Raw genomic sequence first — 121,988 nt, 5'->3', positions numbered from 1 at the left:
GTTGGATTACGAGCGTTTACAAGTGCAACCTTAATAAGGATGGCTTTTGAAAACCGCTCAGATAATTAACGATGTTGCTACCAAGGTTCTAACGAGGAACTCGGCCTTAAGATGCTTTTGGGAAAACTGGCCCTGTCCTGCAAAGTGATGAATTTACCAGCAGGAAAAAGCATCATGAAGTCTCCAGGAGATATATTAGGCTATTACAGCTCATTCAACAGCTCATCCCACAGCTCATCCCCCGTTTCAAATGATTGGAGAATAGTTCAATATTCCTTCAATGTGTCTTTCTTATGTAGGACATTCCCATGTATGTCAGTAGTAGGCTACATACTTTAAGTTTAGTTTAGGACTGGCCCCATTGTGTTTGAGGTGCACTTCCTTCTCTACTTAGATGTCATTTGCTTGTCCATGGGTTCATGTTCAGATGTAACTGAACTGACATCCTATTCAATCATAGTCATAACATTGCCTCTGTCATATGTCTCTGTTCAGCTGTAAATCTGAACTGTTCAATAAACAGACACGGTATAGCAGTGCTAATAGCACTGGTTCAAAGTCCCATGTAGAGGGACCTATATGTATCAAGAGTCTCAGAGTAGGAGAGTTGATTAAGGATCCGTTTTGACCTTTTAGATCACAATGAATGAGATTACATGGACAGTGGGACCTAATTTTTAATCTGAGATGCATTATACATACAAACCCCCGGCCCTGTATTTGGCCATAGTATTATTATTCATTCACCCTGCAGGATTGTTCTGATAAACCATCTTCCAAAAAGGCCTATAATGTGGACAATGAAGAATTGTTGGGAAATTCCCATGCTGGATGAATGTGATGGCAGTGTTGTATTTAGTCCAGAAGAGGGCGAGAATCAGCTTCAGGAATCACTACTTCCCTTCCATTCCTGGAAAAGAAAAGATTTTGCGTCTTTCCTTCCAGCCATTTTGAGATGGAGTAATAACACATCTGACTTGATTGGTGTAGGTGTAGAAGCTATATGGGTGTATTGCTTACACTTCTTTGTGTTAGATCTAACACCATGTTATCAACGATTACTTCAAAGGAAGGAGGAAGGAAGGAAGGAAGGAAGCATGTTGTTCAAACATGACCTAGGTGTCCGCTGCTACAGTTTATGAGTATATCAAATTTGTTCTATTGTGATTTTCTTGCCTTTTGTAAGCTGAACACACTGTACTTACAACTATTCACCAAATAAAAATGAACATGGTCAGCAGACATCATAACCAGCTGTGACTTTATTCAAAAGCTTGGAAACATTACATTGCAATACGGAAGAAAAAGAATCCTGCAGATTGTTTTTTTCCACAGACAATCCTCAGATGCCACCACTGTACAGAAGCCACTTGACAGCTGACATTTGATCTTCAACACTCAACAGTACAAGAGGCAGCAAAGCACACTGGTAAACAGCTGTCAGTAGTAGTTTAACACCAAGATAAATGTCTAAAGAACAATTGTGCTAACTGAGTCATAGTTCTAGATTAAAATTCCTATATAATCTAATTGAAAATTACATTTTCATCAACACTTGTAAAAGGCTCATTTCCATACAATGCATATACAGTATAACTTCCATTCTAACATGTTGTCAGTTATAATGAAAGGCTTGCTTTTGATAAAAATGTACTCAGAAAACCAAAACGTTAACAGGCTATCTTATTTTTTATTTAATCCAAAAGCTGAGCTCTAGGCCTGCTCTAGGGTAGCTGTTGTCTCCTCAAATATCAAAAGAATCCGCATCAATAGTGCTAAATTAGATTTATTGATGGTAACACTGAAACAATTTGATAAGATTGAAGGTTGACATTGTTTTTATCAAGTTGTAAGGTTATTCACAAATGTACTGAATTGAATGAAAACCACTTAAATCATCTGAATTTAATCTATGGCATGATTTTTATTGTAGTGTGGCCACCACTTTTCAGAACTGCATTGTATGTAACACTGTACAATTGTTTGGTGTACATTCATTTTTATTGAAAAAATACTACTATAGCCAAGAGTAGAGAGGAAGAAGTGAAAGGCAGAATAAATGTGATTTTTTTGTTGGGAGGAGTTACGTATCAGTCTGTCAGTACCTACATTACAGATAATTCCATTGTAGATTTTTGGCTTATTAAACACATCTTGCAGATGAGCTTATTATGGCTTCAAATGACAAATTGATGTCATTAAATTGAACAATGTGGTTTTCAGATTCATCCAGCTTCTGTGTGAAAGATGACTCCCAACAATCAATGGAGCTGTCTACACAAAGTCAGGTCAGGCTTTATTTATCCTAAGCCTCGGTTATTTCTGTATTAAATAATAAACTCAGACAGGTACAAAAAGAAAATACATGAGTAACTCTGTTGCTTTATGAATCGTACATGTCTTAAATAAATACATATTAAAGTTATACCCTTATGTAAATTAATGTAAACTATTCACAAAACATACTGTATATTTGTACATGATGCCTGGACAAAGTCAATGCCTCTTCTGGCTGCTCAAAGCCTCAAAGATTTGTCTTTTTTATGGTACGTACACATATTGACATCTTGATAACACATAATTCTAATCAAAAACTTCAGTAGCCCCTTATCCCATGAATTAAGATATCATTGTTTCAGAACCTGAATTCACAGTACAAAAATATACTAAGCCTTCATGAATTCACCATCAGTACTATCTACAGTTTGATCATCATTAAGTCTATGATCAGCAGTAGACTTACGACAGTCTTGGATAGGTCAAACACATTTTGAGTCCATCCACTCTCTTCATCACCTTTACAAATCAATTTGGCACTTAGGCACTAGAACACTATACTAGCACACCTCATAAACATAAAACAATGAAGTAATGAACCGTTGAAGCGTTGAGCTATTTGTGTAATTTATTACATCCTGTGGAAGGTCCACCACCTTGTGAGAAAGTTTCCTCTGAAACAGATGAGTTGCACAATATCTCTGTGGCATGATGATGACCATCTAAACAGCTTCTGCAGATGTCTCAGTGGAGACAGACATAGTCACTTTGGCTATTTTCACAGTGGTCTTCACACAGCTCTCTGCAGCCCTGTTGGCAGCGATGTGCCTGCTCTGGCAGTCAGACTCCAGGCTATTGTCCAGCTGCTGGGCACTGCCCCGGCATGCCTGGCATGAGCTGAGGAAGGCGTGTCGCAGGTCCTTGCTCCTCAGGGCGTAAATGATTGGATTGACGGTTGAGTTGAGCAGACAGAGCATGCTGGCGAAAGCAAACACTGTCTTAATATCATCATCCATCTTCCAGAACAGGTCGTAGACCATGATGGCCAGCACAGGGCCCCAGCAGATGACCAACACCACTAGGATGAGGACCAGGGTCTTGGCGAGCCGGATATCCATGCGCGTCTGCTCAGGGCGCATGGTTTGCACCTTCGTTCCGTCTGCTGAGTACACCACCAGGCTCTTCTGGGAGGTGCGGCTCAGCATGCGCACGGCATGGTGGTGGGCCTTCCACAGGATGTACATGTAAGCGTAGATGATGAAGAGGACCAGCACGCTGGTCACCCCGATCCAGAAGATTAGATACTTCTCATCAATTAGCGGGAAAAGGTCTGAGCAGACCGAGTTAAGCTGCTTGCAGTTCCAGCCCAGCAGAGGGAGCACTGCGAAGACGATGGAGATAGTCCACATCACGCAGAAGGCGATGACAGCCTTGGTCCGCGTGACGATGCGCCTGTAGGCCAGGGGTCTGTGGATGGAGATGTAGCGGTCTATAGCAGTGAGAAACAGGCTTCCCACAGAGGCTGTGAACGAAGCGATGACCCCACCTAACTTGAAGAGGAACACATTGGGGCTGTCCTTTCTGTGGAACACATGGAAGTCCAGGAAGCTGTAGACGAAGATGACGCTGCCCAGCAGGTCGGCTACAGCCAGGCTTCCTATGAAGTGGTAGGAGGGGCGGCAGCGCAGTGTGCGGGATTGGAGGATCACACACAGCACGATAAGGTTCTCAAGCACAGTGAAGGTTCCCAGAGTGAGGGACATCACCGTCACAGCCAACTGCTGGCTAGGAGTCAGGATCATGAAGCATTCCATGTCCACGAAGTTCTCCGCACACTGGATTCCGGTTCCCTCATCACCAAAGCCGCTACTGTTGCCAAACAGGTCTGTGGCATTAGTGGGGAAGAAAGGAATGCCTTTTAGGATGAGTTCTTCATCTCCAGGCACCTTGTCTGGGAAAGAGTTACTGCGGAAAGCAGGTAAAGGCTTCTGGACGGACAATCCACCCTTAGTGAAGTCAGTGTTGATGGTGGCGTCATCATAGCTGGCATCATTGGAGCCAAGGTACAGCAGTCCAGAGGTTATAGTCCGGAAGGTGGTGTCTGCCACACCATCCAGCACAGACTTCATGACTGGGCCTGAGAGGTGAACACTGGGGTTTAAGATGATCTCTGGTTAACCTATGAAATGATAAGAGAAATGTTTGTGTTTATGTCTTAACATTGAACAGGAGAAATTGGAAATCACAGCAAGAATTGTGCCCTTTTATGACAGTTAAACTGTTAAAGAGTTGTTGTTTCGAAATTGCATTTAATCCTATATTATTTGCCAAAATTAAACTATAATTTAGATTGGGCTTTTTCTCACATTGCTTGAATGAGCAAAATCATTGGGGTGTTCTAATTACAAACTTCTAACTGGTAACTGCCAAAATAAAGGAAACATGAGTAAATGAGTGAAACAAAGTATACTGAAAGCAGGTTCCTGAGCTAAGCAATTAACGTACCATCATGCTTAGGGTCATGTATAAAAATGCAGTTGGCCATGATTTTAGTTACCATGACTAGATGTGTGCGTGTGCGTGTCTCTCTTACCAGATCTCAACCCAATGAACACTTATGGGAGATTCTGGAGCAACGCTTGAGACAGCTTTTTCCACCACCATGAACAAAACATCAAAAGATGGAATTTCTCATGGAAAAATTGTTGAGACACTAGAATCTATGCCAAGGCGCATTGAAGCTCTTCTGGCGACTCGTGGCAGCCCAACGCCCTATTAAGACGCTTTATGCTGGTGTTTCCTTTATTTTGGCAGTTACCTGTATATTTAATTCTATAAAATTTGAATTGTCTAATGATGATCAGCAGAGGTGTCATAATCATTAAAACACAGTGGCACATGGACCCTAAGATTGGTCCTGTTTAAAAAAATAAAACATTTGTATTTTTTTATTTACAATTATAATTCATTATTACATTTTAGCTAATTTATATGCAGAAAAATGTACACATTTCTTACATAGAATTACGCATGATGATTATGGCTCTATATGGCAGGAAAACGGCTTCAGGTGTTTGAAAAAAATCGAAATTCTCCAACTCCCGGACCACCTCCAGCCATCCTTACGTACTTGGTGCCTCCTCAGATTTTTGGGGTGCATGAGGGGCAACGCTTTTTATTCCATTTTTTTAGGTTAACCATTAGGAATGGCCAAAGGGAGTTCACTGTTACTTAGCTGTTGCCCTGCATGCCACACAGAGAGAACAATTCCATTCCTATCAGATAACTCATGTGCAACAAGAGGCAGTCTATTTTGTTCACGTTTGGCCAAGCTAGGCTATGTCGGAGATCACTAAATGCAGCTCCTGTTATACATTCCTGACAGTCATTCTCATGTTTAGCAGTAGCCACAGGATGGTGCACAGGTGCAATCTTACCGAAGCTGATGGGGTATTATACTGTTATCTAAAAGGGAATAACCATTTATTTACCTTAAGGTTGGGAGTTAGGTTAAAGGGTTCAGGATAGGGGAAGGTTTAGCTAATATGCTAAGTAGTTGCAAAGTAGCTAAAAAGTAGTAAGTAGTAGAAAAGTTGCTGAAATGTTAGTTGTCCATGATTAAAACGCGCAACCTTCAGGTTACTAGAAGTTCGTGTTATAGGACACCCTTCCACCCTGACCAACCACACTCCTTTCGTTTTGGAATTAAGTAACCTTCTGTTTTATGTAAACATACCAAACGTAACATATCATACTAATTTGAGGTTTTCGGGTTTTTCGTTCACTATGTTACCTCTAGTCTATGAGACCAGCATGTATTATTTGTTGATTAGGTTTCGCATTTATTTTTTTTCATTAAATAACGGGTTATTTTTCCTCAATTATAGATCTACAATTCGATGCCGTTGCTATAGCCCACAACAGCCTCTCGTTTTTGTACGGTGAAATGAATGAAAAACTCATTTTGAGTGCCGGCACCATTTATATGTAGGTGCAGGAACTCTGAAATACTTTTGAGCTAATATTCTAAGATGTGCATGAACTCAAGCAGTAGAACATTTGAAGTGCCACAGTCCTCGGCTCCAGTGGGCACCTGCCGAAGTCGGGCACTGATTAGGACACATACAGAGTTTATAATAACCTAATAAAAAGTATTTACCTTCACATTGCTCGCACAGGTCCCTCCACCCAAAATGTATCCAACAATTAATCCAACCTTGACTCGTAATACCTGACAAAAGAACTATAAATGTAATCATTAAAACAAGGAACGTTAAAAACATTTACAATTATATAGAAAATATATTTGTCTAACGATCTAGTTATTCATTGGTTAATACGGTTTATTGATGGGCGCTCAGAATGGCATCTGCTCTCTCATGTGCGCCTCCCGCAGTGGACCTAAGTTGCGGCTGCTGCGATGTCTGAAGTCTCTCTCTGTGTGTGCATATTTATGAAGCATCACTTTCGAAAGCCACATCACGTGCTGCGAAACGCGCTCTCCATAGATGTATATAGCCAACCCCAAAGCAGCCTTCAACTGTAAGAACAAGGGAACATGCATACACATTAAACGAATTTTGCACTTGGACAAAACGATAGCTGCACATACAGGTACTCTAACAGGTTCAGTGCATTAGGGCTCAAATAGGTTCACATACGGATAAGCTTGTGTGAGGCAAAATATACATTTCTCATGATTTCAATGCCTTTGATGTGTTATAATGAAACATTACATTCTATAATATTCTTTACATTTAACTTGCTTGAACTTATTGTTCATTAGGCTACTTATCTATATTTTTCCAATTAAAATATTGCTTTAAACAAGCTCATTTGAATCCCACCAGTGAGTGATCCGTTAGGTGTTTTCCTGTCAGTGGCACACACTGAATGTAAATGATGTGACATATGCAGAGTGGGGCAAGGAAGAGTAGCCTAGACATCTTCTGGATTCATTATTTTGATGAATCACCTCAGAAGTACCATGCATTGTGTAGTCCTCAACTGCACAGTATGTTATGTCAAATTATCAGTTTGTATCATTAGCCTGTGTTTTTCTTTGGACATCTGTTTCTTTCCAGACTGCTACATGTATGTTTTTCCCGTCACTGTAATGTTATTGATTAAGGATTATATAGGCCAGAGAAGATGAAAGGACAATGCCTTTGGGAGAGCTCATTGTCAGTCTTATGATCAATTACTGTAGATATTGACCTCAAAGGGCAGGTATATAAGAGGGCCAACTCGGCACAAACTGGTTGAATCAACCTTGTTTAAACACAATTTGTCAATGTATTGTGATGTGAAATCTACATGGAAAATACATTGGATTTAAAAAAAGATCAATCACAGGATTATGTCATCATGTTAACCAAGTTTCAACATAGACCAACTTTGTCTGAAATATGTTGAGTTTTTACATTTAAAACAACGTTACATCCAAAATCAGAAAAAAAACTATAGGCTACGCAGCACCTGCTACTGGAAAATGTATCTATGTACAGCTACCCTTTGGCGTCCCATTCAGGGTTTTATCCAATCCCAGCCCTGCTTAGCTATGATATTTGTCCAAGTTAAAGAATGGGACTAAATCTCCCAAAAATGTAAATGCACTTTAAATAAATTTCTGATTTGATTTTGTCCTACTTTTTAAAGTTGAGATGGAGATATGAATTCAACATGTCAACTATTAATTTGAAGACAAACTGGAATTAAAACCAGACTAAATCAATGGCACATATGGAACTATCCAAGCAGAAGATACATCTCCTTCAAATGTTGATATTTGGTTGCATTGTCAACCAAACACAATTCAATATTACTTTTTAATACAGTAAATAGCCTACATAGGGCTATCTTACAAACTAATGTAACATTCAACCTTAAAATGAGTAACACATCATTGGCCACATTCTGAGGTTAATGTAACTATACATTTCTTCTTATGTGATCATATAACTAAAGTGCGCAAGTTCAAGATAGCAAGGTCGTCACAGTTCTGTGGAGATTGTCAATTTCCATTGGAATTTGTTTGTCCTTTTATATGGTTGAACGCATAGGGATTACAGATGGGAAATTAAACTAACTTTTGGCTGTCTAATTGAGTGGGTGAATATAGGTTGTAATCTCATTGATCAACCAAATATGACCCATTATCCAAGTTGAAATAACGTGGCGTGCCAGCGAGGGGGAGGAGTGAGGGGCATGTTGATAACCAGTATATGTACCTTATTTCTATTACCCAGAGCAGGTATTGTAAAACAGAAGCAGACACTTTATTAGACTGAGAAGGATAGGATTGTATTGGTTATTTATTCCTTCAGGTAGCACTCCCCGCCTCCACCCAATTGGAAATTACATTTTCAGTGAGAATGCTTTGAACTGCAACAAATTATAATGCCGACCCTCCGGATGGCATTATGTATGCCATTGCCAAAACTATAGAACAGGCATTTTAGAGCTGCAATCTAACTTTGTTGCCTTACAAAAAGCCCTGGTTGGTTTAAAACTGGTACTTAATGCTGGCAAGACTAAATGTATGTTGTTCTCTAACTCTCGCAAAACATTTTCTTTGTAAAAATGTGTTGTCCTCAGGGCACTGAAAGTTATTACGTCAAGTTTGTGATTACTAGCAAATATCTGAAATACATTTACACAAAGTATTGTGAAAAACATAGCATAATTACACAATCATTAATTTGTTAGGCTGGATATCAGAATTAATCGTTGGCACACCGTGTCCTTTGGGAAAGAGAATTTTAGATCATTTAAGGTTTTCTGTGAGGTTCAGTCTTATGATTGTAGCAGTCTGGTCCCATGATGTCCTTCAGGGTCCACACTCTGCAACATCTCTGTTGTTCTGCAAAAGTGGAGGGATTTGCATTGATAGGGGCCATTTTCACAAGGACAGTTTCATTGTTAATAAATGAGGCCATTGGTAGCAGTCTGTCAATTTGAAAGCGCGGGGAGGAGTGGCAGAAGGATCCTTCTCAGCTGGGAGTGTTCTCCCAAGAAGAGGTGGATCCTTCAGTGTTGATTGTAGGGGGGGTGAAGAATACAAAAATTGTAGTTAATTTAGGTACCGATATCTTAGCCCCCCCCCCCCCATTGGTGCTTTTGTGCAAAAAAGAGTAGCAGTGAAAAACCACAGCTGAGAGGTTAGCCTTTTTCTAGTTCCACTTTCTACAACACTGTCATGAAAGTGTTCATGAAACTATAGCGCGTATGGCATTTTTGATTAAACAAAGTCAATCATGTTTTGAATTCAGTGTCATCAAAGTTTGAGTTGACCCCTGGAGGCCAACACTTTCTATCTGTGTCTGTAATAAAAACATCAACAGCAGTAAACGAACAAAATGAGAAATAATAAACCAAGTGCTCATCAGGGTCTATACTTTTTATTTCAGACTGTCATCAATGGCCTAGCCTATTAAAACATCCTTTAGAGGTGTGTTGACTGTGAAGAGTATTATCCACATCTCTCTCTCTCTCAATCTCTCTCTCTGCTGAAATAGCATCTAGGTTGTCACGCTCTGACAAGGCTGGCTATGGATTCAGTGGGAACTTAGAACCAATTTCCAATTCTGTTTTTGTTCTATTTTTCATCTCTCTCCAACCTAACTTTCACTATGTACAGTGGAGAGAACAAGTATTTGATACACTGCCGATTTTGCAGGTTTTCCTACTTACAAAGCATGTAGAGGTCTGTAATTTTTTAAATCATAGGTACACTTCAACTGTGAGAGACGGAATCTAAAACAAAACTCCAGAAAATCACATTGTATTATTTTTAAGTAATTAATTTGCATTTTATTGCATGACGTAAGTATTTGATCACCTACCAACCATTTAGAATTCCGGCTCTCACAGACCTGTTAGTTTTTTTTAAAGAAGCCCTCCTGTTCTCCACTCATTACCTGTATTAACTGCACCTGTTTGAACTAGTTACCTGTATAAAAGACACCTGTCCACACACTCAATCATATATATATATACACACACATATATATAAAACAAAGTATACCTACATCAGGCGCTTCAATATCATGGTTTGCGTTTTCAACACCACAATAAATAGACTATGTCAATCTCGAGAAACAGAAAATACATCCCTCCCTACCTCGTAGGCCTAACCAGTATCGAAGCCTTGGCTTGACAACTTTTGTTGTGTTTTGTAACAGTCTCTTTCCATTCATCAAATGGCCGCTGCACATGTTGATTGATTGATTGAATTTGTTAGTAAAAAAATAATAAATATGTATTTTTTACATAAATACATTTACAATTACAGAGATACAGTCAAAAAAGGTTATACCGTTCACTCATTCAGATTCAATCAGATTAAAAACGTTGTGGCTGGTTATGTTTATGCCACATATAAAAGGTAATATATTTGCACAGTTAAATGACAAATTTAGGCTATAATGAACCAATAGGTTCTAGGTTCATGAGGAATAGCCGCTCAGATTGGAGAGGAGGCAGAACAGAGCGCTTATCCGGGATATTTATGTGATATTTAAAAAGCTGCTAAACCTTTAAATTGAATTACTTAGGAATGAGTGTCTATTTTGACTGTATATAGTTCAATCATTTTGGTGACTACATTATGCCAATCAGATGGTGAACAGTGACACAAGCCAAATACATTGCCATCTGGGTCTCACATCGTGTCATACATTTTGTCCTGTTGGGTCTCAGATGAGCCCACAGTGTAACATAGAGCTTGGAATGAGATCCTCAAGGCCCTATCACCAGGGAATTAACATTTTCATTTTCATTAGGATGCCTCTCAACTGCTCTTTTGAACTGGAAACTTCCTGTTGCGATCACAGTGATTAGGGTGTCATGCAGACTGAGAATCAATCATGTTTATTTGAAGGGACTGGCTCTTGAATAAAACACATTTCCCATTGACATCTGTAGCCAGTGGTTCTCTGTCTCTGTCCCAAATGGCCCTCTGTTCACTATATAGTGCACTACTTTTGACCAGGGCCCATAGTGCCCTCTATATAGGTTACCTCTACAGTATATAGGCACTAGGGTGCCATTTGGAACATAGTCATGGAAACCTGCTGCACTCCTCTCATAGTTCTCATAAGGAAAAACCGATGCAACGGTATGTCTTCCAAATGATTTCACAAGGCAGGCCAACACTCCATCCCACCAAAACAGGCGGAAATTTCAGGCAGCCTTTTCAAACACAGGAAAACCAAGTTGTTGGCTACACCAGGTCTTTAACTTCCAAATGTTTTCTGCAGAAATCTGAATATGTGAAAATGCTGAGAAAACCATAAAAGGAAACCATTTGTTGATCTGGTGTATCCAAAAATAGCAACAATACAACCATGGTCTGTTTCTGATTATTCAGCCCCCCTTCCATGTTCAGTTCCTGACAAATGACTGTTTCTCCAATCCTGTGATTAATCAAACATCCCTTTCTCCTAGAACATTGGTTCCCAAACTTTTTATACCCCTTCAAACATTCAACCTCCAGCTGCGTAACCCCTCCAGCACCAGGGTTAGCCACTGTCAAATGTTGTTTATTGCCATCATTGTAAGCCTGCCACGATACATTTATTAAACATAAGAATGAGTGTGAGTTTTTGTCACAACCAGGCTCGTGGGAAGTGACAAAGATCTCTTATAGGACCAGGGCACAATTAATAATATAATAATAATTAATAATTTTGCTCTTTATTTAACCATCTTACATATTAAACCTTATTTGTTGTGAAAATTGTGAATAACTCACTACAGGTTCATGAGAAGGGTGTGCTTGAAAGGATGCACATAACTCTGCAGGGTTGGGTTGTATTGGGGAGAGACTCAGTCTTAAGTCATTTTCCACAAGGTTTTAGCTTTCATGCTAGTGAGGGCCGAGAATCCACTCTCACATAGGTACGTGGTTGCAAAGGGCATCCATGTCTTAACAGTGAGATTTGCCAAGGCAGGATACTCTGAGAGCAGCAGTGGCTTCTGATTCAATTCAATTTTCACAGAACTACTTGTTGCAATTTCGATGAGGCTCTCTTGTTCAGACATCGGTAAGTGGACTAGAGGCTGGGCATAATGAATCCAGTTCTTTGTGTCATCCGTTTCTTGGAAAGTACCTGTGTAATTGCTCACTCAACTCACTTAGGTGGTATATCACATTTGAGTTCACTTGCACACAAAAAATCATACAATGATGGAAAGACCTGTGTGTTGTACTTGTTAATGCAGACAGAGAAAAGCTTCTTAATCATAGCCACAATTTTGTCCCGCACATTGAATATAGTTTCAGAGAGTCCCTGTAATCTTAGACTCAGGTGAGAAAAAACATCACCCAGATAGGCCAGTTGTGTGAGAAACTCATTATCATGCAAGTGGTCAGACAAATGAAAATGATGGTCAGAAAAGAAAACTTTAAGCTCGTCTCTCAATTTAAAAAAAAACTTGTCAATACTTTGCCCCTTGATAACCAGCGCACTTCTGTATGTTGTAAAAGCGTTACATGGTCGCTGCCCATATCATTGCATGGTGCAGAAAATACATGAGAGTTCAGGGGCCTTGCTTTAACAAAGTTAACCATTTTTACTGTAGTGTCCAAAATGACTTTCAAGCTGCCAGGCATTCCCTTGGCAGCAAGAGCCTTTTGGTGGATGCTGCACTATACACAAGTGGCATCAGGAGCCTAATGCTTACACGCGCGTGACCACTCCAATATGTCTCCCTGTCATGGCTTTTAGGCCATCAGTACAAAAGCTGTCCAGCACTTTAAAAATATCCTCTCCTGTTGTCCTGGTTTCCAGTGGTTTGCAGAAGAGGATTTCTTCCTTAATTGACACCCCATAAATATAACGGACATATACCAGGAGCTGTGCCAGGCCCGCCACCTCTGTTGAATCATCTAGCAGTAACGCATAGAATTCACTGGCTTGTATGCAAAGCAGTAATTGTTTCAAAAATGATCCTTCCATGTCACTGATGCATCATGAAACAATGTTGTTTGATGAAGGCATTGTCTGTATAGTTTTTTTGGCCTTTTCCCCCAGCATTGTCCCAGCCATATCAGCGGCAGAAGGAAGAATTAAGTCCTCCACAATAGTATGGGGCTTGCAGGTCCTAGCTCACCATATAAGATGCTTCTAACCCCTTCTTATTAATGGTATCTGTAGCTTTTATACATGTCTTACTACTAGAAAGTCGTCTTTATTCTCGCTCAAAAAACTCCTGTGGCTTATTTTTCAAATTGTCATATTTAAGTTTCTAAATGTTTGTGTAAGAGTGAAGGTTTCATTGAGTTGTGAGATAGTACTTTTGCACATATAACACACTGTGGCTGAGGAAAGGCACTACTCCCAATATACAGTAAGTGAACCCCAAATCAATGTAGTTTTCATCATATTTGTTCCTCTTCGATGGTCCACCGTCCCTGTCTGTTGGTCGGTGCTTTCTCGGTTGAGGGAGCAGTAGCTCTTCAGCTGCATCAGATTCACAACTGTCAGTATCCATGCTAGCTGGGCTAACAACAAATGTAGAATTACTGATGCTAGCACATCAGTACTACCAGTAGAGCTGGTATGTGTCTCCATGGATGCCTTACTCAATGGACTGTTGAAAATGTTAAGATTTTTAAAAAAAAGTAAAATTGGCGTACCCCTGACAGCATTGCGTGTTCCCCTGAAGGAATACCTGCGTTACATAACTTGAGTATATTCAAACAATTGTATAATGATGCAAGTAACCTGCAATATCTCCCATGTCACCAGCCAGTGCATTTCAGATGTATATGTTTGTGTCCGGAAGAATTTCATGGTACAGTGCGATGACATATCATGTATCTTTTATTTGCATACTGCAGCCTGCCTGCTTTTCTGACTTAATGTTTCTTGGTAGTCATTTATCAATGTGGGCACTCTCCTTAGCCCTCATTCCCTTTTTGACAAGGTTGTGTTTTATGTTTCAAAATCTGGCAGCAAAGGACATCAATTGTTGAAAATGTATCATGTTTCAACTAGTGAAATATCCCACAGTCTACAACTCAAATGGATTCTGAGCAAAACATTCAGGGTGGTGAAAGTGAAGTACTGGGAAATCAGCGTTAGTTTACCTGCAGTATCCTCTGTAAATGTAATTGAAATGCAATAAAGTCATGGTTTCTCAGATGAGTGAGCACATAATGTAAACGGATGATACCGCATTTACAAACATCTCCACAAGCGTAATTTGTAAACTTTTATTAATGAATCTTCAGTCAGAGTGACAAATGTGGTCATTTCAAGATTCCACGTTGCATTGACAAGTGAATACCACAGATAGATACAGTATACAGTTGAAGTCAGAAGCTTACATACACCTTAGTTGAGTACATTTAAACTCAGTTTTTCACAATTCCTGACATTTAATCCTAGTAAAAACGCCTTGTCTTAGGTCCGTTAGGTTCACCACTGTCACATTCTGACCTTAGTTCTTTTGTTGTCTTTGTTTTAGGTCAGGGCGTGAGTTGGGTGGGTAGTCTATGTTCCTTTTTCTATGTTGTGGTTTTGTGTTTGGCCTGGTATGGTTCTCAATCAGAGGCAGGTTTCGTTCGTTGTCTCTGATTGAGAATCATACTTAGGTAGCCTTTTCCCACCTGTGTGGTGTGGGTGATTGTTTTCTGTTGAGTGTTTGTATCTGCACCAGACAGAACTGTTTCGGTTTTCGTTCACTTTGTTGTTTTTGTTCAGTGTTCTATGACTTTATAAAGATATGGACACTTACCCCGCTGCGCATTGGTTCTCACCTTCCTTCACCGCCAACGGCCGTTACAACCACTTTATTTTAAGAATGTGAAATGTCAGAATAATAGTAGAGAACAATTTGTTTCAGCTTTTATTTCTTTCATCACATTCCCAGTGGGTCAGAAGTTTACATACACTCAATTAGTATTTGGTAGCATTGCCTTTAAATTGTTTAACTTGGGTCAAACGTTTCGAGTAGCCTTCCACAAGCTTCCCAAAATAAGTTGGGTGGATTTTGGCCCATTCCTCCTGACAGAGCTGGTGTAACTGAGTCAGGTTTGTAGGCCTCCTTGCTCGTACACGCTTTTTCAGTTCTGCCCACAAATCTTCTTTGGGATTGAGGTCAGGGCTTTGTGATGGCCACTTCAATACCTTGACTTTGTTGTCCTTAAGTCATTTTGCCACAACTTTGGTAGTATGCTTGGGGTCATTGTCCATTTGGAAGACCCATTTGCGACCAAGCTTTAACTGATGTCTTGAAATGTTGGTTCAATATATCCACATCATTTTCCGTTCCTCATGATGCCATCTATTTTGTGAAGTGCACCAGACCCTCCTGCAGCAAAGCACCCACACAACATGATGCTGCCACCCCCGTGCTTCATGGTTGAGATGGTGTTATTTGGCTTGCAAGCTCCCCCTTTTTCCTCCAAACATAACGATGGTCATTATGACCAAACAGTTCTATTTTTGTTTCATCAGACCAGAGGACATTTCTACAAAAAGTATGATCTTCGTCCCCATGTGCAGTTGCAAACCGTAGTCTGGCTTTTATGGCGGTTTTGGAGCAGTGGTTTCTTCGTTGCTGAGCGGCCTTTCAGGTTATGTCGATATAGGACTTGTTTACTGTGGATATATATACTTTTGTACCTGTTTCCTCCAGCATCTTCACAAGGTGCTTTGCTCTTGTTCTGGGATTTATTTGCACTTTTCGCACCAAAGTACGTTCATCTCTAGGAGACAGAACACGTCTCCTTCCTGAGCAGTATGATGGCTGTGTGGTACCATGGTGTTTATACTTGCGTACTATTGTTTGTACAGATGAATGTGGTACCTTCAGGCGTTTGGAAATTGCTCACAAGGATGAACAAGACTTGTGGAGGTCCACAATTGTTTTTTTCGGAGGTCTTGGCTGATTTCTTTTGATTTTCCCATGATGTCAAGCGAAGAGGCACTGAGTTTGAAGGTAGTCCTTGAAATACATCCACAGCTACACCTCCAATTGACTCAAATGATGTCAATTAGCCTATCAGAAGCTTCTAAAGCCATGACATCATTTTCTGGAATTTTCCAAGCTGTTTAAAGGCACAGCCAACTTAGTGTATGTAAACTTCTGACCCACTGGTGAAATAATCTGTCTGTAAACAATTGTTGGAAAAATTACTTGTGTCATGCACAAAGTAGACCTCCTAACCAACTTGCCAAAACTATAGTTTGTTAACAAGAAATTTGTGGAGTGGTTGAAAAACGAGTTTTAATGACTCTAAGCTAAGTGTATGTAAACGTCCGACTTCAACTGTATATTTTAAACCAAAATTCAACACCACAAAAAGCCAAAATGAAGTTATGTCAGTTGTTTACGCAAATGATCTGCTAATATAAAATTCAACCATTAATGGTTAGATACAGGAAACCAACAAGTAAAATGTGTCTTTAAAATGCACTGTTGACAGTATAGGTATGAAGATTCATTGCATTCCTCAATCTATGTCCTTTCTTCTCATGCCAGACATGTCCCACCAGAAGAAGAGACTATTGCCATATGACTAACGGCAGCAGTGGAGGTGTGGAGATGTCCCAGGCAGACAGAGGCCTAGTCCCAAATGGCACCCTCTTCGCTATATAGTGCACAGTAATGGCACCCTATTTCCTATATAGTGCACTGCTGTGTACTATAAAGGGAATAGAATGGCATTTGGGACAGATCCAGAGAGTGAACCTGCCTGGGCGCAGTGCCTTAGATCTGAACTGAGGAGCTTATATGGACTCATGGCTATGTGAGCTCCCATCTGTCTCCTCAGCCACCACCAAGCAGGAGAGACACTAGTGACAGCCAGCCAGCACACCTTTTCCTTCCTCGCTCCACATGTCCACAACATACACTACGAGTGGAGGCTGCTGAGGGGAGGACGGCTCATCTAATGGCTGGAATGGAGTTAATGGAATGGCATCTAACCATGGGTTTGATGTATTTGATACTATTCCACCTATTCTGCTCCAGACATTACCATGAGCCTGTCCTTCCCAATTAATGTGCCACCAACCTCCTATGTACACTATATACAAAAGTATGTGGACACCCCTTCAAATTAGTGAATTCAGCTATTTCAGCCACACCTGTTGCTACAAGGTGTATACAATCAAGCACATTGCTATGCAATCTCCATAGAGAAACATTGGCAGTAGAATGACTCATACTGAAGAGCTCAGTGACTTTCAACGTGGTACCGTCATAGGATGCCACCTTTCCAACAAGTCAGTTAGTCAAATTTCTGCCCTGCTGGAGCTGCTCCAGTCAACTGCAAGTGCTGTTATTTTGAAGTGGAAACGTCTAGGAGCAACAACGGCTCGGCCACGAAGTGGTATATTAATGCTCATGATTTTGGAATGAGATGTTCAACAAGCAGGTGTCCACATGCTTTTGGTCATGTAGTGTATCTGTGTACACACCAACCACTTCACTCCACAGAGCTTACCCAACCAACTGCCTTGGAAATGTTGTTGGCATGACAACCACAGAGGATTAAAATGACTGGTTACATGACCCACACAAGGATGAAACACATTAAAGAGCTGTATCTTTTTCACAGTGAAGTGCCGAATACAAGAGAGCCGAAAACAAGACAACCTTATGTCAGAAATCTGAAATACTTCCAAAATGTTCAAGGGAGCCCATCCTCACTTTTAGATCGAGAGGGTGATTGCGTTCCAAATGGCACCCTATTTCCTATGTAATAAACTACTTTTGACCACTTATTAACAGTGCCGTAGAGCAGAGGAAGACTGAAGCACCAAGGCTCCTTCACCAAAGAACATCAACATCCACTGCACGAACTAGACCCAGCTCTGGTGTCATGGCAACCCGATCAATACCGATGAGGTGTTGATGTTCTTCCATCACATACAATGATAGAGAGATTCTGGGAAGACATGGGAGAGGAGCAGTGGTCCCAGCTAGACAGGGACAGGAGTGTTCCTCTTCCAGATTTTACGCTTATTATGTTGTCTCAGAAATCCCAGACCAAGGGTGTATGCTGGAACGTTGTTAATGTGAGCGGCAACCTGTCTGCCTACGGTGACTACTCGTCATGAGGAGCGTACAGCATAAAGACTCAGACCCATGAGCTCTATGTGACAGGTTGATGGTGCAGAAGTGATGAGTCTCAGAAATCTATGATTGAAATAAAAAATGTCATATATGGTAAATGTCACACGGCATATAAAGCCCCCTGTAGCAATCTTGAGGAAATGTCTGAATGGCAGTTTACACTGTCATAAAAGCTTAGTAAAAGACATCTTTGATCAATATGAATAGTGGTATTTAGGATGCAGAAATGACAGCCTGTAACCATAGGTTTGTGGTCCGTATGTAAACTCTTCCAAAAGAGTTTGATGTCCTGAGCTTCGCCATTCCCAGAGAGAAACAACTCTTGTCTGAGCCTTTAATAAACATGAAGTAGAGGTCAGGGTTGGTTCTTCAAACAGGAAGTAGAGGTCAGGGTTGGTTCTTCTGCTCTACGTGGTTTGAATGCTTTCCTTGAAATTAGGTGTCTGGAAAGACAAATTGTGAATACTGCTTTTACATTATTCTCAGACTGCATTCTCTTCCCCCTTTGCTGATCTTCTTTTGGCTCAAATCCCTAGGTGATAGCATTGTGTTCGCTTAGTCCTCAGAAAACCAACCCCCAATTTCCTTTCATTTCCCCGATCATTTGTTTTTTAGGGAGGTGTTGCTGCTCTCCCATGATAGCCCATGACCAGGGGACATTTATTAGTGCATGGCATTAAATATTAAACCAGCACCACCACAGGGTGCTCTTTGATGTGGCTAGGGGCAATATAGCAGGGCATTTTAGGTCCAATTTCTTATTATAGCATAATGCCGTAACACAGACCCACAGTGCTTGATACCGCCTCTGCTCAGAATTACACAAAAGCACAGTGCAATGGCTTTACAATGCCTCTTTCTCTCCAAATCCATTTATGTCCTGTGCACCCCAAGAACCTCCTCCCTTCCAATTCAAACACCCCCACACTCAAAGAGGACTGGAAATTCCCCATAGCCTTGAATCTCAATACTTGCTAATTACAAATATGTCAGAGTCAGAGGGCAATTTCCAACATCTCTCCCTGCCTCTGCAATTTCAAAACATATGTTTCTTCACTCTCTCCCTCAGCATTTTATATCTCAGAGACTTACAGTATACTGTACAGATCACCGAGGGCATTACCTGTTCAATATTTATTTCACATGACTATCATTCCCTTTATGCATTGATTCAAAGTTGGATATTGTTCTAATTCTGCCCATGGCCTTTGAAATTCGTGTTCAGATTGCAAAAGGCTTTGAAAACCATACCAGCTTTGAAAAAAAAGGAAAGAAGAACATTGTTGGACAAATGTAACTTGGTGTTGTCTCTCAAAGTGTGTGATCCTTGGGGATCAGATAAACCAACATCTCGCCACATGAAATGGCTGCTAACAGAAGAGAGGTGGGGGTCCTAGGCTCAGACAAATGGATCTCTATATTAACACTTAGCCGATACTCCCATGGACAGACGATCGTACAGAAAAAACAGATATCTAGTGTCTGACTGTGGGAGGGCTGAGCTCAGTGTAAACATCCCCCAAACCTTCTAAGACAGTGCTCCTATCGTCACCCCATGGGTGTGTTATTGGGTTACAGAGTAACGAGCCTCAGACAACCAGGTTTCTCTCACCGAAGGTGGAAAGCCTGTGACAGAGACTGCAGAGTAACCTGAAACCTGGAGAAAATATATGTCTTATGTAACATTCCCCAGAATGTCAAGGTGGGAATATTTGTACTTCACTTGCTGTTTTGCATGGAAGACATGGGGATTGGCTCACAGTGTAAGTAAGGTTTGTGTACAGAGTCGGCTGTCTCTGCTGTGGAGACAGAGAAAATTGACCCTATCACACCGTATCTGTCACAGTAACAGCATCAGTCTGAGACAGGCAGCTTTTCCTGAACATCATTAAGAAAAGACACAAAGCCAAATGTGAGTCATAGGTTTTGTGTGCTATCACATTCCAATAAATCTACAGTACCAGTCAAAAGTTTGGACACACCTACTCATTCAAGGGTTTTTATTTATTTTTAGTATTTTCTACATTGCAGAATAATAGTGAAGACATCAACACTATGAAATAACACATATGGAATGATGTTGTAACCAAAAAAGTGTTAAACAAATCAAAATAGATTTTAGATTTTGGATTGTTCAAAGTAGCCACCCTTTGCCTTGATGACAGCTTTGCACACTCTTGGCATTATCTCAGCCAGCTTCACCTGGAATGCTTTTCCAACAGTCTTGAAGGAGTTCTCACATATGCTGAGCACGTGTTGGCTGCTTTTCCTTCACTCTGAGGTCCAACTCATCCCAAACCATTTCAATTGGGTTGAGGTTGGGTGATTGTGGAGGCCAGATTGTGCAGCACTCCATCACTCTCCTTCTTGGTCAAAAAGCCCTTACACAGCCTGGAGGTGGGTTGGGTCATTTTCTGGTTGAAAAACAAATGATCGTCCCACTAAGCGAAAACCAGATGGGATGGCATATCGCTGCAGAATGCTGTGGTAGCCATGCTGGTTAAGTCTGCCTTGAATTCTAAATAAATCACTGACAGTGTCACCAGCAAAGCACCCCCACACCTTCCCACCTCCTCCCCCATGCTTCATGGTGAAGAACCACACATGCAGAGATCATCCGTTCACCTATTCTGAGTCTCACAAAGACACAGCGGTTAGAACCAAAAATCTCAAATTTGGACTCATCAGACCAGAGGACAGATTTGCACCTGTCTAATGTCCATTGCTTGTATTTCTTAGCATGTCTCTTATTATTATTTGGGTCCTTTAGTAGTGGTTTGTTTGCAGCAACTCAACCATGAAGGCCTGATTCATGCAGTCTCCTCTGAACAGTTGATGTTGAGATGTGTCTCTTATTTGAACTCTGTAAAGCATTTATTTGGGCTGCAATTTCCGAGGCTGGTAACTGTAATTAACTTATCCTCTGTCTGCAGCAGAGGTAACTCTGGGTCTTCCATTCCTGTGGCGGTCCTCATGAGAGCCAGTTTCATCATAGCGCATGATGGTTTTTGCGACTGCACTTGAAGAAGCTTTCAAAGTTCTTGAAATGTTCGTATCGACTGACCTTCATGTCTTGATAATGTAATGATGGACTGTCGTTTCTCTTTGCTTATTTGAGCTGTTCTTGCCATATTATGGACTTGGTCTTTTACCAAATAGGGCAATCTTCTGTATACCACCCCTACCATGTCACAACACAACCATTTGGCTCAAACGCATTTAGGAAAGAAAAAACACAAATGAACTTTTAAGAAGGCACAACTGTTAATTGAAATGCATTCCGGGTGACTACCCCATGAAGCTGGTTGAGAGAATGCCAAGAGTGTGCAAAGCTGTCATCAAGGCAAGGGGTGGCTACTTTGAAGAATCTCAAATATAAAATACATTTTGATTTGTTTAACTCTCTTTTTGGTTACAACATGATTCCATATGTGTTATTTCATAGTTTTTAATTCTTCACTATTATTCCACAATGTAGAAAATAGTAGAATAAAGAAAAACTGTTGAATGAGTAGGTGTGTCCAAACTTTTGACTGGTACTATATGAGTTATGCTTGTTTGCTGTAGCCCTCGGCTCAGAGGCCGGAGTGGAGGAGGAGGAGAAGAAGAGATGGGTATGAGTCTGGTCACTATGGCCTCCCGTCGGAGCCTGTGACTTGCGTCCCAAATCCCCATATACTGGCCATAGGGCTCTGGTCAAAAGTAGTGCACTATTAAAGGAAATAGGGTGCGATTTGGGATGCACATTTACAGTGCCTTGCAAAAGTTTTTATCCCCCTTGGTGTTTTCCTATTTTGTTGCATTACACCCTGTAATTTAAATGGATTTTTAGTTTGATTTCATGTAATGGACATACACAAAATAGTCCAAATTGGTGAAGTGATTTAAAAAAAAACTTGTTTCAAAAAATAAAATAGAAAAAGGGAAAAGTGGTGTGTGTATGTATTCCCCCCTTTGCTATGAAGCCCCTAAATAACATCTGGTGCAACCAATTACCTCCAGAAGTCACATAATTAGTTAAATAAAGTCCATCTGTGTGCAATCTAAATGTCACATGATCTCAGTATATACACCTGTTATGAAAGGCCCCAGTGTCTGCAACACCACTAAGCAAGGGGCACCACCAAGCAAGTGGCACCTTGAAGACCAAGGAGCTCTCCAAACAGGTCAGGGACAAAGTTGTGGAGAAGTACAGATAAGGGCTGGGTTATAAAAAAATATCAGAAACTTTGAACATCCCACAGAGCACTATTAAATCCTTTATAATTTTTTTTTAAAGAATATGGCACCACAACAAACCTGCAAGAGAGGGCCACCCACCAAAGCTCACAGACCAGGCAAGGAGGGCATTAATCAGAAGGCAACAAAGAGACCAAAGCAACCCTGAAGGAGTTGCAAAGCTCCACAGCGGAGATTGGAGTATCTGTCCATAGGGCTATTTTATGCCGTACACTACACAGAGCTAGGCTTTATGGAAGAGTGGCCAGAAAAAAGCCATTGCTTAAAGAAAAAAATAGGCAAACACGTATGGTGTTCGCCGAAAGGCACGTGGGAGACTCCCCAAACATATACAAGAAGGTACTCTGGTTAGATGAGACTAAAATGCAGCTTTTTGGCCATCAAGGAAAACGCTATGTCTGGCGCAAACCAAACACATCTCATCACGCCGAGAACAGCATTGTAGTGGCAGCATCATGCTGTGGGGATGTTTTTCATCGGCAGGGACTGGGAAACTGGTCAGAATTGAAGGAATGATGGATGGCGCTAAATACAGGGAAATTCTTGAGGGAAACCTGTTTGTCTTCCAGAGATTTTAGACTGGGACCGAGGTTCACCTTCCAGCACGACAATGACCCTAAGCATACTGCTAAAGTAACACTCGAGTGGTTTAAGGGGAAACATTTAAATGCCTTGGAATGGCCTAGTCAAAGCCCAGACCTCAATCCAATTGAGAATCTGTGTTATGACTTAAAAATAGCTGCACCTGCAGAACCCATCCAACCTGAAGGAACTGGAGCAGTTTTGCCTTGAAGAATGGGCAAAAATCACAGTGGCTCGATGTGCCAAGCTTATAGAGACATACCCCAAGAGACTTGCAGCTGTAATTGTTGCAAAAGGTGGCTCTACAAAGTATTGACTTTGGGGGGTGAATAGTTATGCGCGTTCAAGTTGTTTTTGTTTTTGTGTTATTTATTGTTTGTTTCACAAAAAATATTTTGCTTCATCAAAGGGGTAGGCATGTCGTGTAAATCAAATGATACAACCCCCCCCCCCAAAAAAAAATAATAATAATAATTCCAGGTTGTTAGGCAACAACAAAATACCAAGAGGAGTGAATACTGTCGCGAGCCAATGTAACTCTAAGAATGCTTAACATTGATAAGATAACTATTACTCTGCTTTTGTAGCATCTCATTCATACCAGCTCTCTTCTTACAGAGCAGTAGACAAGCCCTCTATTTAATGATACATGATATTAATAAATAGATTTTCTAAAACTCAAAGCTACAATACAGGACAGGAAAATAAAAAAGCTGATAAAAAAGTACATTATTGATAAACAGATGCAAGTAATAGGTTGATAATTCAAGACACAAATAAAAGTGGTAGAAGATTAGAAAGATCATTTGAATCCATCGGTATTAGCTTCTGGATTGACGCTGTGATGCTCTGTTATAAGTGTATGTTGTCTTCATGCACGTGAATTTCTCCACCTGATTTCTGGGCCCTATATGCTATTGTGCCAGGCTAGAAAGTTTTAAATAATTGAATCCTTTCAAATTGGCTGGTCTTTGACATTAGCACACAGATTAGGTATCTCTGCAGAGTCCCATTACAGATCTCATCCCCTTTATTATTCCTGCTCTGGAAGCAGTTCCATCGCAACCCCACTGCAATGAGCTCCAATAATGTTAATTTGAAATGGTGCCTTCCGCCTCCTGGGCGCTGTGTGCCTTGGCCCAGGTAGAGCTCAGAGAAGGATTTGGCATTTTGAGACTGAACGTGAATTGGGTTGGATTGGAAACACTCTCCTAGTTGATGATGAGATGACGGAGGGTCAGCTCCAAGCTGAGTTTAACTCTGAATATAAATGACCTCCTACTCAAATGTGGTATTGAATGGTAGGATCAATGCAAACAGAGTTGGGACTATTCCAATTCATGTTTTTATCGTGAACCACTACTCTTCATTTATATATATTTTTTATTTTATTTATAGTTTTAAATATTTTTTGTATTCTTTTTTTTACCCCTTTTTTCTCCCCAATTTCATGGTATCCAATTGGTAGTTAGTCTTGTCTCATCGCTGCAATTCCCGTACGAACTCGGGAGAGGCGAAGGCCAAGAGCCGTGCGTCCTTCGAAACACAACTCAGCCAAGCTGCACTGCTTCTTGACACAATGCCCACTTAACCCGGAAGTCAGCCACACCAATGTGTTGGAGGAAACACCATGCACCTGGCGACCGCGTCAGTGTGCACTGCGCCCGGCCCGCCACAGGAATCGCTAATGCGGATGGGACAAGGACAGTCATGCGACAGAGCCTGGACTCGAACCCAGAATCTCTATTGGCACAGCTAGCACTGCGATGTTGTGCCTTAGACCACTGCCCCACTCGGGAGGCTCCCTATTCTCCATCTCCTCTGCATTGCTGTCATAGTGTTTAAACATAGAGGAAACACACATAAGAGAGCAATAACTATCCCAAGGTCACCTCTGAGAGTGGTTTTGCCAGGGCATTGATGCTCCAACTGTTTGATAGCCACCCATAAGGTCTGTATGACCACGTTGTCAACACTCTGAGTAAGGCTCATAAATGAGTTTGGGTTTCCCTCTCGACTGCATTAACAGCCGTTTAATGTGTACCATCACATTTGAACCATCACACCTAGTTTTTCACAGAAAAAAGATAGACATAAAAAACTCTGTGACTGTGACTACTGTAGCTTCTGGCGCTTTCGTCAAGAAACACTTCCAGAGAGAAAGGCTTAACGCTCAGTTTAGAATGAGTGAAATGGAGCTATGGAAAACACCTGCTGCTTCTCTCCACTCTATTTTTATGCAAATACATCAATCAGTCTTTCAGCAAACGCAATATGAAAGTACTTTTTGAAACAAAACAGTCTCAACACTTCTCCCACCAAATCCACTCACTATGCAAAAGAGAGCTGCAAGCAAGGCTTGTTTTCAATGCAGCACCCCACCCTTATCACAACACACCCCACCCCTATCACAACACACCACACCCTTATCACAACACACCCCACCCCTATCACAACACATCACACCCTTATCACAACACACCCCACCCCTATCACAACACACTACACCCTTATCACAACACACCCCACCCTTATCACAACACATCACACCCTTATCACAACACACCACACCCTTATCACAACACACCCCACCCCTATCACAACACATCACACCCTTATCACAACACACCACACCCTTATCACAACACACCACACTCTTATCACAACACGCCCCACCCTTATCACAACACACCCCACCCTTATCACAACACACCCCACCCTTATCACAACAACACACCCCACCCCTATCACAACAAAACACCCCACCCATATCACAACAACACACCCCACCCCTATCACAACAACACACCCCACCCTTATCACAACACACCCCACCCCACCCCTATCACAACACACCCCAGCCCTATCACAACACACCCCACCCCTATCACAACACAGCAACAGCAAAATAATAGCATTTCTACTATTGAATATGGGGAGCTAATGCATAAAGGTTGAGTAATACGTACAGTGCCTTGTGAAAGTATTCGGCCCCCTTGAACTTTGCGACCTTTTGCCACATTTCAGGCTTCAAACATAAAGATATAAAACTGTATTTTTTTGTGAAGAATCAACAACAAGTGGGACACAATCATGAAGTGGAACGACATTTATTGGATATTTCAAACTTTTTTAACAAATCAAAAACTGAAAAATTGGGGGTGCAAAATTATTCAGCCCCTTTACTTTCAGTGCAGCAAACTCTCTCCAGAAGTTCAGTGAGGATCTCTGAATGATCCAATGTTGACCTAAATGACTAATGATGATAAATACAATCCACCTGTGTGTAATCAAGTCTCCGTATAAATGCACCTGCACTGTGATAGTCTCTGAGGTCCGTTAAAAGCGCAGAGAGCATCATGAAGAACAAGGAACACACCAGGCAGGTCTGAGATACTGTTATGAAGAAGTTTAAAGCCGGATTTGGATACAAAAAGATTTCCCAAGCTTTAAACATCCCAAGGAGCACTGTGCAAGCGATAATATTGAAATGGAAGGAGTATCAGACCACTGCAAATCTACCAAGACCTGACCGTCCCTCTAAACTTTCAGCTCATACAAGGAGAAGACTGATCAGAGATGCAGCCAAGAGACCCATGATCACTCTGGATGAACTGCAGAGATCTACAGCTGAGGTGGGAGACTCTGTCCATAGGACAACAATCATTTGTATATTGCACAAATCTGGCCTTTATGGAAGTGGCAAGAAGAAAGCCATTTCTTAAAGATATCCATAAAAAGTGTTGTTTAAAGTTTGCCACAAGCCACCTGGGAGACACACCAAACATGTGGAAGAAGGTGCTCTGGTCAGATGAAACCAAAATCGAACTTTTTGGCAACAATGCAAAACGTTATGTTTGGCGTAAAAGCAACACAGCTCATCACGCTGAACACACCATCCCCACTGTCAAACATGGTGGTGGCAGCATCATGGTTTGGGCCTGCTTTTCTTCAGCAGGGACAGGGAAGATGATTAAAATTGATGGGAAGATGGATGGAGCCAAATACAGGACCATTCTGGAAGAAAACCTGATGGAGTCTGCAAAAGACCTGAGACTGGGACGGAGATTTGTCTTCCAACAAGACAATGATCCAAAACATAAAGCAAAATCTACAATGGAATGGTTCAAAAATAAACATATCCGGGTGTTAGAATGGCCAAGTCAAAGTCCAGACCTGAATCCAATCGGGAATCTGTGGAAAGAACTGAAAACTGCTGTTCACAAATGCTCTCCATACAACCTCACTGAGCTCGAGCTGTTTTGCAAGGAGGAATGGGAAAAAATATTTTCTGTGCGTGCCCTAGAACGTGAGCTACAGGCAAAACCAAGATGAAACGGCATCCAGGAAATGAGCAGGATTTTTGAGGCTCAGTTTTCCATTGTCTCCTTATATGGCTGTGAATGCGAGAGGAGTGAGTCAGCCCTTTCTGTCGTTTCCCCAAGGTGTCTGCAGCATTGTGACGTATTTGTAGGCATATCATTGGAAGATTGACCATAAGAGACCACATTTACCAGGTGTCCGCCCGGTGTCCTGCGCCGAAATTGGTGCGCAAAAGTCAGCTGCAAGTATTTTTCCACAGAATTCAGAGAAGAATGCAGGCTTCCACGAACGATATATCAATGAAGAGATATGTGAAAAAACACCTTGAGGATTGATTCCAAACAACGTTTGCCATGTTTCGGTCGATATTATGGAGTTAATTCGGAAAAAGTTTGACGTTGTAGGTGACTGAATTTTCGGTTCGTTTCGGTAGCCAAATGTGATGTACAAAACGGAGCGATTTCTCCTACACAAAGACGCTTTCAGGAAAAACTGCACATTTGGTATGTAACTGAGAGTCTCCTCATTGAAAACATCAGAAGCTCTTCAAAGGTAAATGATTTTATTTATTTGGTTATCTGGTTTTTGTGAAAATGTTGCGTGCTAAATGCTACTCAAAATGCTAAGCTAGCTTAGCATACTCTTACACAAATTAGTGAATTGCTATGGTTCAAAAGCATATTTTGAAAATCTGAGATGACAGTGTTGTTAAGAAAAGGCTAAGCTTGAGAGTAGGCGCATTATTTTCATTTTATTTGCGATTTTCAGAAATCGTTAACGTTGCGTTATGCTAATGAGCCTGAGGCTTTAGTCACGATCCCGGATCCGGGATGGGGAGTTTCAAGAATTAAGGTGGCTGAATAATTTTGCACGCCCAATTTTTCAGTTTTTGATTTGTTAAAAAAGTTTGAAATATCCAATAAATGTCGTTCCACTTCATGATTGTGTCCCACTTGTTGTTGATTCTTCACAAATAAATACAGTTTTATATCTTTATGTTTGAAGCCTGAAATGTGGCAAAAGGTCACAAAGTTCAAGGGGGCCGAATACTTTCGCAAGGCACTGTGTTGTACATCTTCCTAAAATCTGCCCTGTGCCATTGCAACACATGGTAGGTAACTTATGCAAGTGTTTTTGAAACTGAATACAGATGCACACATAAACACAGTCTTCTATCAATAATTTCTTGCCATGCTTACTGGAGGAAAGTCAACAGGAGCCACTGAACAGATCACTAGAGATTCCAGTGGTAGTCACACTAGAAATCACAGTGGTAGTCACACTAGAGATCACAGTGGTAGTCACAGTGGTAGTCACACTAGAGATCCCAGTGGTAGTCACACTAGAGATCCCAGTGGTAGTCACAGTAGAGATCACAGTGGTAGTCACACTAGAGAGATCACACTGGTCCATATCATCCACCATTACAAAACCATTAGGACAGTTGGAACTCCACATCTCAACCCACAACATGGATTGGCTATAACATTATGCTAATGAAACCTACAAAGGCCACATAGCTATAAAGCTATTTACATAAGCACCCAGACAGCAGCTCTGGGCAAATAGAAAATGAGCAAGCAGGGGAGAGAGGTGAGGCTAGTACTCAAATTTTTCATCACATATTACATTCTGTAATATTTGCAGTCATATTGTCCTGTGTCTTCAGGTCCATGTCCATGTTTTTCTGAGACTCGTCTCCAGACTAAATGACACTGACAGCGGTGGCACCATGTGAGTTCTGCTAGTTGAACAGTTGGTCTAATCAAGGTCTAATCACGTTAACATGCAAATAGGTTCATTAGGGTTTAATTGCGTCTGTAAGAACCATGGCTTTTTTTATGTTGTTGTTGATGAACATAACAAGAGGTATCAGAGTGATTCAATATACATATGTTTCTGTATGAAGCTAGTTGAGAACGAATAGGTGCCATAGGATCAGATGGGATACTATGGCTCATCATGTAAGGAAAGATACAAAATACAAATTGTTCTGGAGGACTTTGGTAGCCTGGGCCTAGATGTTTGTGATCTTGCCTACTCCATTGTCTTTGTAAAGGCATGACAATTCCATGAGGAGTTGGCAAGATAGTAGAAAGACTGGAAACCAGGCTAGAACCTGGGCACTGGCAGTCCAGACAGACATGCATCAGAGAGTCAGGGAATGGCATGGGCATCTTGGAGCCTTCGAGGTAGACATGTCATGACAGGAGCAGAAGGGCCCTGCCAAGCCCACAATGAGCTACTCCTCCTGCCTGGCAAGCTGTGCCAGCCGAGCGGCTGTCCTAGTCATCGTGACACTGCAGTCCTTCTGATGACAATGTCATAGTGTATAGCAGGGTTTACCATACCCCCCCCCCCTTAAATGATTTAGATGCACTATTGTAAAGTGGCTGTTCCACTGGATGTCAGAAGGTGAATTCACCAATTTGTAAGTCGCTCTGGATAAGAGCGTCTGCTAAATGACTTAAATGTAAAATGTAAATGCTGTGTAGTGCTAGGGTACAAACCAAATCATGCACCTTGCGGGGTCCCCAGGACCCAGTTTGGTAAACCCTGCTGTACACCATGTTCAAAATCAGTCTGACTAATTTTTCACATGGCCAACTCTGAGATGGGTTTATGGGAAGAAAAATCCACTAATAATAGGTTTGAGTCTCCACGCCCCGAGAGTTTGGCATTGAAAGATCCATGCAATTAAATTTCTAATTTCAGGAGGGTAATCGGGTCAGACCAGCCTGACTTCAAGCTAGTGCAAACCGCCCAGTTAAATCAATTCTACAAAGACAGATGCATGATCGTGACGTTAGGGAGAAGAGGGGTTGAGGGGTGCATCTCACTCCCCTAATTATATTTACCATTTTAAACCCATGTCGTGGATGGAGTGTATCAAGTGATACATTATTAGGTTGTTATTGTCAGCATTAGCTACCTGCTTGCTCCTCTCCCGTTTGATCAAAGACATGATTTGGGCTACCTTTTGAGATTTAAATGATTGTTTTCATACATGCTGATTTGATTTTGACCAGTGTTTTTGAGTTGGAACACACACGCACACGCACATGCACACGCACACACACACACACGTCTCCCAGGGCATTTGGGTGTAGTGTCATCTCAGGGGAATCAAACATCTGATCATAAAGACAGTACGGTCCCCTATTCTCTCCTAGTCTATACTCCAGGACACAAACACCTCCACATCTGAAATATTATGTATGTTTGTATGTATGTGTGTGGGCCTCCAGCTGCATGTGAATGCATCTCCGAGGCAGCCAGATACAGGACAAAAGGTGAGCGTGGCTTTGATGGAGATGGAGCAGCTTTCATGTGCTGCCAGAGGGGAAAGTGCCTTGGAAGTACAACTCATCTACCCCCCATCTGTTCCCCTGCTACAAGAAGTGGTAAGACCCTAAGGCACACAGAGACAGACAGACATCCAAAAAACGGTGGACGAATAGACCGAAAATATATATACAAACACACGCAGTCAGGCAGACACCTGAAGGAATATTCCTTAAATGGTATTGCATTGTAACTTCAAAATCTCGTATCATCCACACATCAGGACAATAGTGATAATGAAAAAGCTTTGCTCATTGGTTGAAAATACAGTGGTAAGAAAAAGTATTTGAAACCTTTGGAAATACATGGATTTCCACATAAATTGGTCATAACATTTGATCTGATCTGCATCTAGGTCACAACAATAGACAAACACAGTCTGCTTAAACTAATAACACACAAACAATTATATGTTTTCATGTCTTTATTGAACACACTGTGTAAACATTCACAGTGCAGAGTGGGGAAAGTATGTGAACCCTTGGATTTAATATCTGGTTCCTTTGGCAGCAATAACCTCAACCAAACATTTTCTGTAGTTGTGGAACAGACCTGCACAACGTTCAGGAGGAATTTTTGACCATTCCTCTTTACAAAACTGTTTCAGTTCAGCAATATTCTTGGGATGTCTGGTGTGAACTGCTCTATTGAGGTTATGCCACAGCATCTCAATCGGGTTGAGGTCAGGAATCTGACTGGACCACTCCAGAAGGCGTAAATTTTGTCTTTCTGTGGACTGAAGAACATCAAGGCATTTAGAGATACTTTTGTTTCCCTTTCCAGCTTTATGCAAGTCAACAATTCTTCATTTTAGGTCTTCTGAGATATATCAGGCAATGCTTCTTGTGAATAGCAAACTCAAAATCTCTAACCAATATCTCCAATCTTGTCTCATTGATTGGCCTCCGGGTTAGCTGACTCCTGACTCCAATTAGCTTTTGGAGAAGTCATTAGCCTAGGGGTTCACATACTTTTTGTGTGAATGTGAATGTTTAAACTATGTATTCAATATAGACAAGAAAAATACAATAATTTGTGTGTTATTAGTTTAAGCATACTATGTTTGTCTATCGTTGTGACTTAGATGAAGATCAGATCAAATTTGATGACCAATTTATGCAGAAATTCCAAATGGTTCACATACTTTTTCTTACCACTGTACCTTCCCTTTCACATGATGTATTGTTTTAATGGATCCAATCAAACAACAAATGCAGGAGTAAACCAGTCTGTTATGAACTAGGGCCGTCCTTAATTGGGGTCTCTGTTCAAATAAAGCAAGTGTTGAAATGTTATTATTCTGTACACACATTGAAGAAAAAACAAAGGAGAGGCGTGTTTCCATCATGACATTTCCCAAGCGGTTACCGAGTCTATTCTGGGGTCTGACGATATGGTCATGTGACGTCATGTGGAGGCAGAGTGTGTTTGTTGCACACATACTGTGGAGACATCTTGTCATGGTTATTCATGTTGTCAACCCGATGTATCACTGTGTGTCAGAAGAATATCTCAGAGGAATAGCTCTCTCTTGCTACTAAACAATACCTTTGAAATATTCGCTAGTGCATTCCTTCACTTCACTGCTGGGAGAGAAAAGATAGAAAGGAGGGGTGGTTGTTTCCCATCTCATTACCGCCATCCCAAATACAAATAATCAGCTAGGAAAAACATAGTCAGTTGCTGCCGTAGTTAAAACACCAATTCCTCTGTTGTTGATCAATAGATTAGTTGGGAGACCGTAAAAAAAAGGGAATAAATAAATAAAATTCACCATTATGTATTTTTTCTTTAATAAGAACCACTGAAATTAAAGCTAAGGCACTACATGGGGATATCTAACAGGATCTATAAGTTATTCAATCCAATATTTTTTAGTTAAGAGGGCCTGTAAGAGGCTGATAATCAAATGGTCACAGATAAGAGGGGTTTTTCAAATGTCTGTGTTTCTGAGGGAGAGGAAGGGGGCGGACTGCAGCCATGAAGGACCTCGCTCTGCAAGTCACATAGATACACTGCTACACTGGCCCGGCCCACCCCCACTGTATGGTGCGGCCAAGTTGGGTCTCTTTGGAGCAGTACGGGGCATGAGCTCTGTGTCTGGGTCATGGTGGTGTTTCCGGTTCTGTCTGTGGGCCCCCAGGGCACAGCGGTCCAGAAACTCAGAGGTTTTCTTTTGTGACAGGATGCTGGATGCTGTTACACAGAGCTGGAAGAGAAGAGACACACAGACAGGAAGTTAGCTCAGACGTGATGATGGACCCTTCCTGGGCTTGGTCCACCTCTAATGCAGGCTGTTTCTGCAGTCACATGAAAAAAATACAATAAATCCAGGCCATGTTCACTTCATAGTGGAGGTAGTATTAAACCCTTTGACCTCCACTGTTGCAGCTGCACCTTGCATTTACATCTAAAACCCTGTGCATGTGACTAATAAACTCTCTAAATCTATAAACCTTTTCCTTACCTCAGGGCACAAGTGTACTCCACCAACTAAACTACACTATAACTCCTCAAATTCCATTAAAGAAGTTTCAGTAACATAAAAATACATATTTTTTTAAATGTTTGGACTCCCTTGACATTTGCAGCTATAAAGTTGGCAGATTTCAAGCATTAAACATAGATTTGGGAAACCGAGAAGATAAAAAGCCTTGAAGCGTAGAAGAAAGAGTATGGTATTCAATCAGTGGACATTTCTACAATTAAATAAAAACACAATAATCTCACACACACACACACACACACACACACACACACACACACACACACACACACACACACACACACACACACACACACACACACACACACACACACACACACACACACACACACACACACACACACACACACACACACACACACCATGAGTAATGCAAAAAAACTGGCATTAAAGTAAGAAGGCATGTGTGAAATATAGATGAACTAAGCCATTAATCTAATAGGCCCAGTGATTGTCTTATTGCAGACAGAGATAGAGACTGTAGATATTAATACAGATTGCTCCAAGGCTGGCCATGGCAGACAGGTACTCTCACCCAGCTGTGAGCCAAATAGCCGACTACTTACAACAACACTGAACAAAAATATAAACGCAACACGTTGGTCCCATGTTTCATGAGCTGAAATGAATTCCAGAAATTCTCCATGAGCACACATTTCGTGCACAAATTTGTTTACATCCCCTGTTAGTGAAAATTTTTCCTTTGCCAATTTAATCCATCCATCTGACAGGTGTGGCATATGAAGGAGCTGATTAAACAGCATGGTCATTAAACAGGTGCACCTTGTGCTGGGGACAATAAAAGGCCACTTCAAAATGTGCAGTTTTGTCACACAACACAATGCCAAGTTTTAAAAGGAGTTTGTAATTAAAATGCTGACTTGCAGGAATGTCCACCAGAGCGGTTGCCAGATAATTTAATGTTAATTTTTCTACCATAAGCTGCCTCCAATGTCATTTTAGAGAATTTGACAGTACGTCCAACTGGCCTCACAACCACAGACCATGTGTAACCACGCCAGCTCAGGATCTCCACACCCGGCTTCTTCACCTGCGAGATAATCTGAGGGGGTGTGGGGAGGTGTGTGTGTGGGGAAAAACCTGTTCTGTCTGGACCTGGCTCCCCAATGGGTGGACCTGGCTCCCCAATGGGTGGACCTGGCTCCCCAATGGGTGGACCTGGCTCCCCAATGGGTGGACCTGGCTCCCAAGTACAGTTGAAGTCAGAAGTTTACATACACTTAGGTTGGAGTCATTAAAACTCGATTTTCAACCACTCCACATATTTCTTGTTCACAAACTATAGTATTGGCGAGTCGGTTAGGACATCTACCTTGTGCATGACACAAGTCATTTTTCCAACAATTGTTTACAGACAGATTATTTCACTTATTCACTGTATCACAATTCCAGTGGGTCAGAAGTTTACATACACTAAGTTGACTGTGCCTTTAAAGAGCTTGGAAAATTCCATGTCTTTAGAAAATGTCATGGCTTTAGAAGCTTCTGATTGACTCAAACGATGTCAATTTGCCTATTGGTGGTGTACATGTGGATGTATTTCAAGGCCTACCTTTTAACTCCGTGCCTCTTTGCTTGACATCATAGAATAATCAAAAGAAATCACCCAAGGCCTCAGAAAATCATTTTTAGTCCTCCACGAGTCTGGTTCATTCTTGGGAGCAAATTCCAAACGCCTTTAGGTACCACGTTCATCTGTACAAACAATAGTATTCAGGTATAAACACCATGGGACCACGCAGCCGTCATACTGCTCAGGAAGAAGACGCATTCTGTCTCCTAGAGATGAACGCACGTTGGTGCGAAAAGTGCAAATCAATCCCAGAATAACAGCAAAAGACCTTGTGAAGATGCTGGAGGAAACAGGTACAAAAGTATCTATGTCCACATAACCTGAAAGGCCACTCAGCAAGGATGAAGCCCACCCATGGCTGCACCCCTGCCCAGCCATGTGAAATCCATAGATTAGGGCCTAATTCATTAATGTCAATTGACTGATATCCTTATATGAATTTTAACTCAGTAAAATCTTTGTTGTGTTTATATTTTTGTTCATTATGTGGCTAGCTACTTAATTGACTTCAAATTGGGGAGAATCAATTGATTTGATTTTGAATGGCCAAAACAATTGGGAAAACACTGCTCACTCACTGTGTCGTAGGAGTTGGGGAAGCTCTTGTCCACCCTGTGTCACGTGAACACCCAGGTGTCGTTGTTAAAGGACCACTCAATTATCTTGTTGTCGTACTGCTTCAGCTCCTTTGAGGACTAGAGAATGAGACAGGAGTCAAAGTGGTTGGTTTAGAATGTCAACATTTACTGGATATTATATACAGTATATTATCCTGTCTACAATCATTCTGGTCCTCCAATCACAATACTGGGACTTACATTATACAGCAATAACTGTTTGACAATTGAATTAATAATGTACTGTACACTTTGAATTATGAGTCAGGCAAGACATTTCTGTATCTGTTGCCCATTTGTCATGAGCTTGATTTGCCTAGCTTCCCCTAGCTGCTGTTCTCAAACACTTGTGCTCTAAAGTAGCTAGATTTCATCACACCAAAGACACAGACACATTCGACTGAATGCAAACAGCTGATGGTAATATAGGAATACTTTACTAAGAAGCTCATCATCAACTTGCTCTTTAGCTTCACTGATATTGACTGTTCTGTTCAACGAATCATGAATCATTGAGTATGTATCTACATGGGCGAGGGGGTGCTAAAGGAGATAGAGAGAGGGGAGCAGAGCTGCAATGGACCTCCAGGGCTCAGAGGACTGGCGAGGGCCCACTGCCAGGCTGCCCCTGAGCAGATGAAGGCCAGGCAGACACCAGGGAGTGGGCGGCTCTGCCAGGAACACACCACCATGCCTGGCAAGAGGACCGAGCGCTCCGTAAAAACCTGTCTGCTCCTGGAGAGAAGGGCATCTGGGTACTCAAGTGGGGAGGGAGTGTGGATGAAAGAGTGTGGATGACTGTGTGTGAAGAGAGGGAGGCGTCATGCTCAGAACACATCACACCACACCACAGTTTGCATGACCATGAGAAAAGTGGGATGAACCCACAATTATACACATTAGACTTACGGGTACATGTTGTCACACTACCCTCATCACCAGTGTCTGTACCAACTGCAAGAGAGGATATGGCTGGCGTTTTACGCGCTCCTAATCAACAGTGCTATTAAGGGCTTGTAAGTAAGCATTCCACAGTAAGGTCTACACTCGGTAAGGTCTATTCGGGCATTAGTGAAAAATAAAGTTTGATTTTAAGTGGCAACACTGTGCTATTAAAATGAATGAGAACAAGTACACAATTAGCTGTAAATCTCTTTTCATTCAGTTCCATTTCCAAACAAAACTATTATTTCAGACCTTCTGAATAACAGCTGAGAGACAAAACTCTGGAGAAGAGACAAAATGGGCGATGCTCAGTTTAACACAAAGCCAAGAGAGCTGCCAAATAACAATGCAGGAGGCAACTTTTTGGCAGGCAGGGATGAGTCTGTCCTGTGTGCTGTGGTGTTTTCTGGGATCCTGTCCATAGGGTGTGTGTGTGTGTGTGTGTGAGACATGCTGGCTGCCATGCCTCCCCTCCCACCGCTTGGTGTTTAATCCATCCAAATCCACTTCATTATGGTCTCACACCTGCAGCCCACTAGTAGGTGACTCTGGCGAAGGAACCCCCCCCCCCCCAGCTAATATTATGTGTAATGCCTGTGTATTCAACCTCAAATCATAGTAATAACTACGCCAATCTTTCCTCCATACCCCTCTATTCCAATCATGGCGTTTGGGACCAGAAACTTGGCTATTTGGGAAAAATAATATTGTGCTTCATCATAACATTATGCCAAGCGGTTGCCTCCGGTGAGCTTGTGATTAGTTTTCAGAACACAAAAATTATTCGAGAAATATGAAGTTAGACTGATCTTAAAATAAATAAAAATCGTATGCTCATCCAAAGTACCCTACAGCTCACTGTGTTTGATTCTACCAGACAGGTGTCAGTAGTCTAGACTTAGTAGTTTCTACCAGTAGTGCACTACATAGGAAATAGGGTGCCATATAGGATGCATCTAGTGTCTGTCTGTATGAGGGCATACTGATTACAAGCAGAGAGGACAAGTAGAGCCTACTGCTTTATGAGCTGGAGGGGATTTTATGACAAAGCTCCCTGGTCGCTGCGACGTTGTGAAGACTTGTTGTATTACTGAGCCTTTACAAGTCAGATGTTGACAGAGGAAGGCATTCTATTACACGGCCAGGATATTTCTCATTCCCCTCCGTCTGGGCGGATCTTTCTTTCATTCTGGACTTAATCAAAGCTGGCCCGGAGGTCTGGGACTCTGTGGTGGCACTTGGGTCCCTTTTAATAACAAAGCAGTGTTCTGTATAGACGGAGGACTGTTATATGATGCAAGGGACGCTGACGCAGGATCTCTGAGACTGTGTAGGTGTCGATAGACAACAATCAAAATTCAAGGTTAACACAGTCCTTTGATATCGACACAAATAAAAGTATGCTCTTAGCTATTGACATGATATGAGACTGATGGCCCCTAGCGACCTTTGTGTTGCTATGATGATGTGATGGTTAGGCGCAGGAAGGACTGTGCCATTAATTTCAGCCTCCCAACCAAACCCATCCCATCTGTAGGGATGTCAACATCATGACTCATTAACGCCTCTACACATCCACCTCATGCGCTATTGAGTAGTCTTATTCTACTAGATGCTTTGTAATTACACAGAATTACTGATAACCCCAGGAACTGTTAATAGCCGTGTAGAGGCTGAAACGGTTTTAAATGGGAACAGCGTTAACCGTTTTGCACTGTGCCATTACTTGACGTCAATGTCTGGCTACTGGAGGGTCATACCAATCGTTACCCAGTTCGCTCAAAGACGGATAATAATGTACTTGGAATGAGAGGAAGAGGCGTGAGTACACACTAATTGGTAGACTAAAGCAGAAAGCTAAGTTGAGAATTCTGAGGAAAGGTGTGACTGATAAGCTGAAGACAAAAGCCTCCAAACAAAACCACACTAACAACAAGTCAACACAGACAGAACACAAAAGATACCAATTTGTTTGGTTTGGGAGATAAGACTGTGAAGGGTATATTGAGTTCTGTCTCCATTAAAGAAAGTCAATTATCTACTGGAAAATATCCAGGGCCTTAAAAGAACAAACCGGCATCTCCTAAGAGGCAGATTCTGCACTTGACAAAAAATAACTATTGCAATTACCAAACAATTAAAGCATATCAAATTAAAGTGCGTTTGGCAAATTATTCTTCCTGAAATGACTGAGGAGTTGAGTCAGAAATTACCCAAACAATCTCAAACAGAAAATGTATCCCATTAACTCAGATATAAGCATTCAACAGTGAAACCGAGATACGAGACCCCCCCCCCCCCCCCGTAAATGCATCAGTGAATAAAAAAGATGGATCGCTATCTGGGATGGTGACGAACACATTTGCACACTCCCACACTGCCTGACATCAAAGGGTCCTCTCGTTTCCCTGCTACCGGCTGCTTTCACCAGAAACGGTAATGTCTGACTTCAACAGATCTGTCATGGATGGTGCAGCGGCCTATGTATGATTAATGAGTTAGCTCCTCTTCCACAGACCTCACATGGCTCTGCTCTGTATAGGGAGCCTAGTACTCTACCAGACCCAGAAACTCTCTACGAATAAAGTTAAATGAGACATAAGTGGGCATTAACTTGAACAGGCTTTTAACGAATTTCATACAGAGAGCTTGTGTGGGGGAGAAAAATCCATGATTGGCTACACAGTAGAGTGCATTGGAGGGAATATCTGTGAAAATCTTTAACTTTAAACAATCTAGAAACTTTTCATGTCTCAAGAAAGGTTGAGTATCCAACTTTGGGTTCATCGATGATATTTGCATGAGTTGGGTACTGGTGTGTTGGATGCAGACTGTATGCATGACATTTCTAAGGCTTATTATATAATTCCTAAATCTTTACCATGGAGTCTTCGTTGTAAATCCCTGTTAAAAACAAAGGCTCACTTGGTGTTGTTAGGCAAACATTCTAAGGGCTTGGGCTTACAGCATTTCCTTTGTGTGTGTAGGTGAGGTAGAATTTAGCAACACATCCAGCTCCTTGTCTCACCGTCTTTGCAAAGGGCACGTCAGAAGGTTCTACAGCTGCACCATTGAGAACATCCTGACTGGTTGCATCACTGCTCGGCAAGCAGTACCGGAGCACCAAGTCTAGGTCCATAAAACTCCTGAACATCTAGTAAAATGGCCACCCAGACAATTTGCATTGCCCCCCCCCCAACTGCACTGTTGATTAGGGGCTCGTAAGTAAGCATTTCACTGTAAGGTGAAACTACACCTGTTGTATTCGGCGCATGTGACTAATACAATTGTATTTGATTTAGTAACAGAATGAAATAGTGCTCTTTAATAGGAATCACACCTTCCATCCCCTCTCTGGGTGTGTCACATTAACACCTCCTTTCTCCTAAAGTGAGCATTTCTTCTTATATCACTCATTTCCTTACAAATGAGTGAAGGGGAGTGAAGAAATACACTTGTATACACTTTGGGATGAACGGGAGATGATTGGGACGTAGTCTTTCTCAGTGCATCTGGAGGTTCAACATGTAGGTTACCCAGTGCAAACACACCACGGCGACGATGCCACGTCTGGAGGACAATTATAGCATTCAAAACCCCACAGGCATCAAACTGACCACCTGCTTGCAATGTTATAACGACTTTACATTCCTTCCCTACATCATCCGTCTGTCTCTAGGTCAGTTATATTAATTGTGACTTCTGATTGCCAGCTGTGAGCACTCAGCAGTTAATGCACCGTAATGTGGCGTAGAATCAGGGTTTTTGCTGTGTGTGTGTGTGTGAAGCTCGGTGTGTATGTGAGGCCCCAAACAAGCCCCCCCCCATCCGGTGACCATGTGCTTTTCCGTCTCATCCCAGGGTTCACGCCCCACAGCTGGCCTTAATGACACACTGACACACCCCCTGCCTGGCTACTCATGGTTATTTCAGGACGCATTGTCTGCTTTTGTTACGCACCCAAACCCTCCCCCCTAGACCTAAACACTGTCACTGATGATACCGCCAGTGGCTTCCTGTTCCTGGCTCTCCCTACAGCATCACTTAACTAGTGAGAAGCACAGGCGGAAAGGAGGGGGTTCTCTGGGCTGATCTGATGTTCAAACCGCAGTGGCAGGGTTCGACACTAACTTTAAAAATTAGTGTCACTTGTGCTACCAACTTTTTCAGATGGCACAAACACATGGCTTGGTCGCACCAATTTATTTAATAAAAAATTATATTGATAATGACCTGACCGGTGTCCCATAACGTGCCTGTATTCCATACAAAATCAGGCTAATAATGACTAGCCATCTTTTACATTAGCATGCCCTTGTGTTCTTACGTTGATTTGGAAATATTTACTGTAACAGCAAATTAAACAGACTTCAGATTTCAGAGTGCCATTTGTTCTTCTCTGCGAAATCCTCTAGAGGGCAACATTTGAAAAAACAATACTTAATACCAAAACGATACCACTGCAAACAAAAAGAAAGCGAGAAGAAAGACCGATTTCCCCCATTTTTGTTGAAAGGTTTTCGCTCTCAAAATCACACTTTTTTAATAGAAAAACAACTATGCTTAAAACACATCAGGGGACCAGTTTTGAGGTTTGTAGATGCCAGACAGTTGTGTTTGGCCAGACACTTGTGATTGATGCAAATAATTCTGATTCTTCCAGGTAGGTTTTGTAGTTACCTTCTAATTGCCTTTCCATCTACCCAAAGAAGGTTAGGCTATCATTAGCACACACAGGGCTCGACATAGGGTCGGCCCTAGCCTTAAGGGAAGCTAAGCGAGATTTGGTTGGGGGGCTCCCCTCTTGACAGTAGAGAAAAGAAAATTCTAAATTGCACCAGGTGTATTATACTATTCTAATAGTAATTTAAGACACAGATTGAATTGCGCATCGCAAATACTCAACCAAGACACTGAACTTTCTAAATACATGGTTTGCATACCAATTCTTGCCTTATAATTTACTGACTGCTAGAGATCATAACTTGGAACATCTTTCCTATACAGTTGAAGTCGGAAGTTTACATACACCTTTGCTAAATACATTTAAACTCAGTTTTTCACAATTCCTGACATTTAATCCTAGTAAAAAAATCCCTGCTTGAGGTCATTTAGGATAACCACTTTATTTTATGAATGTGAAATGTCAGAATAATAGTAGAGAGAATGATTTATTTCAGCTTTTATTTCTTTCATCACATTCCCAGTGGGTCAGAAGTTTACATACACTCAATTAGCATTTGGTAGCATTACCTTTAAATTGTTTAACTTGGGTCAAACGTTTCGGGTAGCCTTCCACAAGCTTCCCACAATAAGTTGGGTGAATTTTGGCCCATTCCTCCTGACAGAGCTGCTGTAACTGAGTCAGGTTTGTAGGCCTCTTGTCACAAGTCCGACCGAGGGTGGCTCCCCTTTCCGGTTGGGTAGCGCTCGGCGGTGGTCGTCGCTGGCCTATTAGCTGCCACTGATTGTCTTTCATCCCCCTCCTTGTATGTTTATTGTTAGCACCTGTTAGTGAGTCATTAGTTGGGCTTTATTAGACAGCCGATCCGCCTGTTTCTTTGTGCGGGATAAATTATTGTGACCTTCGGTTATGGAGTAGAGGAACGTGTTTGGTCCTGGTCGTGTATTCTGCTGTACTGTTTTCGTCCCCCGTGTTTGGGGCTTTTGGTTTTGAGCACCCAGTGTTGCGTTTGTGCATTAAAGAGCACAGTATTGCACTCTCTGTTTCCTGCGTCTGACTCCACACCCACGACGCCGGAGCGTTACAGCCTCCTTGCTCGTACACGCTTTTTCAGTTCTGACCACAAATATTCTGTGGGATTGAGGTCAGGGCTTTGTGATGGCCACTCCAATACCTTGACTTTGTTGTCCTTAAGCCATTTTGCCACAACTTTGGAAGTATGCTTGGGGTCATTGTCCATTTGGAAGACCCATTTGCGACCAAGCTTTAACTGATGTCTTGAGATGTTGCTTCAATATATCCACATACATTTTCCATTCCTCATGATGCCATCTATTTTGTGAAGTGCACCAGTCCATCCTGCAGCAAAGCACCCCCACAACATGATAATGCCACCCTGTGCTTCACGGTTGGAATGGTGTTCTTCGGCTTGCAAGCATCCCCCTTTTTCCTCCAAACATAACTATGGTCATTATGGCCAAACAGTTCTATTTTTGTTTCATCAGACCAGAGGACCAAAAAGTACGATCTTTGTCCCCATGTGCATTTGCAAACCGTAGTCTGTCTTTTTTTATGGTGGTTTTGGAGCAGTGGCTTCTTCCTTGCTGAGCGGCCTTTCAGGTTATGTCGATATAGGACTCGTTTTACCGTGGATATAGAAACTTTTGTACCAGTTTCCTCCAGCATTTTCACAAGGTCCTTTGCTGTTGTTCTGGGATTGATTTGCACTTTTCACACCAAAGTACGTTCATCTCTAGGAGACAGAACGCATCTCCTTCCTGAGCAGTATGACGGCTGCGTGGTCCCATGGTGTTTATACTTGCGTACTATTGTTTGTACAGGTGAACGTGGTACCTTCAGGTGTTTGTAAATTGCTCCCAAGGATGAACCAGACTTGTGGAGGTCTACAATTTATTTTCTGAGGTCTTGGCTGATTTCTTTTGCTTTTCCCATGATGTCAAGCAAGGAAGCACTGAGTTTGAAGGTCGGCTTTGAAATACATCCACAGGTCCAGTGAATTATAAGTTAAATAATCTGTCTGTAAACAATTGTTGGAAAAATTACTTGTGTCATGCACAATGTAGATGTCCTAACCGACTTGCCAAAACTATAGTTTGTTAACAAGAAATTTGTGAAGTAGTTGAAAAACTAGTTTTAATGACTCCAACCTAAGTGTATGTAAACTTCCGACTTCAACTGTACCTACCCCACCCACTGTCGAGCTGCTCCACACAACAACCAGTTGTTTAAGAGCTGCGCGCTCTCTCTGACCGACAGATGATCTATAGGCTATAAGTGTGGAGATCACGTGATAAATAATTTACATAATGAACGAAAAAGCTTCTTAAATCCATGTTTTTTAAAATTAATTACATAGCCTAGATTAAAAATAGGATAATTACAATATTATGTTCACTGAGGACTTGTGACTCCCGGCTGAGGATTTCCTGCTGGGAATCACACACAGGCATTTCTGTGTCATTGTTGCCTCTTCAGAAATTTGGTTTATTTTTTGTCAGTTGCACATTACTGTTTGAATAAATCATGATAAACCAACAAAAAAGCAAATTGTGAACCAAAAACTAACGTGACCAGGTAAAAAAAAACAATAAAAATTGTGTCATACTGGTGGCAAATGTTTTGGTTGCAGTATCGAACCCTGAGTGGATAGATTTCATCTCACCCACCATGTTGGGTCACCCTGTTGCAGGACGCCTTTTGGGTATGAAGTTGTTTTGGTGAGCAAAGCACTAATTAGGGGGGGGCTGCCTCTCCACTCCCTCTTCCTCTGTAATGACGGTGAGGAGAGGGGAAGCAGGAAGCAGCCGTCAACACCACCATGGAGCCCTCCGGCCATCCATGAACTGAGGGAAACAACTGCAGAGCAACCCTGAGTGTTCACAACATAACCTTTCACTTCACACCCGCCCACATTCACACACTTTACCCATCATCTGTCCGACATCAAACATTCCTAAAATAGCCTACTTTGCCCTCGTTAACTGTATGGGATGTGTATTTACCAAGACCTCTGGTCACTGACAAAAAAGTTAAACCCTGACAAAAAGTTAAATTGTATTGACATGGTGATCCGAAAATAACCTGGATGCTGTCAATGTTTTGTTTGATCAAAGTCATTGAGGCAGACTGCAAGACTGATGTCGTGAAATGATGGACTGCCTGTGGCCTATTGTTTGTCATTTCAATTTCTGAATCTACGTTGATGTTCCACTGCAATCTGAATGTGTTACTCTGTGTTATTAAGCATTTCACGCTGCATTTGATGATTGATTCATTGATTTGAATCAGTCCCAGGCAAAAACGACCTAAAATCCATTGAGTAAAGGTGATAATAATGTGCTGATTACATTTATGGCCGACATTACTTAAATCTAATGAAACACATTGGGAACGGGACTTTGTATGAACCCCAAATCACAGAGTGCAACAGTCAACTGGGCAGCTCTTCTATATTCAAATGGCATTTGTCCAACAAGCTCCAAATGGACTGGGGCTGAGCTGTTAGCAAGGGCTGTGGGCCACATGGCCATTCCCGATAACTTGTTACACATGCAGAACAGTCAATTCTCTTAGTGAAAACAGTCCAAATTAACATGTTTTGCCCTGCACATCTCCTTCTGAGTGCTGAGGGTGTTGGAACCAGATGAACCTCTGACTACATCCCAAATGGCACTCTATTCTCTATACAGTGCACTTCCTTTGACCAGGACCCATAGGGGTCTGGTCAAAAGTAGTGAACTACATAGGTAATAGGGTGCTATTGAAGACTCAGACTCTCTCTCTTCTCAATGCAGCTGGCTGAGAGGCCGGACTGGGTCTGTAAAGCCTCTAACCCATGCCCGCCGGCTCTAAGCTGCCAGGCCACCAAGCCCAGCCTTTTCTCACTGGGGTCCTGCTCAGCAGCTGGTAAAAGTGGAACATTGAGATTCTACTTTTATCAGCTTGTTTGTGTCCGATAATTGGAATTTCACTTCAGATGGAATGGATGTTTACACAAACACAAATTCCTCAAAGCTTTAATCCAGGGAAAAAATCCACAAAGAAGTTTGAGAGACATTGTTTCCCCATGACGTAGAAAATGCTTTGCATTCTCTCCCTACATCGTCTATGTACGTTTTTGAATTGTGACTTCTGATGTCCAGCTGTGAGCACACAGCAGTTAATCCACTGTATTGTGGTGTCGAATCAAATACGTCTGGTCCTCGTGAAGCAGGTCCAGTCCATCTTTACGCCCTGGCTGCCGGTCTTCATATTCTCACAGGTCTTATTCATTTAATGACCAACGATTGGTTGAATTTACAATGGCATATGTAGAAACTGTTTTAATGGACTAATTTGAGGTAGCCAATGTCTCTCCATAATTCAAGTTGTTACGGTAAAAACCTATGTGCTTCTTCCATGTCCCACCTGGGAAAACTCCCTTAATCATTTGCTGTCTCTTTCCCTCACTATCTTGTTCTCTCACACTCTGTCTTCTTCCTCTCTATCCTCAAACTATCCATCCTTTTCTCTCAGCTTCTCAACCTGTTTTTCAGTCGGGGTGATGAAAGTGGTGAGACTGTAAGCTGCTTCCTTTCTGGAGCACAGAGAGCAGAGAGACGCCGAGGGATGGAGTGCGTGGGCAGATAAAGACAAGCACTTCTCCGTCTCCTCTAACAAAGACAAAGACAGACTTTATGACCTGGACCACTACCATTGGGCCCTGAGGAGGAGCAGTACACTGCCAGCTAACAGCTCTGTCAGAACTACATCAGAACATTCTCAAACAGGATGGAACAATGATCACTTGTGCTCTCAAAAGTAGAGACCGAGACGGAGGCCTGGCAACACTGGCATGCCAGAGTCTGGTGTAGCAGTCTAAGCTCCTTACACACACTACCGTTCAAAAGTTTGGGGTCACATAAAAATGTACATGTTTTTGAAAGAAAAGCACATTTTTTTGTCCATTAAAATAACATCAAATTGATCAGAAATACAGTGGTGTAGACATTGTTAATGTTGTAAATGCCTATTGTAGCTGGAAACGGCAGATGTTTTATGGAATATCTACATAGGTGTACAGAGGCCCCTTATCAGCAACCATCACTCGAGTTTCAGAAGAAAGTTCTTTGTTTCTGGCCATTTTGAGCCTGTAATCGAACCCCAAAAAATGCTGATACTCCAAATCCTCAACTAGTCTAAATAGGGCCCGTTTTATTGCTTCTTTAAATCAGGACAACAGTTTTCAGCTGTGCTAACAGCAACAGTTTTTTTAACCCTCTTTTTCTCCCCAATTTCGTGGTATCCAATTATTAGTAGTTACTATCTTGTCTCATCGCTACAACTCCCGTACAAGCTCAGGAGAGACGAAGGTCATGCGTCCTCCGAAACACAACCCAACCAAGCAGCACTTCTTCTTAACACAGCGCGCATCCAACCCGGAAGCCAGCTGCACTAATGTGTCGGAGGAAACACCGTGCACCTGGCAACCTTGGTTGGCACGCACTGCGCCCGGCCAGCCACAGGAGTCACTGGTGCACGATGAGAAAATGATAACCCTACCGGCCAAACCCTCTCTAACCCGGACAATGCTAGGCCAATTGCGCGTCGCCCCACGGACCTCCCAGTCGCGGCCGGCTGCGACTGGGATTAGCTAACTTGGATTAGCTAACACAACGTGCCATTGAAACACAGGAGTGATGGTTGCTGATAATGGGCCTCTGTACGTCTACAGTATGTAGATATTCCATAAACAATCAGCCGTTTCCAGCTACAATAGTAATTTACAACATTAACAATGTCTACACTGTGTTTCTGATCAATTTGATGTTATTTTAAAATGCTTTGTTTAAAAAACAAGGACATTTCTAAGTGACCCCAAACTTTTGAACGGTAGTGTATATGCCCCCCTGGCGACAGGGTTTGAGCCCCTCTGTGTTCATCTCCCTCTCTAATGTCCTATTGTACTGTCAAAAATAAATAAATATGTAAGGTGGTCAGAATTCTGTTTGCATTAACAAAAACACAGAGTGGCTGTGCTCAGATCCTCTTAGTCAGTTGTACGCAACAGTGTATGGTTGGCTGATTGTGAGAATGCTGGGGCGGTTGGTCACAGGGTTCAGCTGCCTCTCAGAGGGCAGGGGCTACATGTACTGTCAGCACCGAGATACTGATCTGTTTACTATCACAGCAGCGAGTCTTACTCAGAGTACCAACTTAGAAAAACCTCACCTACAGCAACACACAGCATAAACGTGCCTGGGAAGGTTATATTCAAAAAATATAAATAAATATTTAACTAGTCAAATCAGTTAAGTACAAATGATTATTTACAAGGATGACCAACCCCAGCCAAACCCAGACAACACTGGGCCCATTGTGCGCCGCCCAATGGCACTCCCAATCATGGCCGGATGTGATGCAGCGTGGATTCAAACCAGGTACTGCAGTGACACCTCTTGCACTGAGATGCAGTGTCTTAGACCCCTGTGCAAGCATGTATTTTTTCTCAAATATACTCCCAACATTATTTATTTAGCATGTTTGATGTATTAGCTGTGCTTACAGCACAGTAAAGCACAGAATAGCAAAGCAGTACCTGGGTAGATATAGTTGAAGTCGGAAATTTACATACACCTTAGCCAAATACATCTAAACTCCTTTTTTCACAATTCCTGACATTTAATCCTTGCAAAAATTCCCTGTGTTAGGTCAGTTAGGATCACCACTTTATTTTAAGAATGTGAAATGTCAGAATAATAGTAGAGAGAATTATTTATTTCAGGTTTTATTTCTTTCAACACATTCCCAGTGGGTCAGAAGTTTACATATGTTCAATTAGTATTTGTTAGCATTGCCTTTAAATTGTTTAACTTGGGTCAAATGTTTCGCGTAGACCCATTTGCGACCAAGCTTTAACTTCCTGACTGATGTATTGAGATGTTGCTTCAATATATAATTTTCCTCCCTCACAATGCCATCTATTTTGTGAAGTGCACCACTCCCTCCTGCACCAAAGCACCCCCACAATATGATGCTGCCACCCCCGAGCTTCAAAGTTGGGATGGTGTTCTTCGGCTTGCAAGCGTCCCCCTTTTTCCTCTAAACATAACGATGGTCATTATGGCCAAACAGTTCTATTTCTGTTTCATCAAACCAGAGGACATTTCTCAAAAAGTACGATCTTTGTCCCCATGTGCAGTTGCAAACCCTAGTCTGTCTTTTTTATGTCGATTTTGGAGCAGTGGCTTCTTCCTTGCTGAGCGGCCTTTCAGGTTATGTCAATATAGGACTCGTTTATGGATATAGATATTTTTGTATCCGTTTCCTCCAGCATCTTCACAAGGTCCTTTGCTGTTGTTCTGGGAATGATTTGCACTTTTCGCACCAAAGTACGTTCATCTCTAGGAGACAGAACGCGTCTCCTTCCTGAGCGGTATGACGGCTGCGTGGTCTCATGGTGTTTATACTTGCGTACCATTGTTTGTACAGATGAACGTGGCACCTTCAGACGACTGGAAATTACTCCCAAGGATGAACCAGACTCGTGAAGGTCTACAATTTTTGGCTAATTTCTTTTGATTTTCCCATGATGTCAAGCAAAGAGGCACTGAGTTTGAAGGTTGGCCTTGAAATACATCCACAGGTACACCTCCAATTGACTCAAATGATGTCAATTAGCCTATCAGAAGCTTCAAAAGCCATGACATAATTTCTGGATTTTTCTAAGCTGTTTAAAGGCACAGTCAACTTAGTGTATGTAAACTTCTGACCCACTGGAATTGTGATACAGTGAATTATAAGTGAAATAATCTGTCTGTAAACAATTGTTGGATAAATTACTTTTGTCATGGACAAAGTAGATGTCCTGACTTGCCAAAACTATAGTTGGTTAACAAGAAATTTGTGGAGTAGTTGAAAAACAAGTTTTAATGACTCCAACCTAAGTGTATGTAAACTTCCGACTTCAACTGTAGGTAGTAAGTACAGAGGAATTGAGAATGGTACTACCATTTCTTTAGCATGTTTGTAAGATGAGATGTGAATTTGTTGATAATAAATATGGTGTTTTCTAATCTAATACACAGGTCCAGATGAAGAAAGTAAAAGAGAGCTAGAGGAAAAGTGCCCATCAGAGGGAAAACAACCGATTCATCTGTGGAGTGCAAAATGAATAAATAGATCCAATTTTGTTTTTCAGGTAATAACGAGGACAACCATACCGTTATTGAACATAAAACCTTCCTGAGGCTAGAATTAAAGTCTGCAGTTTAGGTAATATCCTGACTCATGTATTCCTTTAATATCTGAAAAGTGGCAATAAAAGACAAATGTGTGTCTTGGACATATATTGCAGTTGAATTCAATAAGGCCCTATGGCAAAGCATAATATCAGTGATTCAAGGTATAGCTCATTTGGAAGAAATGCTGACTATATAATATTGATGCACAAATCTCTAAAAGTTACAGAACCAATGATTTATATATACACTAGATGACTGTAGTGGATGCTGTGTTGAAGCCATCTTGTCACTCACCCACCATTAAAAAAAAAAACATTTTGGAAGATTAGAAATTAATGTCTACATTTGTTATTGCTACATTTATTCTATTACAGACACCGTAATGCATACATTAAAAATGACATAATATGAGCTAAACATACATATATATATATATATATATATATATATATATATATATATAGTCACAGTCAAAAGTTTAGACACACTTACTCATAAAAAAAATGTACTATTTTCTACATTGTAGAATAATAGTGAAGACATCAGTATTACGAAATAACACACATGGAATCATGTAGTAACCAAAAAAGTGTTAAACAAATCCAAATATATTTTATATTTGAGATTCTTCAAAGTAACCCCCCTTTGCCTTGATGACAGCTTTGAACACTCTTGGCATTCGTTTAACCAGCTTCATGAGGTAGTCACCTGGTATGCATTTCAATTATTAGGTGTGCCTTGTTAAAAGCGGAATTTGTGAAATTTCTTTCCTTCTTAATGTGTTTGATCCACTCAGTTGTGCTGTGACAAGGTAGGGGTGGTATACAGAATATAGCCCTATTTGGTAAAAGACCAAGTCCATATTATGGCAAGAACAGCTTAAATAAGCAAAAAGAAATGTCCATCTGTACTTTAAGACATGAAGGTCAGTCAATCTGGAAAATGTCAAGAACTTTGAAAGTTTCTTCAAGTCCAGTCGCAAAAACCATCAAGAGCTATGATGAAACTGGCTCTCATGAGGATCACCACAGGAAAGGAAGACCCAGAGTTACCTCTGCTGCAAAAGTTAAGTTCAATAGAGTTAACTGCACCTCAAATTGCAGCCTTAATAAATGCTTCAGAGTTTAAGTTACAGACACATATCTCAACATCAACTGTTCAGAGGAGACTGCGTGAATCAGGCCTGTGGGAACTCCTTCAAGACTGTTGGAAAAGCATTCCAAGTGAAGCTGGTTGAGAGAGTGCCAAGAGTGTGCAAAGCTGTCATCAAGGCAAAGGGTGGCTACTTTGAAGAATCTAAAATCTAAATTAGATTTTTATTTGTTTAACACTTTTTTGGTTACTACATGATTCCATGTGTATTATTTCATCGTTTTTTTTTTTTTTTTTTACACCTCACACATATAATCCACATAGGAACACAGCAGGAAATAAACAACAGTAGAAAGTGAAAGATAAATAGTACACCCACACCTGCACATAAGAGGAAGTTACATGGCATGCCAGTGTGTCAGATCCTTCATTCCAGACACAAAGCACGCTGGCATGCACTCAGACAGTTTTTTAGAACATGACCCAGTCCTAAAACGACAGGCTCATAAAGTGTCTGTTACCTTGGTTAGACGACCCTTCAAATGTAAAACTCTGCGACAGTGAGTTGCTGGGGCACGCTCCATACACTTTAACAAGCTTATTTCAACCTAATGTCACCTTGGGGATTAATAAAGTACAATGGATCTCATCTCATTGATTTCTCAATCCATAAACATAACGAATAACACATACAGTGTATCTACATTCACACTCTTGAGAGAAATTGACTGAAAGTTCAGGTATTTTACACTGCTCTCTTCAGAAAAGCAGCACATTTGTCAAGAGGCAGCCAATATGTCTGAAGGTAAAGCTCCATTCGTAATCGATTTGAAGAGCAGAAAATAACATATTGTTCAGGGAATGGCTCCAAACCGTGAACATTGACTTTGTTCCACTGTGTTTAGTGGAACAATGGTAGTCAGGTTATATTGTCTGTAACTTAGCAACCTGGAGTACAGACAAAATACATTATGTTCATAACAGTGATTTTTTTTAAACATTTGTCACATGCAATACAGTGAAATTCTTAACTTCCAAGCCCTTCACAACAATGCAGCATTTAGAAAAAAAATCTATATAAAATCTACATATAGAAGAGAAAGAAAACATTAGCATGTCCAATTGTTGTGCTATCTGAGGTATGACAATGGGGTGGTTGGTGATAGAGATGGTGGCACTATGATGCCAGTGTGTCTGAGTGGTCTTTAGCTCATCTCTGAGGATCGCTTGTAGGGCCCTACTCTTGAGGAATCCTGCCTGTTCCCACACCAGAGGAGATTTCAGAGGAAGAGCTCAATGTAATGGCTTGAATGGAATGAAAGGAATGAATGATACGGTATCAAACACATGGAAACCAAGTGTTTGATACCTTTCCATTTATTGTCTTCAGCCATAAAAGCCTGTATCTCCTCCCACCAGCCACCACTGCCCACACAGTCCCTGGGAGCATAGTTCTGTTACTGGGCAACCTGATATTTACACCATTGACTCATCTGTTCCAATCCCGCCTCCACTTTACTCTATGGCTTTACATTGTAAATACCACATTCACACCCTTTAGTCTACAACTAGTTGCATACGAGTTATCTTAAATCCCAGGTATTGTATGTACAGTGCCGTCAAAAAGTATTAGCCCCCTTTCTGATCTTCTCTATTTTCACATATTTCTGATACTGAATGTATCAGATCTTCAACCAAAACCTCATATTAGATGAAGGGAACCTGAGTTTACAAATAACACAAAATGCCTGTACTGACTGAGGGACAAGAGTCACGTAGGAGTGACGCAACCTGTCGGAAGCCATTTCAACCACATGGAAGACAATAGATTTCCTGGAAGAATGTATAGTACAATTCCTCAAATTCCAAGAAAACAATTCCTCTGACTTGGGAAAGGATGGAGCAAGGAATTTGGCAATAATTGTATTTTACTAGGCAAGTCAGTTAAGAACAAATTCTTATTTTCAATGACGGCCTAGGAACAGTGGGTTAACTGCCTGTTCAGTGACAGAACAACAGATTTGTACCTTGTCAGCTCGGGGATTTGAACTTGCAACCTTTCGGTTACTAGTCCAACGCTCAAACCACTAGGCTACCCTGCCACCACAATTGAAAGGAGAAGTAGAGGAATATATGATTACAGACAGAAACAAAAATTACAAAACCCATTTCACCATTGAACAAAGAAACTGGAAAAAGGACAAACTCTCAGATCAAAACCTTACATTGCTCTGGATCTGAAATAAATATACTACCCACAGACTGAGTAGAGCAAACCCTATCTATCTATAGACTCATCTCCAACTCATTCCAGCAGAGTCCCGGAGTCCCTTCACACAATACCTGCTTATACACAGCAGCACACTTGAAGCCTGTTGTCTTAGTATGACAGCCTGCTCTCTCATAGTCAGATAAGATCAAGGTCTGTGCTCTGACATCTTCGTCTGAGACCTTCTCTCCCACGGGCTGTTGATTCATTCAGGGTCACGGCCACTTCGATTTGCTGCCTGGGAGGAACAATGTTACGGTTTCCTCCACCTGTACGCTGCCTGTTTCATCCACCTGCATGCTGGGCCCTCTCAAGGGAATGTGTGGCTGGAGACCAGTCACAGGAAGATAGGCATCGACCACTGAGCTCTGCTGACTGGATGGAGGATCTCTGGATAGCAACACAGGCTTGCAGAGCAAGGTTAAGCAGCCAATCAATATGTAGGAGGTTCAAATGTAAATTCTTTAAATTGTTACAAGAAATGTGTCAGCTTCCTAGCATTTCTCATTCTTCAAGTTAGAGTAAAACTAAGAGCCTGAAGTTTCTTGGAGCTAAAGTGGCAATCGATCAATGTGATCCAGCCCACACACTCCTCTGCCGATGCCCCCATCGGTAATTAAATAAGCTTATTGATAGCGTAGGTCAGTGAGGTGAACTTTTTTTCAATTTTCTGTTCACTTGAGTGAAAGCCTCACTTTGTGTCATTCAGTCCAAAGAGAGTAGAGCAGAGCACAGTGTCTCCTTTTCCTGTATCCCTGATGTAGCGCTGCATGTAGGTGGAGGCCTTCACCAACCTTCACGATGGCCATTCAGCAGAGGCTGCCAGACAGGGCCCTGCGCTCTTCAGGACATCCACGTCGCAAACATATTTTCTTATGAAAAGGTGGGAGTAGAGGGAACATTCTTCAATAAAGGCAGTTATGTGGTACGGTGGATAAAAAGGTTTAAGGTACAAGCACAAAACAACTCTCAGCAAGGTGAATTATTCTGTCTGAAAACTCGGTTCAGTCGTCAGTTGGAGCAAAGTAAAAGCCGATACATATTATACAAGGCTCTGCAATTCAATTGGAGGGTACATAGTTGACCAAACTGCACACCAACAACTGTGAAACATTTTAATAATGTTTTTTGTCCCCAAACATTAGCACTTTAACACTATGCAGTTGCAGCTGGACAAAAACATTTGACTACACTGCATCAATACAAACAAAGTGGCGACAGCTCGCCTGTGACGTTCTTGACTGCACATCAAGTCACAACCACTTGCATAATACATATGTGACAAAAATGACCCTAAAATGCTCTGCAGAGATCTGTAATATAGCCTTCCTACAGTACTGCACCGGAGAACCATCGACACATCTACAAACAAAGATAAGAAATGAGACCAAGCTCCCTTATCAATACACTGAGTGCCAGTCGGGTTGTGCCATCACGCCAACTTCTTGTGTCACTTATTGTCATGACAAACATGTTTTAGGACAACTGATGTAATATTGGACAAACTTGAGCTGTGTCCTGTACAAAGACAGAAATGATAACAACAGGAACAGAAGAAACACTGGACACAGATAATGAGAAGATAATCTATAGCACATTCATTTCACACACACTGGATGGGTAAAGGGTTAAATCAATCAATTATAGGCCTGAGGGAAGGAATTATGCTGTCCTCAATGCAACCATGGCAACTAACTTACCCCTTAAAACTAGACTCCGATAACCTTCGAGTTGATTCTCTGATTGAAAAGTACTTATTTTCATTACTGTTGTTTTGCATGTCAAAAAGCAAGGACAGATACAAAACAATGTCTGAGTTTCTACATTATTAAAGTGCAAAACAGAACCTTCAACTTGAATTCAGGCAAATACTGCTAGCAATTTAATTTCTATGTGATTGCATATGAATTGCCAACTGTCACTGCCAATGAATTCAGTGTCTACCATAGTAAGGCAGACAACGTGCGGGAGTTGCCCAGTGGAAAGGTACCACAGAGTGGGTATACTCCATCCTGTTTCTGGACGGTTCTCTATGCCATCTGGACATACTGAGGAGTAGCACCAGTGAGGCCTACTATACTGCTGTTAGCCTGCTGAGAGGTAAAGATCACTCTCCATACTGCCAGTAAAGATCACTCTCCACATATAACTGCCAGGATGACGGAACAGTTAGGGACATCATCAGAGGCCGTTGATGATGTTTCACTCAGGAATGAGGTGTTCCTGGTAGAGTTCTGCTACTCGACCCAAGCCTGACGGGCCCTGACATTATACATTGGGTTAGGGCCGGGTAGGACCTGTTTTTACATCAATAACTAGGGTACGGGCAGGGGATAACTAAATTGATCGCTAACACTTTGAAGCCAAGTCATTTGCGTGTGCTCTGCTGCACAGTAGTCATATCATGTCAGAAGTGCTTCAACTCTGTCAAATATAAGACAAATATAAGACAGGAGAGACTATTTCACAGAAAATAAATGTTCCTTGAGTTTTTTTCAGAGTTCAGTTTGATAAAAAGTATCTAACAGGTAACTGCTCTCTCATGTCTCTTCAATAAGCAGAGCAGCCCAAGCGACGCCGTTGCCATGGATACTCACAGACTCAGAGCGCCATGAGCAGAGCGCATGCAGAGCGAGCTGCGCGCGAAGGAGCGAGTGACAGAGAGGATTTTCCATTTTGGGCAGGGCCCTAAATTTGGCATAAGCAATCGTGCCTGGGTAGGGTAGAGCCTGAACATTGCGGACATGGATAGGGCTTGGGTTTAGAATGAATGCCCGTGCAGAGCTCTAGTTCCTGGTGCCCATAGAGAACACATGGTAACCATAGAGAACACATGGTGCCCATAGAGAACACATGGTGCCCATAGAGAACACATGGTGCCCATAGAGAACACATGGTGCCCATAGAGAACACATGGTGCCCAGTGCCATTTGAGACACCTACACAGTAAACCCCTTTCAGGATTATAATGTGATGAACAGAAATATAGATTATAGTATAACATCAGAATACTGCTCTCTATCAACTGACACAAGTGCAGAAATGGCAAGGCTGAATTGTGAAGTAGATGATGTATTTTCTTGAAGATCTGTCAAATGATTATCTATGGCTTGGAAATCACTCCACTCCCATCACAGTAATACTCAAAAAGAGTTTTTTGATTGCTCCAAGGCAGGCTTTGTCAGAGTGTTGCTGAGGATTAAAGACAAAAGGAGGGACCACTCCACTAAATCCCATCCCCTGAGAGGAGCCGTCTCGGTCAACGCTCACACGTGCACACAAACAAGCAGGGCCTAGGGAAACTACATTGCAGCATAAATCATGCAACAAACACCCCGCAGAGATGTGCACCCACCCACCCTCCAAAGATACTGAAGTTTACACAGCACAGCGTATGATTTATAAACCACAGAGCAGAAAGGTAAAATGAAAACGATCCATCTAAATTGATGACATCAATTATCTCAGGGACAATTTACCCAAAATGAGAAGAATGTATTAATAGGAAGTGAGGGTTGAAGGAGGCAGTCATTTATAAAACCAAATTAATCTGATATTTACTCCGATCATATTGAAGTAACAATATTTCAGGATAATCACTCCAATCTACCACAGCCCTCCCACACCGAGACCAGATAAGAAGTCCCTCCGTGATATTTTGTCTTATTTTTCTTCTTCTTCCTTTAGAAATGAAGCCTTGTTTGAAATGAACACAGTGCGTGGAGCGAAGGGGAGTTGGTGCAGGTTTTAGCACCGTACAAAGATCACCATCTGGAGCGTTGGCCCATTTGCTATTCAGCCATCTGTGGCAATGACACTCTTCTGTTATTACTAATGCTCAATTTCTGTTTTTTTCCTTCTTAGCCCCCCACACAAAGAAACATTTTCCAAGGACGCAATGTGTTGGGCAAGATAACAACCAAAGTGCAGTGATGAAGAACCACTGTGGTGGTTGTGTACCCTGTTTATATTACTGCACGGACATCTGAGCAGTCAGATTCAAGCACTAGCATTAATACCCTGTTAAACTCCACCATGTCTGTGTCCCAAATGCAGGGTCCATAGGGCTCTGGTCAAAGGAAGTGAACCATTTAGTGAATGGGGTGCCACCCAGTTCACTTTAAAACTAGGAGAATATACTGTGGTACTGACAGAAGTTAAGGTGAGAAAAGAAACATCACATTCTTTAAAATGTTTTAAATATTTCTTCATGTCATAAATCCTAACTCAGTCTTTCACATTCCACCCTCCTGCAGAATTGACAAAGCACTGGCCCTAAAGATCAAAAGCCATGTCTTGTCTGTGATAGACTTTTCCTCCTTGCCACCATGGCATGTCTGTGTTCATTGGGTGTCGTATCGATGTTCGGGGTCAGGAGAGAGATGTGTCTGAGCGGCTCTGTTCTGCTGGGCAGATGTAATACTGTGTGACATTTGTTTGTTTGGAGGGGTTCACCACCCGGGCCACTAATGTCCAGTTTATCATTCTGATGGATTACTCCTAAGTGGCTCCCACAGTCAAAGGTGGTATCCCTCTATGCAGATAAAATATATTGAATAAAAATATAAACGCAACATGTAAAGAGTTGGTCCCATATTTCATGAGCTGAAATAAAAGATTTTCTCCTTTGCAAAGATAATCCATCCACCTGACAGGTGTGGCATATCAAGAAGCTGATTAAACAGCATGATCATTACACAGGTGCACCTTGCGCTGGGGACAATAAAAGGCCACTCTAAAATGTGCAGTTCTGTCGCACAACACAATCCCACAGATGTCTCAAGTTTAAAAAGAGCTTGAAATTGGCATTCTGTCCATTAGAACTGTCCATTTGAGCTGTTGCCCGATAATTGAATGTTCATTTTGCTACCATAAGCCACCTCCAACGTCGTTGGCCTCACAACCACAGACCACGTGTAACCACACCAGTCCAGGACCTCCACATCCGGCTTCTTCACCTGCGGGATCGACTGAGACCAGCCACCCGGACAACTGATAGACTGAGGAGTATTTCTGTCTGTAATAAAGCCTTTTTTGGGGAAAATATTATTTCTGATTGGCTGGGCCTAGCTTTCCAGTGGGTGGGCCTATGCCCTTCCAGGCCAACCCATGGCTGCGCCCCTGCACAGTCATGTGAAATCCATAGATTAGGGCATAATGAATGTATTTCAATTGACTAATTTCCTTATATGAACTGTAACTTGTTGAAATTGTTTCATGTTGCGTTTACATTTTTGTTCAGTAAAACGTACTACCCTTCCTTGACTTCTCCTCGCTTTAGCATAAGCTAATGAAAAAAATCCCACACCTAGGGTTAATCTTCTAACATTAGTTGGTCTTTTTAGGATACTAAATTGTTTGCCTTGAAGCAAATTAAAGCAGTTAAACAAAACAAGTACTTTTTTAGCTTATTCCAATGCAGTAGCTCCTCCAGAGAACTGGATGTTTGACAGGCTGCATGTCATGAGGAGAATGTGCTTTCACACGGACCACTACATCAAGACACCAGCTAGCTCGAAGACATCACACATGATAAAACACACATCAACGCTATAACCTTCCTCACACGATAACCAGTACATTTGAGAAATTGCAAAGAGACGGTTTGTCAATCTACGCTTCATCAAGTTATGGGAGAGAAAAGAATTTGTAAAATGAGAGAGATGTAGCTTCACTATATAGAATCCATCCATCTATACCCATCTCTGAAATGGCATATATCAATAAGGAGGTCAGGCATGATTGTACTTCTTGGAAAGCTCCATTTAATGAATAGCCTGGTCAGACAGGGACAGGCCTAAAAATAGAAGGAATACAATCACAATCCCCCATTTACACAATGGATGGATGGACACATCCTTGCTGGTGGCGACACAGATAAGAGGGAGAGAATAACAGGGGTTGTGGCTCTCCCTGTCACCAGTACAGAGAGGAGACTATTGATGCACACCCACTGATGGTGCTGATGGTTCAGCTGGAGGGCAAATAGTGGTGATAGGATAAACAGAGGAGCTCCATGGTTGAACACACCCTGGCTGCATGCCAAATGGCACCCTATTCCTTTTAAAGAGCACTACTTTTGACCAGGGCCCAAAGGATAGTACACTATAGAGGGAACAGGGTGCCATTTGGGACACACACCCTGCGCCCTCCCTGGGCATGTGGCCAGCTCTCTGCAATACATATAACACCTATCTCTCTGCAGGACATATAACATCTCTCTGCAGGACATATAACATCTCTCTGCAGGACATATAACATCTCTCTGAAGGACATATAACATCTCTCTGCAGGACATATAACATCTCTCTGCAGGACATATAACATCTCTCTGCAGGACATATAACATCTCTCTGCAGGACATATAACATCTCTCTGCAAGACATTTAACCTCTACGGGATCGGTGCGTCCCACGCATGATGGTTGTGCTAACGTGATTAGCATGAGGTTGTAAGTAACAAGAAGATTTCCAAGGACATAGACATATCTGATATGGGCAGAAAGTTCATCTAACTGCACTGTCCAATTTACAGTAGCTATTACAGTGAACGAATACCATGCTATTGTTTGAGTAGAGTGCACAGTTATGAACTTGAAAATATATGAATAAACCAATTAGGCACATTTGGGCAGTCTTGATACAACATTTTGAGTAGAAATACAATGGTTCATTGAATTAGTCTAAAACTTTGCACATACACTGCCACCATCTAGTGGCCAAAATCTAAATTGTGCTTAACCTGGAATAGTACATTATGGCCTTTCTCTTGCATTTCAAAGATTACAGAATACAATTTTTAAAAATAATGTTTTTTTCTTTGTATTATAATTTCCCAGATCTAATTCTTCTACATTCATTTCACATTTCCACAAACTTCAAAGTATTTCCTTTCAAATTGTATCAAGAACATACATATCCTTGCTTCAGGTCCTGAACTACAGGCAGTTAGATTTGGTATGTCATTTTAGGCGAAAATGTAAAAAAAGGGTCCAATCCTTAAGCTCTCTCTGCAGGACATTTAACACATCTCTCTCTGCAGGACATTTAACACATCTCTCTCTGCAGGACATTTAACACATCTCTCTCTGCAGGACATTTAACACATCTCTCTCTGCAGGACATTTAACACATCTCTCTCTGCAGGACATTTAACACATCTCTCTCTGCAGGACATTTCACACATCTCTCAGTGAGCAGAGAGGCCTTGATGTAGTAACACATGAGTCTGAATTAGAAAAGTAATTTATTTCATGCAGCGATGTGATATAAGTAAAATGTTCAATTTAACTGTGAGAATGAAGTACATTGACCTACAGAAATGTAGAGACCGGCTGACAAGATGGATGGTATAGACAGCTGTCTGTCTGTTGTCCTGTACTTGTCTTAAACATTTTCACACTGCCCACAGCTTCAAAGCACACTGACAGTTCAATTCACACATGATGAAAAGCAATCACGGCAGGCTGTTCACTGAAGGCTTATCAACACAAACTACAAAGAGTACTTCTTTAATGGAATGTTTGAATGTGAACTTCACTGTTGGTTTGAGCAGGGAAGAAGGTCATTCAGTCTCATTATGCAGGCAACTCGGCCAGGTTGGGTCGCACATCAGACCACCACATAAGCATCCAAACCTCGGAAAAGGCCAGTGTGTATCCAATCCTCCTCTCATTCAGTGCTGAGAACCCATCAGGTACCCTGAAAATATTAATGAGACTCTCAATAGAACTGGACTTTAGTCATAGAGGGCACTCTGACCCTCTGCTAGGTTGCATCAATTGACTATGCAGACAGAGGCTTATTGTGGGGGAGCCAGGCAGGGCTAGGCTATTTCTACAAATGAAAATTCAAATGATGGCTGTCAAACATATTCATTGTGGAACATGTTGTGCCCAAGGGCTCGTGCTGAGTGATTAGTGCTTTTTGAAGTTGGCTCAGTAAGATTATAGAAAAAAGAAATAATGGAGTCACAGAATAAAACAATGAATAATAGTCCCATGATGGTAGTGACGGTCCATTGCGGCTTATCACTTATCAACCACCATTTATTCACATTACTTTACTTTAATCAAATATTTCAGTTGTTGTGTACATCACATTCATTTTATTTGATGACTATCATTTCATTCCAAGTCACCATCTCATCTCTATAGAGCTGCTGCCTATGCTGTCTGACAGAATCACTATTTAGTAGTTCTTCAAAGTAAATAAGGCATACTTTTATGACTGCTGAATACCAACTATCAATCACTTAGATAATGTATTTTCAGGTAGAGATACCTGGCGAAACAACAGCTGCTCTCTATATCCCCTCAAGATTGTGCATTCTTCTGCCTCTTCCTTAGCAGTTTTAAATAAACAGACCGGACAAGTATTATGCAATAGATTATGGTCATTGTAGTTAATTACCACATTTTATGCGCTAAACTATGTAGAATATTGGCCTTTTGGTAACTACATTGCACAGTTCAGTCTGGATCTGATTTATCTCTAGAGAAACTGTGCAATGTGCACATTGAGCTCACAGAAAAAACTCTGAACAAAATGGAATTCAAATAATCGAACCAACGTTGGTCAAGTAGTTGTTCTCTCAACAGAGCCCTATAAAATCAGTTTTGTCTTTTGGTTGAAAAAAATTCCCAGTTTAGTTTTTCCAGGTTTCCCCTATATTTTTCAGGTTTTCTACAAATAGAAGACTACAAATAGATGATGTTCTAAGTCCACCGCTTATTAAACCACATCAGGAGACCACTTTTGAAGTCTGGGAACAATCCCCCGAAAACGTTGGGGAAGCTGTAGTTGCCCTATAATTCAACTGTGCACCTAGCAAGAGACTGTTATGTTTGGCTAGAGATGTTTTTGTACTGTACAATGTACAGTCTACAAGCAGGGCTTGACATGAACTTTTTCATCCACTTATCTTACGGACAAGTAGGACTGATTTCTTACTTGTCCCCCCCACAAAAAAATGTGCTAAGACCATGGGCCAAAAAGGTGACTGAAAAATGTGTTGCATGATACAAGGAACAATTTCACAAAATAACCCAACGTTATTATCACTGGTATTGACAATGGACGGCTGCTGGTCTCTGATCCCATGTATTATATGTCTGGCCATTGTGCCCTTGAGCAAGACTCTTAAGCCCCCACAAAGTAAAATACTGCACTAGGCTACTGTATGAAACATGTGGTCCATCAACCCTCCATCTGGAGAGCTACTGAGCTACAGGCTTTTGATACAACCCTGCTCAAACACAGTTTATCAAGGTCGTGTTGAGTAACCGATTTAAAAACTTTTATTTTTATTTTTATGTGGTATGTTCGTGCAGGGCTGGAGCAAAAGCCTGAACACCCAGTATCTCTCCTGGAGGATTCCAGGAATGGTTGGCCACCCTGCAACATTACAATTACAAACAAATACTTTTGTCTTAAAAAAAAAATCCCTTATTCAATGAGCCAGGGATCAAATGGCTAAGGAGGGCGAGGTAGCGAACTAAGATGTTTATCTATTTGTAAGGTTAAAATATTCAGTGTTCAGGGGTGACCTTGACAGCATAGGAGTTACTTGACAATTGGGTAGTCTAAGAATATTTCTTTACTTTCTCAGAATTACATGGCCAGTATTGAATAGAGGAGAATTCTAGCCAATTTTGAGCACTTTTTTAAAACTGGAATATGCAGCATTAGTTTCATCAACTGTGCACCCAAATCAAATGCGTGTTTGCCATTTGCAGTAACACACGAGTGGCGGTGGAAAGATATTTTAGTACATGACAATGAAATGAATGCATGCTAATAGCTAAATAGTTAACTAGCGAGATGGCAAATAAAAATAGGTGTGGTTTGGCTGGTTATCTAGTTAGTCTCCCTCTCTTTGTTTTCTTTTCAACATGTATTCAACTAGGCAAGTCAGTTAAGAACAAATTCTTATTTACAATGACGGCCTACCGGGGGAACAATGTTCAGGGGCAGAATGACAGATTTTTACCTTGTCAGCTTTGGGATTCGATCCAGCAACCTTTCGGTTACTGGCCCAATGCTCTAACCATTTGGCTACCTGCCTTCATTTTGGCAAATACCTGTACAGTCTTCCTAGCTTTAAAGCAACAGCAAAATTATGATCACCGAAAATGGAATGGAATCAATATTTTCCACACAGCCCTCCTTTACACCTAAAGTGGAGCTTACGCTCCAAAGCCAACCACAAAATGGCTTTGAGAAAACTGAAAGATTCCCAAGCCGGAACTGTCAAAATATAGGGAACACACGAGGGGGCAGGACCAAAGCGGAAATAAGGCAAACACAGTGGTTGTGTCACAAATTGCACTCTATTATTCACCATATAGTGCACTACTTTTGACCAGAGCCCTATGGACTCTGGTCAAAAGTAGTGCACTATAAAGGAAATAGGGTGCCATTTTGGAGCACCCACTGTGACCGGCTATAATGGGAGAACAGGAAATTACCTCTGTGATAATAACGTAAATGACACATCAATTAGTTCCCCTGAAAGAGATGCCTGTTCACATCAGAGAGCCAGCAAATCTGCATTTGTGTTCCCGGTGCAGTGTGGGGCTGCTGCCACCCCTCCAAACCTCTAGTTTGCAGCCTAATCTCATTCCCAGCCCAGCACACCCAGGAGACTGCCTCCCACTAACTGATAGGTACTGAGATTTTCATATCCTCCATTATAAAATCTGAAATGAAAGAGCGATGCGAAACCAAAACCTTTTTACAGAGAGGAGGATTCAGACAGAGCGTGCTGTAAAGGCTGGGGGAAAGCTGAATGAATCCCAGGTGGGTGATCTCAGACTGCTGCTGCTTTCAGACAAAATGGACCGACTTAAAAATGGCTGACGCTGTTATCTTGTGGGCAAACTTGATTCCTTGATGCACGGTCACTTGAGTGGCAATCTAATCTGACAACTTGGATAATAAGACAATGCCATGGCCATTGTTTTGCCCATAGGGAAGTGTTTCATCAGGCTTAAACTGGACTGTATGACAACATGATTTGAAAAGCTGCTCTTCTAGCAGGTGCAGGGCTGGACTAGCTCTCCCTACGGCACAAATATTTCTCTATTATCCATTTACCACATTTCACCTGTGATTGTGTGACAACTGATTAAAGGCACATTCAGCTCAAGGGATATTGGCAAACAGGTTTGATTTTTAGCTTGAGTCCAAATCTACCCTCATTTCCTTGTTGGGGAGAGGTTCTATATAATTTCCTAGTTGGGAATAGGTTCTATATAATTTTGTAGTTGGGGATTGGTTCTAGGTCATTTTACTTCCCTTCAATACTGAACAAAAATATAAATGTGATACAAACATGATACAATTTCAAAGATTTTACTGAGTTACAATTCATAGAAGGAAATCAGTCAATTTAAATAAATAAATTAGGCCATAATCTATGGATTTCACATGACTGAGCAGGGGTGCAGCCATGGGTGGGCCTGGGAGGGCAAAGGCCCACCCACTTCGGAGCCAGGCCCCCCGCCCCCCTTTTGTGGCATTGTATTGTGGGACAAAACTGCACATTTTAGAGTGGCATTTTATTGTCCACAGCACAACACGCACCTTTGTAATGATCATGCTGTTTAATTTAAGTGACTATCAAAGACATTGCTGTTGCTACCCTATGATTTGCAGCTGGACCAGGGATATCAATATTGTAACACACCGTCATAAAGAAGACAAGGCTCCCGATAGCAAATAAATGAGAACCCCCGAGAGAAGAGAACATAAACTTTCCTGAGGTCAGAGAAAAATAGCACCCAACACCAGAGAGGAGGTAGTTAAATACATAGACACGGTTTGATAGTTTGTTTGACACCTACCGTAGCAGCTGACTAAAGAACAGACTGAGTGTTGTATATTTTTTATGAAAATGATGTCGAACACCTGTGGCACCAAACTAGAGAATTCCTGAAGGTAGTACTTCATCAGGATTTGGAAGAGATGGGGTTGACACACAATGTGCATCATCAGAGATAAGATGCTGAGTCAACAATTTATATGTAAAATACTCTGCCTCCATGCGCCCCATTATTCTGAGTGCCTGCAGGTGTGCACGGCTGCACGCCACCTCTACTTATCGCCATCACATCTCTCTCTGAATTCCATCAATTCCATTACGCTGTGAAGACACCAGCTGTCATGTGCTTGAGGTGATGATGTTGTGCTAATTAATTTACTATGTACAGAGCCATGTTGTATTCCATTTCCATTTGAGTCATTTAGCACAGAGTTTCCCAACTCGGTCATGGGGCCCCCCTGGGTGTTGGTCTTTACCCTACACAGCTGATTTAAATAACCAACTCATCATCAAGCTTTGATTATTTGAAAATCAACAGAGTAGTGCTACGGCAAAAAATAAATGTGCACCCAGGGGGGGCCCCAGGACCGAGTTTGGCAAAACCTGGTTTAGCAGAGACTCTAATCCAGAGAAACTTAAAGGAGAAATTAGGCTTAAGTGCCTAGCTCAAGGGCACATTGACATAATTTCACTTAGTCGGCTCAGCGATTCAAACCAGCAACCTTTCGGTTACTGGCCCAACACTCTAAGCCGCTAGGCTACCTGCCACCCCAGAGAAAAACACATCCTCTTCAAACAATCCAAATAGGGGATACGGTGTCTCTTTGAGGGAGGGAGATGATCGAAGACCAGGATTATTGCCCCAGATAAGGGTAATCTTCCCCGGGACCGCTGCTGTAATAATAACATCATCATAACATCGTTACAGTGGTGCCCGGCAGAGATGGATATTTCCCTCCAACACAAAGCAGAGATGGTGTATCTATCTTCCACCTTTTATTGTGTAGACAGTGGCTGTTCCACACAGATACTGGACCTGTTGACTGTCAGAGTGCAGGTTTGGGCATCCCTCCCTTCCTTCACAATGACAGGAGGACACGGAGAGGTGACTTTGACACAGAGTGAGCCTGACAAATACATTTCTCCAGAGACCTGAGGGCCGAGTCCTACCCCGCTGTCTTATTATTAGAGGGAGGTCGTTAAAAAGTTGGTGCTGCGGTGCAATCAGCCTGTAGAGACAGGCCAGTGACTCTGACACAAATAACAGTGTTTAAGACAGACTCACCCCGCAAGGCTGAAAGATAAGGTCGTTGACTTCATGGCTGACCGGGGACATGAAGCGGCCTTCCAGGAGCTGAAAAAAACACAACAGGAGATTTCATCAGCAACAGGACAGATACTGTAACACTGTACAGCAAGGAATGAAAATAAGCTGTGGAGTCTGGGGAATAGAATGACATCTATAGCCAACTATAAGAACACACAGAAACCCATAGTCTACGTCCCAAATTGCACCCTATTCCCTTTATAGTGCACTAGTTTTGACCAAAGCCCTATAGGCCATAGTAAGGCTTGGGTTAAAAGTAGTGCACTATGTAGGGTAGTGTTGCACAGTATACCGAAATTTCGGTACTTTTTCGATAGGAGTACAATCATTCTTGTTACTTTAGGTACTTCTGTCAAATGTGTCTCACGCCATACAGATTGAGAGGATCGAGACTGTCTCGTAATTTGTCTGAATATTTTTAAGGAGGCAGTAGTAAGATAGTCAGGCTACTTGCGCATGCAGCTGACACAGCGCAAGACACTTTTGGGGAGCAAGCACAGAGGAGAGAGAGAATGCCAACAGCATAGCTTATAACGAAAATATCTCTACGCCCACAGCTTGACAAAACTGGCTCCAGAAGCGAACTATGGGAATAATTTGCTATCAGAGCAGATGAGGGCCAGCTCACCGAAACAACTATGCAAAAGGTGCTACAATGCAGTGCAGTGCAAGGGAGGTTTAGTAGAAAAACTACAAACATTTTTTTTTACACATGACATCAGGGCTACCAAATTTTGAAGAATGCATAGAGTGAGATTTGCTATGTGAATTTCATTACCCCCTGGCACAACCTTTGATGGGGCATTGGGGTCCTCCCACAGGAAAATGTTTACTTTTAAAGCTAATTTCCTGTAATTATATGTATTTTGAAATGGCTTAGGCCTAGATAGGGTAAAAAAGAAGAAAGAAAATAAACAGGTCAGGTGTATTCAGGATGCTTAGAAAATTAAATGAACTCAGAATTTGACAACTTTATTACCTTAAGAGATTTGGGCGATGAAATTGAAAGTATGCTAATATTTTGGTGAACATATTTTTTTAAGGTGGTTTGACACTTTATTCAGACCAAAATGAAATGAAATAGTGAGGCAGGCAAATGGTAGAAACAGTGGGGAGGTTGGAAGCAGGGAGTGATCCCTGTTGTCAGGTGGAAACATGTATGTGACAGGTGTCAGGAGTGTTACCACTACACCAAGGCTCTGCACAGGACATGTTAATATTAATGGCTGGATGACAGAAAGCAACCAAATCATAGATCGCAGTCTCCTTGTCCATAGGCTGCTTTAAAAGGAAGGACAAACATTTCCCAAGTGCCGGGTGTTTGAAAATGTTCATTTCTCTAAATCACCCAACCTTCAAGACAAATAGAATGAATATCAATATTCAGGTAGTTTATGTCTACTAGTTGAAGATCCTTGACATCATCTTACTCTACATAGACTAAATATGTGTTTATGAGATGCGAGTCCCCCTATCATCTCTGCCTTGCATGTGCACAATACTAAAAAAACAAACTATATTTGATTCCTGGAGCATTTAATATCCAACGCTTATTTGTATGACTTATTCAACACTGCCCATGAATGGCAGCAAAAATACAAAGCCTCATATAATTAATTATCAAAGTAGGTATATCAGATTTCAAATATGTGATTACACTGGGAAAATGAGAACTGGTTCACTGATCAGACTAAATAAAGAAAATAGATCAAATATCCTGAAGACAAGATTACATAAGTCTGCCCCTACACCCTAGCCACATTATTAGTATATTTATTATCCCCCCTCTAGAATCAAATTCACACTTGTGGGTTTGGTATTTTTTGGCATTTTATTAGGATCCCCATCAGCTGTTGCAAATCAGCAGCTACTCTTCCTGGGGTCCACACAGAACATGAAACATAATCAGAATCCAGAACATCAATAGACAAGAACAGTTCAATGACAATACATACATTTTTTAAAAGGCACACGAAGCTTACATATCAATGCATACACACAAACTATGTAGGTCAAATAGGGGAGAGGCGTTGTGCCGTGAGGTGTTGTTTTATCTGTTTTTTGAAATCAGGTTTGCTGTTTATTTGAGCAATATGAGATGGAAGGAAGTTCCATGCAATAAGGGCTCTATATAATACTGTATGCTTTCTTAAATTTGTTCTGGATTTGGGGACTGTGAAAAGACCCTAGCGGCATGTCTGGTGGGATAAGTGTGTGTGTCAGAGCTGTGTGTAAGTTGACTATGCAAACAATTTGGGATTTTCAACACATTAATGTTTCTTATAAAAAGAAGTGATGCAGTCAGTCTCTCCTCAACTCTTAGTCAAGAAAAACTGGCAGCATAGTATTTACAGTATATCAGTCCTCTGATTACAATGAAGAGCAAAACGGGCCACTCTGTTCTGGGCCAGCTGCAGCTCAACTAGGTCTTTCCTTGCAGGACTGGACCACATGACTGGACAATAATCAAGATTAGACAAAACTAGAGCCTGCCGAACTTGCTTTTTGGAGTGTGGTGTCAAAAAAGCAGAGCATCTCTTTATTTCAAACAGACCTCTCCCCATCTTTACAACCATTGAATCTATATGTTTTGACCATGACAGTTTACAATCTAAGGTAACACCAAGTAATTGAGTCTCCTCAACTTGTTCAACAGCCACACCATTCATTACCAGATTCAGCTGATGTCTAGAACTTAAGGAATGGTTTGTACCAAATACAATACTCTTAGTTTTAGAGATGTTCAGGCCAAAACAGACTGCAACTCTTTGTTAAGGGTTTCAATGACTTCATTAGCTGTGGTTGCTGATGCGTATATGGTTAAATCATCAGCATCCATGGACACACATGCTTTGCTTTATGCCAGTGGCAGGTCATTGATAAAAATAGAAAATACTAGAGGGCCAAGAGAGCTGCCCTGCAGTACAGCACACTTTACATGTTTGACATTAGAGAAGCTTCCATTAAAGAAAACTATGGTGTAACGGTATTCTTCTGGGGAAAGAGAGGCGGACCAAAATGCAGCGTGGTTAGTTTTGCACATCTTTAATAAAGATGAATGTACAACAATCTACAAAACAAGAAACGTGGAAAAAACCAAAACAGTCCTATCTGGTGCCACAAACACAAAGACAGGAACAATCACCCACAAAACCCAACACAAAACAGGCTACCTAAATATGGTTCCCAATCAGAGACAATGAATAACACCTGCCTCTGATTGAGAACCATATCAGGCCAAACATAGAAATAGACAAACCAGACACACAACATAGAATGCCCACCCAGCTCACGTCCTGACGAATACTAAAACAAGGAAAACACACACGAACGATGGTCAGAACGTGACACTTGGCTTCATATTACATAGATAGCTCTGAATCCACAATATGGGAGAGGTTGAGAAGCCTTTTCAAGATTTCTTTTTTCAATAGGTTATGATAAATAATATCACAGGCTGCACTGAAATCTAACAGTACAGCTCCCACAATCTTATTATCAAATTATCATTTATCAATTATCATTATCAATTATCATTCAAACCGTTATCAGTCATTTGTGTCAGTGCAGGACATGTTGAGTGCCCTTCTCTATAGGCCTGAGGACAAAGACATTCCTCTAGGCTCAGATTAAAAATATGACAGATAGGAGTGGCTATAGAGTCAGCTACCATCCTCAGTAGCTTTCCATCTAAGTTTTCAATGCCAGTAGGTTTGTCATTATTGATCAATAACAACAACAAAAAATCCAACTCTCCCACACAAACTTTATAAAATTCAAACTTGCAATGCTTTTCTTTCATTATTCATTTTTTTATGCATGAATAAAATTGCTCATTGTTAGTTGTTGGCATTTCCTGTTTGCCCACTTTGCCAATTAAATAATAATTAAAATAATTTGCAACATCAAAGGGTTTTATGATGAATAAGCCATCTGATTCGATGAAAGATGGAGTTGAATTTGTCTTCCTGCCCATAATTTCATTTTAAGTAAGCCAGTCAGATGTGCAGCCAGACACATTTGTCATGTCTTGTTATGTCTGTTCCTGTCCTTTCTCTTCATTCTCTCTCTCTGCTGGTCTTTTTAGGTTACCTTCTCTGTCTCTCATTCCTCAGCTGTTCTACATCTGCCCTAACTAGCTCTTTCACTCTTCCCCACCTGTTCTCTCTTCCCCCTCTGATTAGGTCTCTATTTCTCTCTCTGTTCCTGCTACTTTCAGTGTCTGATTCTTGTTTGTGTTTTTTGATGCCAGAAGCAAGCTGTCGTCTCGTTTGCTTCCACCTTGTCCTGTCCTGTCGGAGTCTGCCTGGCAGGAGCATCCTGCACTATACTAACGTTCTTTTTGTTCCGCTGACAACGTTGGAAGAGGATTTATGCCATTCCTGTATTTTCATTAAAGAACTCTGTTTTCTGTTAAAACCACTTTTGGGTCTTCACTCAAGCTCATAACAGAAGAATCAGACCAAGAATGGACACAGCGGCTCCGGACCCTTTTCACTCCGCCGTCGAGATCCAGGGAGCGATGCTAGGCAGACACGAGGAGGAATTGTCTGCTGCTCAACATGCCGTTGAGACCCTGGCCGTCCAAGTCTCCGACCTCACAAGACGGGTTCACCAACTCCACCTCGATCCACCGCCCACTTCCAGGGTTTCCGAGTCTCCGGAGCCCAGGATCAACAACCCGCCGTGTTACTCTGGGGAGCCCACTGAGTGCCGCTCATTCCTCACTCAGTGTGATGTGGTGTTCTCTCTCCAGCCCAACACTTACTCCAGGAGCGCAGCCCGCATCGCCTACGTCATTTCTCTCCTTACCGGACGGGCGCGTGAGTGGGGCACGGCAGTCTGGGAGGCGAGGGCTGAGTGTATTAACCAGTATCAGGACTTTAAGGAGGAGATGATACGGGTTTTTGACCGTTCTGTTTTTGGCGAGGAGGCTTCCAGGGCCCTGTCTTCCCTATGTCAGGGGAATAGATCCATAACGGATTATTCTATTGAGTTTCGCACTCTCGCTGCCTCTAGTGACTGGAACGAGCCGGCTTTGCTCGCTCGTTTTCTGGAGGGTCTCCACGTCGAGGTTAAGGATGAGATCCTCTCCCGGGAGGTTCCTTCCAGTCTGGACTCCTTAATAGCTCTCGCTATTCGCATAGAGCGACGGTTTGATCTTCGTCGCCGAGCTCGTGGAAAGGAGCTCACGTTCTCCGTTGCTCCCCTCTCCACATCACTGCCACCTGCCGCATCACTGCCACCCTCCTCCGCCGGCTCGGATGCTGAGCCTATGCAGCTGGGGGTATTCGCATCTCGGCCAAGGAGAGGGAACGGAGAATCACCAATCGCCTCTGTCTCTACTGCGGCTCCGCTGGTCATTTTGTCACCTCATGTCCAGTAAAAGCCAGAGCTCATCAGTAAGAGGAGGGCTACTGGTGAGCGCAACTACTCAGGCCTCTCCTTCTGGATCACGCACTACCTTTCCGGTCCATCTCCGCTGGCCCGGTTCATCTGCTTCCTGCAGTGCCTTGATAGACTCTGGGGTGGAGGGCTGTTTTATGGACGAGACCTGGGCTCGGGAACATGACATTCCTCTCAGACAGTTAGGGGAGCCCAGGGCCTTGTTCGCTTTAGATGGTAGTTCTCTCCCCAAGATTCAGCGTGAGACGCTGCCTTTAACCCTCACTGTCTCTGGTAATCATAGCGAAACCATTTCTTTTTTAATTTTTCGTTCACCTTTTACACCTGTTGTTTTGGGTCATCCCTGGCTAGTGCGCCATAACCCTTCTATTAATTGGTCTAGTAACACTATCCTATCCTGGAATGTTTCTTGTCATGTAACCTGTTTAATGTCTGCTATCCCTCCTGTTTCCTCTGTCTCTTCTTCACAGGAGGAGCCTGGCGATTTGACAGGGGTGCCGGAGGAGTATCACGATCTGCGCACGGTGTTCAGTCGTTCCAAGGCCACTTCTCTCCCTCCACACCGGTCGTATGACTGTAGTATTGATCTCCTTCCGGGAACTACTCCCCCCGGGGTAGATTATACTCTCTGTCGGCTCCCGAACGTAAGGCTCTCGAGGATTATTTGTCGGTTTCGCTCGACGCCGGTACCATAGTCTCCTCCTCCTCCCCCGCCGGAGCGGGGTTTTTTTTGTTCAGAAGAAGGACGGGTCCCTGCGCCCATGCGTGGATTATCGAGGGCTGAATGACATAACAGTTAAGAATCGTTATCCGCTTCCTCTTATGTCTTCAGCCTTCGAGATCCTGCAGGGAGCCAGGTTTTTCACCAAATTGGACCTTCGTAACGCCTACCATCTCGTGCGCATCAGGGAGGGGGACGAGTGGAAGACGGCGTTTAACACTCCGTTAGGGCACTTTGAATACCGGGTTCTTCCTTTCGGCCTCGTTAACGCTCCAGCTGTCTTTCAGGCACTAGTTAACGACGTCCTGAGAGACATGCTGAACATTTTTGTTTTCGTTTACATGGACGATATCCTGATTTTTTTCACCGTCTCTCTCGATTCATGTTCAGCACGTGCGACGCGTCCTCCAGCGCCTTTTGGAGAACTGTCTTTATGTGAAGGCTGAGAAGTGCACTTTTCATGCCGCCTCTGTCCCTTTTCTCGGTTCCGTTATTTCCGCTGAGGGCATTAAGATGGATCCCGCTAAGGTCCAGGCTGTCATTGATTGGCCCGTTCCTAAGTCACGCGTCGAGCTGCAGCGCTTTCTGGGCTTCGCTAATTTCTACCGTCGTTTCATCCGTAATTTCGGTCAGGTGGCAGCTCCTCTCACAGCCCTTACTTCTGTTAAGACGTGCTTTAAGTGGTCCGTTTCCGCCCAGGGAGCTTTTGATCTTCTTAAGAATCGTTTTACATCCGCACCTATTCTTGTTACACCTGACATCTCTAGACAGTTTGTTGTTGAGGTTGACGCGTCAGAGGTGGGCGTGGGAGCCATTCTTTCTCAGCGCTCTCTCTCTGACGGCAAGGTCCATCCTTGCGCGTTTTTCTCTCATCGCTTATCGCCGTCAGAACGTAACTATGATGTTGGTAATCGCGAACTGCTCGCCATCCGCTTAGCCCTAGGCGAATGGCGACAGTGGTTGGAGGGGGCGACCGTTCCTTTTGTCGTTTGGACTGACCATAGGAACCTTGAGTACATCCGTTCAGCCAAACGACTTAATGCGCGTCAGGCTCGTTGGGCTCTGTTTTTCGCTCGTTTCGAGTTTGTTATTTCTTATCGTCCGGGCTCAAAAAACACCAAACCTGATGCTTTATCTCGTCTCTTCAGTTCTTCTGAGGTCTCCACCGACCCCGATGGGATTCTCCCTGAGGGGCGTGTTGTCGGGTTGACTGTCTGGGGAATTGAGAGGCAGGTAAAGCAAGCACTCGCTCACACTCCGTCGCCGCGAGCTTGTCCTAGGAACCTTCTGTTCGTTCCCGTTCCTACTCGTCCGGCCGTTCTTCAGTGGGCCCACTCTGCCAAGTTAGCCGGCCACCCCGGCGTTCGGGTACGCTCGCTTCCATTCGCCAGCGTTTCTGGTGGCCCACTCGGGAACGTGACGCGCGTCGATTTGTCGCCGCTTGTTCGGTCTGCGCGCAGACTAAATCTGGGAACTCTCCTCCTGCCGGCCGTCTCAGACCGCTTCCCATTCCCTCTCGACCGTGGTCTCACATCGCTTTAGATTTTATCACCGGACTGCCTTCATCAGCGGGGAAGACAGTTATTCTTACGGTTGTCGATAGATTCTCTAAGGCGGCTCATTTCATTCCTCTCGATAAGCTCCCTTCTGCTAAGGAGACGGCTCAGATCATTATCGAGAATGTTTTCCGAATTCATGGCCTTCCGTCTGACGTCGTTTCCGACAGAGGTCCGCAGTTCACGTCTCAATTTTGGAGGGAGTTTTGCCGTTTGATTGGGGCTTCCGTCAGTCTCTCGTCCGGCTTTCATCCCCAGTCTAACGGTCAAGCCGAACGGGCCAATCAGACTGTTGGTCGCATTTTACGCAGTCTTTCTTTTCGTAACCCTGCGTCTTGGTCAGAACAGCTCCCCTGGGCAGAGTACGCCCACAACTCGCTTCCCTCGTCTGCTACCGGTCTATCCCCTTTTCAGTGTAGCCTCGGGTACCAGCCTCCGCTGTTCTCATCTCAGCTCGCCGAGTCCTGCGTCCCCTCCGCTCAGGCTTTTGTCCAGCGTTGCGAGCGCACCTGGAAGGGGGTCAGGTCGGCACTTTGCCGTAATAGGGCGCAGACTGTGAGGGCCGCTAATAAGCGTAGGACCAAGAGTCCTAGATATTGTTGCGGTCAGAGAGTATGGCTCTCCACTCAGAACCTTCCCCTTAAGACAGCTTCTCGCAAGTTGGCCCCGCGGTTCATTGGTCCGTTCCGTATTTCCCAGGTCATTAATCCTGTCGCAGTGCGACTTCTTCTCCCGCGCTATCTTCGTCGCGTTCACCCGGTCTTCCATGTCTCCTGTGTTAAGCCCGTTCTTCGCGCCCCGCTCGTCCCTCCCCCCCCCCATCCTTGTCGAGGGCGCACCCATCTACAGGGTTCGTAAGATTTTGGACATGCGCCCTCGGGGCCGTGGTCATCAGTAGTGGATTGGGAGGGGTACGGTCCTGAGGAGAGGAGTTGGGTTCCCTCTCGGGACGTGCTGGACCGTTCGCTGATCGATGATTTCCTCCGTTGCCGCCAGGTTTCCTCCTCGAGTGCGCCAGGAGGCGCTCGGTGAGTGGGGGGGGGGTACTGTCATGTCTTATGTCTGTTCCTGTCCTTTCTCTTCATTCTCTCTCTCTGCTGGTCTTTTTAGGTTACCTTCTCTGTCTCTCATTCCTCAGCTGTTCTACATCTGCCCTAACTAGCTCTTTCACTCTTCCCCACCTGTTCTCTCTTCCCCCTCTGATTAGGTCTCTATTTCTCTCTCTGTTCCTGCTACTTTCAGTGTCTGATTCTTGTTTGTGTTTTTTGATGCCAGAAGCAAGCTGTCGTCTCGTTTGCTTCCACCTTGTCCTGTCCTGTCGGAGTCTGCCTGGCAGGAGCATCCTGCACTATACTAACGTTCTTTTTGTTCCGCTGACAACGTTGGAAGAGGATTTATGCCATTCCTGTATTTTCATTAAAGAACTCTGTTTTCTGTTAAAACCGCTTTTGGGTCTTCACTCAAGCTCATAACAACATTAGCCACTCCTTTTGCCCCATCTCTTTCAACCACAGAGTTTTTCAATTCCTCATCAATCCATGGAGCCTTAACAGTTCCAAACAGTCACCTTACTTAACAGGTACATGTTTATCAATAATTGGAAGAAGCAACTTCATAAATTCATCAAGTGCAACATCTGGATGCTTCTCATTAATCACATCAGACAAACAAATATTTGTAACATCATCCACATAAGAGTCACAGCAAAATATTTTGTATGATCTCTTATACACCGTTTTAGGCCCAGCTGTTGAAACTTTGGCTTTCCAACTTCAGGGATACCTTCTTGAGCACAAACTTATTTTTGAACTACAATCTGGCTTCAGAACAGCCCATTCCACTGATACTTGCCTTTTCCACCTTTTTGACCACATTAAGCAGGAAAGTGAGAAGGGGAACTATACAGGTATGGTCATGGTAGACTTGCAGAAAGCTTTTGAAACTGTAGACCATGATATTCTCCTAATGAAACATGCATGGGTCTAAATTATGTAGAAGTGTATTGGTTTAGGTCTTATCTGACCAACAGAACACAAGTATATAATGTTGGTGATGTTCTGTCAGAGGCAAAATAAATATCCTGTGGAGTACCGCAGGGATCAATTTTAGGGCCTCTCTTATTTCTTATATATATGTTAATGATATGCCAGATACAGTAAAGTGCAAACTTTTGCTTTAAGCTGATTCAGCCATACTGGTATCTGGGAAGGATACAGTTTACATAGAGGAGACCCTGAGTAAGGAATTGCATTTTGTTAGATTAGTTGTCTGACAACAAATTGTCACTACTTTTGGGAAAAACTGAATCGATTTTGGATTTTTAAAAATGTAGATTGCTTAGCGCTGACAAGATAAAAGTAAACTATGCAGGCAAGGAGATTGAATCTAAAACAAGTATCTTATCTTGGTGTGAACCTAGATCAATCCCTTTCTGGAGGCCTGATTGCTGCAAAAACTATTACTAAAATGGCAAACAAATTGAAATATTTATACCGTAACACTAGATAGTTTACCATTAAAAGTTAAGAAACTGCTTGTCTCAACCTTGATTAAGTGTCATTTTGATTATGCCTGCTTTGCTTGGTATAGTGGGCTATCAAAAAAGCTGAAAAAGAGAATGCAGGTCATGCAAAATAATGTTATCGGGTATATGCTGAATGTCCCCCCTAGGACCCACATAGGGGTACAGGAGTTCTGGGAGGTGGGCTTGTTGCCTTTGGAGTCCAGAGTGGACCAACTGTTGCCCAAAGTAAATAAAAATACAAAATCCTGGATATAGCCACCATATTGTGATCACTGCATCCAATGGGTATGGATACAGGTTTAGAACAACATTCTACAGTATTAGTACAAATGTGATCGATATATGTGGATGATCTTGTTCCTGTAGTGTTTTTAAACAACCCGGTAGGTTGATTAATAACCTGAACCAGACTACAGGCACTGGTTAAATTAAGAAGCTTCCTCTTGAGCAGACAGCTTGATGAAAACCAGCCAATATTCAGGTCCCCAAGAAAGTAGACCTCTCTGTTTACATCACATACACTTGAAAAAGTAAAGGAGAGCCGCACACTCAAAGAACTCAGATGCAATACTTTAATAACCTAATATCCAACACTTCGACAGACAAGCTGTCTCCATCAGGATATAATAAGCCAGCACCTCGCCTAAACAGGTGTTCGTTTCTTTCGCCTCCAAATACATCACATACACTATCAAACATTTCACACGTATTATTTAGATACTGATTGTTGGCACTTGATGGCCTATAGCAACACCCCAAAAGAACAACAATGAGCCTGTCATAAGGAGGGTGGATAATGAGCCTGTCATAGCAAATGTAAGCAATGTCTCTACGCGCTCTGGCAGCTTTCATGGCTGGGATCAGTACTTTCCTCTTCTGGTGCACAGCTTCAGGATAGTCCTCGTTGAGGAAGATATACGTGGTGGGTTTCCCAGTCCTGTGGGCGCACTCCATCTCAACCTTCATGTGGTCCATCTTCAATTTCTCAGAGATCATTTCCCTCACTTTGTCCTCAGACTCCGTTCAGGTCTCATGTGGACATCCACAACCACGTTGTTTGACATCCACAACCACCGCCTTGATTGTCCCTCGAGTCTGATTTATCTGTCATTGTTATCATGGATTCACACACAGAGCTGATGTCCTCTCTCAATGACTTACAGATTGCTGTCATCTTGCTGTTCTCCTATTTCAACTTATCAAGCTGATCCTGGGAGAACTGCAAAGTGTTCTTCAGGTCCTGGACCTCTCTGGTTAGGTCGTCCATTCTTTTATTAGTAGAATCCACAAGTATCTGGACAAAACACTTCAAGCTATTTTCTTGTTGTAACAACTGCTTGTAGGTCTCTTTTTGTTTGCTTAAAAGATCCTTCATGTTTGATAGAGAGACACCAGTGTCAACGGTACTCCCACCGGCTTTGGTCTTTGTCATGGTAGCTAGCAACGTAGGTTACGCTGTTACTCCTCGCAGCCACTAAGCCACAAACCCGGGACAATCCGCCGTCCCAGCCACAATGGCTAACCGCGTCGCGGGCAGCATTCAGGTCACCACCGCAAGTTTTTTTTTTACCCTTTCTCTCCAATTTTGTGGTATCTAATTAGTAGTTACAGTCTTGTCTCATTGCTGCAACTCCCATACGGACTCGGGAGAGGCGAAGGTCGAGAGACGTGCGTCCCACGAAACACAACCCAACCAAGTCGCACTGCTTCTTGACACAATGTCCACTTAACCCGGAAGCCAGCCGCACCAATGTGTCGGAGGAAACACCATACACCTGGCGACCGTGTCAGTGTGCACTGTGCCAGGCCTGCCACGGGAGTCGCTAGCACGCGAAGGGACAAGGACATCCCTGCCGGCCAATCAGGACGACGCTGGGCCAATTGTGTGCCGCCCCATGCGTCTCCCGGTCGCAGCCGACGTCAAATAGCTCCTCAGACCTATCCGTGGTCGGCAGGATCATTGGAAAGAGAGAAGCATTCCCAGCAACTGATGCCAACTGCGTTGCTGGATCCAAAATCGGTTTGACAAAATGATTTTCATAGTTATTACACATCAGGTCACCCTACCAAACTTCCCTCCTAAACATTTTATAGGTCTGTCTGTTACACACTGTATTTGGGGAGTTTCACCCATTCTTCCCTGCAGATCCTCACAAGCTCCGTAAGGTTGGATGTGGAGCTTCCCTGCACAGCTATTTTCAGGTCTCTCCAGAGATGTTCGATCAGGTTCAAGTCTGGGCTCTGGCCGTGCCACTCAAATACATTCAGAGACTTGTCCCGATGCCACTCCTGCGTTGTCTTGGCTGTGTGCTTAGGGTTGTTGTCCTGTTGGAAGGTGAACCTTCGCCCCAGTCTGAGGTCCCAAACACTCTGGAGCAGGTTTTCATCAAGGAATCTCTCTGTACTTTGCTCTGTTCATCTTTTCAATCGATCCTGACTAGTCCATGCTGCTGAAAAACATCCCCACAGCATGATGCTGCCACTACCATGCTTCACCGTAGGGATGGTGCCAGGTTTCCACCAGACGTGACAATTGGCATTCAGTCCAAAGAGTTCAATATTGGTTTCATCAAACCAGAGAATCTTGTTTCCCATGGTCTTTAGGTGCCTTTTGACAAACTCCAAGCAGGAGTTTGCCTTTTAATGTCATGTGCCTTTTACTGAGGAGTGGCTTCCATCTGGCCACTCTACCACAAAGGCTTGAAAAAGTGCTGCAGAGATGGTTGTCCTTCTGGAAGGTTTTCCCATCTGCACAGAGGAACTCTGGAGCTCTGTCACAGTGACCATCGGGTCCTTGGTCACCTCCATGAACAAGGCCCTTCTCCCCTAATTGCTCAGTTTGGGTGGGCGACCAGCTCAAGGAAGAGTCTTGGTGGTTCCAAAAGTCTTCCATTTTAGAATGATGGAGTCCACTGTGTCCTTGGGGACCTTCAATGCTGCAGAAATGTTTTGGTACCCTTCCCCAGATCTGTGCCAACACAATCCTGTCTCGAAGCTCTACGGACAATTCCTTTGACCTCGTGGCTTGGTTTTTGCTCTGACATGCACTGTCAACTGTGAGACCTTATATAGACAGGTGTGTGCCTTTCCAAATCATGTCCTATCAATTCAATTTACCACAGGTGGACTCCAATCAACTTGTAAAAACATCTCAAAGATGGTCAATGGAAACAGCCTGCAGCAATTTCGAGTCTCATAGCAAAGGGTCTGAATACTTACGTAATTCATGTATTTCTGTTTTTCTTTTTAAATCTAAAAACCTGTTTTCGTTTTGTCATTATGGGGTATTGTGTGTGGGTTGATGAGGAAAAAAATGTATTTAATCCATTTTAGAATAAGGCTGTAATGTAACAAAATGTGGAAAAAGGTGTCTGAATACTTCCTGAATGCACTGTAGCAGTAATGAATCATCGGTCTAATGAATGAAAGGTTGGTGGTTCAAATCCCAGAGCAGATTTGGTGAAAATTCTGTCAATGTGCCCTTGAGCAAGGCACTTAACCCTAATTGCTCTTGTTAAGTGGCTCTGGATAAGAGTGTCTGCTAAATGTATTTTATTTAACTTGGCAAGTCAGTTAAGAACAAATTCTTATTTTCAATGATGGTCTAGGAACAGTGGGTTAACTGCCTGTTCAGGGGCAGAATGACAGAGTTGTACCTTGTCAGCTCAGGGATTTGAACTTGCAACCTTCTGGTTACTAGTCCAATGCTCTAACCACTAGGCTACCCTGCCACCCCAAATAACTAACATGTAATGTAAATTGACACAATATTATGGCCATAGTTGAGCCAATTAACCCTGATATGTTTCTAATTACATTTTAAAACAGTTGTAATAGATGTAATTGTAAAATAATTTTCATATGGGTTTTCATAAGCAACATTTAAGACATTATTCTGTTATTTAATATGGTGTTTTATTTTTGAAAGAAATTGTTGTTTCAACATCAACATATTGTTCAATGTTCAAAAAAATGAAGCCCAGTAGTTATTCTGTGACTTTAGCTAATACACTTTTTATTTTTGACGTGATATTGTTTCGGTTTGCAAAACTCTGGGAACTTTTGGAAAACTCCGGAATTCCTGATTATTCCCACCCGATTCTGGGAATCCTCCAACCGGGAAAACAAGGTCATTTATTGAAAGTTCCTGGAATTTTGAAACACGAATCGTCTTACTTTATCAGTTTCAAGCACTAATCACAGTAATTGATAATGCATCAATCAAGTTGCAAACATCAATGCCCAGTTGCACACAATTTGACAGTTTATGCTTAGGTCAAAGACCAAAACAACAAATCATTAGGTACATGGAGGGAGCAGAGAAGTTTACCCAGAGCCATGTATAGAATGTATTAATATATGACTCTAGGTTTGCCTAACTACTTGATTAACAATGACTGTACGACAGATGTTCAGAGAAAGAATTTACAGTACCATATTGGCGGAGGCAACGCCAAGAGAGGAGGCAGAGACAGGCTTCCGTAGAAACTCAATTACTCTGAGCTCTAATATTACAATCGTCTAGCTGATCTGAATGAAAATGGTCTTAAAAAAACAAGAGCAGTCAAGAGCAGTACAATCTGAGGCTAATGGAAAAGCTCAGGGCCAGAGAGTTTAGTTTAAGATTATGGTCATTGCAGAATTTGCTTGGCAGCGTTGAAAATCTTTAGTACCTATGTTCACCCAGGAACGAATAGGACTAAAGCTTCGAACACACCGACAGCGTTATTGCACTAATTAGTATGCAGCATCATCTAGAAAGTTCAACATTTATATTCTGCTACCATTTCTGCCAAGCCGTCTACGCATACAGTTTGACGCATACGTTCGATAAATCCAACTTATACACCACACAGAATGCACTGCAAAGGCAAAAGCACTGCTGCAAGGCAAAAGCAGAGTTTCATTGGAAATGAATGTGTACCAAAATGCAATGACGCTGTCGGTGTGTTCGAAGAGTTTGTAAGAAAGAATTTGCAAAGCACATTCATGACTTAAAGTACTAATATGAACAAGGCGTTAGAGCATAAGAATATAACCAAAATAAAGGAGTTGTGTTCTGTTCCACTGCGGCAGTGCGGTGGGGAAGCAGCACAAATATTCTCAGGCTTTGCGTGTTGATAGAGAGCCACACAATGAGAAGCACCAAGTCAAGGTTGAATCGAACACTGTGAGGATGAATCTAAGTACATTAGTGACACTGGCTGACAACAAAGCCCGAGCCTGCACAATGCTGCTAAGTCTCAAGGCAGAAAACTGTGATAACATTTGTAGACCAATTTGTGACCAACCAAAGGTTATCGGAGTATATTAAACAAAACATTTTACTTTTAGTTTGTGCGACTTTCTGAGAAATTGGTTATGACTAAGTCTTCTTTATTTCGTCAAGCCTATTTTGTCCTGTGTTATTGAACCAGAACCAACTGGGTGCCAGTCATACATAATACAACATGACTCATTTCTGTTTTCTGGACCGCACCAATACAACTCAGCTAGGCTTAACATTAAAAAGGACAATTTCTAATTACGTTTCACTGTGTGGCCGAATATAAAAGAGTGGAACTGGAGCAGCCTGTGGCTACGAGCAGACTTGCGGTATTATTATTAGTAAATTCTGGCCCTGATGCGAGGAGGTAGCAGCTAGAAGGGGCCCTACAGGCAGTCTGGGCCCCTTTGGTAAAAAGCCTAGATGAGAGAATCTATATCAGGCAGTGTGGAAGTAAGGCCTGGAAAATCCAACTACTTAAGCCATAGTCTTTTCTCTCTGCTTCCGCACGGCAAGCGGTACCAGTGCATCAAGTCTGATACCAACAGGCTCTTGAACAGCTTCTATCTCCAAGCAATAAGACTGATAAATAGCGAACCTTCTATCTTTATTGAACTTTTATTTGCAAACTATTTTTGTCTCTATGCACACTCACAGGGCCCTACACACTCACTCACATATAATATGCACATACATTTACACTGACTCTACACACCCACACACCCACTCACATACAAGCTGCTGCTACTCTGTTTATCTTTTATCCTGTTGCCTATTCACCTTACCCCTGTACATATCTGCCTCAATCACTCCAGAATCCCTGCACATTGTAAATATGGTATTGGATCTGACTTTTTAAATATTTCCTGTGTATATTATGCTTGCCTACTTTGTGTATTTCATATTCTTATTTATATTTCAGTTTTTTCTAGTATTACATTGTTATTGATTACTGCATTGTTGGGTTTTGAGTTTGGAAGAAAGGCATTTCACTGCACTTGTGCATGTGACATCGAAACTTGAAACTCGATAAAGCAGACAAGTTTGGTAGACTGCCAGTCATGTTTAAACAAACTGGCTGTTGAGCCTTGTGAGGCTTGTAGGCACCCTAGAGCAAAATAGCCTACATGTAAGTGCTTGTAAGATACACACATTTCCATAGAGGGTTCATATTATGACTGCCAGCCAGCCAGTCAGATTCGCTTGCATTCAATAGCTACCACTGTATTAAACAAACATCAATTTACAATACCAGTCAAAAGTTTGGATACACCTCATTCAAGGTTTTTCTTTATTTTTTAAAAACTATTTAAAAAATAATAATGAAGACATCAACAGTATGAAATAACACATATGGAATCATGTTGTAACCAAAAAAGTGTTAACAAGAAATTTGTGGAATGGTTGAAAAACAAGATTTAATGACTCCAACCTAAGTGTACGTAAACTTCCAACTTCAACTGTATATCCATCCTGCCCTGCCTTTCCAAAGTCTTCGAAAGCCAAGTTAACAAACAGATCAATGACCATTTCGAATCCCACTGTACCTTCTCTGCTGTGCAATCCGGTTTCCGATCTGGTCACGGGTGCACCTCAGCCACCCTCAAGGTACTAAACAATATCATAACCGCTGTCGATAAAAGACAGTACTGTGCAGCCGTCTTCATCGACCTGGCCAAGGCTTTTGACTCCGTCAAACACCATATTCTTATCGGCAGACTCAACAGTCTTGGTTTCTCAAATGACTGCCTCGCCTGGTTCACCAATTACTTCTCAGACCGAGTTCAGTGTGTCAAATCGGAGGGCCTGTTGTCCGGGCCTCTGGCAGTCTCTATGGGGATTTCACAGGGTTTAATTCTCGGGCCAACTCTTTGTTCTGTATATATCAACGATGTTGCTCTTGCTGCAGGGGGTGATTCCCTGCTCCACCTCTACGCAGACGATATACATCTGTATACTGCATTCTGTATACATCTGGCCCTGATTTGGACACTGTGTTAACAAACCTCCAAACGAGCTTCAATGCCATACAACACTACTTCCATGGCCTCCAACTGCTCTTAAACGCTAGTAAAACTAAATGCATGCTTTTCAACCGTTCAACCGCCTGAAGGTACCACGTTCATATGTACAAACAATAGTACGCAAGTATAAACACCATGGGACCACGGAGCCGTCATACCGCTCAAGAAGGAGACGCGTTCTGTCTCCTAGAGATGAATGTATTTTGGTGCAAAATTGTGCAACTCAATCCCAGAACAACAGCAAAGGACCTTGTGAAGATGTTGTAGGAAACAGGTACAAAAGTATCTATATCCACAGTAAAACAAGTCCTATATCGACATAACCTGAAAGGCCACTCAGCAAGGAAAAAGCCACTGCTCCAAACTGCCATAAAAAAGCCAGACTACGGTTTGCAACTGCACATGATGACAAAGCTCATACTTTTTGGAGAAATGTCCTCTGGGCTGATGAAACAAAAAATAGAACTGTTTGGCCATAATTGTAACATTCTGAGTGTAGTGGGTGGGAAGTCAGGCGCAGGAAGCAGAGAGTTCAGGGGAGTGCTACTTTAATGCACAAGAACTGGCGAACATAAGCCAACTCCACGAAAACACAGGGCGTATAAACAAACAAACGCCCCAAACAGGGGGACTTAAACTGTCCAGAAAAACCCACGAAATGGGAAAACACGAAACCCACAGACGTGCACACAAGTTACACAAAACAGAAGGTCACAATAATTAATCCCGCACAAGGAACCAGGCAGGCCGGCTGACTAATAAAGCCTCACTAATATTATACCCAACTCAAAACAGGTGCACTCAATAAACACATAAGGAGGGGGATGAAATAATCAGTGGCAGCTAGTAGGCCGGCGACGACGACTGCCGAGCACCATCCGAACGGGAAGGGGAGCCACCTTCAGTCGGAGTCGTGACAATAATGACCATCGTTATGTTTGTAGGAAAAAGGGGGATGCTTGCAAGCCGAAGAACACCATCCCAACCGTGAAGCACAGGGGTGGCATTATCATGTTGTGGGGGTGCTTTGTTGCAGGAGGGTCTGGTGCACTTCACAAAATAGATGGCATCATGAGGAACGGAAATTATGTGGATATATTGAAGCAACATCTCAAGACATCAGTCAGGAAGTTTAAAGCTTGGTCGCAAATGGGTCTTACAAATGGACAATGACCCCAAGCATACTTCCAAAGTTGTGGCAAAATGGCTTAAGGACAACAAAGTCAAGGTATTTGAGTGGCCATCACAAAGCCCTGACCTCAATCCTATAGATAATTTATGGGCAGAACTGAAAAAGCATGTATGAGCAAGGAGGCCTACAAACCTGACTCAGTTACACCAGCTCTGTCAGGAGGAATGGGCCAAAATTCACCAACTCATTGTGGGAAGCTTGTGGAAGGCTACCCAAAACATTTCACCCAAGTGAAACAATTTAAAGACAATGCTACCAAATACTAATTGAGTGTATGTAAACTTCTGACCCACTGGTTCTGACCCACTGGGAATGTGATGAAATAAATTAAAGCTGAAAGAAATCATTCTCTCTACTATTATTTTGACATTTCACATTCTTAAAATAAAGTGGTGATCCTAACTGACCTAAAACGGGGAATTGTTACTAGGATTAAATGTCAGTAATTGTGAAAACTGAGTTTAAATGTAGTTGGCTAAGGTGTATGTAAACTTCCGACTTCAAATGTAGGTTTTAAATAGTTTGGGTCTGGAGTGTCTCCCCCTTTGAAGAAGGGGATGACCGCGGCAGCTTTCCAATCTTTAGGAATGTTGAACAGTACGAAAAAGAGGTTGAACAGACTAGTAATAGGGGTTGCAACAATGGCGGTGGATAATTTTAGAAAGAGAGGGTCCAAATTGTCTAGCCCAGCTGATTTGTACGGGTCCAGGATTTGAAGCTCTTTCAGAACATCTGCTATCTGGATTTGGGTGAAGGAGGAGCTGGGGAGGCTTGGGCAAGTAGCTGCAGGGATGCGGAGCTGTTGGCCGGGGTTGGGGTAGCCAGGAGGAAAGCCAGCCATAGAGAAATGATAATTGAAATTCTCGATTATCGTGGATTTATCGCTGAGGAACCATGAGCTGTACAACAAAGGAAGACCACAGAGTCATTTTTGCCCATCTTTCTCATCCATGGTTTTACAATATCTTCAATGGTTTTCAAAAAATTACCCAGGAGGGATGTTTCTACCTGAGCCATAAGTGCTGTAACATGAATGGTAAATGGGTTAACGTGCAGGAAATGGCATTGCTCCTCCATAATTACAGTCCTGCATTAGCCACAAAGCAGGGTCAGGTATCATATGCACTAAGAGAGAGGAGACTAAGCTGAAACACAAGCAGCAACGCACAAGGTAGAAACAATAATCACATTCATACAGCACTATCATCACCACTTATAGCATCATACCAGCTGAGTGACTGGAGTTCAGTGACACTTCTAACAAAAGTCATCATTTGCTAATCGTGGAGAACGAAGACACTCTCCGTGTCGTCAGAATCTGTCATTTCACTTAGAGGATTTGGCTGTGTCACTAGTACTAGAGCCTGTAGCTAAGAGACAGGGGTGCTTCAGCAATCTGAAGTTGTGGGGGGGGGGGGGGGGGTAGAGGAGAGATTCGGAACCTGTCAACAAGCTGCCTCAGCCAACACTCAGGAACTGTGAGGTATCATCTGCCCGCTGATTACATAGAAACAACGCTTCATCACAATGGAGCTCAACACACAACAGACTTGCAGAAGCCAGATTTAATTATTGTGACGGCATGCAATTGATTTGGGAATTCATTCTTTAATGTCAAACACTGCATGCACAGACTGAGTCAGGGGGAAATAATGAAATGAGCCCCCAAACAGAATGGCTGCTTGGTGGATAAGTGGAGAAGATCTACCAGCTGCCACAGGTGGAACATTTGATAAAGTAGTGGTAATGGTTCCTTCAGCTGGCAGTAGATAACCTCCTGAGACAGTACTTGACAGTGACTATTGCCACTAGGGCTGTCCCTGACTAAATAAAATACTGGTTGACCGAAATTGATTGGTCAAAATGTTTTTGTGTATTTTTCCATGTATAGACACACCCCATGTGTTATAATAAAATCAACGATATGCATTGAGCTTGTCAGATGCTTTAAGCTTACGCTTTGATGAAATACGACAAATGCCTCAAGAGGGCGCCAGAGATCTAGATAACCAGAAGAGAAACCGTAACCTGACCCAACTATTCTCCCCCCGCTCCTGCTGGCTTTCACAGATTCTGCCACTACTCTCCTGAAGTTGCCAACCTTTCTCACGTGAAATGCCAATTTATCTTACCATTTATACAGATCTGCGTGCCAGTTATGGTTTCATATGCCATATGACTTAAATGTAAATGTAATATGCAAATGTTCATTAAACAGTTTAATTTCATTTATAATAACATCTTCATATCGCAAAATCAATGTCATGTGGTTAATCTGAATTCTATTAAAAGCTAAGTGAAAATTATCAATTTAAAAACGCCAATGCCATTACCAACTATGTAAAAATAGCCAAAAAATATCATTTAAATAACATTGGCTAGACATGGCCTGTCTGTAATGAACTTGAAACATTTTATCAACTTTTTAACTTGGGTCCAGCCCAAAGCTTTCATGAGCAAACTTTCAACATTGTATAAAATATTCTGTGCCGTCAGCGTTTCCAGCACTAGTGAGTTCGGGACAGACACCCCTGTAGGTTATTTGTGATAGGGATAAAAAGCAGTGCTTGACTTGGGCAGGAGCACACTGGAGCGGAGTATCGGCACCTCGAGTTTTCTTAAGGTGCCGGTACCCCAGAGTGGAGCCCTGGCTTTCATGGTAACGTCAACAGTGAAGAGGCAACTCCGGGATGCTGGCCTTCTAGGCAGAGTTGCAAAGAAAAAGCCATATCTCAGACTGACCAATAAAAAGAAAAGATTAAGATGGACAAAAGAACAAAGACACTGGACAGAGGAACTCTGCCTAGAATGCCAGCATCCCGGAGTCGCCTCTTCACTGTTGACATTGAGACTGGTGTTTTGCGGGTACTATTTAATGAAGCTGCCAGTTGATGACTTGTGAGGTGTATGTTTCTCAAGCTGGACACTCTAATGTACTTGTCCTCTTGCTCAGTTGTGCACCGGGGCCTCCCAATCCTCATTCTATTCTGGTTAGAGACAGTTTGCGCTGTTCTGTGAAGGGAGTAGTACACAGCGTTGTACGACATCTTCAATTTCTTGGCAATTTCTCGCATGGAATAGCCTTAATTTCTCAGAACAAGAATAGACTGATGAGTTTCAGAAGAAAGTTCTTTGTTTCTGGCCATTTCAAGCCTGTAATCGAACCCAGAAATGCTGATGCTCCAGATACTCAACGAGTCTAAAGAAGGCCAGTTTTATTGCTTCTTTAATCAGAACAAGAGTTTTCAGCTGTGCTAACATAATTGCAAAAGGGTTTTCTAATGATCAATTAGCCTTTTAAAATTATAAACTTGGATTAGCTAACACAACGTGCCATTGGAACACAGGAGTAATGGTTGCTGATAATGGGCCTCTGTACGTCTACAGTATGTAGATATTCCATAAACAATCAGCCGTTTCCAGCTACAATAGTCATTTACAACATTAACAATGTCTACACTGTATTTCTGATCAATTTGATGTTATTTTAAAAGGACAAGAAAAATTGCTTTTCTTTCAAAAACAAGGACATTTCAAAATGACCTCAAACTTTTCAACGGTAGTGTATATTTGTTACTGATCGACTAAAACAATGTCGGTCGACCAGCAGCCTAACGACCAAACAATCGACTAATTGGAGTCAGCCTTAATTGCCACTAAAGAGAAGCGCCAGGGCAACCTGGAATGGAATAGGAGTGAGTCATTCCGGTTCCATACTGAAGCTTAACTTTCACATGAAGTTCTGCTTCTAGAAGTGTTTATGATACAACTGTATATACGTCTATCTGGAGTTCCCTTTCGGTTCTTTGACACCATAGTTAACCCACCATCCCCACTGCATCTCAGAGCCCTCTCTCTCTCTCTCACACACACACACACACACACACACACTGTGAGAGTGAAAATAACCCGAGGTGGAGGAAAGGTGAGCTGACGGTGACTTCCCCCATTTCCCCTACGGAGCTATGGTTGCTTGGAGGTTTCAGAGGGCAGTGCAGCCCTGGCTTTCAAGGTAAACCTTTTAAGACAGGATTCACCCACCTTCGCCTGGTAGGCCTGTGGAGATGAAACCACACATCCCTATTAGGAGATCCATCAGGCTTCCACAGGAGACGTCAGGGTGAAGGTGGGAATCGCTACTGTACCGGATGACTAGCGTTGCACTCAGCTTTCTAATGAGAGAATATTTTCATGCCAAGATGATGGAATGGAAGTCATTTTTCTGCCCTACTATCGAGCGTCCAGGCTCATTTCACATAGTGGCACCGTGATGAGTCATAGTTGGGTCGGAGATGGGCTGAGAAACATTAAAAGGACAATGAGCATGCCACCCTCCCAGCCTTCTTTCTCCTCCATCTATCCCTCCCAGCAGTCTGCCTTCTACAGGTCTGACAGCAGCGCACGCCTTGGCAATATGTCACAACTGAAAAACACTTACCATCAACCATCCTGCTGGGGTCGTTTTATATCGATGTGCAAACGAAGGAGTTTAATGATATTTATGGAAAAGCAGGAATACTGTACACTATTTAAATTAACAAATGTCCCAATTAAGCCTTTATGGAATACAATGGTGGGTTGAGAACGTCATGGAAGGTGCTTGCTGTTTTGTGGGATTTACAAATGCCCAACACACCCGTTCTCTATAAAGATAAACACTGCCACTGCAACCTCCACGCTTTATTGAACCGTCCCTGAGACAAGCAAGTGCTTGGTTAACATCCACCCTGAACTCGTATAATCTACCAAATATAATACAAGCATGTTTTACAAGGGCTATGATGCAAACAATCATAAGGAACGAGCACTTTCCACTACTCATGCCTGTTTCTATTACGTGGGTAATAGCTGGGAATGGTGCTAGAAGGACTGCTAGAGGATCACAACCATAAGAGATAAAAACAAGGGCACCCTATTCCATATGTAGTGCACTACTTTTGACCAGGGCCCATAGAACTCTGGTCAAAAGAAGTGCTCTATATAAAAGAGGGCTGGTAATTGCCAGGGACCTCACGATATGATATCACAATACTTAGTGCTTTCAGAAAGTATTCACACCCCTGGAATTTTTCCCACTTTTTGTTGTGTTACAAAGAGGGAGTGTGCAAAGCGGTCATCAAGGCAAAGGGTGGCTACTTTGAAGAATCTAAAATATAAAATATACTTTGATTTGTTTAACACTTCATTTGTTACTACAGTTGAAGTTGGAAGTTTACATACACTTGGAGTCAAAAGTCGTTTTTCAACCACTCCACAAATTTCTTGTTAACAAACTATAATTTTGGAAAGTCGGTAAGGACATCTACTTTGTGCATGACACAAGTCATTTTTCCAACAATTGTTTACAGACAGATTATTCCACTTATAATTCACTGTATCACAATTCCAGTGGGTCAGAAGTTTACATACACTAAGTTGACTGTGTCTTTAAACAGCTTGGAAAATCCCAGAAAATTATTATTCAATTGGCCTATTGGAGGTGTAGCTGTGGATGTATTTCAAGGCCATCCTTCAAACGCAGTACCTCTTTGCTTGACATCATGGGAAAATCAAAAGAAATTAGCCAAGGCTTCAGAATTTTTTTTGCAGACCTCCACAAGTCTGGTTCATCCTTGGGAGCAATTTCCAAACGCCTGTAGGTACCACGTTAATTTGTACAAGCAAAAGTACTCACGTATAAACACCATGGGACCACGGAGCCGTCAAACCGCTTAGGAAGAAGACACATTCTGTCTCCTAGAGATGAACGTACTTTGGTGTGAAAAGTGCAAATCAATCCCAGAACAAGAGCAAAGTACCTTGTGAAGATGTTGGATGAAACAGGTACAAAAGTATCTATATCCACAGTAAAACGAGTCCTAAATTGACATAACCTGAAAGGTCTCTCAGCAAAGGAAGAAACCACTGCTCCAAAACCACCATAAAAAAAGCCAGACTACGGTTTGCAATTGCACATAGGGACAAAGATCAAACTTTTTGGAGCATATCCTCTGGTCTGATGAAACAAAAATAGAACTGTTTGGCCATAATGACCATCGTTATGTTTGGAGGAAAAAAGGGGAGGCTTGCAAGCCGAAGAACACCATCCCAACCGTGAAGAACGGGGGTGGCATTATCATGTTGTGAGGGTGCTTTGCTGCAGGAGGGACTGGTGCACTTCACAAAATAGATGGCATCATGAAGAACGAAAATTATGCGGATATATTGAAGGAACAACTCAAGACATCAGTCAGGAAGTTAAAGCTTGGTCGCAAATGGGTCTTCCAAATGGACAATGACCCCAAGCATACTTCCAAAGTTGTGGCAAAATGGCTTAAGGACAACAAAGTCAAGGTATTGGAGTGGCCATCACAAAGCCCTGACCTCAATCCTATAGACAATTTATGGGCAGAACTGAAAAAGCGTGTACGAGCAAGGAGGCCTACAAACCTGACTCAGTTACACCAGCTCTGTCAGGAGGAACGGGCCAAAATTCACGCAATTTATTGTGGGAAGCTTGTGGAAGGCTACCCATAATGTTTGACCCAAGTTAAACAATTTAAAGGCAATGCTTCCAAATACTAATTGAGTGTATGTAAACTTCTGACCCTCTGGGAATGTGAAGAAATAAAAGCTGAAATAAATGTATTTTCTATCATTCTGACATTTCACATTCTTAAAATAAAGTGGTGATCCTAACGGACCTAAAACAGGGAATTGTTAATACATGGATTAAATGTCAGGAGTTGTGAAAAAACAGAGATTAAATATACTTGGCTAAGGTGTATGTAAACTTCCGACTTCAACTCTACATAACTCAATATGTGTCATTTGATAGATTTGATGTCTTTACTAATATTCTACAATATAGAAAGAAAAACCCTTGAATGAGTAGTTGTGGTACTGTCAAAACTGTAACTAGGCCACTCAGGAACATTCAATGTCATCTTGGTAATTAACTCCAGTGTATATTTGGCCTAGCGTTTTAGGCTATTGTCCTGCTAAAACGTGGATTTGTCTCCCAGTGTCTGTTGGAAAGCAGACAACAGACCCTAGTCTATAAAATATGAAGAGTGGTACTCAGTAATGTGTCGTGTTTGTCCCAAACATAATGCTTTGTATTCAAGACAAAAAAATGAATTCCGTTGACATATTTTTTGCAGTATTACTTTAGGGCCTTGTTGTAAACCGGATGCATGTTTTGGAATATTATGTATTCTGTACAGGCTTCCTTTTCACTCTCATTTAGGTTAGTATTGTGGAGTAACAAAAATGTTTTGATCCATCCTCAGTGTTGTCCTCTCACACTCAATTAACTCTACCTGGTTTAAAATCACAGTTTCCTTTCTCTTCGTAAACTGATTTAGGAAGGACGCCGGTATCTTTGTAGTGACTGGGTGTATTGATACACCATCGAAAGTGTCATTAATAACTTCACCATGCTCAAAGGGATATTCAAATTCTGCTTTTTTTTATTACCCATATACCAATAGGTGCCCTTCTTTGTGAGACATTGGAAAACCTCCCTGGTCTTTGCTCTTGAGTCTGTGCTTGAAATTCACTGCTCGACTGAGGGACCTTTGTATGTGTGGGGTACAGAGATGGGGTAGTCATTCAAAAATGTTAAACACCATTATTGCACACAGTTAGTCCAAGCAACTTATCTGACTTGTTAAGCAAGTCATAACAAAGAGGCTGAATACTTATTGACTCAAAATATTCTCTTTATTTTAAAAATTATTTTTATATTTCTAAAAAACAAATTCCACTTTGACTTTATGGGGTATTTTGTGTAGATCAGTGACACAATCAACATTTAATTTGATGTTCTGAACATTTTGCTCACATAGTGTTCTAATATTGAGTTGCATCCCCCTTTTACCTTCAGAACAGCCTCAATTCGTTGGGGAATGGGCTCTACAAGGTGTCCAATGTGTTCCACATGGATGCTGGCCCATGTCAACTTCAATGCATCCCACAGTTGTGTCAAGTTGGCTGGATGTCCTTTGGGTAGTGGACCTTTCTTGATACACACGTGAAACTGTTGAGTGTGAAAAAACCCAGCAGCATTGCAGTTCTTAATCCAACGGAACGCACAAAAGACGACATCCCTCCTCCTAGCAGCCAGCTGCCCCGCCCCTCCCGGTCTTCTCTCAGAGACAACAGCATATCAGGAGGCAGCCATTGTCTGAACTGAGAAGTGGGAGTGTTGAGGATATTGACATTTAACACATTCAATAAATAATGTATAATTAACAAAAGGTTCTTAATTAATTTCACAACCACAGCTGTTGTTTTTCCTCACACATGAGCAATGGGCGTGTCTAGGAGATATCATCACCGAGCACTAATCAGTAGCTTAGGTATGGAAACAGACCGCTTCGCCAACCATGGCCCCGTGACCAAGCCTTGGGTACCGCATAGAATACCCACAGAATAGTGCCACCTTACTCTCTGAAAAAAAAGACTCAATCTCCTCTGAAGCTTTTGAAGGCAGCTCCAACGGATGCTCCCGAGCACTGCAATGGCTCCATCAGATTAGGGGACAGTCTTATTCTCCAGAGAGAGAGACAAATGAAGAGACACATAAGATAAGCTTTACTTGTCCAAAAATATAAATAAATTCTGTAAGTGGTTGTAGTTCAGTGGCACAGCACCCCTGAAAGACTGAGATTCCCACTAATCAGGCTTCTAAGGCGAGATACATAAGCATTGTAGAATAAATTCTCAAACACCATGCATGAACCCATTTTCCATTCAAGTTATGTACAATACAGTTTCTCTAAAGAACACTATTAAATAGTTTACTTTTTCTGTTGTGTTGCAATTGTATTCATGGAGAATGACATTCTACCCATCCATATACCATCTGTGAAGAGAGAAAAATTATTATCAGTAAAAGCACAATAAATCACATTAAGCGTTAAAAAGCCATCAAAATGTATTTAATTATGTTGTATATTTACTTTATATGCTTATCTTTTATTATTTGTAATTGTTGTTGCATTGTCAAGATGAAACATGCAAATAAGCATTGCATTGGACAGTGTATACCATTGGACAGTGTATACCATTGGACAGTGTATACCATTGGACAGTGTATACCGTTGGACAGTGTATACCATTGGACAGTGTATACCATTGGACAGTGTATACCGTTGGACAGTGTATACCATTGGACAGTGTATACCATTGGACAGTGTATACCATTGGACAGTGTATACCGTTGGACAGTGTACACCATTGGACAGTGTATACCATTGGACAGTGTATACCGTTGGACAGTGTATACCATTGGACAGTGTATAACATTGGACAGTGTATACCATTGGACAGTGTATACCATTGGACAGTGTATACCGTTGGACAGTGTATACCATTGGACAGTGTATACCATTGGACAGTGTATACCGTTGGACAGTGTATACCGTTGGACAGTGTATACCATTGGACAGTGTATACCATTGGACAGTGTATACCATTGGACAGTGTATACCATTGGACAGTGTATACCGTTGGACAGTGTATACCATTGGACAGTGTAGACCATTGGACAGTGTATACCATTGGACAGTGTATACCATTGGACAGTGTAGACCATTGGACAGTGTATACCATTGGACAGTGTATACCATTGGACAGTGTATACCGTTGGACAGTGTATACCATTGGACAGTGTATACCGTTGGACAGTGTATACCATTGGACAGTGTATACCATTGGACAGTGTATACCGTTGGACAGTGTATACCGTTGGACAGTGTATACCATTGGACAGTGTATACCATTGGACAGTGTAGACCACTGGACAGTGTATACCATTGGACAGTGTATACCATTGGACAGTGTATACCATTGGACAGTGTATACCGTTGGACAGTGTATACCATTGGACAGTGTATACCATTGGACAGTGTATACCGTTGGACAGTGTAGACCACTGGACAGTGTATACCATTGGACAGTGTATACCATTGGACAGTGTATACAATTGGACAGTGTATACCATTGGACAGTGTATACAATTGGACAGTGTATACCGTTGGACAGTGTATACCATTGGACAGTGTATACCATTGGACAGTGTAGACCATTGGACAGTGTATACCGTTGGACAGTGTATACCATTGGACAGTGTAGACCATTGGACAGTGTATACCATTGGACAGTGTATACAATTGGACAGTGTATACCGTTGGACAGTGTATACCATTGGACAGTGTATACCATTGGACAGTGTAGACCATTGGACAGTGTATACCGTTGGACAGTGTATACCATTGGACAGTGTATACCATTGGACAGTGTATACCATTGTGTATCCTGTGCATACGACTAATAAAACTTGACAACTGTGTACAAACCATCAGGGCTTTCACAGAATCCCAGCACGTAAAGCTCGAGTGATTCAGGAACAGAATTCATAACACTGGCACTTTATTTCTTCATTATTTCTTCCATACCTGCAATTTCCCCTCCATACACTTGAGTGAAATTAAGCATTTTCCCCTCCCAGGCAGTCAGTCCAAAATGGCACCCTATTCCCTATGTAGTACACTACTACTTACCCGGGCCCTGATCAAAAGCAGTGCACTAAATAGAGAATAGGTTGTCATTTTGGATGTACACTTATTTCTCCACCTCCACCGGCCTGCTCGCTGCACCTCATCACTCTGAGAGCTTCGGGTGCGGAGGGATATAATGAAAGGAGGAAGAGGATAGATTGATATTCTAGTCAGTCTACAGGGCTGTTGCCGGAGGCTGCTTTCATGTCTAATGCGACGACTGGCCCTCTGTAGCAGGCTTCAACCTCCCTGTTAAATATACAAGCGAGAGAGTAAGAGAGAGAGAGAGCATGGCAGGACTACGTAACTAGGCTACTGCCTGGCGGCCGAGAGTCAAACAAGGTTACAGTCTGAAGAAACTGAAGCGGAAGACGTTTGGGGGTTTGGCATTGACGGATGGATTTAATAAAACCATAACTTAGCAAAGACATTCATGAGCAGGGAAAACGTGAAGATTAATAGACACTCCCACACTGGATTTGGTCAGTTGAATGTTGCGATCACTGAAGGTGATAATATGCCACGGTGTGTATCCCAAACTCACTGATCTCAGGTGACTGTCCAAGACTGTTAGAGATGGCCACGTACTGTATGGCTACAGTCTTGCGAGCTCTGATCCAACGTTGCTATTTTGTGATTGTTTTGGCGTTTATGTAACTTTTTTTGCACAAAATGTATTATTTCTTGTGTTTTTGTTCAACTTTACTTTTTATTTCATATTGTATAGTACTACTGATATTGATTATACTCTCTGGTCTTGTTACCATTTGATCTGAACGAACTGTGCCTCAAGTATGTTGGCAGAGTCAAGCCTCTAGATGTTCATGTTAATTATCCTACATTATATTTGTTGAACATGACTGGTGTTGAGTCTATATTTAAGTAACTAAAAGTCTCAATGTTTGGCTACATTTCCTGCAGCCTCTCTCAGTCAATATGCATATGACCTACACTTTGACATGCAGGCTTTAAAAAAATGTATGTACATGAAAAATAAATATTATTCAAACGTTGGCCTCTCTGATCCAATTCTGATTGGAGTAATTGTATAATATTGTGATTTTTCTTACTTGTTCATATAGACAACTGAAATCTCTATATATTTATTTTTTATTTTTTACTAGTCCCCGGACAAGCGTACAAGGGTTAATGTCGAGCCATGAGAGTGGTTATTTTCTATAGCAAATCCAATTGAGGATGGTGTTAGTGGCACATCCACTTACTGCAGCCATTATGAGTGCAGGGAGGCAGCCAATCCCTCCCTCTAACATAAGAGCAGAGTCCATTTCTATTATGCCTCTGTGAACACATTCCTCAGTGGTGCTTGCTGCCCTGCCTCCTGAACTCTCTAGTACTGTGATACATATGACCTCTTTTTGTAGTATTGTTGCTTGGATCCCGTGTGGCTCAGTAAGTAGAGCATGGCGGTTGCGAGTTCAATTCCCTGGAGAACCAGTATGAAAATGTATGTACTCAGCAAAGTACAGGGTGGCAAAAAAGTATTTAGTCAGCCACCAATTTTGCAAGTTCTCCCACTTAAAAAGATGAGAGAGGCCTATAGGTAGGTACACTTCAACTATGACAGACAGAATGAGGGAAAAAAATCCAGAAAATCACATTGTAGGATTTTTAATTAATTAATTTGCAAATTATGGTGGACAATAAGTATTTGGTCACCTACAAACAAGCAAGATTTCTTGCTCTCACAGACCTGTAACTTCTTCTTTAAGAGGCTCCTCTGTCCTCCACTCGTTACCTATATTAATGGCACCTGTTTGAACTTGTTATCAGTATAAAAGACACCTGTCCACAACCTCAAACAGTCACACTCCAAACTCCACTATGGCCAAGACCAAAGAACTGTCAAAGGACACCAGAAACAAAATTGTAGACCTGCACCAGGCTGGGAAGACTGAATCTGCAATAGGTAAGCAGCTTGGTTTGAAGAAATCAACTGTGGGAGCAATTATTAGGAAATGGAAGACATACAAGACCACTGATAATCTCCCTAGATCTGGGGCTCCAGCAAGATCTCACCCCGTGGGGTCAAAATGATCACAAGAATGGTGAGCAAAAATCCCAGAACCACATGGGGGGACCTAGTGAATGACCTGCAGAGAGCTGGGACCAAAGTAACAAAGCCTACCATCAGTAACACACTACGCCGCCAGGGACTCAAATCCTGTAGTGCCAGACGTGTCCACCTGCTTAAGCCAGTACATGTCCAGGCCCGTCTGAAGTTTGCTAGAGAGCATTTGGAAGATCCAGAAGAAGATTGGGAGAATGTCATATGGTCAGATGAAACCAAAATATAACTTTTTGGTAAAAACTCAACTCGTGTTTGGAGGACAAAGAATGCTGAGCTGCATCCAAAGAACACCATACCTACTGTGAAGCATGGGGGTGTAAACATCATGCTTTGGGGCTGTTTTTCTGCAAAGGGACCAGGACGACTGATCCGTGTAAAGGAAAGAATGAATGGGGCCATGTATCGTGAGATTTTGAGTGAAAACCTCCTTCCATCAGCAAGGGCATTGAAGATGAAACGTGGCTGGGTCTTTCAGCATGACAATGATCCCACACACACCGCCCGGACAACGAAAGAAGCATCTCAAGGTCCTGGAGTGGCCAAGCCAGTCTCCAGATCTCAACCCCATAGAACATCTTTGGAGGGAGTTGAAAGTCCGTGTTGCCCAGCAACAGCCCCAAAATATCACTGCTCTAGAGGAGATCTGCATGGAGGAATGGGCCAAAATACCAGCAACAGTGTGTGAAAACCTTGTGAAGACTTACAGAAAACATTTGACCTCTGTCATTGCCAACAAAGGGTATATAACAAAGTAAGGAGATAAACTTTTGTTATTGACCTGTCATAATTGAAGTGTACCTATGATGAAAATTACAGGCCTCTCTCATCTTTTTAAGTGGGATAATTTGCACAATTGGTGGCTGACTAAATACTTTTTTGCTCCACTGTAACTTGCTCTGGATAAGAGTATCTGCTAAATTACTAAAACGTAAATGGATGGAAGCTTGATGACTGAATTTCATCCAACTGAAAAGTGATCTGGGATGCGACGGGAGCCCGAGGTGCCAATCAAAGATTTCGCTCTGTCTGGAGTAATTGAGCACCAAATGAGCACTTCTGGTTGAATGCACACAAGTTATGGATTGCTGAGGTGTATCTTATACTTGTGTTCATCTTCCATTTGATGAAGGTAATGATGGGGATAATGATGTGTATTGCATAATCTCCCAGAAAGTGCCCTGTCACTGAGTTCCTTACATATGACTGTCTGATAGAGCTTACAGAGACGACAGAAAGAGCTTGTCCTTTTCAAAGAGCTTTAATGTCAATATAAGAGTCTCACAAGGCATATCTGTCCAAAAGTATGGCAGAACACATACAGTGCCCTCCCATAGTATTCACACCCCTCAACTTTTCCCACATTTTGTTGTGTTACAGTCTGAATTTAAAATGGATTACATTTAGATATCTTTGTCATTGGCCTACACACAATATCCCCATAATGTCAAAGCGGAATTATGTTTTTCAAAATGTTTACAAATGAATAAAAAATGTGAAGCTGAAATGTCTTGAGTAAATAAGTATTCAACCCCTTTGTTTATTACAATGTAAGGTGACAAAATTACTGTTCATCTCAAAATATTCTAACCCCTTTACTTTTTACATCTTGGACGTTTAGTCCTTGCATCAATAGCTCTGTCTGAATTTGAGAGTGCTTACATTTCTCCGGGCAAATCCCTCAGCTTTTTACCAAAACAGAAGTGGATTGTCCGCTTTATTGTTTCAGCTAAGGATTGCCCCTTTAATGTAGTCAATGATTAATTATTTAGAGGGCTGAAGGTATGTGATTGCAATAGCAATATATTTAAACAGTGCATTTTCTGTCTTTAGTTTAGCTTATTATTAAAATAATAAAAAATAAAACGTACATGCCCTCCAGGCTTAGTGCAAGAGTGAGCTTTACACTACAGTTGGAGAGAACCCTGAGCTCTCTGAATGAAGTCAGCGGGTGTCCGTCAATCTTCAGATGTGCACAGAAAGCCTGCCTCTCGGTGGGATTCAGAGCTATCTCCAATATTGCAGTCAGACACCACCTCGTCAGTCAGGCCTCTGCTCTGCCGCCCTCAGTGGATGACTCATAACGCCCTCCTCTCCTCCTGGCTGCATCCCAAAAGGCACCATATTCTCTTTAAAGTACACTACTTTTGACAAGGGCCCATAGTAGTGCACTTTATAGGGCATAGTTTACCCTTTGGGATGCAGATGCTGCTTTCACTCCCAGCCCAGGATCCCCCAGTGATTTGCCCACTGTGTGCCTGTGTGCCTAGCACTCAGAACACAGTTGATTCACCCTTGTTTAAAAAAATATGCGCATACAGTGCCTTCAGATTTTTTCTACATTTTGCTGTTACAAAGTGGGCAACATTTTTTTCTATGTTTTGCCCCATTCCGTTTCCTTTTTATCCTGGAAAAACTCCCCTGTCCTTAACTATTACAATCACACCCATAACATGATGCAGCCACCACTATGCTTGAAAATATGGCGAGTGCTAACAGTTATGTTTGGGGCAAATCCAATGCAACACATAATACTTTGTATTTAGGACAAATAGTGAATTGCTTTGGCACATTTTTTTCCAGTATAACTTTAGTGCCGTGTTGCAAACAGGATGCATGGTCTGGAATATTTTTTATTCTGTACAGGCTTCCTTTTCACTCTGTTAATTAGGTTAGTATTGTGGAGTAACTACAATGTTGTTGGTCCATCCACAGTTTTCTCCACAGCCTTTAAATCCTGTCACTGTTTTAAAGTCACCATTGGCCTCATAGTGAAATCCATGAGCGGTTTCCTTCCCCCCAGCAACTGAGGTAGGAAGGGCGTCTGTATCTTAATAGTGACTGAGTGTATAGATACATCATCTGAACTGTAATTAATAACTTCACCATGCTCAAAGGGATATTCAATGTCTGCTTTTTTAGTTTTACCCATCTACCAATAGTTGCCCTTTGCGACACATTGGAAAACCTCCCTGGTCTTTCTGGTTGAATCTGTTTGATATTGACTGTTCAACTGAGGGACCTTACAGATAATTGTTTGTGTGGGGTACAGAGATGAGGTAGTCATTCAAAAATCATGTTAAACACTCTTTGAAAACAGAGTGAGTCCATGCGACTTATGACTTGTGAAGCTAATGTTTACTCCTGTATTAATTTAGGCTTGCCATAACTTACATTGCAGAATAGACAGAATAAAATAATTATTTAAGGTGAGACAATTTCATTACTTATACGGTGAGGCTATTTCATTACTTACAGTTGAAGTCGGAAGTTTACATACTCTTAGGTTGGAGTCATTCAAATTTGTTTTTCAACCACTCCGCACATTTCTTGTTAACAAACTATACAGTCGTGGCCAAAAGTTCTGAGAATGACACAAATATTAATTTTCACAAAGTCTGCTGCTTCAGTGTCTTTAGATATTTTTGTCAGATGCTACTATGGAATATTGAAGTATAATTCCAAGCATTTCATAAGTGACAAGGCTTTTATTGGCAATTACATGAAGTTGATGCAAAGTGTCAATATTTACAGTGTTGACCCTTCTTTTTCAAGACCTCTGCAATCCGCCCTGGCATGCTGTCAATTAACTTCTGGGCCACATCCTGACTGATGGCAGCCCATTCTTGCATAATCAATGCTTGGAGTTCAGAATATGTGGGTTTTTGTTTGTCCACCCGCCTCTTGAGGATTGACCACAAGTTCTCAATGGGATTAAGGTCTGGGGAGTTTCCTGGCCATGGACCCAAAATATCGATGTTTTGTTCCCCGAGCCACTTAGTTATCACTTGTGCCTTATGGAAAGGTGCTCCATCATGCTGGAAAAGGCATTGTTCATCACCAAACTGTTCCTGGATGGTGGGGAGAAGTTGCTCTCGGAGGATGTGTTGGTACCATTCTTTATTCATGGCTGTGTTCTTAGGCAAAATTGTGAGTGAGACCACTCCCTTGGCTGAGAAGCAACCCCACACATGAATGGTCTCAGGATGCTTTACTGTTGGCATGACACAGGACTGATGGTAGCCCTCACCTTGTCTTCTCCGGACAAGATTTTTTACGGATGCCCCAAACAATCGGGAAGGGGATTCATTAGAGAAAATGACTTTACCCCAGTCATCAGCAGTCCAATCCCTGTACCTTTTGCAGAATATCAGTCTGTCCCTGAAGTTTTTCATGGAGAGAAGTGGCTTCTTTGCTGCCCTTCTTGACAACAGGCCATCCTCCAAAAGTCGTCACCTCACGGTGCGTGCAGATGCACTCACATCTGCCTGCTGCCATTCCTGAGCAAGCTCTGTACTGGTGGTGCCCCGATCCCGCAGCTGAATCAACTTTAGGAGACGGTCCTGGCGCTTGCTGGACTTTCTTGGGCGCCCTGAAGCCTTCTTCACAACAATTGAACAGCTCTCCTTGAAGTTCTTGATGATTCGATAAAAGGTTGAATTAGGTGCAATCTTACTGGCAGCAATTTCCTTGCCTATGAAACCCTTTCTGTGCAAAGCAATGATGACGGCACGTGTTTCCTTGCAGGTAACCATGATTAACAGAGGAAGAACAATGATTCCAAGCACCACCCTCCTTTATTCGAACTCAATCAGCATGACAGAGTGATCTCCAGTCCTGTCCTCGTCAACACTCAGAACCGGGGTTAACGAGAGAATCACTGACATGATGTCAGCTGGTCCTTTTGTGGCATGGCTGAAATGCAGTAGTAATGTTTTTGGGGGATTCAGTTCATTTGCATGGCAAAGAGGGACTTTGCAATTAATTGCAATTCATCTGATCACTCTTCATAACATTCTGGAGTATATGCAAATTACCATCATACAAACTGAGGCAGCAGACATTGTGAAAATTTATATTTGTGTCATTCAAAACTTTTGGCCACGACTGTAGTATTGGCAAGTCGGTTAGGACATCCTACTTTGCGCATGATACAGATATTTTTTCCAGCAATTGTTTACAGACAGATTATTTCACTTATAATTCACTGTATCACAATTCCAGGGGGTCAGAAGTTTACATACACTGTCAACTGTGCCTTTAAACAGCTTGGAAAATTCCAGAAAATGATGTCATGGCTTTAGAAGCTTCTGATAGGCTAATTGACATAATTTGAGTCAATTGGAGGTGTACCTGTGGATGTATTTCAAGGCCAACCTTCAAACTCACTGCCTCTTTGCTTGACATCATGGGAAAATCAAAAGAAATCAGCCAAGACCTCAGAAAACAATTGCAGACTTCCACAAGTCTGGTTCATCCTTGGGAGCAATTTCCAAACACCTGAAGGTAACACGTTCATCTGTACAAACAATAGTACGCAAGTATGAACACCATGGGACCACGCAGCCGTCATAACACTCAGGAAAGAGACGCGTTCTGTCTCCTAGAGATGAACGTACTTTGGTGCGAAAAGTGCAAATCAATCCCAGAACAACAGCAAAGGACCTTGTGAAGACGCTGGAGGAAACAGGTACAAAAGTATCTATATCCACAGTAAAACAAGTCCTATATCGACATAACCTGAAAGGCCACTCAGCAAGGAAGAAGACACTGCTCCACAACAGCCATAAAAAAGACAGACTACGGTTTGTAATTGCACATGGGGACAAAGATCGTACTTTTTGGAGAAATGTCCTCTGGTCTGATGAAACAAAAATAGAACTGTTTGGCCATAATGACCATTGTTATGTTTGGAGGAAAACGGGAATGCTTGCAAGCTGAAGAACAACATCCCAACTGTGAAGCACGGGGGTGCAGCATCATGCTGTGGGGGTGCTTTGTTGCAGGAGGGACTTGTGCACTTCACAAAATAGATGGCATCATGAGGAACGGAAAATTATGTGGATATATTGAAGCAACATCTCAAGACATCAGTCAGGAAGTTAAAGCTTAGTCACAAATGGGTCTTCCAAATGGACAAGCATACTTCTAAAGTTGTGGCAAAATGGCTTAAGGATAACAAAGTCAATGTATTGGAGTGGCCATCACATAGCCCTGACCTCAATCCTATAGAAAATGTGTGGGCAGAACTGAAAAAGCGTGTGCGAACAAGGAGGCCTACAAACCGGACTCAGTTACACCAACTCTGTTAGGAGGAAATGGGCCCAAAAAATTCACACAACTTATTGTGGGAAGCTTGTGGAAGGCTACCTGAAACGTTTGACCAAAGTTAAACAATTTAAAGGCAATGCTACAAATACTAATTGAGTGTATGTAAACTTCTGACCCACTGGGCATGTGATGAAAGAAATAAAAGCTGAAATAAATAATTCTCTACTATTATTCTGACCTTTCACATTCTTAAAATAAAGTGGTGGTCCTAACTGACCTAAGGCAGGGGATTTTTACTAGGATTAAATGTCAGGAATTGTGAAAAACTGAGTTTAAATGTATTTGGCTAAGGTGTATGTAAACTTCCGACTTCAACTGTATACTGTGAGGCTATTTCATTACTTATACTGTGAGGGTATGGAATTACTTATACTGAGTTTACTCACTTTTTTCCCCTAATCATAATGTCCAATGTCTGATGTGTTGGCCAACCATGTTTCATTTGGATGACATTTCATGCTTTTAACAACTGTATAGCCTTGCATGAAATACATGGCCCCAGGAACCACCTGGGGTAGGCCTATTTGGTTGCATGTAGTCTGGTCTATTGTGTATTCTTAACCCCCCCCCCGTTGATAGTGGCCATGTGTATACTAACAATACAATTCCCTATAGCCCTATGGCCATATTTCTTTTAGAATCTCAGGTTATAACTATTGGAGGGACGCCATTGTTTTTCTTCATCATCAACGAGTACTTCTTCATCAGACATGTTTGTAAATGGTTGTTTACTTCGTGTAACTAATCTGCCATGCTAGGCTACGGTCCTCACTTCTCCACCGGATTCTTCTTCTTTTGCCCCTGTGATTGTGAATAAGGGCTTTACATGCAGTTTTTACAAAAAGGGATTCTCCCACGATAGTGCACATACGCAGTTGTTACCCATTTACACTGTTGTTGCAGTCTGCACATAAAATAATCTCAATTGTTTTAGGTGGAAAAGTACACATTGACTCAATACCGATAGTACTTTTGATCAAAAATAGCTAATTCGGCAATACGCTTTAAATAAAACAAAGAATGTGTCCATAATTATCAGATGTATCAATCGCTCTTTGACTGACAACAGAGCAGAGCGAACAGCACATAGACACGTCACATGACCCGTTTTTGCAGATTTAAAGTTGGAGCCTGTAGAGAAAGAGAGGAGAAGGCAAACTCCACCTAACCAGTTACAATGTATGGAATCACTTGACAAATTTGGGATTTTAGGTCAACTCCCCCCCCCAACAGGGCCTTGAAGAAAGCTTTTAATTCCCGAAACTAAGGTAAAACAGCATCAGTTTTAGCCCTTATAAAAGACGGTAAGACATGTCTTTGTAAGGCATTGTTGAAGTGAAGAGAGAATGCAGGTGATAATGGAGGATGTGGTTCTTGAATCCAACCATAGAAATTGCTGCAATGTTACCAAGGTCAGTGTTGCATGAAATTGTGAAAGGTGTGTGTTTGAGTAGACTTACAGGAAGGGAGTGATGTTACGCAGACCGTTAAGGTACTGCAGGGAGTCTGAATCCACTTATGAGTCCTTTCTATACCACCAACATGATCTGTTTCTCTGAATTGCCCTGTGAAAGCCTAACACTTTATAATTTAGCTAGTCATATTGGCAATAGAACAAGCTTTAAAATCATGCCCACCTGACCCAGATTGATTTATAATAGACTGTTTTTGGATTGCGTAAGCAGTAACTGTGTGATGATTGGGATGCAGGGTTGTGTTCCAAACAAAACTACAAGTGTGCTTGCTCTAGTTCCTCAACGGTACAGCTAGGAGAGCTCAAAAAATACTTATGAATCTTAAAATGACATTGAAATTACTTAGGACCTGTGCACTTATTGGAGAGGTGTGCGGCCACTTGGAGATAATTCTCCCATAATCTCCAAACTGTTCCCATGCATATGCTTTAAATATTTCTTCTGTAAGAAACATTTCAATTTAGCCCTATCCAGCTAAACCGCTGCTCTTAGCAAAAATGTGTTTGGAGTTACCCGTCTAGCTAATAGGTTATGTTAGACTTCCAATTAGACTGTGGCTGGTGAGGTCAAAATAATGAAAGACTGTGGAGGAAAACAGACCAGTTTTTTAGGATTTGCTTTAAGAGTTTGCTGCAAGCGAATCAATGATTACATGCTTCTATGGTTTGCAAGGAATTGAATATCGATAAGGGGAAGCAGGGGTTTCATCTGCAACTCAACATTTGTAATTAGGCTAAATATAATTTAATTGCAACGCAAATTACTTCTGTAATGATGGAGTATACGAAATGGCACACTGAACATTTTTGAAATCTTCTGATTCAGAGATGGCAATCTGGACAATACCTTAGTATTGTTAACATGCACACAAAAGCAAAACATTTACTAAAACTTCTGATTCAAAAATGGCACTCCGGACAAAATCTTGGAATTGTTTAACATAGGCCTACCTAGATAAGGGAAGGACAGAACACTTTCCATTGACAAGCATGATGCAGTCACACACACACAAAACACAGACTGCGTCTCCCTCCCCAGTCCCCACCACGTTCACCTTGAGCTGCTGGAGGGCAGACGGGTAAGGAGGCGGTGCTAGGCGGGCGGTGCTAGGCGGGCAGTGCTAGGTGGGCGGTAGCAAGTCTGTGAGCCTGCCTAGCAAGGACAGGAGGCAGACTGATAGACAGCCATCGATTGCTCCGCTAAGGAATCACTGATAAGACCGGGATTAAACTCCTATAGTCTGCCTTTTTGAATTCAATCACCCAATCACTAACACAGTCAGTACAAGGTCCTCACAAAAGGGTTGAGGTAATTCCATAGTGCTGCATAAAAAGTGTGAAAGTGTCTCTTTCATGGTGCAACACAGATACATGACTGCAGTTTGTGACTCATAGCTCCTCACAGAAAACAAATGAGTGCTTTGGAGTACGCCCCCAGAGATAGAAATTGCATTCTTCAGTCGTCCCCCAGTTAACTCTCTTTTAAAGTCCTCCCAGCAGTCAATATATCACCTTAGCTTTATTCTAGTCTCCACCATACGTCTGATTCGGCGAAAATAAACTAATCTCATAAAGTAGGAAAATGAACTAGGCCCACATTTTAGGTCCCTAAGAAAATTAAATTGCAGATAAACAGGTATCCCATTTCCAAGATGAGAATGGCTCGCTGGCAGGAAGAAATCCATCTGTTCCCTTGCTTTCGGCTTGAAAGTCGTTTCTCGATGCAGGCCATAAGAAACACCGCAGTTTTGAAGAACCATTCCACTTAGGTAGCATTAAGCTAGTGTTATTGTAGGGGTTAAAGGTCAAGGTTTTCTGATACTGATCACTGCTTTAATGATCAAATTAAACAGTGAATTGAACTAATTGGTGGCAGTGTTGAGGCGTGGATATTAGACTGGTGGGAAAGGCATGGAAAGATTACCAATCACGTCATTAAATCTGGGTACATTACATTCAGCCACAGAAAAAACACCATCAGGCAGAATAATTATGCTACATAGCCTAATATTAAATGCTTTTACTGGTTGTCTCTCCTCACAAACACCCAATCACAGCCCCTGAGCGCCGCCCCCTTCCATTACAAAGGTTGGATTTTCAAATCCAAACAATGAGAAGTCTGTAAGCCTGAGGGAAAAATATATATTTGAGAGGACTAGGGATGTGGATCTTTCTCTTTGAAGACGATTCGATACATATGTATAGTAGACACATGGGCTCCGATATGATACAGGAAGATGAGGCATCTACCACCCCACTACAACCAGGGAGACTAGACATCTACCACTATCAGATTAGGGTCATAAAAGAGACTAGACATCTACCACTATCAGATTAGGGTCATAAAAGAGACTAGACATCTACCACTATCAGATTAGGGTCATAAAAGAGACTAGACATCTACCATCTATCTGATTAGGGTCATAAAAGAGACTAGACATCTACCACTATCAGATTAGGGTTATAAAAGAGACTAGACATCTACCATCTATCAGATTAGGGTCATAAAAGAGACTAGACATCTACCACCTATCAGATTAGGGTCATAAAAGAGACTAGACATCTACCACCTATCAGATTAGGGGGGGACAATGTAGCTTGTGTTTTTTGTTCCCCCACTTTGGTTCTGAAATCACCATCACCCACTAATTAACGTGTCATTTTTGTGTTTGAGCTCGTAATGTATCAATATTTACCGTTTACAAATGAGCTATGACATAGCCAATGAATATATAGCACAACTTTAGATTTCTTACCCAATCTCAAAATCGAAAGGTTTTGACCATTTGGATATTTTTAATGGAGCGATCTTTTCTTCTCCGCTCACTTCGGCAATGCAGTGCGCCTCGTAAAAGTGATTGCTGTCCTCATTATGAAATGATCAACTTTACCCTGCATATCTAACCATTACCATATACCCTGACGGTTTAAAGCAAAACTACCAAAACTATTGCTGATCAAAATAAAAATCTTTTGTAAGCCCCGTTCAACAGGTATACAGCAGGTATAGCCAGATGAAAGTTGTCTCCGGTAGCTCACTTTTATTCTGGTAAATCACAACAACGCATAGATAACAATAACCTAGAAAATTACATAGGTTGTCACTCAAATAATAAAGCCTAATATCACGCAAGCCGTTTTAGCATTAGAATGCTGAAGGTGCAGTGCATGAAGCTGGGCAGTTTTACTAAGCTACTGATATTGCCTGGGTTGTTCGGCATACAAAATGACTTGCAGATCAACGATTGTCAACACAGTTACATGCAGATCGACACTGAAGGAGAGGACACTTCAGTTGTCATAAAATATCAGGCATTTTCAGAAGGTAGAATATAATATGAGCAAGAAAAACAAATTGTGAACCAGCGATTCGTACTGTTTGAATACATTTTCTGACCAACGCATGCTACATTTGGATCGGTTTGGGGTCAGCGTATTGACGCACTTGTATCTTTTAAACATTTGAATGGGGGACCGATGCCTATCGGTGAATCGTTACATTCCTAGAGAGAACCAATCAAAACCGTTGCACAATATCTGAGTGAATATTGCATTAACAAACTGCCTCCTTCCCAGACCAGTGTCACGGCTCTCCGTGTGCTGAGTCACTTAGGTCCTGTCAGCCAGGCTAATTCAGAAGGGCTTCTCAACTAAAAAGGGCATCTCCGTAGTTTTTCAGAAGAACAACATTTCCTCAATAATTCAATAGTGCAAGAGCTGTAAAGAGTAATCTGAACTTTGTCCCTTTTTGGAAAAAGATGACTTAGTCTAGAATTTACACATAAGAACCTCGAACTCCGACCACATACCAGACAATGGTTTCCCGCTTTGGGCAAATCAATGTCAGACAAATCCATTCAAACAGGCTATAATAATGTTGTAGACCTGCTAAGTAAATGGAGTAAGGTGGTGGCTAACAAAGTTCGATGACAACTGCACCAATTTGCAGTTTGACCCATTGCTGTCGTGTGCTTAAGAGCCACTTGACATGTAGAGCATGTGACCGCAGATGGCTATGTGTGTGCGCAAGTGTGTGTGCAAAGGTGGGTGGGGGTTATTAGGGGCCTCAGCACACAGCTCAATTAAAACCAGTGAGTGAGCACATCTAGCTGGTGTGAAAGAGCATTCAGTGTCACTCTTCATTAAGTCCAGATCTTTTCCACATCTACTGTCAGCCATTTGAAATGACCAGAGGGCTCTCCATCGCCTCCAACTGAACCCTCTCTCATACTCCAGTCTGTTAATGGGCCCTTAACATAGACCAGAGCTAAGGCAAATCAAATCTAAAACCTAATCGTCCACTCAGCAAATGCTTTTTTTGCCTCCTAGGAGTCCATTTTCCAGTCCCATCCACTTCACTGCAAAATGCTCAAATAAAACAGAGCGACTCGATAAGTCCTTTGTATTCTAACAAAATACAGGCTATTGCGATTAATGCAAAACTATTTCCCAAACTAAATTAAAGAGATAGTCCAATATAGTCCCATTTAAAGGGAAAATTGTACATTAAATGAGCAGACACGGAAACATGAGGGAGGCAGGAGTCGGGACACAATCCAGCCGCACAGCAATAGACAAAAGCCATCACACAGCTTTGGCCTCTCATTGAAATATCATTGAAGGAATTTCCGGCAAACATGCCATGAAGTGGAGAGCTGTGCCACTGTGAATGAATAAACCAGATTCCAATTCCCCCCCGTTTCATGTTGGCTCGAACAGATATATGGCTGTATGCAGAGGCTCTGGAGCAGATGGCCTCAGCAGCTGAACCAAGACAGTGAGTGAGGCAGGCATAATTCCAATCAAATCAAATGTTATTTGTCACATGCGCCGAATACAACAGGTGTAGACCTTACAGTGAAATGCTTACTTACAAGCCCTTAACCAACAATGCAGTTTTAAGAAAAATGAGTGTAAAAATAAATAAATTAAGTAACAAATAATTAAAGAGCAGCAGTAAAATAACAGTAGTGAAGCTATATACAGGGTGTACCGGTACAGAGTCATGTGCGGGGGGCACCAGTTAGTTGAGGTAATATGTACATGTAGTTAGAGTTAAAGTGACTATTCATAGATAATAAACAGAGTAGCAGCAGTGTAAAAGAGGGGAGGGGGGGGGCAATGCAAATAGTCTGGGTAGCCATTTGATTAACTGTTCTGGAGTCTTATGGCTTGGGGGGTAGAAGCTGTTAAGAAGCCATTTGGACCTAGACTTGGCGCTCCTACACCGCTTGCCGTGCGGTAGCAGAGAGAACAGTCTATGACTAGGGTGGCTGGTGTGTTTGACAATTGTTTTGGGCCTTCCCCTGACACCGCCTGGTAGAGGTCCTGGATGGCAGGAAGCTTGGCCCTGGTGATGTACTGGGCCGTACGCACTACCCTCTGTAGTGCCTTGCAGTCAGAGGCCGAGCAGTTGCCATAACAGGGAGTGATGCAGCCAGTCAGGATGCTCTTGATGGTGCAGCTGTAGAACATGTTCAGGATCTGAGGACCCATGCCAAATCCTTTCAGTCTCCTGATGGGGAACAGGCTTTGTTGTGCCATTTTCACAACTGTCTTGGTGTGTTTGGACCATGATAGTTTGTTGGTGATGTGGACACCAAGGAACTTGAAGCGCTCAACCTGCTCCACTACAGCCCAGTCGATGAGAAGGGGGGCGTGCTCGGTCCTCCTTTTCCTGTAGTCCAAAATCATCTCCTTTGTCAAGATCATGTTGAGGGAGAGGTTGTTATCTTGGCACCACACTGCCAGGTCTCTGACCCCCTCCATGTAGGCTGTCTCATTGTTGTTGGTGATCAGGCTTACCACTGTTGTGTCATCGGCAAACTTAATGATGGTGTTGGAGTCGTGCCTGGCCATGCAGGCATGAGTGAACAGGGAATTACAGGAGGGGACTGAGCATGCCCCCCCGGGGGTGGCCCCCGTGTTGAGGATCAGTGTGTTGGATGTGTTGTTACCTACACTTACCACTTGGGGGCGGCCCATCAGGAAGTCCAGGATACAATTGCAGAGGGAGGTGTTTAGTTCCAGGGTCCTTAGCTTCGTGATGAGCTTTGAGGGCACTATGGTGTTGAATGCTGAGCTGTAGTCAATAAATAGCATTCTCACATAGGTGTTCCTTTTGTCCAGGTGGGAATGGGCAGTGTGGAGTGCAATAGAGATTGCATCATCTGTGGATCTGTTGGGGCGGTATGAAAATTGGAGTGGGTCTAGGGTTTCTGGGATAATGGTGTTGATGTGAGCCATGACCAGCCTTTCAAAGCACTTAATGGCTACAGACGTGAGTGCTACGTGAGTGCTACGGGTTGGTAGTAATTTAAGCAAGTTACCTTAGTGTTCTTGGGCACAGGTTGAAAATGTCAGTGAAGATTCCTTGAAAGCAGCAGCTCTACCCGTTAGCTCAGTGTGAATGTTGCCTGTAATCAATGGCTTCTGGTTGGGGTATGTACGGTCACTGTGGGGACGACCTCATCAATGCACTTATTGACAAAGCCAGTGACTGATATGGTGTACTCCTCAATGCCATCAGAAGAATCCTGGAACATATTCCAGTCTGTGCTAGCAAAACAGTCCTGTAGCTTAGCATCTGCTTCATCTGACCACTTTTTTATTTAACATGTAAGCTTCCTGCTTTGCTTTTTGCTTGTAAGCAGGAATCAGGAGGATATAATTATGGTCAGAGTCGCCAAATGGAGGGCAAGGGTGTGCTTTGTACGAGTAAAGGTGGTGTAAGAGTTTTTTTCCCCTCTGGTTGCACATTTAACATGCTGGTAGAAATGAGGTAAAACAGATAAAAGTTCCCTGCATTAAAGTCCCCGGCCACTAGACAGCACCGCCTCCGGATGAGTGTTTTCCTGTTTGCTTATAGCCATATACAGCTCATTGAGTGCGGTTTGTGGTGGTAAATAGGCAGCTACGAAGAATATACATGAAAACTCTTAGTAAATAGTGTGGTCTACAGCTTATCATGAGATACTCTCCCTCAGGCGAGCAAAACCCAAAGACTCATTAGATTTCATGCACCAGCTGTTGTTTACAATATAGATAGACATCGACATCCTACTAACAAGAGACTGGGCGATCTATGATCTGTCATAAAGGGTTCAGATAGTACTGGTTGGAAGTCGAAACAGGGGTTACCAGGGGAGGTAACCCAGTCATTCATGGCTAACATTTCATACAGGACAAAAACAGGCTTCAGCACAAAGAGATCTGTGATAGTAGCTGGGACTGGGGCTGGTCCCTACTCCTGCCATGACCAGACGAGACAGATGAACAGTGGTGGGAGAAATGTGAAGACTGACAGAACTGCTAGAAACCGTCACTCTCCTCTACTCTGTTATCAGGCATTTAATGTGAACATACAGAGCTAGTTTCCCACTGATCCAGCGCAGTGCAGATCTAGTTAATTGCACCATACCCTTCAGGTGAGACATTTCAGGGCAGAGGGTGCAGGGCCTTGAATGGGAGGTTTAATAGCTTTTGGAGTATAAAAACACGCCCTTGGCCTTGTCAGAAAACTGTAGTACATGAGCAGCATTCTAACAAACACAAATATAGATGTGGCTGCTCAATATTACTAGATTTACTAGTATAATCTGCTAAGAAATATGACTAAATTTACTAGTATAATCTGATAAGAATCGAGTCGTTATTAGATTTTCTAGGGAAATCTAGTTATTTATAGAACTAATAGTAAAAAGGAATTTGTGAATAATTTGTGAATAATCAATCAGATTATTGAGTGAATTTTACAGGAATACACTCCCATAGAAACACTGGCCATTTCCACCGTTTCTTTTTGTTGATTATTTAGAGTACCATAAATATTCTCACTGATTAAAGGGGTTGATTTTCAAATCAAAGCTTTGACAATTCCACTTTTTCTTTTAATGGTGATAAGAGGCATCTACAAAGCCCTTTGGTACGAAGGCAGTCAAACTACAATAACTAAAAGCGCTACAAGTAATAGAAACTGGAATTAGTAGAACAGCGTAGGAAGCAAATGTACTCATCATCACTTTATGAAAGCGCATTAATACTTCAAAATTAATAAAACAGATTTGTTTCAAAGTGAGAAAACAATTGGAGACTAAAATGTCATCGGAAGTTTATCTATCCTGTTGTTTCGATTAGACTTTAGATGAGTCACTAAATCATGAATTAGGCTCTGCAGATTTTGCTGTGAGGAGGCAGAGTCATTAGATCTTTTATTTTGGTATTGTCCATATGTAGCTCGTTTTTGGTCACAGGCCCAGGAGTGGCTGAAGAATTGCAACATTTGCCTTGAACTAACGCTGCCGATAGCAATATTGGGTGATTTGAAAAGCCATAGTCAAACAATCAATAATATAATAATTATTTTAGCAAAAATAGTTATTTTTTATTTATAATCTGTAGAAGCTATGAGAATAGAAAGGCTCAGTACTTTTGTCAAGCATCACAGCACAGTTGAAAATGTTATATGGCAAATTGAAATCCAAAATGGATGGTGTTAAGAGATAGATGGGAGGGGTTGAATGGAGCTGAAGGGTGGAACTAATAATAAGATAACCAATGTAAAACATACGGGGTTTGTAAAATGTATATAGGTTCAGAACTTTTGTGAAATAGCACAGTTACAAATGGAAATCAAACTGGATGGACATCAGAAATAGAGGAAGGACTAAAAACAAACTAAATATAACTATCGTAAAAAAGATTGTGTCTGTAAAATGTGTATAATATGCATAAACCGAAGGTAGAAGCCTAAGTGTTATTGTTTATTAGTTTACTGCAATTGGGGGACTGGTGGTAGGGTTTGCGGGGAATAATAAAGGTATATTCTAAAAAAAGTATGTATGTCTATATAGGTATGTGTATGTATTAGAGGTCGACCGATTCTGATTTTTCAACGCCGATACCGATACCATTTATTGAAGGACCAAAAAAGCCGATACCGATTAATCGGCGGCCGATTTTTTACAAATGTATTTGTAATAATGACAATTACAACAATACTGAATGAACACTTATTTTATCTTAATATAATACATCAATAAAAATCAATTTAGCCTAATGAAACATGTTCAATTTGGTTTAAATAATGCAAAAACAAAGTGTTGGAGAAGTAAAAGTGCAATATGTGTCATGTAAAAAAGCTAACGTTTGAGTTCCTTGCTCAGAACATGAGAACATATGAAAGTTTGTGGTTCCTTTTAACATGAGACTTCAATATTCCAATGTAAGAGGTTTTAGGTTGTAGTTAATATAGTATTTATAGGACTATTTCTCTCTATATCATTTGTATTTCATATACCTTTGACTATTGGATGTTCTTATAGGCACTATAGTATTGCCATTGTAACAGTATAGCTTCCGTCCCTCTCCTCGCCCCTACCTGGGCTCGAACCAGGAACACATCGACAACAGCCACACTCGAAGCAGCGTTACCCATCGCTCCACAAAAGCTACTCCAAGTCTCAGAGCGAGTGACGTTTGAAACGCTATTAGCGCACATCCAGCTAACTAGCTCGCCATTTCACATCGGTTACACCAGCCATTAGGCTGATAGGCTTGAAGTCATAAACAGCGCTGTGCTTGCGAAGAACTGCTGGCAAAACGCACACAAGTGCTGTTTGAATGAATGCTTACGAGCCTGCTGCTGCCTACCATCGCTCAGTCAGACTGCTCTATCAAATCATAGACTTAATTATAACATAATAACACACAGAAATACGAGCCTTTGGTCATTAATATGGTCGAATCCGGAAACGATCATTTCGAAAACAAAACGTTTATTATTTCAGTGAAATACGGAACCGTTAGGTTTTTTATCTAACGGGTGGCATCCCTAAGTCTAAATGTTCTTGTTACAATGCACAACCTTGAATGTTATGTCATAATTACGTAAAATTCTGGCAAATTAGTTCTCAATGAGCCAGGCAGCCCAAACTGTTGCATATACCCTGACTCTGCGTACAATGAACGCAAGAGAAATTACACAATTTCACCTGGTTAATATTGCCTGCTAACCTGGATTTTTTTTAGCTAAATATGCAGGTTTAAAAATATATACTTCTGTGTATTGATTTTAAGAAAGGCATTGGTGTTTATGGTTAGGTAGCCGTCCAACGATTGTGCTTTTTTCGCAAATGCGCTTTTGTTAGTTCATCCCCAGCATTGCATCGATTATATGCAACGCAGCACACGCTACATAAACAAGTAATATCCTCAATCCTTGTTTAGTTATAACTAGTGATTATGATTGATTGATTGTTTTTTTATAAGATAAGTTTAATGCTAGTTAGCAACTTACCTTGGCTTCAACTGCATTCGCATAACAGGCAGGGTCCTCGTGGAGTGCAATGAGAGGCAGGTGGTTAGAGCGTTGGACTAGTTAACTGTAAGGTTGCAAGATTGGATCCCCCGAGTGGACAAGGTGAAAATCTGTTGTTCTGCCCCTTAACAAGGCAGTTAATCCACCGTTCCTAGGCCGTCATTGAAAATAAGAATGTGTTCTTAACTGACTTGCCTAGTTAAATAATGGTAAAAAAAAAAATAATAATTAAATCGGCCCTAATTAATTGGCTATTCCGATTAATCTGTTGACCTCTAGTATGTATATATGTATGTATTGTGTATGGATATATATATATTTAACCCCCAAAATGTGTGGGTGATTGGAAATGCAGACAATTACATTGATGGAAGCAACAATCTTTCCACAATATTAAGCTGTTCCACGCCTTAAAAAAAAAGTTGGGGAAAAAAAGAAAAAAGTCACAAATTAGGAACTTGTAGCATGTTATACCACCACCACCTCAGACTTGGGAAGAGCTGGCACAGTGTGTGTTTGTGTGTGTTACCTTTCGTGCTGCGTGGATGTCGAAAATTGGCTTGTTCCTGACACTGAAGGGCTCCTTGGTCTTGTCGATCTGTCCCGTCTTCATCTTCTCCACCCTAGGGGAAATGATCTCTTTCTCTTTTCACAATAGCCGAACATTGACATCACACTGGCCTACCCTGAAAAGACAAACAAATCAATAATAATCTTTGAGTGTAAGGCTTTGTGTTCCCATAATTTATTTGAGAAGGAATGGATGCAAAACCTGACTTACTAATGCAATGTCAATCAAAGTAGGGCTAATATCTCCCCACAGTTCAATGGTTCATATTCATATTTTCAAATGACATCCAATCTCTCATCTTCCGCTTGATAGATTGTCTAGATATGACAAGGAGACGGGCTGCCAATCCAGTGCCATGGCAACTGTGTACAGGTCTGAATAATCATGAACTGATGAACTGAAGAGAGAGAGAGAGAGAGAGAGAGAGAGAGAGAGAGAGAGAGAGAGAGAGAGAGAGAGAGAGAGAGAGAAAGAGAGAGAAAAGAGGGACAGAGAAAGAGAAAAGACAGCGAGAGAGATAGAGGGGTAAAGGGAGAGAAAGATATTGTTGAGTTCTCTTGGGGTAGCTAGACCCAGAGTCATCATATCTCTAAGGCAGTTAGAAGCCACAGGCAATGAGCATATATTCAATAAACATTTTAGTGAGGTCACCATGCCAACGGGTCTCGTCTAATGTCCTCCACTCCTGTTTTCACACAGTTTCTGAGAAAAGGAGCCTTTAGCTTCAGACAGACCAGAGTAACATTTTACGTCTCCCAAACCTCAGGGCTCACAAGGGCCACACTTCAGGGGCGTATTCATTAGGTACCAAACGGTCAGTCTGTTTTCTTCCGTTTGGTGCCTAATGAATACGACCCTGAAAACGGGCAGAAACAAGGATGGACTACAAGACCTAAATTTGCCAAGGAAGGAGCTGGACGTAGCTGAGACAGAAGCAACTTATTAGTAAAACGAACACAGCATCTTAGTGGCTTCATAAAGGCTCTTATCTCAGTTACTGTAATGTCCACGGGAAGTCAAGTTTACATTCACATTCCAACGCTTAGTTATACATACAGCAAAGGGAATACAAAACTCTGCAGCAAGAAAATAGCACAAAAAATAATATTCACTAAAGTGAATGAAATAGAATGAGAATAAAGAAATGATGAAGTACTAATAATAGAGCTGCAGAGTGACAATATGGCCTCAGCTAATGGGGATCCTAATACAAATTAGAATTCCTACAGTAGCCTTCCCTTTCTGATGGCAGTCTTGTCTGCTTGGATCTGCTTCATTAAAAACACCAGCCCCATTGACTCATTAGCAGGAGCGGACCACTGGAGGTGCTGACAGGCAGGCTGAGTGTTAACTGCATTACAGACTATGCACCATCTTCATCATTCACTATCATCATCCTAGTCATCCTCATGTTCTTCATCATCATAGACTCAGCATTCTACTTTCTATTGACTTCTCATAGGGCCTTGATGTAGCGTAGCCTACATGCAAATAGTATTGACACTGATTGTGGGTTTTCTGATCTGGCTGTGGTAACACTCCGGTAAGCAAAATGAAAGACATGACTGGCTGGCTGACTGCTTCAAGTGTAAATTGCGGTGGAGTAGTTGGAAGGCACTCCTATTGGGTTTATAATTGAGTTTTACACAAGCTATGTATTCCTTGTTATAAATTGGGTGGGTTAAGCCCTGAATGCAGATTGTCTGACAGCCGTGGTATATCAGAACGTATACCACGAGTATGACAAAACATTTATTTTTACTGCTGTAATTATGTTGGTAACCAGTTTAAGGAACCTCGGGGATGTGTGGTATATGGCCAATATACCACGACTAAGGGCTGTTCTTATGCATGACGCATGGTGGAGTGCCTTGATACAGCCCTTAGCCGTGAAATATTGCCCATATACCAAACCTCTGAGGTGCCTTATTACTATGATAAACTGGTTACCAACATAATTAGAGCAGTAAATGAATTGGATAGTGTATAAATACACCCAGTCACTACAAAGATACAGGTGTCCTTCCTAACTCAGTTGCCGGGGAGGAAGGAAACCATGAGGCTGATGGTAACTTCAGAAAAGTGTTTAATGGCTGTGATAGGAGAAAAATACTAATACTAACCTAATTGACAGAGTGAAAAGAAGAAAGCCTGTACATAATACTAATATTACAAAGCATGCATCCTGTTTGCAATAAGGCACTAAAGTAATGTGGAAAAACAATTACATTTTTATAATGAATGCAAAGTGTTATGTTTGGGGCAAATCCAAAACAACACATCACTGAGTACCACTCCATATTTTCAAGCATAGTGGTGGTTGCATCATGTTATGTGTATGCTTGTAAATTGTTAAGGACTGGGGAGTTTTTCAGGATAAAAAATAAACGGAATGGAGCTAAGCACAGGCAAATCCTAGAGGAAAAACTGCTTCAGTCTGCTTTCCACCAGACACTGGGAGAGGAATTCACCTTTCAGCAGGACAATAACCTACAACACAAGGCCACATCTACACTGAAGTTGCTTACCAAGAAGACAGTCAATGGTTGTCTGGGATCCCGAGAGGTGGTCTAAGGCACTGCATCGCAGTGCAGAGGCGTCAACTACAGACCCGGGTTCGATCCCGGGCTGTATTCCAACCGCCGGTGATTGGGAGTCCCATAGGGCGGTGCACAATTGGCCCAGTGTCGTCTGGGTTAGGGGAGGGTTTGGCCAGGGGGCTTTACTTGGCTCGTTGCACTCTAGCGACTCTGTGGAAGGCCGGGCGCCTACAGGCTGACCTCGGTCGTCAGGTGAACGGTGTTTCCTCCGACACATTGGTGCGGGTGGATGTTTCGGGGGGAGGCAAGATTCAACCTTTGCTTCCGAGCCTGTTGGGGAGTTGCAGCGATGAGACAGGAATGAAATTGGAGAGGAAAAAGGTGGTAAAAACACACACACAAAAAAAACGTTGTCCATCAATGATCAATAACCAACTTGCCAGAGCTTGAAGAATTTTTTTAAAGAATAATGGGCAAATGTTGTACAATCCAGGTGTGCAAAGCTATTAGTGACTTACCCAGAAAGACTCACAGCTGTATTCGCTGCCAATGGTGATTATAACATGTATTGACTCAGGGGTGTGAATAAATTAGATATTTTTGTATTTCATTTTCAATACATTTGCAAAAATGTAAACAAAAAATATGATTTCACTTTCTCATTATAGAGAATTGTGTGTAGATCTAAAAAAAATAGTTAATCCATTTTGAATTCAGGCTGTAACACAACAAATTGTTGAATAGGTCAAGGTCGCAGCAGGTAGCCTAGCGGTTAAGAAGTTGGGCCAGTAACCGAAAGGTTGCTGGGTTGAATCCCCGAGCTGACTAGATGAAAAATCTGTCAATGTGCCCTTGAGCAAGGCACTTTGCTCCTGTAAGTTGCTCTGTATAAGAGCATCTGCTAAGTGACCAAAAAAAGTATCAATGTGTGTATTCTGCACCATTGTGTAAAGGCCATGCCTCTCCTCAAGAGCTTTGTGTGGTATCAAAGAGCATTACAGGAGGATGAAGGTCTTACATGTAAGGCAGGGATTGATGGTACTGGGTTGGATTTGGTCCTACAAACTGCATCTTTAATGTGAGCCGAATGTGGTCTAGTTTAGGGTCAGTTCAATACTTTCACACTGGGAAAACACAGGGGCAATTAAGAATATTTCCTTTACACTTCTGAGAGCTTTATTGTGTGGTATCAAAAGAGCCTTATGGGGAGATATATATATATATATCTTAAAAGTGATTTAAATAGGCAAGTCAGTTAAGAACAAATTCTTATTTACAACAACCAAACCCGGACGACGCTGGGCCAATTGGGAGTCCCATAGGGTGGAACACAATCACAGCCAGTTGTGATACAGCCTTGATTCGAACCAGGGTGTCTGTAGTGACACCTCCAGCACTGAGATGCAGTGCCTTAGACTGCTGCGCCACACGGGAGGCTGAGTCTTTAACGTAAAGCAGGGGAATCAAGGAGGACCTTATGGTTGTGTGTTGGGTTAGCGATAGTATGCTTTTGGAGCTGACTGTGCTCTATTGGATACTTTGGGTCATTTCAATACTTTTCTGCTTGGAGACTGACCTACCCAAATGAAGAACTGATGGACTGACTGCATTTAGGGCCTCTCGGTGCTAGCAGGAGTCATAGCTGAGGAGCTCATCACTGTGTAGGGACAGAGGACCATCAACAACTGAACCTTCTATAAAGCAGCTCAGGGGATAATACCCCACATATCAAGAGTGCTGCTGTGAGGGCTAATTACAATGCTGTTTGATTCAACTTTAGCGAAAGTGAAGCTCTTCAGAAGCTGTATATTACCTCAGCAGCAGCTTCTGTGACATGGCTCGTCTCCAACTCTTTAATATCCTGTCTGCATACCAAATGGCACCAGATTCCCTATGTAGTGCACAACATTTAACCAGTTCCCATAGGGCTCTTGTCAAAAGTAGTACACTATATTGTAAATAGGGTGCCATCTGGGATGAAGCCACAACCTGTAAAGACGCCTATATGCCTGGTAGGCTCAGCGATGTTGCTTAGGCTTTGTGAGGGCAAATACAATTACGTGAACACACAGTGAGACGAAAAGCGAGAGTATAGTTAATTTATTTTAAGAAGATTTATCAGCTTTGAGTGAGAATTGAATCCAATGCACAGCAACTCAAAGCAGAGCTTCATGTTCCCGGAGCAACAACTGGTATCAAAGCCAACCAGTTTTACACCATCTGTCAGATGTGTCATCAGGCGAGAGAACCAGAACGACGTGACACAGCTACAAAACAATCATTCTGGGCATGTGCAGTCCTCCCTTCAGACTCTCTGCTCAGGTACAGTTCAGAGTTTAGTATACCTGCTATAAGAGTTTTTTTTACATTTATTTTACCTTTATTTAACTAGGCAAGTCAGTTAGGAACAAATTCTTAATTTCAATGGCAGCCTAGGAACAGCAGGTTAACTGCCTGTTCAGGGGCAGAACTACAGTTTTGTACCTTGTCAGCTCGGGAATTTGAACTTGCAACATTCCGGTTACTAGTCCAACGCTCTAACCACTAGGCTACCCTACCACCTCAGGTAGCCAAGTGCAAGAAAGACCACCCTTCTCCAACCTTGTTCTTACTTATCCATTTAGTTTTTCCCACAAAAAATGGTAAATGCAAAGTGGAACCTTTTGAAAGTTTGAAAAGCGCATAAACCTGACCCAGGCAAAGTACAAATCTCTATAGGAGTCGATTATCATTATTAATTTCATGGGACTTTATTTGTATGGACAGAAAAGCCTAAGATTATGCAAGGAAGACATCAATGCATGGCAAATGTATGCGAGATAGAAAATAACCTAATTCAATTTACCCCCCCCCAAAAAAACAAATATCGTCTCAGTATACTGAATTAATTGGAAAAGCTGCATAGAATGAAGCAAGGAAACACGCTTATAATCTCAGGAATGGGTTCATTAATACAGAAATAGTACTATTCAAGCCACAATCCAGAGCATCATATAAGAGCTCTTAGGGGGGTCAACCAAGGATGCAGGAAGGAATCTACAGTACCAGTCAAAAGTTTGGACAACTACTCATGGACATCTTTCTTTATTTTTACTATTTTCTACATTGTAGAATATTAGGGAAGACACCAAAACTATGAAATAACATTTAGTAACCAAAAATATTTGAGATTCTTCAAAGTAACCTCCCTTTGCCTTGATGACAGCTTTGCAAACTCTTGCCATTCTTTAAACCAGCTTCATGAGGTAGTCACCTGGTATGCATTTTACATTTACAGGTGTGCGTTGTAAAAAGTTAATTTGTGGAATTTCGTTCCTTCTCAATGCGTTTGTTGCCAATCAGTTGTGTTGTGACAAGGTAGGTTTGGTATGCAGAAGATAGCCCTGTTTGGTAAAAGACCAAGTCCATATTATGGCAAGAACAGCTCAAATAAGCAAAGAGAAACGACAGTCCATCACTACTTAAGACATAAAGGTCAGTCAATCTGAACATTTTAAAGAACTTCAAATGTTTCTTCAAGTGCAGTCGCAAAAAACCATCACACTCTATGATGAAACTGGCTCTCATAAGGACCGCCACAGGAAAGGAAGACAAAGAGTTACCTCTGCTGCAGAGGATAAGTTCATTACCAGTTAATAGCCTCAGAAATTTCAGCCCAAATAATTGCTTCATAGAGTTCAAGTAACAGACATCTCAA

The 121,988-nt window shown here is 42.0% G+C and overlaps 1 protein-coding gene and 1 pseudogene across 2 annotated transcripts; both read right to left on the bottom strand.

Annotated features, from left to right (window-relative positions):
• Positions 1-1,244: 1,244 nt before the first annotated feature.
• LOC135505580 (cannabinoid receptor type 1A-like) lies at positions 1,245-6,690 on the bottom strand. Of its 2 annotated transcripts, XM_064924649.1 has the most exons (3): positions 6,618-6,690; positions 6,437-6,520; positions 1,245-4,456 (listed from the first exon to the last, which is right to left on the bottom strand). In XM_064924649.1, the coding sequence occupies exon 3, from the start codon at positions 4,404-4,406 to the stop codon at positions 3,000-3,002; it is 1,407 nt and encodes a 468-aa protein (XP_064780721.1). In that variant the 5' UTR covers positions 4,407-4,456; positions 6,437-6,520; positions 6,618-6,690; the 3' UTR covers positions 1,245-2,999. The 2 variants fall into 2 exon arrangements, with proteins under 2 accessions (XP_064780721.1, XP_064780720.1); XM_064924648.1 differs by having other exon boundaries at positions 6,437-6,677.
• A 26,170-nt stretch (positions 6,691-32,860) lies between these two features.
• Positions 32,861-120,127, bottom strand: LOC135505639 (mRNA-capping enzyme-like; annotated as a pseudogene).
• Between the last annotated feature and the right edge of the window lie 1,861 nt (positions 120,128-121,988).

This window comes from Oncorhynchus masou, chromosome 19, assembly GCF_036934945.1.
Source record: "Oncorhynchus masou masou isolate Uvic2021 chromosome 19, UVic_Omas_1.1, whole genome shotgun sequence".
Taxonomy (NCBI): Eukaryota; Metazoa; Chordata; class Actinopteri; order Salmoniformes; family Salmonidae; genus Oncorhynchus; species Oncorhynchus masou.
Note: the sequence above shows the minus strand (reverse complement) of the source record. Positions and strands in the feature narration are given on the sequence as shown.

Excerpts from the sequence above, each read along its gene's own strand:
- LOC135505580 (XM_064924649.1), bottom strand. The coding sequence starts at position 4,406 with ATGAAGTCTGTGCTGGATGGTGTGGCAGACACCACCTTCCGGACTATA.